Below are 143,868 nucleotides of genomic sequence, written 5' to 3'. Positions count from 1 at the left end.
AACAGTAAAATAAATTACATACCTGAAAAGCAAGCATGAAAAAACATAACAACAATAAAACTTTGCAGAATAGAATACAGTAAAAAAGAGCAGAACAATAGAGAGAGAATAGAGAGGGAGAGAACAATAAAACGACAACTATTTTTGGTTTTTTTATTTTATATTTTTTTGTGTGTTTTTATTTTTTACTTTTTTTTTTTTTTTTTTAACACTTTTTTTTGTAACTGTGAACTGTAACTTCAACTTTTCGGTTCCAGGTTTGGGTCTCTCAAAATGCGATGGCATCTTGGGAGACCCTGTGTAAGTGAGCCTAGCCTGTGAAATGTTTCACCCTACACTAATAATTAACTCGTGTGTGGAAGCGTTCAAAACATTCACCAATACAAAGACCAGGATTGGCAGGACATTTGGGACAAAAATAACGGGTTTCACGCCTAAATCCGCGCTTGGTACAGACACGACATTTTCTTTGGGGGGCTCGTTGGGTAGGGGTACTCTCGAGGACATAAGAAAAATGCCTCTCATGCAGTCGGCTTACTGCATTTGGTAGGGGCTGGTGAGGTACAGTACCGCCTGGATACAGGAGTTCTGTGATGATATCCCTCTGGAATTGAAGGAAGGATTCATTCCGTCCTGAAGCTCTGTATACGACATGAGCATTCAGTAGAGCCAATTGAAATAAATGTAGAGACACTTTTTTGTACCAGTGTCTCGTCTTACGGGCAATATGATACGGCGCCATTAACTGGTCGTTGAGGTCCACCCCTCCCATATTAAGGTTATATTCGTGGACACAGAGGGGTTTCTCCACAACACCAGTCGCCGTATGAATTTGGACTGTCGTGTCTGCGTGAAGGGTGGTAAGAACGAAAACATTCCTATTGTCCCGCCACTTCACAGCGAGCAAATTTTTACATCTGCAGCAGGCTCTCGCCCCCGGCCTAATACGGGCATCTACAAGCCGCTGGGGGAAGCCCCGGCGATTAGGTCGCACGGTGCCACATGCTCCAATCTGTTGATCAAATAAGTGGCTAAAAAGTGGCACGCTGCTGTAAAAATTGTCCACATACAAATGGTACCCCTTTCCGAATAAGGGTGACACCAAGTCCCAAACAATCTTGCCAGCGCTCCCCATGTAATCTGGGCATCCTTCCGGCTCTACCTGACTATCTTTTCCCTCGTAAACCCTAAAGCTCCATGTGTAGCCTGTGGCCCTGTCACAGAGCTTATAGAGCTTGACCCCGTATCTGGCACGCTTGCTGGGAAGGTACTGTTTGAAAGACAAGCGGCCAGCAAATTTAATCAGGGACTCATCAACGCATACAACCTGCTGGGGATTAAACAAGGCTGCAAAACGTTCGTTGAAATGGTTTACGAGGGGCCTAATTTTGTAGAGCCGGTCAAATTCAGGGTCTCCACGTGGACGACAAAGTGCATTGTCACTGAAATGCAGGAACCGCAGGATCGCCTCGTATCGTTTCCTGGCCATGTGAGCAGAGAAAACGGGCATATGGTCGATGGGATGTGTGGACCAATACATCCGCAATGACGGAAATTTGTGTATGCCCATGTTGAGGGTAAGGCCCAGAAAGGTCTTAAATTCGGAAACCTCGAGAGGTTTCTATTCTTTGGCAAGGCGAGACTGGGGGTTAGCGGCGATGTAGGTACCAGCATATAAATTAGTCTGGTCCACAATAGATCTATAGAGATCTTCCGTGAAATACAGCGAATAAAAATCAAGTGACGTAAAGTTCGCTGTATCCACCTGAATACCGGGTTGGCCAGTGAATGGGGGAAGTACAGGTGCTGTAGAAGTGGTGGGGACCCAATCAGGATAGGCAAATTCTACAGGAAGGGCACTATGGGCACGACGGGCCTGTCTCTGTCTTCTTCTTGGTGGCAGCGGGACACTACTTGTGCTTGCCACATCGCCAGCTTGAACTGCACTTATGGGACTCGCCACGTCACCAAGTGTTACTGCAGTGCTGGATAAACGACCAGGGTGTACTAGGCCGCTGGTGCTTGCCAATCCACCAGAAGGAATAGCGGCGCTAGTACTGGATCTCTGCTCCATACGAGGGTCCTGCGGTTCTTGCTGCTCAACAACATCAGAATGGGATCGGGTACGCCTGGCCTTAGCAGGGACCTCAACTTCGTCGTGCGAGCTATCTGACATGGAGCCGCTGTCGTAAATGGGTTCATATTCTGAGCCAGAATCTGTCAGATGCGTGACCTCCTCCTCTTCACTATCTGACATGCACATGAACTCCAAGGCCTGCTTATTATTGTACCTTCGGTTTGCCATTTTGGACTCTAAATTTAGTGGTACAATGGTAAGGATTCACAGGTAAAAAAAGCACCTGACTATAGAAAAGCAAATGTAGAAAACGCTTAAAAAAAAACTGTAAGCGATCGCAGGGATCAGGCCTGTCTCTGCGAACGCTGCAGTTATGTGTCTTGTGTTTTGTAAGTGACAGTGATCGATCGATACTGCACTTGGGTGGGTTGGGCTGGGCAGAGGGGGAAAACGCAGGTGCTAGCGGGTATCTGGGCTGATTCCGCTAACAATGCGTTTTTGGGTACCCTAAACTGCTGGGTACGCTAGTATAGATCTGATCAGATCAGGTATCGATCCGTTCAGATCCTATACCACTAAGGGGGGTGTATGCTTAGCGAGTGGGTGTAAGCGGTACTGGCTCTAACCTAACGCTGCCTGGGGCGACGCAGACCCTGACTGGCGCTAAAATTAAATTTATATCACCCGCCGGGTGATCAGGGGGTTAAACCTATTGGGTTATATACGGCGGGTGCTCTGATGCTATAAACAGCAAACTAACCAACCAGCGTCAACCGTAACACTTATACGGTGATCACTGGTGAAAGGGTTAACTAGGGGGCAATCAGGGGGTTAAAACCTTTATTCGGTAATATATGGGGGTACCTGACGCTTTCTAAAAACCTGGTGGCGAACCTAAAATAACTAAATAACTAACTGGCTAACCACGTCACCAGTGACACTTATACAGTGATCAGTGGTGAAAGGGTTAACTCTAGGGGCAATCAGGGGTTAAAACCTTTATTTATGGGGGTACCTAACGCTATATAAACCTGGCGGCGAACCTAAAAAAAAACGAACTGCCTAGCGGCAACAGTGACACTAATACAGCGATCAGAAACCGATCGCTTAGTGACACTGGCAATAGGGGTGAAAGGGTTAACTCTAGGGGCAATCAGGGGTTAAAACCTTTATTTATGGGGGTACCTAACGCTATATAAACCTGGCGGCGAACCTCAAAAAAAACTAACTGCCTAGCGGCAACAGTGACACTAATACAGCGATCAGAAACCGATCGCTTAGTGACACTGGCAATAGGGGTGAAAGGGTTAACTCTAGGGGCAATCAGGGGTTAAAACCTTTATTTATGGGGGTACCTAACGCTATATAAACCTGGCGGCGAACCTCAAAAAAAACTAACTGCCTAGCGGCAACAGTGACACTAATACATCGATCAGAAACCGATCGCTTAGTGACACTGGCAATAGGGGTGAAAGGGTTAACTCTAGGAGCAATCAGGGGTTAAACCTTTATTGGGGGGGGGTAGGGGGCTACCCTGGACCTAAAGGGGCCTAAACCTAACTGCCCTGACACTTTTTTCTGTCACACTGACACTAAAAGCAGTGATCAGAAAATAAATGATCACTGCAATCAGTGACACTGTGACAGGGGGTGATCTGGGGGTGCTGGGGGGTGATCGGGGGGGGTTATGTGTCTATGTGTGCTGTGTCAGTGTGCTGTTGGTGCAACTCACAGTACTGACGTCTTCTCTCCTCTGGAACCGGACGAAAAGACCGCCAGAGGGGAGAAAACGTCACTTCCTCCCTGACTGTGTTTACAGTTACACAGGCAGGGAGGGCTCAGGTGGAAGCTGATTCGCGGAGGGAGATCGAGAGGGGACGGCTGGAAACCAATAGCCGCCCCCTCCTCCCGGACCTCCCGTACACCGTTCCCGGCCCTCGCATGTACCGGAGGGGGTCCCGATCGGACCCCCGAACCCGGGTAAGGCGGGGACGTACCTGTACGCCCATGTGCCTGTACGTGCCATATTGTGGACGTATATGTACATGCGGGGGTCGGGAACTGGTTAATATACAAAGAAATGTATAAATTATACAAATAAATAAATTAATTATACCAATAAATAATTTTATCACAGGTTTCTAAAAATCTGATCGGTAGATCCGTCCGGGCCGCCCTGGCGTCGGTTATCCCAACCCGCCTGCACCCCCATGTCCGGACCATCCGGCAACGGTTTACCGCCCCTAAGAGGGACTAGGTGTCTCCAAAACACCGCCACATTTCTGTGGCCCCTGACTCCCCGGCAGGGGAAGTAAATAACATGCCCCAGGCAGTACCCCACCAGGACTGCCGACCCACTGCTCTCCCAGACTCCGATCGACCCCCGAGCCTCGGGGAGATGCACAAGCAGAGGCAGCGATCCGCTAGACGGACTAAGCCAGACCCATTCATGGACTCTTCCAGAGTCGTCCGAGGCGGCTAACACCTTTGAGTCTGAGGATGAAGATGATGAGGATGATGATGATTATTTGAGCAGTGAGCACATGGCGCTTCGTGACGACGCCAACCCTGTGTACCAGGGTGGAACATTATTGGACTCTCATGGAGAGCCATTGTCGATCCGGGGGCGATTGCCATCCTCACTCCGGTGACTGGGCACCTCTACCCGAGGTGGCCCAATATATCAATACTGGACCCGGACATCGGTCGGTAAACCCCACCGAAACAAATTGAGGGCGTTCTACCCCCTTCCATTGCCAAATGAGATTGTGCATACTCCCGGGGTGGACCCCATACTCTGGAGGTATCTCACCAAACACGGGAACTATCCCAAGAAGGGAATAGAGAGGTCCTTTCGGACCATTCAGGCCAGGGTCTTAGACCTTTTGGTCCTATCACCACAGCCTACGCCTTAGCGAACAGACTACTACCGCTGAACTACCGTTCGACCGAGCCCAACTCAGGGGCTGGGCCCAACGGGCAGTTGCCTCCTGGGATGCACGAACACTACGTGTCCGACAAGACACCGCCGCTCAATCTCAATGAGACTTGATCCCCAGCGGTTCCACCTAGCCGAATCAGACCCCAGCCATACCACCGAGGGCATGCTACTCGGGATCACACGGATAAAGATATTACAAGTCGGTAGGGCTCCGGGCTTCCTCAGTACCATCTTCCTGGCCAGGTAAGGGTGGCGGTTATCGCCCTGCGGTAAAATCTCACCTCTGCGGTTCAGAGGGGTGAGGTTGGTTATCTACTTGGACGACCTACTCTTAACGGCTCGTCCTCCTCGCCTGGCGAGCGAACACGCCTCCCGGACAACTCCCCATAGATCACAGGGATCTATCCTCTCCCCATCGCAGGGAATAGAGTTTTTCGGGTTCTTGGTGGACACCAGCCGAGCGGTCCTTCGGCTACCCATGACCAATTGACCGCCATCTGCAAGAGATCAATATCTTACTGGGCAAACTACGGGTCTCCTTACGCGGATTGGCTCGCCTAGTCGGCCTGTTATCGGCGTTAATCCAGACCATTTTTCCGGCCCCCCCTTCATTATCGAGCCCTCCAGAGACTCAGGGCCCTGCGTCTTCGCTAGGGGCTTCACTGTGCAGACGAAGTCGCTTTGGACACAGAAGCCATGCTGGACCTACGGTGGTGGTTACGTCAGGCCGGCGATCGGACGGCAAGACCATCTTCAATTCCACGACGGACTTCGTCATAGAGTCGGATGCCATCCGCCTCGGCTGGGGTGCTCGGTGCGGTCCCTCGTCCGCAAGAGGGACTTGGTCCGCAGCGGAGTCTCTGCTGCATGTCAACACGTAGAACTCCTGGCGACCTTCTTGCCGTCAGGACTCTGCTACCACACACGTCCAACTACTGTGTGTTCTTGCGCATGGACAACGTAACCGCGGTCCAGTACGTCAATCGCTTGGGGGGTCCCAGATCCAGAATCCTAGCGGATCTTCCAAAGACTTCTGGCACTTATACCTGGAACGCAACTTTGTTCCGGTTGCGGAATATGCCCCAGGCACTTCCAATAGGATGGCGGATTGGAATTCTCGTTACCCAACCGATTCCGGCGATTGGCGGCTTCGCCGGTCAATGCTCCTGGCCCTCGCTCACCTATGGGATCCTTGCTAAAAACTATGGACCCATTCGTCTGACCCTCAGGGTCCTCCTTCACATTACAGACATGAGAACATCAGTCGTGCGGTTCACTCTGCGGTGGCCGATGTAACCAAGGCTTCCCCTCCTTCTGGGGATGTCGGTGGATCTCCCCGGGTTGTTTACTCACCCCCCTCATCTCCTTGCCAGTCCGAACGGGGATCTGCACCCTCTACTCACGGCGCTCATCCTACCTCGCCCCGCTTGGGTGGCTTCGGGGTGCCGGTCGCGGACAGCGATCTTTAAAAGTTCAGCTGGGGTCTTCTTGCTTGGGCCTGATCCCCGAGGCTAGATCGACATCTCGATCTAACTGGGGACTCTAGTTGGTGTGATCAAGGACAGGTTGGCCTGTTCAGGCGTCTGCCTGTAGTGACCAACTATCTGACGCACTCTTTTGAATCCGGGAGGTCCTATGGCTCCCTTAACGTCTATCGCTCTGCGACTCTAGCCTACCGCTCCCTTGTAGTCTTACTACCGGTGGGTGAACATCCATGGGTGTACCGACTTTGACAGGCGTTAAGTTTCAACGCACTCCACGCCCAAAGTATCAGCACTCTTGGGATGTGACCTAGGTCCTGACCATGCGCTCGGACTGGGGGGGACAATCTCACTCTGTCCTGAGGTTATTGTCCTTCCAGCTTACTGCCCTCTTGTGTCTGACTCCGTCATACATGTGTCAGGCTTCACGACGTTGGACATAGCCAGGCGTCGGGTCTCATCTCAGTGAGTCAGGTTTTTTTCCATCATGTGTAGGCCAGCGACGGGTCTTCCATCGGTGTTCTTCCCCGCGCATCCACAACTATGCGTGCTCCGCTCTATACAGGCTTACGAGCCCTTGACGGTCCCGCTGCGATCTTCGCAATTCTCCCAATCCCTTATTTCCTACGTTAAACCTTAATTTCTGGATTTTGCGGCTACGCTAACCAGAGGGGCACGGTCGGTCATGGAAAGGATAAGGTTTGACATAACCCCATTAGGTGCCCATCACTAAGGTCGTCACCTCGAACGACTCCCTCTAGGACTTACGGCTAGCGGCGGACTGGTCGTCCCGATCACCTTCCGCCAATTCTGCTTCAGACCGGAGGAACACATATCTGTATCAGTTTGTAGTTGTTCCGATTGTTATCATTTATATATACATTGTTATAGCTTTGAACTTGCATAAGATATGAGCCTCCTGTCTGATATATAATTCGAGATTTTCCTAGCTTGTGACGGAAAATATTAATTATATGAAGACAGGAGGCGAGTATCTTCCCTCCCGACCCAACCCTATCACGGTGTTGTCTCTCTCTCGTTCTAGGCTGTTGAACCACGCATCCTGCAAGTCGGAGGCTGATACGCCCCGGAAGTTGAGATGGCTGTTCCGTTTCGACCCATGGGTTTTAGTTCATCGCAGACCAAAAATGGAGGTTCCTACTGCGTTCCAGATCCGGAGTCGGGATGCCGTTGACCGAATCCGGTACCGAAGGTCCAGTTTACCAGGGTCCCGGTGTTTTTCGAACTGTTTGCTGTTCCGGGCTACCTGCCGATTCACCTCAAGAAAGAGGAAGGTTCTAAGGAGGCAGCCCCTTATATGCCGGCTGTCCTGCCTCATGATTGGCAGTCCCAGCCTGAGGGCTGCTGGGTGTTGTAGTTTTTTCTTTTCTTTCAGTTAAAACGTTTTTCTATTTGAAATCACTGAAAAAGTTGTATTTCTGCTATGGGCATTATTAAAGAAAGATAATGCATAAGATACTCGCCTCCTGTCTTCATATAATTAATATTTTCCGTCACAAGCTAGGAAAATCTCGAATTACTTCACAATGCAAACAGCTAAAAAATAAAAAGAAGGGGTTGTTTTAAAGCTTCTTTACGAATTGTTCAGAATATATAGATAGTTTATTGGTCATAGCTTGGGCACAGGTGCACTTTAAAGCATGCTTTTAAAAACAAAACATAAAAAATCCCCCTTTAAAAGCAAACAGGTAAGTATTTCTAAACTCAGGACCCTGCATTCACTAGATATGGTCTCCCACAGAACATGGAAATGCAATTATTTTATTGATTATAAACTGCTAAATACCTTTTCTCATCAGCAGTATATAACAGTCTTATAAATTTTATCAGTGTCTGGTTAAAGCTTGCAGGAGTTTTCATTCTCCCCTGACTGTCCTATAAGGCTGCAGGACCCCTGACCCTCTGTCTGGACAGTGCAAATTGTCCATGTGATCACATGCACCCCCCTAAAAAAAAAAAAAAAAAAAAACTCTAGCAATCCACACTGAGTATGTGCAGAGTGCCCCCAAGGCTCTGTACTATCAGTAGATGGATTGGAGACTGTGAAAGAAGGGGAGGATCAGAGAAAACAGGCTCAAACTGCTTTTACACAATACGCAGGATTAACCCCTTAGGTTCCACAGTGAGAATAACAAGCATGCTTTACTGCATATACAAACTGGTTTTACGGTTGTAGGTTTAGTAACCCTATACTGCTTACCTGTCCCCGCTACCCATGACACCAAATTCCTCTATGGCGAAGAGTGAAACTTGCTAAAAAGTTTCAGTATATGGCACATAGGGCTGCAACTAACGATTATTTTCATAATGGATTAGTTGGCCGATTATTGATTCGATTAATCGACTTATCGGATAATATTAAAAAAAAGTGTGGTGTACAATTTAGTTAATATGTAAATAAAATAAAATAAAAAAAGGGAAATTTATTCTTAAATATCCATATGCAGTGGTAAATATAAATAACCAACTACAGTAATTGTAATGCCTTATATTACCTCCACTTTCTCTGGGTTCAGATGCTGATCTTCCCTGCACAGAGTCTTTAACCACTTAAGCCCCGGACCAATATGCTGCTAAATGCCCAGAGGCGTTTTTACACTTCGGCACTGCGTCGCTTTAACAGACAATTGCGCGGTCGTGCGACGTGGCTCCCAAACAAAATTCGCGTCCTTTTCTTCCCACAAATAGAGCTTTTTTTTTTATGGTATTTGATTGCCTCTGTGATTTTTATTTTTTGCGCTATAAACAAAAATAGAGCGACATTTTTGAAAAAAAAAACAATATTTTTTACTTTTTGTTATAAGAAAAATTGAATAAACTAAATTTTAGTCAAACATTTAGGCCAAAATTTATTCAGCCACATGTCTTTAGTAAAAAAAAAAAATCGCAATAAAAAAAAAATTAGCTTCCTAGCGGCAACAGTGACACTAATACAGCGATCAGAAAAATGATCGCTTAGTGACACTGGCAATAGGGAGTGAAAAGGTTAACTAGGGCGGTGATCAAGGGGTTAAAACTTTATTGGGGGGCTACCCTGGACCTAACACTAACTGGCTGTCACACTAACACTAAATGCAGTGATCAGTACATATATGATCACTGCATTCAGTGACAGTGTGACAGGGGGGTGGGGGTGATCGGAAGGGGTTAAATGTGAATTTGTGTACTGGTGTCAGTGTAGTGTTAGGTGCGACTTACTGTGACTCTTCTCTCATCTCGGCGGTTTGAAAATACCGCCGAGATGAGAGCTGCATCACTTCCTCTGCCTGTTTACATTTTAGAGGAAGTGACATGGCGGCGGCTCACAGGATTGGCTGGAAGCGATCACGAGGGGGCGGACAGAAACGAACAGCCGTCCCCTCGAGTTGGATCGCTCCCGGAGGTAAGCCGCCCGCCGCGGAGGGGGTCCCGATAGGACCCCCGACCCGCTAGAAGGCAGGGACGTATATATACGCCCATCTGCCTGTACGTGCCATTCTGTGGACGTAAATAGTCGTGCGGCGGGCGTTAAGTGGTTAAAGTGATTTTTTTTTTTTTTTTTAAACAAACTTGTTATACTTACCTGCTCTGTAATGGTTTTGCACAGAGCAGCCCAGATCCTCCACTTCTGGGGTCCTTCACCGATGCTTCTGGCTCCTCCTGCCTTCAGAGTGCCTCAATAGCAAGCTGCAATGTATAGTATAGAGCGCCCGCTATAGCAAGGAAAAAAAAACTTCTGCCTTTAGAACCACTCACTTCCTGCCCAGGACTACATGTCCCATGAGGCATTGCTCCTCACACTTTTACATTCACAAATTCTCAGGCACTTAGTGACATGTATGGATGTGTACTGAGCTGTATGTGTGCTGCACTGTATTTCCTGATATGTAAACAAATAATGCATACTATATGCAGGCCAACTTATTAACTGGCCGATTAATCGATTATGAAAATAGTTGACCCATGTCCTCCTTCGGTGATGGAAGCTATAGACTTAACAAACCTTCATATGACATATGAAAGATTGTGGGCTTTATCCCAAAACAATTTACACAAATTCAATGTTGCATGGTCACCTTGGAAAGTATGGGTCAACCAAAATATTTGAATGTTTTACAAGAGAAGGTAACCTCTATTGATTTAAAATAGTAGTTTTAGAATATGTTAATTTTATACGAGATTGAATGGTCTAGTGATGACTGAATGGAACTCTCTAAAGTAGATATTACATTTGTACTCAGAGTCTCAGGTAATCGTGCTAGGGAAAGGTCTGAGGGGAAACAGGGAAATTGACCTGAGGTGTGCCGGGGTCACGTGGTCGGTATGCCTAAAAGGGGCCAAAAAATAACCAGTAGGATGAGCTGGCAAAGAGATTGAAATGAAAGTAACCATATGTGACCACAAGTCCCCAACGCAAGAATGCCTGTGACAGACATGTGGAACTGGGATATGTCCGGAGAAAACAGCTGATTACCGCCAATCTAACTTCTCAACAACGAAAATGCAGACCCCTCGATGAAAAGCAGCCGAACTGCACCTGTACTAAAGCACGGCCCGGAGTGAATATGGAAGTGCTACCCTAGCTAGGCAGCAAGGAATGGCTGCGTGTCAAGCCCTGTGCCGGCAGGGAAGGGAGTGCTAGGGAAAGAAGGGTGGCCTATCTCTGAGTACATCCACGAAAGTCTGGCGCCCAGACTGTGCTGGGCACCAGCTTGACAAACCTGTTTGAGCTGAGAAAGTGGCCAAAAGAACCAAACCGCAAGTAGGTACAGAATGTTTGTGAGAAAAGAACCCAGGATACTGAGATAGAAACGCCTGAAAGATATCCCAGGCCGAGTCAAGAGCTACCAGGCTGAATTGAAAAGGACTTGAGATCAAGCTTCGTCAGTAACAAAAGAGAAGGCAGTATAGGGAGGTTCAAGGAGGGCCTGCCACCATGTATAGAAACCCGTAACCGGAGAAGGACGGATGGCGGCAAAATCTTCGATTTTTTGTCCGTGACACGAATTCTGCAAACAAGAACAACATCGTTAAAAACAAAGCATGACCAACGAGCCCCAACTTACCTTGGGAAAAGGAAAACCCTACCTTTCCTAACCCCTACCTACGCGGGTGTCCGTGATTGACACACTCTGTAACGTAGAGCAGGAACGAATACGTAGCACAAGACTGAAAACGTGTCAGTCTCAAGAACCTAGCAAGGCTGAGCAACCTGAGGCAAACTAGGTCAATTAAAAACGTAACACTCAAGCCTATGAACCTGAAGACGTGTCAGGCAAGTGATGTAAGTAGTAAGATAACATGACGTACGAAAACGTAATGAAAGCCCTGAGAAGCGGATGAGGGGACTTGCCACTGCACAAGCCAATTAAAAACGAAACATCTCAATCCGACAGTACCTTTAACGTGACGGTACCCAGCAGTGGAGAGTGGCCATGAACTAACGTGAGGATGAATGTGACATGTATGCCCAGACTATGAAAATAAAACGTAGGTAAGTGTGGACTAGTGCAGCTGGACAGACAATGTGACAAACCCCATGAAATACGAAGGCCGAGCGACCTGAGGCGTAGCAGGCAAATTAAAAACGTACACTCAGGCCTGATGAACCTGAAGACGTGTCAGGTCGTTGTGTGAGAAATGAACTGTCAAGATGTATGACACGTGAGACAAACGGATGAGGAGACCTGCCACCGTACAAGCCAATTAAAAACGATCATCTCAATCCGTAAGCACCCATAGACGTGATGGGTGACCCCCCCCAGCGGTGGAACGCCATGAATCTAAAAGAACATGCTAAAACTACCAACTAAAACTAACACAACTGGAACCTGCATGAGAAACGTAAGGTAGCATGAGAAACAAACACATTCGAGAACATGAAATAGCATGAGAAACGGGACACATAAATAGCATGAGAAACGAAAACATGAGAATATTAATTGCATGAAAACATAAAATTGCAAAAGAAACGTAAAATAGCATGGTAAACGTGAACACATGATTGCATGAGAAACGAAATACACTGAGAACATAAACTCGTATGAAAAAAACGTAACTCGTATGAAAAAGCGTAACTCGTATGAAAAAGCGTAACTCGTATGAAAAAGCGTAACTCGTATGAAAAAGCGTAACTCGTATGAAAACATGAACAATATGATTGCATCACAACTGAAACCTGCAAGAGACGTAAATATTCGAGAACATGAATGGCATGAGCAACGTAACTTAAAACGAAAAAGAAAAGTAAAATTGCATGAGAACATGACTCGCACATTAAACGTAAAACCCATGAGGACAGGACTAGCATGAGAAACGTAATCACGACATGACAGGCATGAGAAACGTGATTGCATGAGAACGTAGTCGCATGAGAAACGTAACCGCATGAGGACATGACTAGCATGAGAAACGTAACACATGAGGACATGACCCGCATGAGACCTACCATGAGAAAATACCATGAGAAATGTAATCGTACGAGAAACGTAACACATGAGAACATAATCATATGAGGACGTAGCAAGCATGAAAAACCGTAGTCGCATGAGAAACGTAGTCGCATGAGAAACGTAGTCGCATGAGAAACGTAGTCGCATGAACCATGAGACACAAATCGCATAAGACACAAAATCGCATGAGAAACGTAGTCGCATGAGAAATGTAGTCGCATGAGAGAATACCATGAGACACAATCGCATAAAACACAAAATCGCATAAGAAACATGACACCATGAGCAACGTAGTCGCATGGGAAACGTAGTCGCATGGGAAACGGGAAACGTAGTCGCATGGGAAACGTAGTCGCATGGGAAACGTAGTCGCATGAGGAAATACCATGAGACACAAAATCACATAAGACACAAAATCGCATGAGAAACATGATACCATGAGAACGTAGTCACATGAGAACGTGATCGCATGAGAAACGTAGTCGCATGAATACGTAATCGCATGAGAAACGTAGTCGCATGAGAACGCGATCGCATGAGTAACGTAGTCGCATGAGCAAAAACCATGAGACACAAACTGCATGAGACACGAAATTGCATGAGAAACATGATACCATGAGAACGTAGTCACATGAGAACGTGATCGCATGAGAAACGTAGTTGCATGAGAACATGATCGCATGAGAAAATACCATGAGACACAAATCGCATGAGACAAAATCGCATGAGAAATATGATACCATGAGAACGTAGTCGAATGAGAAACGTGGTCGCATGAGAACGTGATCGCATGAGAAACGTAGTTGCATGAGAATGTGATCGCATGAGAAACGTAGTCGCATGAGAAACGTAGTCGCATGAGAAAATACCATGAGACACAAATCGCATGAGACAAACTCGCATGGGACACAAAATCGCCTGAGAAACATGATACCATGAGAACGTGGTCGCATGAGAAACGTAGTCGCATGAGAATGTGATCGCATGAGAAAATACCATGAGACACAAAATCGCATAAGACACAAAAATGCATGAGAAACATGATACCATGAGAAACGTAGTCGCATGAAAACGTGATCGCATGAGAAACGTAGTCGCATGAGAACGTGATCGCATGAGAAAATACCATGAAACACAAATCGCATGAGACACAAAATCGCATGACACAAAATCGCATGAGAAACATGATACCATGAGAATGTAGTCGCATGAGAAACGTAGTCACATGAGAACATGACCGCATGAGAAACGTAGTCGCATGAGAACGTGATCGCATGAGAAAATACCATGAGACACAAAATACCATGACACAAAATCGCATGAGAAACATGATACCATGAGAACGTAGTCGCATGAGAAACGTAGTCACATGAGAACGTGATCGCATGAGAAACGTAGTTGCATAAGACACAAAATCGCATGAGAAACATGAAACCATGAGAACGTAGTCGTATGAGAAACGTAGTCGCATGAGAACGTGATCGCATGAGAAACGTAGTTGCATAAGACACAAAATCGCATGAGAAACATGAAACCATGAGAACGTAGTCGCATGAGACCCTAACACGCTGAGAACGTGACCGCAATGGGAAATGTAGATACACGAGAACATGAAGGCATGAAAAACATGAAGCTACCAGAACCCTAAGACAGGGGGAGATGCATGACACATGGACAGTAGTGAATTACAGAGCTGGACGTGAAGTATGGAGTATGTGTACATGAATGGAGCTGAACATGTATTGCGAGGAGTATGCATGTGATAGAATGCTGTACATGGCCAGAGCTAGAAGCCACAGATCCTACCCCTCCCCCTGACACCATGTGGAGTGAACCTTGCTCTGCCCGCCCCCTAAATACTCCTATGAACGAGCGGACCTCGCACTGCCACTCCCCCCGACTGGGGAACCCCCACAACCACTTGCCAAGCCCCCCAGCTACCAAGCAGACACCCGCTCCCCCTGCAACTCCACCGCAGGGAGAGGAGCGGACCCCCGAACAGTAAGGAGGGAGGACACGGCTCCCGTTCAGCTGCAGCCATCAGCCGCCGGAGCGTGCGACTCCTGTCGGCACTCTGACGTCACATGCGGAAGTAGCGTGTGTCGACTCAGAGGGGAGCCCTCCCGCCGTGGATACCCCATACTGACCAGCTGGAGGTGGCCGCCCGCCTGTGGGGGCCCCCCGACTGACTCCAGAACCTGCAAATAAAAAAACGGTAGACACAGGGACTCCTCCTCAAGGAGCCTCACGACATGCCGAGCCGAAAACCGGAAGTGACGTCAGACGGGCACACAAGAAACCGTCGGCCCAGAAGGAGGAAGGAGGGCGGGTTTAAATACCTCCCGACTCCTCCTACAAATACAGGCTGACCTGCGGTCAGCCTTACACATATCTGTAGTATGTGCAATAGTAATATATCTGGTAGAAATAGCAGTAGTTCTTTATCCGTCTGTCAGGAATCTTACTTTTAGGATACGGTACAAAACATTAATATGTTTTCCGTTCTGATGTTATGGAATGGTGTCTAAACGATTTATAAACTAAATGTGTCTTGTAGAAACTTACACAGTTAATATGTATGTATATGTTTATTAATATACTAATAAAAATATTGAAACAAAAAAAAAAAATAGTTGACAACTATTTCTGAATCGATTAGTTGTCTCGGCCCTAATGGCACACTAACGTGTCAGATGCCTGGCCCCCTGCTTTTTTTTCTGTGGGTCTCATGGAAGGAACCACAGTAGGGGATGCCAGCATATGAAACTCCTAAAAGTGTTGAATGCAAAAGTGTTGAATGCAAAAGGTTCTTCAGCAACCTGTCTCTTCACTACACAGAGTTCAGCAGCAGGAGCAGGAGCAGGTCGGTATCAATGGCTTGCTTTATTCAAATTTGTAATAAAGATGACAGTCACTTTTAGATATATTGAGCAATGAGAAAGAGGGTTATTTTCAATGGACATGCACTTAGATTTCTTAGATTTATTCATCCCTCACACTCTCCCTACCAAGTGCAGCTATGGCTAGTTTTTGCTTAATCTGTTCTTTCAGCCAGAGAACCCGCAATCAAATTTTTATGACTTACACTATAGGCAAGATTGTCCTTAAATTTAAAAGGCACAAAGCTCTCAAAGCTTCCAGTCTCAGTTGCCTTTCTACTAGCACATGCTCTTTCTAAAATAAAGTCTTAATTTATAATGAAATACTGGCAAATAACTCACTTATGCTACCTGCTTGAGTGTAATCCGACATATACAGTATGTCATTAGAGTGTTTCTGCTTTCTCAGAAATGATTGCACAATGCCACAATTTTGCATGATCACAGGAACATGCAATCATTTTATGTTCAATCAAAGAGAGCAATGGGTGGAACCCTTGTACTTAATCACAAGAATCTGTAATCAGTCACATTAACTTATGGTTACAGAGCTCCGAAATCTCAACGTTGGTGCATAAAAAGAATTCCTTCTGTTGAGATATGTTCACGTCTGCTCAACAGCACTTTAGTGTTTTCTAAACTCTGGATACACACAGGTTCGTGTAAAATGAGTCTTGCTATTCTAAGTTGGTATTATTCTTCATAGATTTCGTTTTTTTTTTGTTTTGTTTTGATTTGGTAGGGAGTGACATTTTTATTCAGAAAAACACAGCCTAAACATATTCCAGGATTTCACAAGTTGAGGCACTGCAGATGAAAATCAATTTCAGCACCTAGTAAAACAAAGGAGCTGTAGGAAGCGGTAATATAGGTTACTACATAAAGCTGCCAGACAAGAGTAGAATATTCTTAACCACTTGCTTACTAGGCACTTAAACCCCCCTTCTGCCCAGACCAATTTTCAGCTTTCAGCGCTGTCACTCTTAAGCCTCGTACACATGCTCTGATTTTCCGCAGACAAAGTGCAGGACTTTTGTCCGAAGGGCGTTGGCCAGGAACTTGTCTTGCATACAAGCGGCACACTATTGTCGGCCAAACAGCTGAAAAACCACGTCTTACGTATTTAATTTTTTTCTTGTTTGGCCAACAATAGTGTGCCGCTTGTATGCAAGACAAGTTCCTGGCCAACGCCCTTCGGACAAAAGTCCTGCGCTTTGTCTGCGGAAAATTCGACCTACTTGTGTACACACGATTGGAAAATCCGACAACAGACCGTTGTGCACGGAAAATTTTAAAGCCTGCCATCCAACATTTGTCTGCGGAAAATCCAACAATTGTCTGATGGAGCATACAAACGGTCGGATTTTCCGCCAACAGACTGTCAACACACAATTCCTGTCGGAAAATCAGATTGTGTGTATGAGGCTTTTGAACAATTGTGTGGTCATTAAACACTGAACCCAAATGAAAATGTTATCACTTTTCCACATAGAGCTTACTTTTGGTGGCATTTTTTTATTTTTGTTAAAGTGGATGTAAACCCTCCATACTCCCAGTGAAGTGAACAGCCTCAGATGATACACAGAGATGAACCAAATCTCCCTACATAGGTTTTACATTTATATCTGCTGTCTTAATATTTATATACTGTTTAGAAAGTTCAGATCCTGTTTGGAGATTTTCTCTTCCTATTTAAACACAGAGTGTGATGTCTGGACATACAGCCAAGATAGCCAACATTGCTGATTGGAGGAAAGGCACACACTCCCTCTCATCATAGGCATAGATTCTCAGAGGCGTTTTCTAACAGGGCCAGCTCCCCGTTAATCTATTTTAGCAACCTCCCCTGACAAAAATTTCAGGCTGGTTTTATCTAAAGTGTCAGAGAATTTGTCAGGAGCCATCAGGCTGATAACAGAGGAATGGGTCAGAAGAGAGCTAAGGGACTTGGCTCTTTGAAGAGAGATAACAAAATACTACAGATATATGTGCCCAGCTCAAATTTCATGAATTGTGCTTACATCTGCTTTAAAAAAATGAAATAAGACCGAAAATTTTGAAATAAAATACAAAACAGTTTTATATTTTTGATATAAAAATTGCAAACAGGTAATTTTTCTCCTTCACTGATGTACAATGATGAGGCGGCACTGATGGGCTGCATTCGTGGGCAGTGATGGGGCATTGATTGGCACCACTGGTGGGTATTGATAGGTGGCACTGTTATACACTGGTGGGCACTGGCAGGCAGCACTGGTGGGCACAGATGAGGTGGCTGTGCCTCTTCCTCTTCGTGACCGATGTCCCTTACACAGAAGGCGGTGATCGTCTTTTTGTTCCACCTCCGACTGTCAGCGTAAAGAGGAAAAAAAAACCAGATAAACAGATTACCGATCTTCTGTTTACATCACGTGATCAGCTGTTATTGGCTGACAGCTGATCATGTGGTAAGGGGCCTCTTCTCGGGTGCCTCGTCTGTGGTTCTGGCCGCTCCCTCCTGTTGAGTGCCCCCACAGCAAGCTATAGGGGACACCATTCAGACACAGAGCCGTGGCCCGGCCCCCTCTCTCTTCTCATTGGCTCACTGACTGAGAACAGCGGGCGCCAATGGTGCTTCGCTGCCATCACAGCCAATGAGGAGGGAGAGTCCCGGGTACCAAAGTCTCTCATGCAACATCGCTGGATCGAGATGGGGCTCAGGTATTAGGGGGGCTGCTGCACACAAGTTTTGCACCGATTACTGTACAAATGTGACGGGCAGTGAAGTTAACCACTAGGGGGCTAAGAAGGGGTTAAGTCTGTCCTAGGGAGTCAGTCTGTTAGGGGGCGTGGCTACAAGTGACACGTCACTGATAGCCGCTCCCGATGAGAGGGAGCAGACGATCAGTGCTGTGTCACTAGGCAGGATGGAGAGATGCTTGTTTACACTGGCCTCTACCTATTCTGCAGCTCTGTGACCCGATCGCGGGACACCAGCAGACACCACTGTCCACTGGTCCCACTAAATATACGTCACTTTGCCCAGCCGTGCCATTCTGCCGACGTATATCGGCGTGAGCCGGTCTTTAACCAGTTAAAGTGGATGTAAACCCAATTTATTTATTTTTTTTTAAATCAAGGCTTGTAACTTGTACAGTACAGCATTTCATATCATCTGTACCTAGTCTTGCTACAAAGAGTTATTCCAGCTCTGAGCAATTCTCCCATCTTTTTCAGTGAGATAAAAATGGGCAGAGAAATAACAGTCAGTTCTTCCACCCTTGCTGTGAGTGACAGGCGATTAACATATCTCATGCACGAGCCTTAGAGAGGCATTATGTGTAATTCTCATTCCCCCTCCTTTCTTCTGGAGATCTCCCAGGATTGGCTGCCCCACACCTCAGCATGATTGGGTTTTAACTGGGTGTTCGTGATCATAGCAGAAGTTCAGTGTAAGAAAGACACAGGAGAAAATGCATGTTGACAAGGGAAGTTTAGGTGAGGTGTGTGGGGAGTCTACTGACATCACGACTCCACCCACCGAGCTCCAGACAACAGACCCACCCACAGAATCTGCAGTTTTCAGGTCTCATAACAGACAGAGGGGTGATATTTGACGGGAGGCATGTATATCCCTATAGATAACCACTATGGCAGTAGTTTAGAAAGGATGAGAGTGGGTTTACATCCACTTTAATGCATTGAGCTAAAGATAAAAAAAAAAAAAAAAACCTTTGGCCTTTACAACCACTTTAAATTAGAACTGTGCAATTTTACCTTACCCTTCCATATTTGCTTGCTTTATCCTTTTCTATAGAAAACAAGCTGCCCCTTAGTTTCCATGGTGCAGCAAAACCACTTTTCCACTCCATTGCTTTCTGTTTGGCTTTTGCAGCTATCAGGAAACAACCCATTACAGAATTTAGTAGACGTTTTATATGCAATGTGTAAGAAGAGTTTACTCATATTGTAAGGGGCTTTTTAGCTGGAAAATATAATTTGCAGCTGAAATCTGACTTTTCTAGGTCATCTAACAATTCTGGCAAGCCAAACATAACCGCAATAATTTACATTGAATAACATTCAGAACTGTGACATTTATGTCTGATGAGAATGGAGGGAAGAAAAAGGGTGAATACATGAAAAGTACGGTATTTAATTCTATACATTCCTAACTAGCCTTCACTCAAACCACAAAAAAATTAAAACGAGTGCCTAAATTAAAAACTTATGGGGGTCATACACAAATGAAAGGTACAAGTGGATGCATAAAACACTATGGAGAGACAATACACAGGAGGTGAGAGGTATAAATAAGTGCAAAAAAAGTTTTTGCAGGCACAGTATACAAACGATTGGTATTAGGTGGGTGCATAAAGCAAAACCTTGGGGCACACGAGGTGTGAAGAGTTTAAGTGAGCAGCCTGAAAATTCCCCTTACTACACCCAAATCTCAGGCCAAGTTGTTCTGCAGATTACCATACTTCATGGTTTTATCAAAGCTTGCTCACTCAGATCTGCCTCCTCTACATTCCTTTTGGTCAGTAAATTAAACCTTCATAGTGATGGGCCAACAGAAATGTGCAGAAGGTAAGAGCATCAGAGGCTGCATATCAAAGTATAGACATTTAAGGGGAAGGAAGGGGAGGGGGATAGGAAAAAGGCAAGTCTGATTAGTTATTTGATGGGTATGTGTGGGATCTCTCATCAATGATGGAAGTGGGGCCGTAACCATAGCATATATCAAAATTGGTAGGTGGTAAAGATCAGGGGTAAGGGAAGATGAAAATTGATCTTAGATAAGATCATTTGGAAAAGAAAAGGGGTTACTATAGGCTGCACTTAAATGATCCTGATCCCAAAAATTTATAAACTCAAGAGGTAATGTCAAAGAGTTTATTCTGATAATAATTTAATCAGTTGGATCACATTGAATATCACATCACAATTAAAAAGGCATGGTGTTGGGTACATCAAACCATGAGTACACATAACATACAGGACATACAGTAGACAAACATTAACACATGACGCTGTCCGGACTCTGTCGGGGTCAGTCATTGGTTTCAGTCACTATGAACAATTATAATAAGTGTTGGGGTATGTGATGTTCAATACTGGATTGACATGGGACTGCCAATTTTGGCCCTAATAGTATACTAACCAATGACTGATCCCTAAGGGATAGAGGAAGGCGGGGGTGGTGTGTGAGAGGGAAACGGGGGGGGGAAGTGTGGGGATTGAGGCGATGATGTTGCAACCGGTATCACTAGGCTAGAGAATTAGGTAAAGAACTTATAAATAAGTTCGTCGTTGATGACGGAGTAACTTCCTCACGTGAAGGGTGCAATGATGCACCTTGTCCCAAGATTCTCAGTCCATATTAGATGGTAATGAATCGATGATCATTCGGATGAATGGTTATTCACTTGGTCTGGAATAAGGATGTGTACTGTATGGCCTTGGCAATCAGGGTAATTATTCAATAATTTTGAATGACATTGATGCAGTGCACAGTAAGCTATCAATGATAAATGCATTCAATATCTGGAAATGCACAGATATATTAGTTTAGATAGTGTAAATAATGGGGGTGTGTATAGGTCTCACACCACAATTATGAATATTTTCACCCTAGATAAGCGGTACCATAACAGTACTGCTGCATGTCAAGATATGGTGGTTGATATGACTTAATAACCAGGAGTCATATAAATTATGTTGCTTATCAAATTGAAGCAGTTGAGTCCCCAAATGTATCTTGACACTAGCAGATTGGATTATTAATGAAAATTCGGAAGGTATAGTCATCCAAATATCTCCAAGTAATAGCATCAAAAATAAAAGTTGGTTACAGACCTTTGTTGAGCTTCATTCATTCTATGGAATGATCAGAGTGATAGTGAGTCCAGTATCTGCAAACCTCTGGTTCGTTGTCACAAATAATGTATCCGGGAGTACAGATAACTCGGTTACAATGAATCAATTGGGGTAGGAGTTAGATTACCCCGTATCCAGAGCATGGGCTAAGTAGCCCGGTGTAACGCCGCAATCGCCGTCTCCGTCTCACATTCCTCCGTGTTCCTTCCTGATTTGAATTGGATCACATAGACAGGTCACATGAGCAGCGTCTGGTGATGACGTCGACGCGTTTCGCCGTAGCCAATGGCGTAGCTTCTTCCTAGACGTAATGAGATGTCAGCTGCTGGATGTTTTTTATAGGCAATCCACAGCTGATACTGACACCAAACAGTGCGTGCTGACGTTAATTCGCTGCATGGAATACCCGACGCTACGGTAGTCATGGAGATTAAGCAGAGTAGATTATTTTGAATTTCCCAAAACGGTTGATTTATTTGCATGCTCGTTTTTCTTTCTTCATTTGGTATAGCTCATTTTGAAAAACGGTGTTCAATTTTGGAAGTAAGAACACAGTGGGGGAAGGGAAGTGAGTGCACAGCAGGGACGAAGGTGAGGAAAAGATGAAAACGGGGTGGGGGAAGAGAAACAAATATTTGTCGGCTGAACAAAAAACATTCATCGTCAGGATATTTTATGTACTACCCAAAAATTAAAGTAACAATTTCCTCATGTGACACTCATATCTCAGTCGCTTCTTCTAGATCTATGGCAGTGAGAATCACTGACTTCCGGGAGCGAGTAGGAGCAATAGTACATTTAAATAGATGTCATGAATTTAGGTACGATTTGAATTGTATGGATAACCTGACAGTCATAAAGGCTTAATTTGAGATAGTGTAAGGTGTTTGTTTTGGGCATTGACAATCATGTATCAATGATGTTATGATTAAAGGAGGTGGGAATAGCCGAGGTAAACTTAATGGTATGGAAGATGGCCCAAGGTGCATTACAGTCTATATCTCATGGAGTGGGTAGGGACATAATCAAGGTTTTTCTATGAGTTTAGAAAGACTTGTAAGTTTAATTCAGTGTTCAAGCCAACGGGGACGAGTGATTTGAGACGATATACCCACCACTTCTCTTTTTGTTGGAGGATACGGTCATAGTCACCTCGTCTGCCGGGTAATTTGAGGGCATAAATTCCCTTCACAGTCATGCCCTTGGAGCATCTGTTGTGATGTTCAGCAAAATGCTTGGCGAGTGGTTTTTCAGGGGTTTTTTGTTTTTTGTTAATTTCACGTAAGTGCTCACCTATCCGAACTTTCAGGGCACGTTTCGTTTTTCCCACGTATATTTTGGGACAGGGACAGGTGATTAAATAAATCACTCTGGTTGTCGAACAATTTATCAGGTCCCTGATCTCAAAATCACATTGTCCGTGGGCATCCTGAAAGGAGGATGTACGATCGACATAAGGGCATATCTGACACTTATTGCAGGGGAACATACCCACAGATCTAGGATAGTCTGATAGCCACGTGGCATTGGGTTCTTTCACAAATTCGGATTTGATTAAGATGTCACCAAGACTATGGGCACGTCGTGCCACTAGTTTGGGCACAGCACTGACTATTTTCGAAAGGCCTGGAGCATTAGTTAGAATGCTCCAGTGTTTCTCCAGGGTAGTTCGAACCGAATTTCACTGTGAGCCATATGGAGTTATTATTCTAATGGGCTCATTTAAATTCATGCCAGGTTGATCCAATGATCTCTTTTTGGTCAACAGGTCCACACGATCTCTGATGGCCGCACGTTTTCTGGCTTTTTTAATTTGGCCATGCGAGTAACCCCGTTCGCGGAATCGCATATACAGGTCTTGACTTTCGCGGCGGTAATCGGAGATGTTGGAGCAGTTGCGTTTTATGCGCATAAATTGGCCCACCGGAATACCGTTTTTGAGCCAGTGTGGATGGTGGCTGGTGGCATATAGGAGGGTGTTGGCCGCGGTATTTTTACGAAAGGTGCAGGTACTCAGTTTACCCTCTTTTAGGGTGATTAGTAAGTCGAGAAAGGATAGATGTTCGGGATTGACTGTATAAGTTAAATGAATGTTGCGTCCGTTCCGATTAAGCTCGGTCATGAATTGATGCAGTGATTCGGTGTCTCCTTTCCATATCATTAAGACATCGTCTATGTACCGCCACCAGGTGAGTACATGGTGGCTGTACATAGACGAGGTATAAACATCTTCTTCTTCCCAGAGGCCTAGATGTAGGCAGGCATAGGCCGGTGCCCAGGCCGCACCCATCGAGGTACCTCTTATTTGTCGGTAAAAATTTCCCGTGAATTGGAAGTACTTGTTCATTAGAGCAAACTCCAATAGATCAGTAATGAACTCGTTTTGTGTTCCTGAAAGGGGATAGGTGTTATCCAAGAAGGTCCCAACTGCCCGAATGCCAGTGTCGTGGGGTATCGAGGTATATAATGACTCTACATCTATACCAACCAATAGGCAACCCTCAGGTTGCTGGCAGGTGCCTAGAGCATCCAATTTTGCCAGTACGTGTTGTGTATCTTGTACAAAGGACTTAAGATCGATCACCATCTCCTTGAGCATAAGGTCCAAATATCGTCCCATGCGTTCCAAGGGTCCCTGGCAGGCCGACACAATCGGCCTGCCCGGTGGTTTGTCCAAGTTTTTGTGGACCTTTGGTATAATGTAAAAGGTGGGGATGTTGTACTCGTTGACTCGTAAATGGTCATGTTCCTTAATGGTTAGTAGACCCTCCTCTTTGGCCAGACTTAGTTTGTAGTTTAGTTCTGTAACCACAGTGTTTAATGGATTATGATCCATTTTCATATAAGTGGAAGTATCGCTCAGTAAGCGTTTGGCCTCACTTTCATATTGGTTTGGAGTCAACAGTACAACATTCCCACCTTTATCACTATTTTTAATGACAATATTATTGTCATTCTGTAGTTCTTTCAGGGCCTTCCTCTCACCTGCTGTTAAGTTATCAGTAATTTTTTTGGACCAATCGATCTTTTCCAGATCGATTTGTACCATGTCTAAAAATGTTTTAAGCCATCTATTTTTAGATAGGGGTGGCATTTTGAGCGATTTTATTTTGAGGTTTACCCGTCTAATGCAAGATGAGGGTTCCTCATCCAAGGTCATATTTTCATCCAGTAGCGAGTTCAAGATGTCCAGAATCGCCTGATCCTCATTTTCAACTTGATGTTGGTTAATTACACCGACACCTTCATTCGAGAATAATGATCGGTAATATACCTTGCGGAGGAACAAGGAAATGTCTTTAAACACAGTGAACTCATCCATATTAGTTACCGGTGAAAAGGACATGCCCTTTTGTAGGAGTGTTTTGTGGTCCTTTGTTAAGGTGAAGTCTGATAAATTAATGACCCTCAGGTCATCAAGACCCAAATTTGGTTCTTCACCTTGAGATGGACAGATATTTTTAACAACTATTTTTTCTGGCTTCTGGTATATGTTCGTTCCTGTGTGGTCTGGCATGATTTTAATTGTTTGACATTTGACTTGTGTTTTGGAGGTTGGATTGGGTCGTCGTCCCTCACTTCCCCCTGCTCGTCTAAAAAAATAACCGTTTTGGTCTGGTCGTCCTCAATGTCACTCGGTGGTTTGCGTCGACGGGATCTTGATTGTGATCGCCCGACTCGTGTTGTCGATTTGTTTCGGCCACGACGAGTCGTGAGATCAAAGATTTCCCCTTTCTCAAAATCAATTAGGTCGCGTTTAAATTTGCCCTGTTTTGTTATTTTTAGGTTTAACTGTACTTTTTCAATGTCTTTCTTGAGCTGTTCGTTTTGTTTGACAAATTCCTCCTCGTCTTTTAATTCATCCAGACCCTCAGAACTAATTTTTATCTCCTGCTGGATAGATAGTAGTTGTAATTTCTCTTCTTCAACAATCAAGGCCATGACAGCCAGACCGTGATTTATACATAGCTCCCTCCATTTTGGAAGGAAGCTTTCTGTGTGAAGGTGTTCAGCCGGGATAACTTTGTCCCTTAAACCCCTCGGGACAATTTTATGGGATATATAGGTTTCCAGAGATGTAACATCCCATTTTCTATTCAGGTGTCTTACAAGTAATTTTTTGTGTTCCTTAAATTTATTTTTGATTTCCTCATCTTGGTCCAATGCTTGCGGAGTATCACTGTGAAATGCTGTTTGTATCTCACGATCAATATCATCCCCAAGTACAAAGGCCATATCACGTAATGAAGTGTAGTGAAACTATTAACTGTTGGTTGAAATGGTATTGTGTGGTGGTATCAATGGGCAGACTTGCTAATAGTGAACATAATGATCACAAAATAATGTATAGACATTTAAGGGGAAGGAAGGGGAGGGGGATAGGAAAAAGGCAAGTCTGATTAGTTATTTGATGGGTATGTGTGGGATCTCTCATCAATGATGGAAGTGGGGCAGTAACCATAGCATATATCAAAATTGGTAGGTGGTAAAGATCAGGGGTAAGGGAAGATGAAAATTGATCTTAGATAAGATCATTTGGAAAAGAAAAGGGGTTACTATAGGCTGCACTTAAATGATCCTGATCCCAAAAATTTATAAACTCAAGAGGTAATGTCAAAGAGTTTATTCTGATAATAATTTAATCAGTTGGATCACATTGAATATCACATCACAATTAAAAAGGCATGGTGTTGGGTACATCAAACCATGAGTACACATAACATACAGGACATACAGTAGACAAACATTAACACATGACGCTGTCCGGACTCTGTCGGGGTCAGTCATTGGTTTCAGTCACTATGAACAATTATAATAAGTGTTGGGGTATGTGATGTTCAATACTGGATTGACATGGGACTGCCAATTTTGGCCCTAATAGTATACTAACCAATGACTGATCCCTAAGGGATAGAGGAAGGCGGGGGTGGTGTGTGAGAGGGAAAGGGGGGGGGGGGGAAGTGTGGGGATTGAGGCGATGATGTTGCAACCGGTATCACTAGGCTAGAGAATTAGGTAAAGAACTTATAAATAAGTTTGTCGTTGATGACGGAGTAACTTCCTCACGTGAAGGGTGCAATGATGCACCTTGTCCCAAGATTCTCAGTCCATATTAGATGGTAATGAATCGATGATCATTCGGATGAATGGTTATTCACTTGGTCTGGAATAAGGATGTGTACTGTATGGCCTTGGCAATCAGGGTAATTATTCAATAATTTTGAATGACATTGATGCAGTGCACAGTAAGCTATCAATGATAAATGCATTCAATATCTGGAAATGCACAGATATATTAGTTTAGATAGTGTAAATAATGGGGGTGTGTATAGGTCTCACACCACAATTATGAATATTTTCACCCTAGATAAGCGGTACCATAACAGTACTGCTGCATGTCAAGATATGGTGGTTGATATGACTTAATAACCAGGAGTCATATAAATTATGTTGCTTATCAAATTGAAGCAGTTGAGTCCCCAAATGTATCTTGACACTAGCAGATTGGATTATTAATGAAAATTCGGATGCATATCAAAGTAGCCCAAGGTATGGGAAAAGTAATGCAAACTTGCACGCTGTTGAAGGCATAACCATTTGTGTGGTTAGCACTTCCTCCTAGCAGCACTAGGGTCATTCGTTCGAATTACAACCATGGCACTACCCAACTGTAGTTTGCATGTCTTTCCTGTGCCTGCATGGGTTTCCTCCGGGTACTCCAGTTTCCTCCCACACTCCAAAGACATGCTGGTAGGTTAAAGGATAAGTTCACCTTTCATAACATGTTACACCCATATTCAGGGTGTAACATGCAACATGTTATAAATGCACTGGCCCCTGCTTCCCCTCTGACAGCTAGCGGGGAATCTTCTCCTTCCCGCTAGCTGTCAAAATTAAATAAAATAAAAAAAAACACGCCCGTGCGGGGCTCTGCCCACACGGCTGCGTCACTTATTCACAGCTCTCTGTGAATGGAAAACTACAAAAGGTTTGGCAGCCCTAGTGGCTGTCAGCTTGTACCACGCTGTGGTAGTTCATTCATTCTTCCTGTCAGCATGTATCAGCATCCTTGTACAAGGTATGAGCAAACTGATACAGTGACAGATCTGCAGGAGACCTGCATGGCACCAGCGATCTGCTGATCGCTGGTGCAATGCTTTACAGGCTTTTGCAACAAAATAAATGCACTTTTTTTACCTGCAAAAAAATGTGCATCTATTATTTTGTGTGAAAAGGTAAACTTGCCCTTTAATTGGCTCCTGTCTAAATTAGATCAGGGACTGATGCGAGTGTATAATAAATTGACAGCGCTATATACAGTTCATTTATGATTTCCTGGCCATTTTTCAGAGAATATGAATGATAAACACAAAAATTTATTTCACTCATGGTTAGTTTTTGGCTGAAGCCATTTATTATCAATCAACTGTGTTTACCCTTTAAATCATAATGATAGCAGAAACTACCCAAATGACCCTGATGAAAAGTTTACATACCCCAGTTCTTAATAACGTATATTGCCCCCTTTAACATCAATGACAGCTTGAAGTCTTTTGTGGTATTTGTGGATAAGGTTCTTTATCTTCTCAGATGGTAAAGCTGCCTATTCCTCTTGGCAAAAAGCCTCCAGTTCCTGTAAATTCTTGGGCTATCTTGCATGAATTGCACGTTTGAGATCTTCCCAGAGTGGCTCAATGATATTGAGGTCAGGAGACTGAGATGGCCACTCCAGAACCTTTACTTTTTTCTGCTGTAGCCAATGACAGGTCCTCTTGGCCTTGTGTTTTGGATCATTATGTTGGAATGTCCAAGTACGTTCCATGTACAGCTTCCTGGCTTATAAATGCAAAATGTTCCTCCATTATTTCATAACATACTGCATTCATCATGCCAACCATTTTGACCAAATTTCCTGTGCCCTTGTAGCTCACACATCCCCAAAACATCAGCGATCCACCTCCGTGTTTCACAGTAGGAATGGTGTACCTTTCATCATTGGCCTTGTTGACTCCTCTCCAAATGTAGCATTTATGGTTGTGCCCAAAAAGCTCAATTTTGGTCTCATCACTCCAAATTACTTTGTGCTAGGTTTGAGGCTTCTCTCTGTGTTCTTTGGCGTATTGTAAACAGGATACTTTGTGGCAATTGTGTATTAATGGCTTTCTAGAGACTCGACCATGCAGCCCATTTTTCTTCAAGTACCTCCTTATTGTGCATCTGGAAACAGCCACACCACATGTTTTCAGAGTCCTGTATTTCACTAGAAGTTATTTGTGGATTTTTCTTTGCAGCCCGAACAATTTTCCTGGCAGTTATGGCTGAGATTTTAGTTAGTCTACCTGACCGTGGTTTGGTTTCAACAGAACCCCTCATTTTCCACTTCTTGATTAGAGTTTGAACACTGCTGATTGGCATTCTCAATTCCTTGGATATCTTTTCATATCCCTTTCCTATTTAATACAGTTCAACTACATTTTCCCACAGATCCTTAGACAATTATTTTGCTTTCCCCATGATTCAGAATCCAGAAACACCAGTGAAGCACTGGATGAAATATGCAAGGGTCTGTCAAGAGTCCAGAAACTCATTGACCTTTTATACACACACTAATTACAAGCAAAGAGATCACAGGTGAGGATGGTTACCTTTAATAGCTATTCAAACCCCTTTGGCCACATGTACACTTGGTGTAAACTTGTGTGCATGTTATCAGGCCAAAATCACCAGGGTATGTAAACTTTTGATTGGGGTCATTTGGGTAGTTTCTGTTGCCATTATGATTTAAAAAGAGTAAACAGTTTATTGATAATAAATGGCTTCAGCCAAACACCAACCATGAGTGAAAGAAAGGTTTTTGTGCCTACATATTCTCTGAAAAACTGCCAAGAAATCATAAATTTTGGGTATGTAAACTTAAACACAAGTAAGTACCAGAAAAAAAAAAAAGTTTTTCTTTTTCCTCTGGCAGTATTTATTTTTAACACTAAGTGGACCCTTTAATAGCACAGAGTAACCCAGCTTCCTCACCAGCCAAGGAAGATGCAAACAGTGTACTTTTAAAGAGTTTATGCCTCTTAATATCAAACTTCTAAATAAATCCAAGAAAAACACCTAAAAAAAAGGCATTTAAAAAAACAAAAGTTTATTTATCTGTATTAGCATAGACAGTCATCTACACATACATTTGTCTTTCAGAATTAAATACATGAATGTATAATTATAACAGGCAGGAGAGCAATAGAAAAAAATGTGGATGGCACATTTGGTTACTTTTCATGTAAAACTTTGAATTAAATAACTTGCTTATCCACGTTATTATTTCTGTAGTAATTACATACCAAATAAACCATATACTACAATCATTTTTACCAAAAGTAATTTTGGATGTACTGCTACAATACATTACTTGGTGTACTCTGCAGCGAGGTGAGGAGGTATTGCAGTGGCAGAGTACATTACAGTGTAAAGGGTGTTTCTAGAGCCTATGCATTGTCTCAGTATACTACCTGGTAAGCAACAAGGCTACAAAATTCACAGCCACAACCGATACAGCATATCTACATTATTATTTGCTGCGGCTTCAGTGCATGTCAACTGTGCCTAATGTATTTTAATAAAGATTTTTTTTTTAACATGATAAAAAATTTAGAGCATCATAACACTGTTTCAAGTTGCCTCCTACTCTTCCTGCTAGCAATAGCTAGCTATGTACTGTAAACATGTGCAGAATAGGAAACTTTAAACCAAGGCATGACAGTGAGTGCTTACAATGGTCACTTGAGTGAGGTTTTCTTTAACCTGAGGGCAAGATGACTTACAAACAGAAAAAGACAGAACAACACAAATAATAAAAAGATAAAAATACTATGCAAGAGTGTTTGTGATTTAAGAAGAACCTGTATTTTTAAGACTGTTTCCTTTGTAATGATGGCTCTGTTCCATGGAAGTAATTTTTTTTTTGGAACTAAGGCTTGAAGCTTGAGAGGCCAGAGCCAAGTCCGATGTCACTGTAGTGCTTTAACCAGATACAACTTTTCTCCATGTTCACTAGTGAAAATGGGTGCCTTCTTGTAATGTTCCACCAGTTCATCCAGGCTCTTAAATCTTCTTTGCCCAATACAATAGACACTGTCCACATGCTGTACTTTGAAGTGTTTGTTCTTCCCTGATGCCTTTAGAGAAACTGAAAAATCACTGGGCTGTAAAATAGAAAGCACACATACACAAACATTAATCAAAAACCACATTAAGAGAGAAAAATTCTTCATCATATATCGGAATTATGGCATATTTACAAAGCCAACACAACTCTAAAAGCTAACCATGAATAAACAAGAATGTTCAGCGGAGCTAGAAGTTTGTGCTCAGATGTAGCATACCACATATCCGAAAAGCCCAAAAAGGTAGTCAAACCACACATGCACTCACAACCTCCCTGTAAAATCTAAATTCACCTTAACCACTTGGCGACCGGCCATCTGTAATTTTACTGCTGGCTGCTCATGTGCACTGGGGCAAACTGTCACTGCTGTGCCCACCTGACACAGTGGATTACGGTGCTCAGTATCAGGCTGCGCAATCACATGACACCTAGTAATCCATTCATGACATCATTGTTTACTACTGTGCATGATCTGCGATTAGTCACCAGTAATCACATGGTACCTGGGCCAAACACCCCCCTCCTCCAGAGAAGTACATTCAACTACTCTGATAAAAGCATGTATTAAAAAATAAATAAATTGAAAACAAAAAATTCTACATTTTATTTTATATACATACACCAGTCAGTATCCCTGATTGTCTCCACACCAATCATATGAGGCCATTGTACTGCACTGGTGACACTGTAAATAAACACATTTTACTTGATTTCTTAAATTTTCAAAATTTGGGACAAAATATACAACTTCAAAAAAAAAACTGCCATGCCTTTTACTAAATGCCTTGGACTGTCCTTTCCAAAAAGGGGTGATTTGAAGGGTATCTGTACTGTCCTAACATTTAAGGGCCTCAAGAAATAAGATAGGCCGTCAGTACATCAGGACGGATCAATTTAAATATATACCATAGGTTGTAGACTAACATTCACACAGACTAAATAATATACCTGGATATGGGTTATTTGTACCAATGAAATGTATCAGGACTACATTTTGACCCACAATAAATGCTAAGGTCCCGCTGCTCAGGCGGACATTGTGCCATGAATTGGATGCTGCTGACTAGTGAGGGTGCAGGCTGGGGAAAAGTTCTTCCAGACCCAAAGCGGCTGGGCTATCTCTTCCCCAATTCTACAGACTATATTTTGGCCAAAATTTATGAAGATATAAAAAAAAAAAAAATAACAGAAAACTAAGAAAACCCTTTTTTTCAAACTTTTCTGTATTTTCCTTTTCTTTTATACAGCAAAAAATAAAAACCCAGTAGTGATTAAATACCACCAAAAGAAAGCTCTATTTGTATGAAAAATATAAAATGTAATTTGGGTACAGTAATGCATGAAAACACAATTGCCAGTTAACCGCTTGCCGACTGACTCACAAGGATATACGTTGGCAGAATGGCAAGTACAGGCATATTAACGTACCTATAAGTCGCCTTTAAGAAGCGGCATGGGGGGCGCGCACCCACCACGAGCTCTGTGAGTGTGATCGTGGGTCCTGTGGACTTGATATCCTGGGGATACCCACGATCGTCTCACGGAGAGGAAGAACAGGGAAATGCTAATGTAAACAAGCATTTCCCCAGTATGCCTAGTGACAGGACACTGATCACTGCTCCCTGTGATCGGGAGCGGTGATTAGTGTCATGTCACATGTAGCCCCGCCCCCTACAGTTAGAACACATCCCTAGGACACACTTAACGCCTTCAGTGCCCCCTTCTGGTTAACCCCTTTACTGCCAGTCACATTTACACAGTAATAAGTGCATATTTATATAGCACCGATCGCTGATTAAATGGTCCCAAAATAGCACCAAAGGTGTCCGATGTGTCCGCCATAATGTCACAGTCACGATAAAAAAAAAAAAAAAAAAGCGTATTGTCGCCATTACTAGTAAAAAAAAAAAAAATAATAAAAAAAAAGCCATAAGCTATACACTATTTTGTAGATGCTATAACTTTTTGCGCAAACCAAACGCCTCTATCTATCTATCTATCTATGAATTTTTTTAAAAAAAATTTCCTCAGATAAGGCCGATACGTATTCTACACATGTTTGTTAAAAAAAAAAAAAACGCAATATTTTTTTTTTTGGGGGGGGATATTTATTATAGCAAAAAAGTAAAAAATATTAAAACATTTTTAAAAATTGTCGCTCTTATTTTGTTTATAGCGCAAAAAATAAAAACCGCAGATCAAATACCACCAAAAGAAAGCTCTATTTGTGGGGGGGAAAAAAAGGACGTCAATTTTGTTTGGGAGCCACGTTGCACGACCGCGCAATTGTCAGTTAAAGTGACGCAGTGCCGAATCACAAAAAGTGCTCTGGTCTTTGTCCAGCCAAATGGTCCGGGGCTGAAATGGTTAAAGTAGCACAGTGCTGAACAGCAAAAACTACCTTGGTCATGAAGGAGGTAAACCTCCTGGAGGTCAAGTGATCAACCACTTGTCGGCCGCCCTATAGTAGTTTTACTGCTACAGAGTGGCCACGTTATGCAGAATCAGGTATATACACATGATCCTGCACTTGCAGCAGTCGGGCGCAAGCCTTCGCCGCCGCCAGCTTGCCTCTGCTATACTTCTACACAGCGACAGCTGATCAGCATGTCCGGCAGCACCTGCCGATCTTTTAGGACACAGGCAAAATGGTGATCTGCCTATGTAAACAAGGACGATCGCCGTTCTGTCAGTGGGAAAAGCATTGGTCCTGTATTCCTGTAAAGCAAGGACATTGATCCATGCCTTCCCCTAGTAAAAGCACCACCCACAGTTTAGAAAAACACCAGCTAGGCACAGAGTTAACCCTTTGATTGCTACTGATGTTAACCCCTTCCCAACCAGTGTCTTTTGTACTAGACAGTGCATATTTTTAGCACTCAGGATGGCAGTGCGACATCGGTTCGTATGTCTCGGGAGAAGGGGCTGCTACACAGAGCTAGCCAGCTTGTATATTGTCAAATACAAATATAAAGTGTTGTAAGAGCAATTTTTTATTATAAATAAAATGTGTAAGTATATTATGCTATGGCGAGTTTATATCTTTTTTGGGGATCTTCGGTGATCAAGTCTTCTTGTTGGCGGATCACTTTATTTCAAACTAAGGCTCCCCTGGATCGCTAAAGAGGTCCTGGTTGGGCTTTAAGCCGCAAGCGATAATGACCTTCCTTAACAGGAGGTCCTTGCAAGCTGGTAAGGAAGCACGCTAAGATGGTTGTGTTAACTAAAGATCACGCACTTCATTGGTGATGGATGGTGCGTTTATCATTTGAAAGTCCGGGAGGACAAAATTTTTATTTGGGTACAGAGTCGCATGAACAAGCAATTGTGAGTTAAAGTAGCGCAGTGGCGTATAGAAAAAAACAGCCTGGTCAGAAAGGAGGATAAATCAATTGGAGCAGAAGTGGTTGAAGTCAATGCTCACTAAAAAGTATATAAACGAACAGTGCTGGTGAAGTGAGAGGTAGCCGTTTCCCCCCAGTAGGCATAGTGCTTGCTTTATTATTTACACTTTATATGCTTTTTAGTTATAGGAACTTGATTATCCTGAACAAAATTTATATTAAGCCATGCCTGCTCAGTACCAAGTTTCCCCCTGACATTCAATAGTTCCATTCCAAAGGGACTGGAGATTACTCTCATCTTGGACAGGCCTTGTATACAGCCTTGGCATAGGATACAGGGCCCTCAGTAGATACAAAGAAAGCAATTTGAAGACAAACATATGTACTTTTCCAGACATGTTAGCTTATATTTGTTGGTGAATATTACAGGCTTACTGAAAGGCCACACAGTCCAGATGTATAGCGTGAATGGGCCTTTTTTGCAGCTTCCGTGAATTCTAGGTGCTGCCTGCATGCAGCTCTTAGAAGTCTATTGGGATGCAGCAACTGCACAGATACAACTGGGTCCAAGCGTTGCAGGCATGCGAGTGTGGTTGAGCGGCTCTAAACACAGTCCGCTGTGTCTGTACAGCTACCGAGCCCTAATAGACTTTCATGGGCTGCCTGCACGCAGCACCTGAAGTTACAGTTGCTGCAAACAACCTGCTCACACTACACGTGCATCATTGACTGTGTGAATGAGACCTACATTTTGCAACCATATAATTTTATACGATTGTTCACAGAACAGTAAAATAAACAGATCTTTTATAATATCAAACATTATGTACACATCATAGTCTGTGGGCAAGCACAGAATTTGTTTGCATCCATCTAGACTACTGGACATAAACATAGTAGATAAAATGTGGAATTAAAGGATAGGTTCACATTTGGAACGTGTTACATTGTTATTGTAACATGTTCCAGCTGGTGCCTTCCCCCCCCCCCCCCCCCCCTCACCTTTACCACTCACAGCAGGCAGGGGATCCTCTTCTTGCACCTGCTGTTACATTTTAAAAATGGTGCAGCTGTGTGTGGCTCTACCCACAGAGACATTTATTCACAGGGAACAGTGAATGAATAAACTACAAGTCCCATCTTTCACCGTGGCAGTTAATATTTCAAGTACTTGTACAGCGTCGTTAATTTACGCAGCGCTTTATATATTATACATTCACATCAGTCTCTACACTCAAGGAGCTTACAATCTAAGGTCCCCTAACTCACATTCATACACACTAGGGACAATTTAGACAGGATCCAATTAACCTAGAAGCAGGTCTTTGGCGTGTGGGAGGAAACCAGAGTACCCAGAGGAAACCCATGCAGGCACAGGGAGAACATGCAAACTCCAGGCATGTGGTGTTTTGGTTGGGATTCGAACCAGTAAACCTTTTTACAGCAAGGTGAAAGTGCTACACCACTGTGCCGCCCTAAGTTGGCTTGTAGTTCTCAATTGAGGATGCTGTGAGGACTCTGAAGTTCCTTCACTCTTCCTCGAGCTTTGTAACTGAACACCTGTACAGAGGTACAGGCTCAAAAGCAGGAGGGTGTGTGTGTAGGATCCTGGCACTGCGCTCACAATCTGCTGAACGCAAGTGCAATGCTTTTCAGGCTCCTGTAGGAAAAATACATGCACTTTATTCTGCGATCCAAATCCCTGTAAAAGAACGGTTACATTTTTTTCCCCCGTGGTCCCATTGTATGTAGGAATGGACCCACCCTCTCTTGCTTACTGCCTAGATAACTATGGACTGAACTATGGGATTTGCAGTATGCATAGAGTGGTGAAGGAAGGTGAACTGCTCATTTCATAAAAATGGAAGGGAGAGGAAAAAAAGGAGAGGTTTAAGAGCTGACGAAGGACGTTACAAGAGGGCAAAAAAAAACAAAAAAAAACCTCAAATTTAATGAAAAATAGCTCAAAGGGTTTAAATAATGTGTGTGTATCGGTTATTTTTAGAGCATACAGATATTGATTGGTATCACTTTTAGAATGGGAACATTGCAAAATTATAGACTCACTGATCAAAACAAAAGCTTTGACATCAAGATGTAGTGTCGCTGTATCAGAAGACCTCCACATAAGCACTGGCAATAAACCTGCTAAAACGTGTACATTAGCAAGTTATGTACATTCGTTTTTTTTCCCCCCTTTGCCCAGACTATGGACATTAAAGTATTTACACAATTTTAACAAGCAGTAAAAGAGCTCTGATAAATGCTCACTGACCTCAGTAGTTGCAGGTACTGTAGAGTAATTCATCCTCAAAAGGTCACAACAGAGACTCTGCAGTGGTGTTTCAGTCGGTTTTTAACAGCTTACAGCAGCTGCTCCTTGTTTACATCAGAAGGCTAGCAGGCTGCTGTCAGAAAATAAGGAAATAGGTTGTGATTTTGCTGCCTCTGTTGTGAAATTGGAAGAATAATTTCTCAGTAATGCTTGCAACCACAGAGCTTAGTGAAAACGTGTTTTAAAGCTCTGCCTGCTTGGTAAGAATTTGGTAACATTTGAGTGTTGATTCACACCAGCCTGCAACCTTTTACGATGCAGGTTTGTGTTAATTTCGTCCCAGTGGTAAGGGGGGGGGCGATGTCATGCACAGATAGTTTTTTTTCTGATATTTTTAGAGACAATCACACCGACATATTTTGGAGACATTTTTTTTTTCTAGATACAGAACCAAGACAAAAAAGTCTGCCAAAATTCAAACTTTGCAGCTTAAGATTTCAAGATAAGGGCATGGAGGGGGCAGGTGTACAGCCTGTTGTATTACTTCCATCTGATCAAAAAAATCTTTACATTTGAGACCAAGTTAAATAAAGTACCCTTTTGGAATGATATGGATTTCTGCACAAATTGGTCATAAAATGTGATCTGATCTTCATCTAAGTCACAACAATAGACAATCACAGTCTGCTAATAACACACAAACAATTAAATGTTACCATGTTTTTAGTGAACACAATGTAAAACATTCACAGCGCAGGTGTAAAAAGTATGTGAACCCTTGGATTTAATAACTGGTTGAACCTCCTTTGGCACAATAACTTCAACCAAACATTTCCTGTAGTTGCAGATCAGTCGTGCACAACGGTCAGGAGTAATTCTTGACCATTCCTCTTTACAGAACTGTTTCAGTTCAGCAATATTCTTGGGATGTCTGGTGTGAATGGCTTTCCTGAGGTCATGCCACAGCATCTCAATCGGGTTGAGGTCAGGATTCTGACTGGGCCACTCCAGAAGGCGTATTTTCTTCTGTTTAAGCCATTCTGTTGTTCATTTACTTCTATGCTTTGGGTCGTTGTCCTGTTGCAACACCCATCTTCTGTTGAGCTTCAGCTGGTGGATAGATGGCCTTAAGTTCTCTGGCAAAATGTCTTGATAAACTTGGGAATTCATTTTTCCTTCGATGATAGCAATCCGTCCAGGCCCTGATGCAGCAAAGCAGCCCAAAACCATGATGCCCCCACCACCATACTTCACAGTTGGGATGATATTTTGATGTTGGTATGCTGTGCCTCTTTCTCCACACATAGTGTTGTGTGTTTCTTCCAAACAACTCAACTTTGGTTTCATCTGTCCACAGAATATTTTGCCAGTACTGCTGTGGAACATCCAGGTGCTCTTGTGCAAACTGTAAACGTGCAGCAATGTTTTTTTTGGACAGCAGTGGCTTCCTCTGTGGTATCCTCCCATGAAATCCATTCTTGTTTAGTGTTTTCCGTATCCTAGATTCGCTAACAGGGATGTTAGCATATGCCAGAGACTTTTGTAAGTCTTTAGCTGACACTCTATGATTCTTCTTCACCTCATTGAGCAGTCTGCGCTGTGCTCTTGCAGTCATCTTTACAGGACAGCCACTCCTAGGGAGAGTAGCAGCAGTGCTGAACTTTCTCCATTTATAGACAATTTGTCTTAACGTGGACTGATGAACAGCAACGCTTTTGGAGATATTTTATAACCCTTTCCAGCTTTGTGCAAGTCAACAATTCTTAATCATAGGTCTTCTGAGAGCTATTTTGTGCGAGGCATCATTCACATCAGGCAATGCTTCTTGTGAAAAGCAAACCCAGAACTGGTGTGTGTTTTTTATAGGGCAGGGCAGCTGTAACCAACACCTCCAATCTCATCTCATTGATTGGACTCCAGTTGGCTGACACCTCACTCCAATTAGCTCTTGGAGATGTCATTAGTCTAGGGGTTCACATACTTTTTCTACCTGCACTGTGAATGTTTACATGGTGTGTTCAATACAAACATGGTAACATTTAATTCTTTGTGTGTTATTAGTTTAAGCAGACTGTGATTGTCTACTGTTGTGACTTGAAGATCAGATCACATTTTATGACCAATTTGTGCAGAAATCCATATCATTCCAAAAGGGTTCACATACTTTTTATTGCAAGTGTGTGTGTATATATTTCTTCCTCAGTCTTTGGTAATAAAAAAAAAAACACAATTAGAGTATATCGTTTGGTTTGCCCAAAAGTTATCAAGTCTACAAAAATAGGGGATAGATTTATAGCATTTTTATTGTTATTATCTTTAACTAGTAATGGCAGTGACCTGACATTTTTTAGCGGGACTGTGCCATTGCGGCGGACAGAGCGGACACTTTTTTGGGACAAGTGAAATTTATACAGCGATCAGCGCTATAAAAATACTCTGATTAGTGTATAAATGACACTGGCAGGGAAGGGGTTAACACCAGGGACAAGCAAAACAGTGGTGTTTTCGAACTGTGGGGGGAGTAGAGAGCGGTCTCTAATCAATAGAAATAGACAGACAATCTCACTCTACTCCCCTGGCAGAACGGGGATCTGTTTGTTTACACTGGCAGATCCCCATTCTGCCTCTCTGTGGAGCGATCGCAGGTGGCTGGTGGACAGAGTTCGCCAGACCCGCTGATTGTCCTCCCCGCTAAAGAATGGGCATGCACGTCCACAGATCGCTGCGTATGCATCCGAGGAACAATGACCATAATACGCGCAGAAGAGCCAACCTGCCGTACAACTGCGACAGCTGGTCGGTAAATGATAAAACAAAGATTTTAAGCAATCAGGATCATCATTTTCTGTCGGACCAACACTCATTGGAGGTTTACCTACCGTTTAATCACAAAGGCGGCCCGAATTGGACTGATCGTGGGAAAGGGGCCTAAGGCTGCTTTCACACTGATGTTCTGCAGTTTACCCACACCACGGGTGCAACGCAGTGCACCTGTAGCTTTGCTGCACTTTGCCATAGACATCAATTATAACTTGCAGGTGTGGTGTACGTTCTGAAAGTGCACTAAACCCACAGGATATAATAATAGAAGTATATGGCTCAGTGCAGCAAATCTACAGCAACTAATGTAGGTGCACTGCACCTGAGGATCAGTGTTAAAGCAGCCCAATAACCATTGCAAAACAAATGCTCATGTATGCTCAAACTCTGCAAAACTCTGATATTATGACCATTGCTGTGATGCCCAAACTGTGGTTTTCATAAACTGGCTGTCTTTCACCTTCTACATCTGCAGGAATTGCCACTATCTGCAGGGGTCCCACTCTGTAGGTTGCTGTTCCATGTAGAGTGCATTTGGCATCACTCTGCCTTGGACAGGATCTGGCGCTATAGAGAAGGCCAATTCAGCTCTGCACCATCTACAGCCGTTTGCTTCTTCTCCCGCCGATTCATCCACAACACTGATGTTCTTGGATGGTGGGTCGGCGACCTGCAATCTGGGCTTGCTGACCCACCATCTCAGAGCAGGCGGTCACAGGCCACATCAGAAAACTACTCCCCTGTGCTAAAGGGTTTTCATTACACAAGCACAATTATTTTTAAAAGGAACAAGTCTGTATAGAAATATGGTAGCCACCATTGTGGACTTATTGTCCAGGATTCATACACTGCGGCTTAGGTCTTCTTTGTTCCTTCATCACGGATTCAATTAACAAGAACAATCATATCTCTTAGGACACCTGGTAAACACGTCGACTCTGGGTCACTGGTTCATGAAGTAGTAAAGGAAGGAAAAAAATGCTAGCTTTGGAGCATCCAAAAACAATTTAGCATAGAATGCTACAACACATCTGTCCTAAAGAGTCTTATTCTTTGCATATTCCTTCCAAAAAAGTTTTAAAGGCTCGGATAAAAAGGATTTATTAACTAATTTCCATGAGAAGTGATGTGACATGCTGTATTATGAGAAAGACAACTATGGAATTACTTACTGAAGATTCGCTGTCCCGAATGACAAAGTCTCCCTCCATTCCTCTTTCATTTAGGGCACATTCTGCTTGATGCCTTGTAATTCCTCCATAGTACCATGCTTTTCCAGCAAAACGTCCTGTACAAGCAGGGCCAGTGTAGCTTATTTGATGAACATGTGAACTATTTAAAGAAGGACCATCACTTAGAATTATAACATAGTTTTTAGGAACAAGGCCAATCTGCCCACTGGAGTTTTTACATTTCCACCATTCAGGGTCATTCTCAGGCTTCTCAATTACTTCCATTATTTCTCCTTTTTCAAAGTTTAGCTCTTCTTCAGTTACTGAACTAAATGGGTACAGTGTCTGAACAATATGGAGAGTTTTAGTGTTTTGCCCATTGCTTATTGATGCACCTTTCCTCAAACTGAGAAAACTGGGTGAATCTGCTGTAGCTTCATCACATTCTTCCACAACATAATTTGATGGAAACCATCCAACCTGTCCATTGAGTGTTCCACGCCACCAGCCATCACTACATTTTTCCATAACAATGACTCTTGCACCCTTCCCAAGAGAAAGCTCATCATCTCTTTCTGCCGTATAGGCAAATTTTACATACGCTGGAATGTTCAAGTCATAGATTCGTTCAGCACTGGTACCATTTGATGAATATTCTGCATCAGTACTCGGAGTAGGTGAAGCATCTCTAGTGCTAGTCTTTCGCTTCGTCTTACCCAGACCTGAAAAGTAATAAGAATATATGTGTTGCTTGCAGTCTAATAGTAAAGTGACAGTAATGGTTTGTTGGTAAATGAAAACATCTGCACTGAACATACTGCCCAATAATGTACATTAGCAAAATAAAACATACTACTTAGCAGGAAGCAGAGCCCACATATCTAGTGAGCAAATATGGATATCCTCATTTACACGCTAACAAAACTACACACAATTGGTATTGTGAGCACACTAAGGCTGGCCATGCAGTATACAAAACCATATAATAGGAGGTCAAACCTAAACACTTTGTATGCAATCAGGCAGGCCCTTGCACCATATAGTTGAAGGAAAATCTAAAGAAAATTGAATAAGAAAATTGTATAAGGTAGGCCAGATTTACATACACTTAAAAGCTTGAATATTAATGAAATGATAGCTGGGCCCCTCCCACCTACAAAAGATTAAATACTGTTCACTTTGATAAGCACTATTGTTGGCCAGTGAGACTGCCTAACAGGATCAAGCCGTCAATCCAAGGACCAGAAAATTCAGGCGGGGAAACTGAACTTGATGAAGGATCTGATGGCCCTTAGACATGCATATGTGCTTCCATCATGGATTAGCTTGTCTTGAAAAAACGTCCCTCCTAAATAGTCAATTTTTTTCTTTTAAGCGACGACAGTATTCAGAAAATTTAAGGTTATATTGTTTAAAAATAAAAAATGTAAGCCAGGAAGGATAACCTCTCCTTGAATATTATACAGGATTTATAGAACGCCAACAATTTGCACAGAGCTTTAGAAAATAAATTGAGACTAAGTTACAATACAGTTGAAGACAAAAGAATTCGAGGTGCCCTTTCTTCAATCTAAAGAGAAGGGGAAGTGATGCAAATGCTAGCTGCTGTGTGAGATGAGTTGAGAAAGTATGATTCAGTTGCTAGTTAGAGGCGAAATAAGCTTGCCAAGAGAGATGAGTTTTCAGGGATTGTTTAAAGGCAGATTAGGAGATAGGTTGCGGTAGGTAAAGCTAGATAAAGGAAGATGCTCTTGGGAAGTTCAGAACAGGACACATGCATGAGAGGAGGCAATGACGTTAGAGAGCAGGAGGTCTTGGAAAAAGCAAACTGGACAGTTTGGATGATATTTTGATATGTGGTTGGTGATGTAGCTGGGAGCAGAGTTGTGGATGGCTTTGTAATGAATTGTTAATATTATACATTTGCAGAGTTGGGCAATTGGAAGCCAGTGGAGGGATTGGGAGTGGGTGGCTGCTGGCCGGCACCTTGCTGTAAGTGGGTGGCTGCTGGCAGGCACCTTGCTGTGGGTGGATGGCTGCTGGCCTCAGTGGCCTGGCACCTTACTGCGGGTGGGTGGCTGGCTGGCGTGTCCGTCTGTCGAGACGACATTGTGTGCCACACTGGGTCTGCAGGCTTCTGGGCCCCAACCCGCGGAAACCAATATTAGTAATATCGGTCTAGTTTGTGACCAATACCGATTTTTCAGAAAATGCTGAAATCGGCCATCCCGATAATTGTCGATCCCTATTGAATTGCACAACCACAGGGAATTCCAGGTTTGTAATCAACACTCCTCTCCTACTAATCTAGGAAGGAATGGGGAAGGGTTTGAAGAAACAAGCTTAATGGCCCTTTTTATGTCCTGCACATTCTTCCCTACCCGTGACAAAGCTTCTTGAAAGCGTATTTGATCCCAAACCCAATTTTTTTTTTTATATATTGCAGTTTACCAATCCCTTGATTAGGTGCCTAAATTTGTTTTCTTGTTTCAGTATTTTTCCTTTTAATTATTTTCACATATTTTCTGTAACGCACTCCCTTTCCCTATTTGGCTACACTGACTCTTCCAATGTATCTTTTGAGAGCGCTATGGTTGTTACCCAGACTGAACTACAAACATGTCTGCCTTTGTTCATCTCCATTATATGATAAGAGTACTAGTTTACAGAACAAATAAGGTTTTTGCTTTTTAATTAATCTCACAAGAAGTGGCAAGGACACCACATTTCTGTACTAGCTGAAAATGTTTTTAGCTTGAAAAAGGGAAAACTAAAGCAGTCACCATCTCTCAGAACTGATATGCTGCAAAATACTACATGTTTGTTCTTGGGTTTAATTAACCGTTGAACATTGTGATCCATGTTGTTCACACTAAAACATGATATAAAACTTAGGTAGACCAGGAAGGGAGTTGTAATCTATATGGTAGTTAGAGGACCATGTGCATGTAATCATGTTTAATAAAATGCCATCACTACAAAAAAATCCACATTTTACAATCAAAACCAAGTGGTGGCACCTGTAATAAAATTGCTCGTCATCTTGTAATTCCTCTGATAAAATCAATTTGAAAACATTTCTTTTGTTAACCACTTCAGATCCGTAGGACGTCCTGGGACGTCCTGGACTTTGAGCGGTGATATCTGAATGATGCCTGCAGCTGCAGGCATCATTCAGATATCGCTGTTTTCAGCTGGCGATTCTGTGCACCAGAAGAATGATCAAAGCGGCGGTTCCGCCACTCGATCGTTCTTCTAGGCAGCGGGAGGGGACGTCCCCCCTCCCGCCGCCATCCGGTGCTTCTCCGGGCTCTCCCGTGCCATCGGGGGCCCGGAGAGCGAATCGGCCGGCGCTCGTTGTTGAACCATAGAGATGACTGGTGACCAGACAGTCACAGTCATCTCTATGACCGTCGGAGGGCCGGGCGCGACGTTATGACGTCACGCCCGGTACCCAGAAGTAAACAAAGCCGCTATCGCGGCTGTCGGCATGTAAATCTGTGAATTTTTTTTCACCTATTTCATGCTTGTAAGCCTGTAGGAGAGATGTGGGGTCTTATTGACCCCACATCTCTCCATAAAGAGGACCTGTCACACTGATTCCTATTACAAGGGATGTTTACATTCCTTGTAATAGGAATAAAAGTGATCAAAAAAAAAAAAAAAAAAAGTGTAAAAATAAAAAAATGAAGTAAAAAAATAAAATAAAATAATAATAAAAAAAAAATTTAAAAACGCCCCTGTCTCGGTCGCTCGCGTGCAGAAGCGAACGCACATGCAAGTCCCGCCCACATATGTAAACACCGTTCAAACCCCACATGTGAGGTATCATCGCGTGCGTTAAAGCGTGTGCAACAATTCTAGCACTAGACCTACTCTGTAACTCAAAAATAGTAACCTGTAAAAAAAATTAAAGCGTTGCCTATGGAGATTTTTAAGAACCGAAGTTTGGCGCCATTCCATGAGTGTGCGCAATTTTAAAGCGTGACATGTTAGGTATCTATTTACTCGGCGTAACATCGTCTTTCACATTATACAAAAAAATTGGGCTAACTTTACTGTTTTCTTATTTTTTAATTCATGAAACAGTTTTTTTCCCTAAAAAAGGCGTTTGAAAAATGATTGCGCAAATACCATGTGAGAAAAAAAGTTGCAATGACCGCCATTTTATTCCCTAGGGTGTCTGCTAAAAAAAAATATATAATGTTTGGGGGTTCTGATTAATTTTCTAGCAAAAAAATTGTGATTTTTACATGAAGGAGAGAAGTGCCAAAATAGGCCCGGTAACGAAGTGGTTAAAGTGATACTATAGGTTCACGTAAAAAAAACAAAAAAACAAAAACAAACATACGTCACACTTACCTCCACTGTGCAGTTCGTTTTGCACAGAGTGGCCCCAATCGTCCTCGTCTGGGGTCCCACGGCCGCTGTCGCAGCTCCTCCCCACAATAGATAACCCCCTCTGGCAAGCTCTCTCCCAAGGGGGTTACCTTGCGGGCACACTTTCGTGTCATACACCCGGCGTACTTAGCTGATGAGTGTATGACTCGGCTACGCCCCCGTGTCATTGGATTTGAGTGACAGCAGCAGGAGCCAATGGCTGCACTGCTATCAATCTATCCAATGAAGAGCCGAGAAGCCGCGCGGAGAACGACACGGGATCGTGAACACAGAAGTTCGGGGTTTAGGGGGGCCGGACAGTGCATGGTGTTTTTTCACCTTAATGCATAGGATGCATCAAGGTGAAAAAACACAAGGGTTTACAACCCCCTTAAGGCCTCATGCACACTGGCCATTTTAACAGCTGCTGTTTTTGGATTCAGACGGGGTTTTTTTCTGCAACCAATGAACTCCCCATCGTGTTATCCTATGTGTCCAAGGACACCTATAGGTTGTTAGCAGTTTTTGGCAAGGGCGTTTTCTGTCTGGAAAAAAAACCTGGAACTAGTGGGTTTTGAGGGGGAGTTTTTCAGCTGTAAAAACGCTCCAACTCTGAAAAAAAGCTTAAACGCCCCAAAAAAAGTTGAAAAACTTGGCTATCCTGCATTTAGCAGTTTTTGAGCTATAAAAAAATAAAAAATGATCATAATAAAAAAAACTCACTCTACAACTACAGTGTTCTACAGCCAACATTACTGGCTTTTTTTACAACGTCCAGTGAGCATGAGGCCTACTGAAAACACTGGGCAATTAAGAGAAGTAACTTTGGTGCCCAAGATACTATGTAGAAAAGGAAAGAGATTATCGTTTCAGTTTTTAGCGCTCATGTTGTACGAGTCCAAATTCTATTGGAAAGGAATCCTCTAATGAAACAAATGAGAAATGACCAAACTGTGTAAGGCTACCTAAAAAAAGGATACTATAACTTCCTTAAAACAAAACTTTAATAATGCTGGCTATTACTTGACACCAAAGATAAAGACAAAATACTTATTGGGTTGATATACACAAATTATGGTTAAGGAACATAGTGATCAACTTAAAAAAAAAAACACACACACTAAAAAAAAATCTTACCTAGAGTGTCCTTTAAGTTCTTAACCAATGAACCCTTTTTTAAGCTATTTTTCCGCTCAACATAATTAGATGGGACATATCCTGTCTTGTTGGATGTATTTCGCACCCTCCACCACGTTTTAGAGTCATCCAATAGCCATAGGCGTTCATTTTTCTTGATATCAAGTTCTTGGTCCTGTTGTGCCATATAATCCCATTTGGCAATAACAATGACCTCTTCTGTCATTTTTCATGGAGTCAAACTGTCAACAAAGCACAACTAGTAAGATAGCTTTTGTAAGGAAACCGAAGACATGCAACATTTTACCACAGTGCATTGAGAGGCAAAGCAAAAACACTTTTTTTTCCCTTAACTTTTTTTTTTAAACTGTGCAATACGCTGAAATGGCCATCACATCACCCACTTCCTGCAGCACACTACAAATAAAATGGATTGTTGCCCACATACTAAAGGGTGCCATCTGATGTGCAGACAGCATACACAAAAACCAAAAAGTTTGAAGCTGATTAGGTCCCTTATTATTTTCTCTCCTACTTACAGGCCTCAATAGATGGATTATCAGTCTTGTGCAGCCTGGTTAACTTATAAAACTGTCTGGTCATCCTCTAGTCTAAGCAGGCAGGGGATCAAGGGAAGCCAATTTGAAGCTTTTATTGTATAATATTAAAGGGGGTTGTAAAGGTATTTTTTTTAAATAACAAACATACCATACTAACCTTTACTGTGCAGTTCATTTTGCACAGAGTGGCCCCGATCCTTGTCTTCTGGGGTCCCTCTGTGTCTGTCTCGGCTACTCCCCACAACAGCTAATCCCCGTTCTGGGAAGCGCTCTCCCAAGGGGGTTACTTGCAGGCGCGCTGCCGCGATACAGTCTGCGGCCATAGCCACCGACTGTATCACTCAGCCCGCCCCCCGTGTCATTCATTAGATTGACAGCAGCGGGAGCCAAATGGCTATTCTGCTATCAATCTCCAATGAAGAGCCGCCTCAAGCTGGGGGAAACCATCGCAGGATCGGGCCCACAGAGTTTCGTGGCTCAGGCAAGTAAAACAGGGGGGGCTGGAGGGCCCGAGAGTGCAAGGTGTTTTTTCACCTTAATGCATAGGATGCATTAAGGTCAAAAAACACGAAGCTTTACAACCCCTTTAATGTTTATATTTTGGGTTTCATAAATGTCCCATTTTTTATTTCAAATAACTTTTTTCCCCCCCTCTTATTGTCTGAACTGTATAAGCCTCCTGGTGTATGAACAGAATATATGTCAGGAGTCTGCAGCAATTTGATACTGGCAAGCTTTTGAGAACACAATCTCTTTGGGTGCCTCCAATAACTCAATCCCACCCTGGGAGTCCTGAGGTTTGTAGCAACCAATGAAGAGTGAGGCCTCGTGCACACACCAGCTCAAAAAGCTTCTTTTGCAGACGTTTGAGCTTTATTTTTTTCTACTTCTAAACGCCCCTCCATGTTAAACGTGTGTCCATTCACACATAGGCATTTAGAGGCAGATAGAAAAAAAACATAACTTGTGTATTCGGGGGGGAATCTCTCTTCAAAGCACTGTAGCCGTTTCCTGCTCCATTCTTCTGTTTGCAGCCTGATAACTTCTGACAAAATCTCTGTCACATATGATAAATACAGCCTGAGTTTTGTGTCAAGGAGAATGCCATTAATAGATTAGCAGAGCCCTGAACGATTCAATGAACAGAGCCAAAAACCTATGAGGAGAGGGGATGTGTGCCTTTCCTCCTAACAGCCGCCTTGGCTGTATGCCCAGACTTCACTGCAGTGCTAACCAGGAAGAGAAAAATCTAACACGATGTGCACTTTCTAAACAGTATATAAAGCGGATTATATATATATATATATATATATATATATATATATATATATATATATATATATATATATATATATATATATATATATATATACACACACACACACACACACACATACACACATACACACACACACGTAAACCTTATGTAGGGAGATTTGTTTCATCACTGTGTATCACCTGAGGCAACACTTCACTGGGTATATGTGGGAGTTTACATCCACTTTAAACATTTGTGAAATTTGTAAAGAAGTTTGAATTGGTGTTATCGCCATATGACTTTCTCTATATGCCCATGTGTCCAGTAGGTTACAATTTCGATCCTTTAATACCTTCTGTGCAAATTCTCAAAGTAATGAAGCATCTGTGATTTTCTGTTTTGAAAGCTACAAGCATTCAGAGCAACAAGTCACGAAAACAGGTGGCATATTTATATGTACACCGAGGTTAGGCATATTGCTATACCACTCATTCCAAATACACACAATCCCGATCATTAGGAAATACATTATTTTGTACAATAGACCTCTGGAAGCATTGAATACGGGAGACGTTGTTGCTAAAGTGGTATTAAACCCAAAGCCAAAAAGGTAATATATTGCTACTTACCAATCATTAGATGTGGTATCTGCATTAGTATTCTTTTTAGGTTGTTTTCACCTAAAGATCTGGCAAAGTAACACCTCCTGAATTAGAGTGCCTTCACTCTGGATGAATAAAAAAAAAAAAAAAAAAAAAGAATCATTTGCGTAAAAACAGAAACAAACTAATACATTTGTAAAGGAGCTTGTTCTTTTGAAAAACACAGTGGGAAAGAAAGCCTAATAAAGCCATCTCATCTAGGGAAAAAAATAATTAAAATGTACACACACACTATATATATATATATATATATATATATATATATATATATATATATATATATATATATATATATATATATATATATATATATATATATATATATATATATATATATATATATATATATATATATATATATATATATATATATATATATATATATATATATATACACACACACACACACACCACTTCAGGGAGAACAGCTGCAAAGTACAAATAGCCAGATCCTTTAGTTCCACATACAAGAACTTTTAGGCTAGACACAGTCACTTTTCTTGAGCTCAAAGACTGACATTTACTGATAGAAGTATAGCTTTTTTAAATATGGAGAAATGCCAGGAACAGTATTCATGCATGTAGATTTCTAAATTAACACAAATATCCAACCTAACTTAAAAGGGGTCGTAAAGCTTTGTGTTTTTTCACCTTAATGCATCCACCCCAGCCCACCGTTTACTTACCCGAGTCCTCGAAAATACTGCGTCGTGAACGCGCTGGCTTCTCTGGTCTTCATTGGATGATTGATAGCAGCGCAGCCATTGGCTCCCGCTGCTGTCAATCAAATCCTCATTGACGCGGCGGGCCAGGGGGCTACGGCTGCCGACTGTACCACGGTTCTGTACGGCTTTCGACTGTATCACAGGAGTGCGCCCGCAAGCTAACCCCCTTGGGAGAGTGCAACCTAGAGGGGGGGTAGCTCTTGCGGGGAGGAGCCGAGACAGACGCTGGGAGACCCCAGAAGACGAGGATCGGGGCCACTCCGTGAAAAACGAGCAGCACAGTGGAGGTAAGGTGTTTTTTCACACTAGGATGCATTAAGGTGAAAACACACAAAGCTTTACAACCCCTTTAATATAATCCAGTTAAAAGACAATATGATATGTCCTGTACTGTAGGAATAGGAAAACAATTTTGACTGGAGGAGGGGTTTTCAGTGCAATCATCTGGTTCTACTAGAAGATACAGTATCTAACAAATCTGTTTTAAATGCAACTAGAATACCTGAATTTAACTTGATTTCTGCCTTTTGTAATTCACTTTACAGTGGCAATAGAAGAAGAAATGGCAGTGTTTGAGGCAAATTAACGTCCTGCATTCACCCGTGCTAACAAGGTATATGCTGACAGAAGGAGCGCAGAGTAAACCTCATCAGTCTGTTGCTCCTCATTCGCTGTCCATTCACAGGCTAGGGGCCAGGAGGCGACGGGTGACTGGGCTGTGTTGCTTACCTGCAGCAGAGAAAAATCAAGTAAAAAGAAAGAACTGCTGTACGGCAAATGCTGTGTTACTCAGGACTGTATGACATTGTATATATATTACATACATACATACATACATATACACACACACGTTTCAGGGGGGGGGAAACATTCCACCCCCCCCCCCCTGAGTATAACACGCAGGCACAGTTTACAATCTATTTTCAGGGTAAAAAAGTGAGTGTTATACACCAATACAGTAAAATTAGATAGATAGATTTTTTTTGGTAGGTAAGGCAGGTTCTATGTATGTCTTTCAAATACTTCGCTCTTTACCTGGAAAGGCTGCAATTAAATCAGAGCTATAGGCAAAACATTTTCTTTTTAATTTTGGATATGGTAAGAGAGGGTTATAACCAGGGCTGTGGAGTCGGAGTCGAGGGAAATTTTGGGTACCTGGAGTCGGAGTCGGAGTCGGCAAACAATGCACCGACTCAGACTCCTACAAAATTTAGATTGGAATAAAAAATAAAAAAAAGCAAGTTTAAATGTCCCAATTCACAAAAAGTTATAATTAATGACTTCTCTACTGTAAGAATAAAGACCAATGCATGCAGTGCCTCACGTAACCGCAAAACAAACACGTTAAGTGACCGCGAAGAAGCATGCTTTTCATGTGCTTCACTATATGGCACGCAACGCACAATTAGGAGCTGCAATACTTATACTTTCCATAGTGTTGTGTTCTGCTTTTACAGGGAACGCAGCGTCCATGTGTAACCTAGCCTCTCACTGATAAGGGATTAAATAAATATGTTTTTTGCAGGACTAGAGAGTGAGACACTTGTATAAGTGAAGGGAATGGAGGGCCAATAGTTCAAGACTGAAGCTGTAAACCATTGGAAAAACTGCTGTCATTTAGGCTATAAAAACTTGTAAACTCCGATTGTTAGCTTAAACTTTAAACATGACTATGGGATTCTCCTAGGAAAATCATGTTTTAGAATAAATGACCCTTCCTGGATCCTCCCACTGCCCTATGTTTTGTTTTTGTTCTAAAACAACCAAATAATGTGGTTTGTATTTTTGAACTGGTAAAGATCCTGTTCCTGATGTTTATGCCTGCTGCTACTATCCAGCCACTTGATTGATTAAAGCGGGAGTTCACCCATAAAACAATTTTTCCCCTTAGATGGATGCTCGTTTTGTCTAGGGGAATCGGCTAGTTGTTTTAAAATATGAGCCGTACTTACCGTTTTCGAGATGCATCTTCTCCGTCGCTTCCGGGTATGGGTCTTCAAAGCGGGCGTTCCTTCGTGATTGACAGTCTTCAGAGAGGCTTCCGACAGTCGCATCCATCGCGTCACTAGAAGCCGAACGTCGGTGCGGCTCTATACTGCGCCTGCGCACCGACGTTCGGCTTCTTTCGGAAAATCGTGACGCGATGGATGCGACCGGCGGAGAAGATGCATCTCGTAAACGGTAAGTACAGCTCATATTTTAAAACAACTAGCCGATTCCCCTAGACAAAACGAGCATCCATCTAAGGGTAAAAAGTGTTATGTACGGGTGAACCCCCGCTTTAATAAAAAATAATAATAAAACTTTGTTTTCATTGTGTTTGTCTTTTGCTTAAACTGTGCAATACAGTAGACTGTTGTCTTCCCAGCCAGTAGTCCTGTGGTAGGTTGCGTTTCTTTCCCTCAAGGAATGTATAAAATACATTCGCATATTAATACAGAGGAGTCGGAAGTACATAAAACTGAGGAGTCGGAACATTTATCTACCGACTCCACAGCCCTGGTTATAACCAGTCAGATTTTTTTTTTTTTTGCCATCTGTGTCCCATTTCAGAGATTTTCCATCACTTCCTGTCCCATATTCAAAACAAGAAGTGAGAGGAAAGCCCTGAAAATTAAAAGAATCCCTTGGAGACCCCCCACCTTACCAGAACTAGTGTCACTGTTGAAAGATTTCCCCTCTTTTACTTATGTGAAGTCTGTGCCTCCTAATGAGGCAGACAGCAATAAAAACTTTTGCCTTTAGTTATACTTTAGAGCCGGTTCACACAGGGGCGACCTTGGATCCAACTTCAGGTCGCCTCAAGTCGTGCTGCATGAAGAAATGAATGCAAGTAAATTGAGCCGTCTTAATGCACACTACTGCAGTCATTTCGACTTGAAAAAGGTTCCTGTACTACTTCAATCCGACTTGTACACATTGATTTCAATGGAAGTCGCCTCCAAGTCGGATCCCCGTTCACAGTGAGGCAACTTTACAGGAGGTTGCCCCAGTGTGAACCTGTTCCAAGGTAAACCCCTGCCTCCCACAGGGGAACTCCACGCCAAATTTTAAATAAAAAACTGGCATGGGTTCCCCTCCATGAGCATACCAGGCCCTTAGGTCCGGTATGGATTTCAAGGGGAACCCCCTACGCCGAAAAAACGGCGTGGGGGGGGGGACATACCAGACCCTTATCCGAGCATGCAGACCGCCTGTCCCCACCCCCTTTCCTGACCGGCCTGCTTGCTCGGATAAGGGTCTGGTATGGATTTGGGGGGGGGGGGGGCGTCACAGCGGTAGGACCTAAGGGCCTGGTATGCTCCTAGAGGGGGAACCCATACAGGTTTTTTATTTAAAATTTGGCATCGAGTTCCCCCTCCTGGAGGCAACTTCAAGTCGTGTTGCAAGTCGGGTTGGGATTCATACCCAAGTCGTGTTCAAGTTGCCTCCCGAAGTCGCGCTGAAAGTCGCGTTGCCCCTGTGTGAACCGGCTCTTAGGCTTTCACATAGGACATTTCCAGCAGATACCACAAGGAGCAATTTCACATTGATACCTTTATGATCTGAAGATAGGAGTCACAGACCAATCACAAGCATTAATTAAACTTTGTTTCTTTACTTTGCATTTGTTAATTATAGGTGCCATAAATCATAGGTAACTAAAGCAGCAGCATGAAAACAGCAAAAGTGGAACTCTTAAAAGAGCCGACCACTGAACTACACAACAAAAAAAATACAGCCTAACAGTATTTACAGGCATATTTGGATGTGTACTAGACATGGTGGTCTTATGTGCGCGCCAAACATGCTGTTGATACCACAGCACATAAAGCTAGCATTAACGTGTTAAAAGGCAAAGAACATTGTGGCCCAAATAATCAGGTCCTGGATTGTAAATACTCATTAACTACTAGCCGTATGGAATGTGAGAGATTAGCAGACACATAATTACACTAGTCTAGACCAATGCTCATTGTAACAAACTGTGATGATGTGAAGTTGTACTTTTGCAGTCAAATTTAAGAAAACCCCACTCAAAATATTTTCTAATAATAAAAAATTGTAATTGTGTATAATATATATATATATATATATATATATATATATACACATACACACACACACACACACACACACACACATATATATATATATATATGTGTGTGTGTGTGTGTGTGTGTGTGTGATGTGTGTATGTGTGTTGTATATATACACACTAAGCCCCCCCCCCCCCCCGATTGTTCAGTTTAGCTGGGCAACCCACTCTGGGAAGAGTCCTGGTGGTGCTGTAAATAACTTTCATGGATGGTATATCATGTATAATATATATAATGCAGGGGGTACAAAGTACAAAATTAAAGCTTAAAAAGGAGTTGTAAACCCTCAGCATTTTTCACCTTAACCACCTCCCACTGTACATATACGGTCAGGTGGGCGCTTCCTCTTGAGTGGACATTCAGGAACATCCTTCAGAAGGAGGAGGATCCCGCATGCCCGTGCAGCAGTGTGATACTTTGCACTTTTTTCCCAGATTTAACATCTGGGGTTCATTCATTTCTCAGCACTGTATCCCCCTTGTCCTATATATTTGTATGCGATTTTATTGCCGATTCTGGCAGCTGATTGTTAGTAGTAGCGCAATTTTTTCCTTCACTATAAGTCTACGTTATCTACACCAGTGTTTCTCAACCCTTTTTCAGTCAGGGCGCCCTTGAAAAGTATTTTCAGTCTTGGAGGCACCCCTGTCCAAGGCTTGGTTCATGTTACTGTGCGTCGCGGAACACGCACAAAATCGAGCTCGTTCCTGACACTTTTTAGGGGTGTAATTCTTACTGGTACTCGTACACACATATAAAGCCCTTAAAAAGGTTCTAGTACAGTACCTTTCCTCACACAGCCGGGTACTGCACTGTAGGGGGAAGCAGAGAGCACAGCACACTGCCCCTCCCTTTACTTTGCTGCTGCTGGGGGAGCGCCCTCACAGTGCCGTTGTACAGTTCGGCAGGGGATCGGGCTCATCTGACAGTCTTTTTCTCCCATGATCCTGCGGCATACCCAAGGACCTCTAGAGGCACCCCATTGTTTTTTTTATATCATCAGAACAAGTAGATTGTCATGAGGGACAAGTAGAATGAAACCATGATTCAGTCCCTTGGACAAGCAGTTATGTTTTTTATTTTTTTTTATTTATACATCCCTGGTAACACCATGGCGAATTGCACATACACTTAGGATACACTTTTCTTGCAGCTGTGAGTTCAAATCCTACCTTTGATACTACCCGTGTAAATTGCATATGTTACTTCCAAAACGTTCATGTTTCCTCTCACCCTCTAACACTAGGTAGGAATACTACCAAACTGCCCCTAGTGTGCGCATGAATGTGGTAGGAACATTGTGGCCATTTTTCAGAGGTCAGGAAAGAGAATACGTCTACTCTGCAAAAATGTGCACACACACAATTTTCTAACAGCAGAAAGTTTAATGAGAGTACAGAAAGTCTCTGTACTATACAAAAGAAAAAAAGGCAGTACTCAATCCAGTTACCCAGAACAGAAACCCAAATTATAAATTGGTTAAAATATTTATAAAAACGCAATAATAAATTGAGGCAACTCAATCCTCTGTAAAATGTATAACGTCACAGAATTGTCTGTACCATACAATAAACCTAAAAATGGCAGCCTCCAATAATACCAATGTGTAAAAAGCAAAGGAAAGGTACCCATGGAAAATGGGAGGTACCTCCAAAACAAGACTGCTCTGTTTTCCCCTACAAAAACAGGGCACAGGAGGTATCCATGGAAGGGGGGAGAAGGAGACCGAAGAAGCAGCTTTAGGTCTGCATGCCGACTATGCTGTTGCCATTACGAAATGTAACATTCTTTCTTTTTCTTCATTTCTGCCTCAGCTGTGCTTTAGGCAAGGACACCGATTAGCTGCTAAAGAGTATTTGTTTTAATAGTCACAAATAGCCCAAGCAGCCATTGTCATTACCATTTTGAATCTTAAAGCTTATCCTCTAATGCCACGTCTTCTCCTTAACCCATTCTCACCTGCCATCTGTACATGTGCCCCATGCTGAGAGTACGTTTATGCAAGTTCAGTGTGTGAAACTGCAGCACCTGGTGATCGCTCTAGTTTCCCAAGGTAGATACAGAATGCAGTAATGGGAGTGGAAGAGGATTTGTCTGGTATTCATTCTAGTTACCGATCAAATCTTGTGCATAGGTAACCCTTTTATTACTGTAACGGTGTTAAAGTGATTCAGTAAAAAGGGATGAAAACAAGCCCGCATTTAATTAGCAAATACAGGTTATTTTTCTTTTTATATTGTTGTAAACCTTTATGAGAAAATGATCCAGGAAGCTGCAAAGTCACATGATCAGTTCCGCCTTTTAGTAGTACTAAAGATGCAGCAGCCCCACCTGCTCTCAGGGCTCACCTTGTTTCTTTGAGAGTCCAGACTGAAGCATAGAGCTTCAGAACATCAAGCTGTCCTAATCTCCTGGTGAGACTAAACACAGAAGCGTGCAGCTCTGAGCAATTCCAGGTCACAGAACTGTATCTATGTTGTAGGTACTCATTAATGACTGGAATAGTACCACTGGATTGGCATAGGGCCAATGTGGTGACTGTATTTAAAAAGGGAACAAAGTCTTTACCAAGTAACTATAGACCTGTTGGTTTACCTTCTATAGTTGGGAGAATACTGGAGAGGTTAATAAAAGACCACATACATGAGTTCTTGCTGGGAAAAAATATATATATTTTAAAAGCAACAGACAGCATGGATTCATGAAAGACAGAAGTTGTCATACAAACCCGATTTCTTTTTATGAAGAGGTAAGTAAAACCCTGGACAGAGGCGTGGCTGTGGACATGGTATACTTGGATTTTGCAAAAGTGTTCAATACAGTTCCGCACACACGGCTCATGTGTAAGGTAAAGTCTACAGGCTTGGAAATATCAGTTTGTAAATGGATAGAAAACTGGCTGAAAGGCAGAATTCAGAGAGTTGTGGTTAATGATTCTTACTCTGAATGGTTGAAGGTTATCAGTGGTGTACCCCAAGGTTCAGTGCTGGGACCCTTACTTTTTAATGTCTTTATAAATGATATTGGGTCTGAGATCAAAAGTAAAATTTGTGCCTTTGCAGATGACACCAAGCTACGCAGTGGAAGAACGTCTTTACAGGATGTCGCCAATTTACAAGCCAACCTCAATGCTCTGTCTAATTGGGCGACTATGTGACAGATGAGGTTTAATGTTGATAAATGTAAAGTTATGCACTTAGGGGGTAAGAATATGCATGTTTCATACATACTAGGGGGAGTACAACTGGGGGGATCTGTAGTGGAGAAGGATCTGGGGGTTTTGGTAGATCATAAGCCTAATAGAATGCAATGCCAAGCTGCGGTTTCGAGATAGATAGATAGGAGAATTTTTTTTCCCCCTGTACAAATTAGTAAGACCTCATCTGGGATATGCAGTTCGGTTTTGGTCACCAGTTCATAAAAAGGATATCGGAGAACTGGAGAAAGTGCAGAGAAGGGCAACCAAGCTGATAAGAGGCATGGAGGAGCTCAGCTATAAGGAAAGATTAGAGGAACTGAATTTATTCACTCTTGAGAAGAGAAGATTAACCACTTAAGCCTTTTTGCGATTCGGGACTGCGTCGCTTTAACTGACAATTGCGCGGTCGTGCGATGTGGCTCCCAAACAAAATTGACGTCTTTTTTTTCCCCCACAAATAGAGCTTTCTTTTGGTGGTATTTGATCACCTCTGCGGTTTTTAGTTTTTGCGCTATAAACAAAAATAGAGCGACAATTTTGGAAAAAAAAATTATATTTTTTACCATAATAAATATCCCCCAAAAATATATGAAAATAAAAATGTTCTCAGTTTAGGCCGATATGCATTCTTCTACATATTTTTCGTAAAAAAAAAAAAAAAAAAAAAAAATCGCAATAAACGTTTGATTGGTTTGCGCAAAAGTTATAGCGTTTACAAAATAGGGGGTAGTTTTATGGCATTTTTATTAATATTTTTTTTTTACTAGTAATGGCGGCGATCAGCGGTTTTTTTCGGTACTGCGACATTATGGCGGATACTTCGGACACTTCCCTACAGTTAGAACACACCCAGGGAACATACTTCACCCCTTCCCCGCCCCCTAGTGTTAACCCCTTCCCTGCCAGTGGTATTTTTCCAGCACTGATCGTTATAAAAATGCCAATGGTCCTGATGCATTTTGGAAACAAGTTCTGTGGACCGATGAGGTTAAAATAGAACTTTTTAGCCGGAATAAGCAAAGGTACGTTTGGAGAAGAAAGGGCACAGAATTTAATGAAAAGAACCTCTGTCCAACTGTTAAGCATGGGGATGGATCAATCATGCTTTGGGGTTGTATTGCAGGCAGTGGCACGTGGAACATTTCACGAGTAGAAGGAAAAATGGATTCAATCAAATTTCAGCAAATTTTGGATGGTAACTTGATGCCATCTGTGAAAAAGCTGAAGTTAAAGCGGGGGTTCACCCTATCGACGGGAAAAATTTTTTTTTTTTTTATTTTACCTTAAAATCAGGCATTGTAGCGCGAGCTACAGTATGCCTGTCCCGAATTTTTTACCGCCGTACTCACCTTGTAGTCGTCCATCGAAGATTCCGGGGAATGGGCGTGCCTATGGAGACGGAGGATGATTGACGGCCGGCTCTGGCGCGTCACGCTTCTCCGGAAATAGCCGAAATAGGCTTGGTCTTCACGACGCGTGCGCATAGCCTGTGCGCAGGCGCCGTGAAGAGCCGAGACCTACTCCGGCTGTCTTCGGGGAGAGTGACGTGCCAGGGCCGGCCGTCAATCATCCTCCCTCTCCATAGGCACGCCCATTCCCCGCGGGAGCCGGAATCTACGATGGACGACTACAAGGTGAGTACGGGGTTAAAAAAATCGGGACAGGCATACTGTAGCTCGCGCTACAATGCCTGTCTCGATGGTAAAATGTGTCGGGGGGGGGGGTGAACTACCGCTTTAAAGAGGATGGCTTCTACAAATTGATAAAAAGGGGGAGTATACCCTCATTTAGAAAAAAATATAATATAAATGAAAACGTACCATCATCCCATCTAGTTCTCCAATTTTATATTCCTATATTTTCCTTCACTTCCTTATTTCCTTTATTCACGATCCCTTGATCACTGGTACGTGTTTCCTATAGGGTTTCAATCTTGACCTATACTCCCACTGATTATTATTATTACTTCTCATATTTCACCATATTATTAATCTTCATTTCCCTTTTATTTAGTTACCCCTTGGGCAATTGGTACGGTCCCGACGGCCTATTTTTTCCCCATTTGCGGCGGACTTGTGTCTCCCCTGGTGGGGGTGCCGTATCCGGCTCACCCCCCCCCCCTTGTTCCTCCTCAGCTTGGGGCTCCTCGCCCCTTGGCTCGGGCTGATCGCACACGCATAGCAGTGCGGGCCTGCGCACTTGCGTTGTGCGGGGAGACTGACCCGGTGACGTCATGACGCGGCTTCTCGCTGGCGTCTACGGGTTGGGATAGCTCATTTAATGGCCGTCTGGCCCTTAGATCAGCAGCGTGGACCTGTCCATTGGTGGCCCGATGGCAGGGCATTGCTAGTCCAGGACGTGATCGGTAGCACTTTTGGGGTCTCTATGGGTGCAGTTTATTCTATCCCCCAGTCCTTGCATTACCCTGCAATTGTCGCCTCCGTTTGATGACACAATACTGGTCTCACTAGTATTATTGGACATTCTATTAATGCCCCTTGTAAATCCCCACACATTCTGCCTTTCAGTAAATCCCCACAGCCCACGGTCCTTTTCCTGCCTCTGCCCGTATTCCACCAGGAATCCTCCTTCACCATGGCCGAGTTATATCTCACGGATCACACCATGGTAAGTTTGTAACCCCCTCTCGATACCACTCGCTGGCATTTCTCCCCCCCCCCTCCTTTTCTCACTCCCCCCTTTCTTTTCTCCCCCCCCCTCTTTCCTCTTTTCTTCTCTCCCTTCACTCCCCCCCTTCCACTTCAGGTTCTTCCCCAACCTTTCCCAGCTCTTTGTTTTGCTTTTCTCCTCCATTTCCTTTTCTTTGCCCCCCTTTCTTTTTTCCTCCCCTCCCCTTCTCCTTTCTCTTTTTCCTCCCTCTCCTTTTCCTCCCTCCCCCCTCCCTTTTTTCCCTCTTTTCTTCCCCTCCCCCCCCCTCCCTCACCCTGCCAGGATATGGTTCCTTGGGGTCATACATACAGGTATGACAATATACATATATTCTTGTTTACATCTAGATTTCCACGATCAATTATCCCCCTGTTCGCCGCGGGGGGAACCCCCCTGGGCCGCTTGGTTACGTGCATTAACAATTGACCCATCGGGTAAGCCTATATTAGTAATTATGTTGAATTATATATTCCTTGCTAATGTATATTACATGTTGTGTTTTTTATTGTATTATTTATTGTATAGATTGGCTGTCCTGACGAAGCGGTAACCCCGCAAAACTAGTCGACCTCGACCAATCATGGATCTGTACAAGTGTTCCGTTTTGCATTTTATATTTCAATAAATATTTTATACTTATGTTTATTGTATTTTATCATTACCGAGATAGTCCCCTCAAACCAACTGAGTGGGTAACGTTGGGTTTAGCTTCAGCTACTATTCCCTTGCTCCCACTCTCCCCCTTTTTCTACAAATGGAGAATGATCCTAAACACACCTCAAAATCCACAGGGGATTACATCAAGAGGCGTAAACTGAAGGTTTTGCCATGGCCTTCACAATCTCCTGACCTCAACATAATTGAAAATCTATGGATAGACATTAAAGGGTTTGTAAAGGAAAAAAAATGTTATCTTAAAAGCTTCCTTTACCTTAATGCAGTGCTGTTTTCATGTCCTCATTGTTAGTTTTTGCTCTCAAGTTGCTGTAATTCTTCTCAGATCTCTTTGTGTTTCCTGATGACCACAGTGCTGGGAGCTTTCTCTCTGTGGTCACTAATTAAGGAGGTGAGATTACTGTGTGTCTAAAACCCCACAGCACCAATCAGTTTCGTTTTCCCAAACCATCACTGCCCTGTATTGGCTCTGTGGCTCTACATCACAGAAGCAGGAAACAACATGCAAAAACGAAACTATAAACTGCAGGTACATTATATGATTGATTTTTATCTATTTTTAATAATTTTTTTAAAAGGAATCAGTTAATTATTATGTCTCTACCTGTAAACCGTTATTTCAGCAAAAACATTTTTTTTCCTTTACAACTCCTTTAAAAGAGCAGTGTGTGACAGACAGCCCAGAAATCTCAAAGAACAGGAAAACTTTTGTAAGGAAGAATGGGCAAAGATACCTCAAACAAGAATTGAAAGACTCTTGGCTGGCTACAAAAAGCGTTTACAAGCTGTGATACTTGCCAAAGGGGGCAGTACAAGATATTAACTCTGCAGGGTGCCCAAACTTTTGCAGACACCATTTTTTTGTTTTCTGTAATTTTGAAAGTGTAAATGATGAAAATAAAATCTAACTTTTTTTGACAGATTATAAGAATGTCTAATCTGTAATTTGATGCCTTTTGGAGATTTTTCCATCTTTCCTTGGCTTAGTTACGCACATTAATACAAATTTTTACCTGGGGTGCCCAAACGGTCGATCTCCACTGTATGTATGTATGTATGTATGTATGTATGTATGTATGTATGTATATATAAATATAATGTCTGGAGATGACCGTTCAATGCCCAATATTTACCCTTTTTCCTTCCCTTTTACGAGAGAACATGAGAGAACATGCACTGCATTGATGCATTCACACAATTTCACAGTAGCCATGAGATATAATAAAGTTTGGGAATATTTCTTTATCCAAGTGTTTTACAAATCTATGTACACTACATAAAGTGCCGCATAAAGTGAACGGGATTGTCAGTGAGTCAACAGCAGGTCAGAGGAGGAGGAGCCGCTGCGGGACAGAGATGACAGTTGCTCTTTAAAGATTATGATTTAAATCAAGTTGAATTAATTCAAGCCTTTTTACTAGTGATTTAAATCAAATCCACCCTGTTGGATACTGACATTTTTGGTAAAGTTGATCCAGGGAAAATCTGGAAGGATTTTTTTTCCCCTGCTGTAGCAAATTGGACCATGCTTTGCTGGGGTTTTTCGCCTTCCCCTGGATCAACTGTGGGTATAGAATTGTGTATATGGAATTGTATGATATTTATTTGTATGGTTGAACTAGATGGACTTGTGTCTTTTTTCCACCTGCCTAACTATGTAACTCCTGACACAGATACTGGGTGCAGAAGGAGATCCTAGATGAAGGGCTCCTAGATCTCCACAAACGAGGACTCGTTAGCACATAGGGGCCTTTTCAGTTCCCTTAGCGATAGTAGCAAATACAAAAGTAAAAATATGTTCAAAGATGACATTATAAAAATCATCAAAAATGACTTTGGACTCATCAGGACCATTCTGCCACGATCAGGGGTCAGGATCGAAAGACCAGTTGCTATAGCAGTACTACTACCAACCAGCAGGATAGGTACACAGGCAGTCACACTGGCGGGTGACATGGGCTCACCTGAGGTGCAGAGTCCAAGTACTAACCGGTGTTCACTAGAGCTCCTGATGGTGGAGATAGATTTTTCTGCATGTTAGAACCAGGTTGTGGTCTTCAGGATCACCCCACCAGGAGGTGAGCAGGCCAGGGTCCAGAAGCAGATAATCACACAGAAAAAACAAACCAAGGTCAGTAACCAGTAATTGCAGGTTGGAATCAGGCAGAAGAGCAGTTGAACAAACCAAGGGTCGATAACAAGTGGTAGCACAATATGAACGGCAGCAGGGAAGACGAGAGCAAGATATTGGCTGAAGAGAACACAAAAATCTGTCTAAAAGGAAGTGCAGAGACATGGCTTCAATCAGGAAGTTCATGGGAGGAGCAAAGAGGTAAAGGTTCAGCAGAAGTTAGGACACAAGGTGGGGTTGTTCAATGGATCACACAGTGCGCTGTTCAGCATCTCAGGTATCTTGCAGAGAAGAGACATCGCCAAGTAATGTTGATACAGGAATCTCCTCTGCAGCGGTATTGTATTCCGACAGCAGAGACTTTACACCCCTCAGAACACACAAATCAGTGTTGCAGCCATTGGCTGCATGCACTGAGTGAATGCTGATTTTTCAGCAGGACTGTTTGACAGAAACCGGTCATCAGACCATCTTTGTTGAACAGAAAGAAGTACCAGACAAATTTTGATGTGTATACCCTGCTGAAGACTGGAGCAGCCAGAATCTGGAGCAGCTGTGCATGGCAACCAAATCAGCTTCTTCCTTTTCAAACCTTAATGAACAAGCAAAAGATAGAAGCCGATTAGTTACTATGGACAGCTGCTCCAAATTCTGTATGCGCCAGTTTTGATAAATTCCCCTTTTAGTCTCTGCACAAGATACATACAGACTGCACACATAATCAGAGAACAGGCATGGTAAAGGGTTCAATCACACAATAAAAAGACAATACTACCTATTAATCTTGGGCTAAGTGTTATCCGATATGTGTGGCAGCTGCATAGTAGGATAGCTATTGCTGATCTTAACACAGAACAGATGTTCTTCAAGTTAATGCATGGTTGTAAGCATATGGCACATGTCAATGCAAGATGGCATTTACATACCTCCCAAATTTAGAATCTGAGAATGAGGGACACGTTAGGGAGATATAGTGAACTGTGGTGCACGTGTCCCCCTTATAGCAAGTCCTCTTTTCCCCAATCCTAACCCCTAGAACAGACCTCCAACCCCCCAGCACAAATCCTCCTCTACTCTGCCAGCACAATTATCCACACCCCCTTCCTGACATCCTTCCTTCTGGGTTCTGCCTGTTTGCCTGATACGCTTGGTCCAGCACTGGCCTCCGGGACTCAGCCAGGTTCCGCAGGAGCCCAGGAGGTTTTTGTTGAAATACCAGGACAATTCCATGAAATTATATATGGTTTGGGAGTAGAGCTGCACAATTAATCGTTAAAAAATCATGATCTCGATTCAACCCCTCTGACGATCTCCAATGCAGAGTTTGCAGATTCTTTCATATAACAAGTGGAGAGACTTAGCTGCTCACTCAGCTGTCAAAAGAAAACACAGTCTGACAAGTTCTTAACAGGAAACATTGTAACTAATGCTTTCTTCTTAGATCAAAAAGGGATAAACTTCTTTGTGTAAAGAAGAAAAAAAAATAGTCTGCCAAGTTTGTAACATGAGACATTGTAACCAACTTCCTTCTTAGAGCAAACTGTGTGTAAATACAGGAAGTTTAATCCCCCCAAATCTTTTTCTGACACTTAAGTTAAAATCAATATTTTTTTCTAGAAAATTACGTGGAACCCCCAAACATATATATTTTAGTAGAGCTCCTAGGGAATAAAATGGCAATTGCTGCAATATTTTATGTCACACTATTTGCCCAACGGTCTTTCAAATGCAATTTTTTGGGGAAAAATTGAAATCTGAAAGATGTGTAGGTGAAGCTCCTGCGCTATCGGGGGCTGCAAATAGGGGGCACTGCTGCAAACACCTGATGATCTGTCCTCGCCAGAAAGTGAAGGTATATGATAAAGGTAATAGTATCTGCGCTGTGTGAACTAAAGAAGTGATACAAAAAAAAAAACTCAGAATAAGTGAGTGAACCACTGGGGGCTGAAGAACCTAAATAGTGAAATGGGTGAAAACCGATGTACTAACATACAACATGAACTGATCGTGCAAAGAGGGGCTCAAACAAGCATATGAAATACAGTGTGCACCAATAATAAGTGAATACTCCCAAAAAATACAATGCAATAGTGAAATAGCAGACACAAATAAAGGGACAGATAAATAAAATATGACAAAAATAAAAGAATCTGAAAGATGTTACGCCACGAAAATCTATCTTCTAAGCAAAAAAAAACGTGATTCTTATTTTAGCCAGAATCGTGCAGCTCTAGTTGGGAGGTATGCAATTATGGTCCAGTGGAATATCGGTTTGGTTAGCACAGAAGCGCAATGTGCTCAGCAACATACATGTGAAGAGGACAAGGAGGTCTTCCTAAAGATGGCAGATGTCTGCAAAAACACAAATAACTTGTGCTTTTCAGTTTCGCATTAACTTCATGATTTTCCAACTGTACCATCTGGTCGCTTCCATCCTTCCCACTAGTCTTCTATTCTTACTCTATCTCTGATGGAACAACATACCCGCCTAATGTTTTGAGTTTCACAGTTGTCCGATTATTGGTGCTGGTTATTGACAACCGCCAATTTGGTCGCCTGAAAATTCATGTTATATTCTTGGCTGTATACTTTTATGTCTCAGCATATTGTTTTGATTTCTTGGAGACTGCTGTAAAATATCCATCTAGTAAAATACTATGGACTTTTGGTTTGAGAAGACGCTCGTCTGGAAGAGGAATATTTCCTGCAGGTGAGCTCTGCTGCTTGCATTACAGTGTGGATTTGTTTACAGGCACCTCTATGCTGAGTCTGCCGAGTTACTGCAGCTTAGCATAGAGGTTCTGTTAGCTGACAAAACAGATCTTTTCATGACAAGTGAGAAATTTAACTCATTAAAAGGATTATGACTGCCCCCCCCAGTTTATACTCTCCTGATCCCCCCCCCAATACCCCCCCCAGTGTATGCCCTCCTGACCCCCCAGCGAGGGCTCTACTGTTCCCTGCACACTGCCCTAAATACTACTGACCTCTGTACACTGTATTACACATTAAATTCAGTTCCGTAAGTAACACCTTGTTTTCTTAAAGTGCCCCTCCCGAGACTAGACTCTGGATCCGCCCCTGGTGAACACGCAATGCATTACGCTGCAAAGGGTTAAAAGAAGTCATCTTCATGTCATACACGGGTATATGGTGTTTTGGTGCCGAGGCATAGCTATATGTAGAGCTACAATGCAACACTGGCTGCTGCAGTCTTGCACCATTCTTTGCTGTACTAGCGGACATGTTACCGGTGCTTACATGCTGGAGTTCAAAGAACCATGTTAAATACCGTATTTAACCACTTGCCCACCAGGTAAATTCTGGCACTTCTCTCCTTCATGTGAAAATCACAATTTTTTTGCTAGAAAATTTATCAGAACCCCCAAACATTATATATTTTTTTTTAGCAGACATCCTAGGGAATAAAATGGCAGTCATTGCAATACTTTTTGTCACACCGTATTTGCGCAGCGGTCTTACAAGCGCACTTTTTTTGGATAAAAATCACTTTTTTGAATTAAAAAATAAGACAACAATACATTTTGCCCAATTTTTTTATATATTGTGAAAGATAATGTTACGCCGAGTAAAATGATACCCAACATGTCACGCTTAAAAATTGCGCCCGCTCGTGGCATGGCGTCAAACTTTTACCCTTAAAAATCTCGATAGGCGACGTTTAAAAAATTCTACAGGTTGCATTTTTTGAGTTGCAGAGTAGGTCTAGGGCTAGAATTATTGCTCTCGCTCTAACGATCGCGGCGATACCTCACTTGTGTGGTTTGAATACCGTTTTCATATGCGGGCGCTACTCGCGTATGCGTTTACTTCTGCGCGCGAGCTCGTCGGGACGGGGCGCTTTAAAAAAATTTTTTTTGGTTTTCTTATTTATTTTTATTTCGTTTTATAATTTTTTACACTGAAAAAAATAAAATAAAAAAAATTGATCACTTTTATTCCTATTACAAGGAATGTAAACATCCCTTGTAATAGAAAAAAGCATGACAGGTCCTCTTAAATATGAGATCTGGGGTCAAAAAGACCTCAGATCTCATAATTAGACTTAAATGCAAAAAAAAAAATAAAAAAAAAAAAGTCATTTTTTCAAATGACAAAAAAAAAAATGTTTCTTTAAGAGGCTGGGCGGGACTGACGTTTTGACGTCACTTCCGCCCAGCAGAGCTATGAGGACGGGTGAAGGAGATTTCTCCTTCAGTCCCGTCCCCGCTCAGCTGCCGGACACATCGGATCCCCTCCGCCGCTACCGACGGCTCCGGTAAGCGGCGGAGAGCGCGGGAGAGCGGCGGGAGGGGGGGGGGGCCCCTCTCCCGCCACCGATAACGGCGATCTCGCGGCGAATCCGCCGCGGAGACCGCCGTTATCGTGTACACCACCGCCCCCTGCAAAGATGAATATCTCGGTTGTGGCAGCAGCTGCTGCCGTTATCGAGATATTCAACTTTAAAAAGGAGGACGTCTTTTTGACATGGGGTGGTGGTCAAGAGGTTAATCAGCGTATAAAACACGCACTTTTTTACCCTGAAAATAGAGGGTAAACCGTGCCTGCGTGTTATACGCCAATATCTGCTTTTTTTTACCAACGGGGGCGGGGATCGGGCGGTCCGCCTGGGTGCCCCCCATTGGGAGCATGTCAGGCTGGCTGCCCCGCCTTTCCTGGCCGTGGGACAGTGCTGCCAGAATACTTTAAAGTTCAGAAAATATTACTGCTAGCCCTTTGTCCTATACCGCTCCCCCGTGTAACCCTTAGGCCCCTTTCAGACTTATACGACTTGTCCCACAATTTGTGATGACAGAGTAGCATGACAATTTGTTTATGATTTCCAATGACAATTATTCATATTAGCACGACTTCAACGCTGCTGCACTACTTTGGTCCGATTTTGATGACACTTACACAGGAATTCCCGGAAATCGTGGCCGCAAATCGCGGCGAAGTCGCAGTACTGTGAAAGGGGCCTAAATGTAAATCTAAGCCTCCAAATCCCTCAATTAACGCTGCTCGTTGTGGCTGCTTCTCCTCCTCCCACTCCGCCTCCTCCTCAAGTTTAGCTTTTGATTGGAGGAGAGCCGCCATTTGACCATCACTGAAAGAGTAGGGTAGTCACATGACCGGGTCCGGCGTTACTGAAGGTATTTAGAAGCTATGATTTACAAAAAGAGTGACACAGGAAGAGCAGTGTATGAGAAGGTGCTAACAGCGAAATTTTCTCAACTTTAGAGTATGCGGGCAGCGCCGTCCCAGGAGACCCATAGTGCAAGAGGGGGGGGGCTTTATAATGAAAGGGGGCTGTGTGTTGTGCCGGGGGGGGGGAGGGGGTGTGTGTTGTGCAGGGGGCCGTGGAAAGTTATTTTCCCGAAACATCCCTGTTAAAGTTTTATGCTGATAAATATGGTGAGATGATGACATATTCCAGCACACAGCTCACGTGAAGTCATAATGTAAAAACAATGTCGCCCTCAGTGTATGAAAAATCACTATTCACATTGAATTATAAAACCCTATGTAAGCTACACTAATAGCATGCACATTTTAAAATATGTCATTTTGAACCAACCATTCAAGGACAGAGCACACTTTTTAAAAGGGGGAAAAAAAAAAAAAACACTATTGTGAAGTTGTTCATGTAATTTTTCTTATCCATCTTTCTACCAGGGCAATTAGTTTACAATTTTAGCACTTGAAAATTACTTTAAAACACCTAACAATTTTATAAAAACAAATAAAAATAAAATGGTGGAATTTGTATAGCATGATATTTTAGCAAATGTTTATCAATGCATATTTTTAGGACAAAATATGCTAAAATTAATTTTAGTTCACACAAACACAACACAATACACTTTTTCTTGGTAAATTATAAAGATAGGGTTGTGTTAAATAAATGTATAAACATACCAAGCCTTACAATTGCACCTGCCCCCGAAATGGCAAATAAAAAAAAAAACAAACACACACACTATCAATGTACTTGTAAGGATCACTTTCACATGAAAGCTGGGAGTCGGCTGAAAAAAATCAATTCTAAGCTTATGGCTGCTGTGAGCTTGTTTTAACCCCTTGGGTACCAAGACATTTGAAAAAGTATCTTGGTAGACAAGGAGTTAAAATAGAACGAATGCTTAAAAATTATTTATATATATATATATATATATATATATATATATATATATATATATATATATATATATATATATATATATATATATATATATATATATATATATATATATATATATATATACACACACACACACACACACACACATACATATATATATATATACACACACACACACATATACATACATACATACATACATACACTATAAAAAGATTCCTTTCACACTGGGGCAGGGGCGTTGTCGGCAGTAAAGCACCATTTTTAGTGGTGCTTTACCATCGTTTTTTGCGGAGGTATTCGGCCACTAGCAGGGCACTTTTAACCCCCGCCAGCGGCAAACTAGGGTTAAAACCACCCGCAAAGTGCCGTTGCAGCTGCCCATTAATTTCAATGGGAAGGAGCAGTGGAGGAGCGGTGTACCCACCGTTCCAAAGATGCTGTTTGCAGTATTTTTTTTTTTTTAATCCTGCCAGCGCATTGCCTTAGTCTGAAAGCACTCGGCTTTCACACAAACTGCAGGGGGGGGCCAATTTACAGGCGTTATTTTTAGCCCATAAGCGCCTGAAAAACGCCCCAGTGTGAAAGGGGTCTTACCAAAAAGTATTGCGACACCTGCCTTTACACGCACATGAAATTTAATGGCAGCCCAATCTTAGTCCGTAGGGTTCAAATCCTAAGTTGGCCCACCATTTGCAGCTATAACTCTTCTGGGAAGGCTGTCCACAAGGTTTAGGAGTGTGTATATGGAAATGTTTGACCATTCTTCCATAAGTAGATTTGTGAGGTCAGGCACTGATGTGGGCGAGAAGGCCTGGCTTGCAGTCTCCGCACTTAATCATCCCAAAGGTGTTCTGTTGGGTTGAGGTCAGGACTCTGTGCAGGCCAGTCAAGTTCCTCCACCCCAAACTCACTCATCAATGTCTTTATGGACCTTGCTTTTTGCACTAGTCCAAAACAATTGGGGGGATTATGGTGTGGGTCTTTTTTTCAGGGGTTGGGCTTGGCCTCTTAGTGCCAGTGAAGGAAACATTTAAGGTGTCAGCATACCAAGACATTTTGGGACAATTTAATGCTCCCAAATTTGTGAAAACAGTTTAGGGATGGCCTCTTCCTGTTCCAACATGACTGCACACCAGTGCACAAGCAAGGTCCATAAAGACATGGGAGGAACGAGAGTCGCTGTGGGGGCTTTGATCCAAGGCAAGTAATTCATAATGAGCTAGTATGCTAGTCATACTAGCTCATTATGCCTTTGTCTTGCAGGTTTTTGTTTTTGTTTTTTAAGTTGCAGTATTGTCATTTCTTTATCGCAACTTATTACTTCCAAGAGAAGTTCATACATTACAATGCAAATACATTGATTCATAAAGAACATTTTACAGTACTTACATACAAAGGGTTGACGAATTTCAGAAAATAACGATCCACTAGACTGCAGTATATCTAGCGGCAAGTCTCTAGAAAAAAGGGGAAGAAAAAAAAATATTATATAAGAATTTTTGCAAAGCTAAATACATATATCTAGTGCTTTTCATCCTTAAATATTCTGCCAACACCAAAGATGCTAACAATTTTACTAAACAAAAATGCCCATTTCTAGCATCCAAAACTGTTATCTTTGGATGAAATGGGGGGATCTGCGTCAGGTATTAAATGCCGTTTGCATTCCCACTGAAAAGCTTCACCTTAATATCTATTCTGCCCAACACCCTTCATGTTGGCAGGAACTGAAGACACAGCAATAAAAATCTGACAGAAGCCATAACGCTTACAAAAATTGTGTTCCCTGCTGTCTGTATTCCAATTGAGCTGAATCCCAATCAAAGCAGGTGTCAAGGAGAAACCTCTCACACAAGGACAAACAAAATAAAAATCCATAATAAATGGGCCTACTGGGGGACCTACTTAAAAGTGAGGGCAAAAGGGTAAGGAACTTTGTAGGAACACTTCCTTACCATTAAAATTAAAAAAGTGTATTGTATTTTTCACTGAGCCCGTATTCTGAGTAAGGGCTTGTTCATACTTGCTAAATTATGACGCTCAACAAACATGCCTATAGCGTTTGTAAAGTGTTAGTATGGGCATCAGACAGGCACCAATGAGCTTTAGAATGGGGCGTTTTACAAGCGTTAAACCGCTCCCTAAAGGCCCCATGTGCGGATTCCTAGCGTTTGATGAGCGTTAAAACTGCTCCACAACGGAAAGTGACAGATTTTAACCACGCCTAAAATACCTACCAAGCGCTTGCAGAGCGTTACCATTGACTTGAATGGGAGGTGCCGAAAAGTTTCATTGCCTCCTGACTCGACATGAAGCTTCAATTTTGAAGCAAAGCTAATACTTCAAGCTTTTGTAATGTGAACAGCATAATGTGCTGTCCATTGAATCTTGTGCATAGGCGTTTGAGGGGCGGTTTACCGCTTGTCGAACGCCTGTTCTTAAACCCAGTGTGAACTCAGCGTTAGAGTCGTTTTTAAGGTAAAAATTGAAACTCTGACAGGCCTAGGCAATTTAATCTGAGGATATGATAAAAAATTCATATGCAGAGTAAAAACCCAACATATATAAAACACCGCTATTTAAAATTTCAGAGCACAGATATAGCCACATCTAAAAGCTTAGGCTGGAGGGAAATAACCCAATATAGGGATACCCTCACCAACAAATATTAAAGACTGTTTTTCCGGGCCAGAACTTATAACTGCAGCACAGCTTGAGAAACTAGGACCATGTAAGTGGTATATTTTAACCACTTCAGATCCGCGCTATAGTAAAAATACGTCTGCAGCGCGGACCTGAAGTGCCAAGTGGCCGTTTTTAAACGGCCTGTCGTTTCTCTGCTGGAAGCGCGTCCCCGCGATCGCGCTTCTGCAGAAAACTGTGTTGGCCGTGTCCCTCGGACACAGCCAATCACAGATCGTGCTGAATGGCCAATCACAGCGGCCATTCAGCACTCGATCGAGCCGTCCAATGAGAGATGATCTCAAATGTAAACATATGAGATCATCTCTCATCGCCGGCTTTCTCTCCTTACACACAGACCGCGTGTGAGGAGAGAAAGCCGTTTACAGTGTGTAAAAGTGAGTGACATAACACTACCCACAGTCCCTGCCAGTGCCACCTTACAGTGCCATCAGCCAGTGCCATCAGCCAGTGCCAGTGCATTTATCAGTGCCACCTGCCCCTGCCATCAGTGCCACCATTTATCAGTGCCACCTGCCCCTGCCATCAGTGCCACCTGCCCCTGCCATCAGTGCCACCTGCCCCTGCCATCAGTGCCACCTGCCAAAAGTGCCACCTGCCAAAAGTGCAATCTGCCAGTGCAATCTGCCAGTGCCACCTGCCCGTGCCACCTGCCCGTGCCATCAGTGCCGTCAGCCGCCAGTGCCACCTGCCGCCAGTGCCACCTGCCCGTGCCACCTGCCCGTGCCATCTTCCCGTGCCATCAGTGCCGTCAGCCATCAGTGCCACCTGCCGCCAGTGCCACCTGCCCGTGCCACCTGCCCGTGCCATCAGTGCCGTCAGCCATCAGTGCCACCTGCCATCAGTGCCACCTGCCATCAGTGCCATCTGCCCGTGCCGTCAGCCATCAGTGCCACCTGCCATCAGTGCCACCTGCCATCAGTGCTACCTGCCATCTGCCATCTGCCCGTGCCATCTGCCAGTCCCATTTGCCGTCAGTGCCACCTGTCAGTGTCATCAGTGCCACGTGCCATCTTTTGTCATGGCTAAAAGATCTTTTTCAGTTACGGAGGCATACGAAATTATTGCGGCCGACGAGAGCAACGGGGAGCTCTGCGATTCGGATTCCTCCGCAAGGTCAGACGCCGGATCTGATGTTGACTATGAGCCGATAGTTAGCAGTGAAGAGGAAGAGGAGGAAGAGGAGGAAGATGAGGAAGAGGAGGAAGAGGGGGAAGATGAGGAAGAGGAGGAAGAAGAGGAAGAAGAGGAGAAAGAGGAAGAAGAGGAAGAAGAGGAGGAAGAGGGTCCGCCCGCCAGACGAAGGCGTATTGCTAAGGAGGCAGTGCCATCCACCAGCACTGCTGTGCCATCCACCAGCACTGCTGTGCCATCCACCAGCACTGCTGTGCCATCCACCAGCACCGCTGTGCCATCCACCAGCACCGCTGTGCCATCCACCAGAACCGCAACACCTCGTCAAGCAAGGTCACGTACCAGTAGGTCCCATGCCAGCCTTCCCTATTCCCTTCAGTACCCCTTGTGGCTTCCTCCTAATTCAGGAGAAGCCAACATTCCCCCTTTCACTGCCCAGCCAGGAGTCCAAGTGGACACAGAAAATTTTGCCCCAATAGATTTTTTCAGTTTAATTTTTACTGAGGACTTGCTTTCCTCAATTGTTTCCCAGTCCAATCTCTATGCCCAACAATTTATTTCCAGTCACCCCACATCCTATTATGCCCGTCCCTTCCAATGGAGACCCCTTACAGTGGAAGAGTTTAAAATTTTTTTGGGCCTCGTATTCTGTATGGGACTAAACCACAAAAACGAAGTACGTTCATATTGGTCAAAACGCCCCATATACCACATGCCCGTCTTTTCCTCAAAAATGCCCAGGTCCAGATATCAAATGATTATGCGATTCCTACATTACAGTGACAATACCCAGTGCCCTCCCCGAGATGACCCAAATTTTGATAAACTTTATAAGATTCGGCCACTACTAGATTATTTTTCCCAAATTTTCCCCCAGTTGTTTACCCCGGACCAAAACATCTGTGTTGACGAGTCACTTGTCAAATTTTCTGGCAGGCTCGGCATAAAGCAATTTATGCCCTCCAAAAGGGCCCGCTATGGAGTGAAGCTCTACAAATTATGTGACCGTGCCACCGGATATACCTATGCCTTCAACATATATGAAGGAAAGGACAGCCAGCTACACCCCCCTAATTGCCCAGACTACATAGGAACCAGTGGGAAAATTGTTTGGCAACTCCTAAACCCGCTCATGGAGAAAGGCTACCACTTGTATGTGGACAATTTCTACACAAGTTTGCCCCTTTTCCGAAACTTGTATAGAAAGAAGACACCCGCATGCGGCACCGTACGGTCGAACCGGAAGGGCTTTCCTCAAAGCCTCGTCACCAAGAAGCTAAGAAAAGGGGAGACGGCGAGTGCACGCAATGAGGAAGTTCTGGCCGTGAAATGGAGGGACAAAAGGGATGTGTACGTGCTTTCTACCATCCACAACAATACATGCGTTACCATCAGAAGGAGGAATGGGCAAATCCAGAAACCTAAATGTATCCACGAATACAATAAGTTCATGGGGGGTGTCGATTTCAATGATCAAATGATCGAGCCCTACCTTTCCACAAGACGATCATACCAGTGGTATAAAAAAGTTTCAATTTACTTATTCAATTTGGCCATATACAACACGTACGTATTATATCGAAAATCCACTCCAAGACCCAAATCCTACCTTTACTTCCAGGAGGAAATCACCACTGCCCTTTTATACACCAGCAACCCACCAGCAACCATTCGATCCGATGTGGTAAGCCGACTCTACGAGCGCCACTTCCCAGATAAAATCCCTCCCGGACCAACAGGCCGAAATTCCCAAAAAAAATGCCGGGTGTGCTCCAAAGATGGAGTGAGAAGAGACACCCGTTTTCATTGTGCCCAATGCCCTTCCCAACCAGGCCTCTGCATAGGCGGCTGTTTCCGCCGTTATCATTCCTTACTAAATTATTAGTCACTTCCTGCCATTTACCTTTACACCCCTTATGCCTCTGCTTGCTCTGTATTTGACCCTGGCTTGTTATTTGACCACGATTCTGCCTACCGATTTTGTTTATACCTCTGCCTGATATGGAACTGACCCTGGACTGTTATTTGACCACGCTTATGCCTACCGATTCTGTTTATACCTCTGCCTGATATGGAACTGACCCTGGACTGTTATTTGACCACGCTTATGCCTACCGATTCTGTTTATACCTCTGCCTGATCTGGAACTGACCCTGGACCGTTTGACCATTCTTTTTGCCTGCCTCTTGGACTGATCTTTTACCCTGCCAGTGGACTAGTGGGATTCAAAGCACAGGGGTCTCACATGTGAGGGGCTCCAGAATTGTTTTTCTGGATGAAGAAAACTATTGTTTTTGTTTTCTCATTCTAGATTAGGGTCTGGTTGCCCGGAGGCTTCAAAGAGATTTGGGTGGGAGAAGCCTCTACCCCTGTCCCCATTCTGTCCTGAACGAGGCCCTACTTCTGCCTGCTGCCTGTAGGACCTATGCCATCATGCCTGTTGCCTGGACAATTGCATTTTCTTTTGCTGACCAAGTCCCTGCCTGCTGCCTGGACCAGTGCTATCGTCCCGTGGACAACTGCGCTACTAAAACCACAGGTACATTTTTTGTTTACCCTTTGCTTAGCATAATGTATTTTGGTGTGTAATTCTTGTCATGTGTATGCTATGTGTCCCTAGAACACCGGTTGGTCTTCCTTGCATGTTGGGCCTCTGTATGTGGTCAGGCTGTGAAAAAGTCCCACACATGTGGTATCGCCATACTCAGGAGGAGCAGCAGAATGTATTTTGGGGTGTAATTTTTGCTATGTACAGGCTATGTGTTGGCAATATCTTATAAATGGACAACTTTGCATAAAAAAATTGCGTTTTCATTTTTTTTCCACATTTTCCAGAAACGTTTGGAAAAAAATGAATCGTTCAAAAGACTCATTATGCCTCATAGATTATATGTTGGGGTGTTAGCTTTCCAAAATGGGGTCACTTTGTGGGCATTTCCATTGTCCAGGTGCTCTAGGGCCTTCAAAAGTGTAATAGGTAGTCAACAAATTAGATGTGTAATTTATGCTCCTAGAACACCTGATGGTGCTCCCTGCATATTGGGGCTCTGTATGTGGCCAGGCTGTGAAAAAGTCCCACACATGTGGTATCGCCATACTCAGGGGGAGTAGCAGAATGTATTTTGGGGTGTAATTTTTGCTATGTACAGGCTATGTGTTGGCAATATCTTATAAATGGACAACTTTGCGTAAAAAAAATGCGTTTTCATTTTTTTCCCACATTTTCCAAAAACGTTTGGAAAAAAATGAATCGTTCAAAAGACTCATTATGCCTCATAGATTATACGTTGGGGTGTTAGCTTTCCAAAATGGGGTCACTTTGTGGGCATTTCCATTGTCCAGGTGCTCCAGGGCCTTCAAAAGTGTAATAGGTAGTCAACAAGTTAGATGTGTAATTTATGCTCCTAGAACACCTGATGGTGCTCCCTGCATATTGGGGCTCTGTATGTGGCCAGGCTGTGAAAAAGTCCCACACATGTGGTATCGCCATACTCAGGGGGAGTAGCAGAATGTATTTTGGGGTGTAATTTTTGCTATGTACAGGCTATGTGTTGGCAATATCTTATAAATGGACAACTTTGCGTAAAAAAAATGTGTTTTCATTTTTTTCCCACATTTTCCAAAAACGTTTGGAAAAAAATGAATCGTTCAAAAGACTCATTATGCCTCATAGATTATACGTTGGGGTGTTAGCTTTCCAAAATGGGGTCACTGTGGGCATTTCCATTGTCCAGGTGCTCCAGGGCCTTCAAAAGTGTAATAGGTAGTCAACAAGTTAGATGTGTAATTTATGCTCCTAGAACACCTGATGGTGCTCCCTGCATATTGGGGCTCTGTATGTGGTCAGGCTGTAAAAAAGTCTCACACATGTGGTATCGCCATACTCAGGAGGAGTAGCAGAATGTATTTTTGGGTGTCATTTGTGGTATACACATGCCATGTGAGAGAAATAACCTATTACAATGACAATTTTGTGAGGGGGAAAAAAAAAATAAAAAAAATATTCATTTTGCAAAGAATTGTGGGAAAAAATTACAACATCAAAAACCTCATCATGCATCTTACTAAATACCTTGGAATGTCTACTTTCTAAAAAGGGGTCATTTGGGGGGTATTTGTACTTTCCTGGCGTGTTCAGGGCCCCAAGAAATGAGATAGGCACCGGTACAACAGGTGTGATATTTTTTTATGATTTGCACCATAGCTTGTAGACTCTCTAACTTTCACAAAGAGCAAATAATATCCACTAATTTGGGTTATTTTTACCAAAGACATGTAGCAGTATAAATTGTGGCCAAAATTTATGAAGAAAAATTAATATTTTGCTAAATTTTATCGCATAAACTAAGAAAAATTCATTTTTTTTCAAAATTTTCCGCCTTTTTTCATTTATAGCGCAAAAAATAAAAAGTCGAGAGGTGATCAAATACCACCAAAAGAAAGCTCTGTTTCTATGAAAAAAAGGACAAAAAATTCATTTGGATACAATGTTGTATGACTGAGTAATTAACATTCAAAGTGTGAGAGTGCTGAAAGCTGAAAATTGCTCCGGGAACGAAGGTGGTTTAAGTGCCCAGTAAGCAAGTGGTTAAAATGCGACAGGGGTTAGACCACTCTGTAGGTTTGACTTAAAGGATCACTAAAGGAAAATATTTTTTTAGCTAAATAGCTTCCTTTACCTTACTGCAGTACTTGTTTCATGTCCTCATTGCTCGTTTTTGCTTTGAAGTAGCTGTAATTCTGCTCTGATCTCCACACTTCCTGCTTGTCTGGCTCCTTATGAAAAATCTCATGGGAGCTTTTCACTGTGGTCCAAGCTGTGTGTCTAAAACTCCTCAGAACCAATCAGATTCAATTTAAAAACAAAACACTGCCCTGAATTTGTTTTTTTTTGTTCTGTGGGTCTCTTTACTTCACAGAAACATGAAACCAGTTTAAAACCGAAAGTGAAACTGCAGGTACATTATATGATTGAATTTAATCTATTTTTAATCATTTTTAAAAGGAATCAGTTAACTTTTATGTCTCTATACCCTGTAAACAGTCATTTCAGCAAAAAAAATGTGTTCATTTAGTGACCCTTTAAGGCTGGTATACATGGATACGCAGAAACCAGCTGAATGTTGCTCTGCGTGTACTGCCATTTGTTCAACGATCATGCTGCAAATCCAGCATTTGTACAGTGGATGCACGCCGATCTGTGTATTTTAACGGGAGAGGGGGGTCAGAATTCCATAGCTCTGTGGGTGCGATCCCTGCAATCACATTACTTGAGGGGATCTGCAATTTTTTTTTCTGTTCAATCTGCTAGTTTTGTTTTCAGTTTTGGATGCGAGTGGCATGGGATTAGAACCTCTATCAGTATCTTATTGTCGTCTGCATTGTTTTGGGAGATTACGGGTGCATTCATTCTTCTAAATACATCCAACACCGATTGCATACGAGAACCCCTGGGGTGGGGGGGGGGTGTTCCAGTGATTAGCTGCAGGAGGCAGCCCCATTGAAAGCAATTGGGAGCTGTCAGATCCCACATCTAATCACAGCCACTCGCATGCAATTGCTTATGCAGCAATAACATGCCGGTGATGAGCTCTGGATTCAGACTGCTTGCATCCAGGGCTGATCACTCGAATGCGATCGCTGCATGAGAAATCACATGCAAGTGGACATGATTAGCTGCAGGAGATTGCAGTCCCTAATTGCTTTAATGGGGCTACGCTCCACAGCAAATCACTGTGAACCCCACTGGAGATCTCACAAATGTTTAGATGCATCGGCAGGTGTGAATGCACCCTAACTCCCCTTGTAATGTGTGCTGCCTTTACTCACCGATCTGGCTGTTTCTTCTCCCTGCTTTTCAGGAAGAAGAAACAGCCAGATCACAGTTCTGTGTACACATATTTCTGTGTGTTTGTAGACAAATCTCTGATGTGACTGGACATAGCCGATCAGCAGGTTTCAGACAAAATAATTGGCTGAAACCTGTTGACAAACTAACAAACTTGTGCATATGTGCGTCCCAAACCTAGAAGAAAGCCGGCAATGTACAAGTGCCTGCACCTGCTGCTTGCTCGCAGTACTGTAAGTGGGTCAGTGGTTAAGAGGAGTGAGCCAAACTATCTGTTGGTAGGTGAGAAGTGTCATTGAAGGCTACAGACAATGCTTGTTGCATTGATTAACCCATTGTTGTGCAACAAAATATAAAATTTAGTAAAACGCCATTTGTATTTCTTTTTAAAAATATTTTCTGTTGAATCAGAAATCAAAATTCAAGTTTTTGTTAAAATTATTAATGCCGGCAGTTTCAAGTTCGTTCCAGGATTTTTTTTTTACGTGGAGGGGTACCAACAAATTAGTCTGTTTGTAGATGTAGTTGTACAGATAGATGTGGACACCATGTTCTGTTATGTACTATTGTTTTTCCATTTTAAAGCCAGAATGTCATTTTTTTTTCATAATGTATTAACACTGCAAAAAGGAATCCCTTTATTCAGGGTTCCTCTGGAGAATTACTTAGGGCTTGCTCAGTGAAAAACTAGATGGAGGAGTAGTCTAGTAATGCTAATCTACAACATTAAACCCCAATTACTGGCTCTTCCTCTTCCTGATTCAGGAGTTGAAAATCAATAGCAGCAGCTATATTACCAGCCCTCACTTACACTGCTGCTGGGACTTAGACCCCTTTCACACTGAGGAGTTTTTCAGGCGGTACAGCGCTAAAAATAGCGCTGCTATACCGCCTGAAAAACTCCTGCCCAGCAACCTCAATGTGAAAGCTGGATAAAAAAAAAAAAATTCTGCAAGCAGCATCTTTGGAGTGGTATGTATACGTTCACCGCTCCTTCCTATTTAAAACAATGGGAAACCGCAGCAATACCGCCCGCAATGCGCCTCTGCAGCGGCGCATTGCGGGCGGTATTAACCCTTTATCGGCCGCTAGCAGGGGTTAATACTGCACCGCTAGCAAACGCGACGGTATATCGCCGCTATTTTTAGCGGTGCTATACCGTGGCTCCCGCCCCAGTGTGAAAGGGGCCTAAGGCTTCATGTACACACTGCCTACATTTACAGCAGTTGCAGGAAAACGCAAAACTCTCTGATCAGACCTGCAAACACTTGGGAATCATGTATACCACAGATCACAAGAAGATTAGAATGGCTTCTTTATCAAATCATGCATATGGACTGTACCTCTCTACGCTTCATGTACACGGGACGTTTTTACAACCTCTCCTGAACAATTTAACTTGACAGATAGTAACCGACGTTAAAAAACATCAGTTTTGCCGTGTTTACATGCAGCGGTAAAAAAAAAAAAAAAAGGAGAAATGAAAAACACCTGTAAATGAAACGTGGCTAAACGCGAGTTACCGCGTTTAGCTGTTTGGAATGCCTCTAAACTCAGCTTCTGAACTCATTTTTTTTGCGTTTAAAAAAAAATCCACTAAACTCAACTGCCTAGAAAAGACTATAAAACGACCCTGTGTACAAGTACTGATAGGATGGCATAGAGGAGAGTTCAGGAGCAGTTGAAAAAAATGCACAACTGCTCCTAAATGTCCGTTCACCAGCAGCATTGCACATGAGGCCCAAGTAAGATTTTGTTAAGAAACAAAGTACATAAACAAAATAGCTATATTCCCCTCCATGGGGCAAAGAGGCAATTGTAGATGGTTATTAAGTGAGAGCGATCAACTGTTTTAACACCAAAACGACAAAAGAAGAGTACAAAAAGTGATTCAAGCACAAACGGCTGTAAAATCACCCTGGGGTGTTATCATCAATATTAAAACTTGGAACGTTATGGTCCCATTCTTTAACAATTCAGCCAGGTTTAGTAATTCCTAGTGTCTCTAGAATTTTTTACAAAATCGTTAAGTAGAATTTCGGATTAATCATTCCATACAAGGTAGTTAGTGGTTGTTCTATACTTATATGACACTATATGGATGCTGAATGTGATGTGGAGTTTGCTGCTCAAACACATTGCAAGGATACAGCTATTAAATTGATACATAGGGTCCATGAACTCTTGGGCATTAGGCATCGGCAAATGTTATTTATATTTCTTTTACAAATGTAGGTACTGATTAATGAAAAGAACAGTTTTTCTATTCGTTGGGAGTCAGGCATCGTGTATCTATTTTTAGTAAGTATTTTAAAATGATCCTATATCATGGGAGGTGCTATTCACACCTTCATGTTTTGTGCCAAAACTCACAATGCAATACTGTGCGAGGCTCACTGTCAAAAAAAAAAAAAGCGCAGGAGCTACTTTGACCCATTTGTCGCATGTAGGGCATTCATATGAGTGGGCTGCCTTATGCCATCATGCAACAAGAGCACAAAAAACACATCGAGCTAGATTCACGTAGCTCAGCGTACAGTTGTGCCGGCGTAGCGCATCTCATATGCGATACGGCGACGTAAAAGCGCCCAGCGTAAATATGCACCCTAGATACGACGGCGTACTAACACTCACGTCAGTCGAAGGAAGCTGAAATTCAGGTCGTATCTAGCTCCGTGAATAGCACGCATAGATACGACGGTGCATCTACTGACTTACGCGGCGTATCAATAGATACGCCGACGTAAGAGCTACATGAATCTAGCTCATCGAGTCACGCAGGCACAAATCCAACCTTAAGCAGAACTAAAGACGCAATTGTGTCTACCTGAAAACAGGAGGGAATTTTGGAAAGGCGAGTAAGATGCCACAAAGCAGGGTGGATTTGATTTATAGTTCAGTAGGCGGAACAGAAATGGATGCGGCCGGGCACCTGGATGTGGAGGTCTGGCGGGGACCCCATGTGTCCTCTCCACCGCAAACATGGAGGAGAAAGCTTCACGGCCAAACGCGTCTCTGAGCCATGCTTCAATGAAAGCCACTGGGTTCTTACCCTCTGCCTTTTCTGGGATTTCCACTGCACCAATGTTATTTCTGCGAAGGCGATTCTCCATGTCTTCTAAACGGAATGCATTGACAGAGGCAAATGATTGTATGTGTCCGACATCCCTCTGTAATGGCTGCCATTCATCCTCTAGTGTGCCAAGACGAGCCTCCAGGGTAGAAGTGCGCTCCCACAGTTTCTGCAGGTCGTGTCTGACTAGGGATATTTCAGCCTTAACAAGGGGTTGTAAAGGTAATTTTTTTTCCCCCTAAATAGCTTCCCTTTACCTTAGTGCAGTCCTCCTTCACTTACCTCATCCTTCCATTTTGCTTTTAAAATGTCCTTCTTTCTTCTGAGAAATCCTCACTTCCTGTTCTGTCTAACTCCACACAGTAATGTGAGGCTTTCTCCCTGGTGTGGAGAAAGCCTCTTGAGGGGGGAGGGGGCGAGCAGGAGTGTCAGGACACCCACAAACACACAGCTCCTTTCTCTAACTGCAAAGTAGAGTGTACTGACTTGCCTGCTCGCCCCCTCCCCCCTCAAGAGGCTTTCTCCACACCAGGGAGAAAGCTTCGCATTACGGTGTTGAGTTACAGACAGAAGAAGAACAAGAAGTGAGCATTTCTCAGAAAAAAGGACATTTAAAAGCAAAAATCGAAGGATGAGGTAAGTGAAGGAGTACTGCACTAAGGTAAAGGAAGCTATTTAGGGAAACAAATACAAATAAATCCTTTACAACCCCTTTAAAGCTAGCTTAGAAATATTAAAAATGTTTAACATCATAGTATGTACTGTAATGTAGATTGCTGGAAACTTAAAGCAGTCGTAAAACGCTTACATATACCCACTGAAAATGACTGGCCTCAGGTTATACAAAGAGATGAAACAAATCCTCCTACATAGGTTGTACCTGTTTATCTGCAGTTTTCTCTTCTCTACAGCAGTTCAAAGTCCAGAATTTATACAGCTCGTCTGAGCTTTCAGAAAGCAGGGGACCTGACGTAACACTCTGCAGAGCTCAGTAAGGGGAGCTCTGAATGCTGATTGGAGGGAAGGGACACATCCCCCTTCACACAGCACACAGGAATAGAGCTGAGGCTGTCAATCACAGGCTGCATGCTGGAGCGCTCTCCCTTCCCTCCCATCTTTTTTTCTCTTTGCATCAGGAAAACTTATCAGAAAAGACAAATGTAGATAGCAAGGGAATGGGGCAGCAGGCAGAAATGAAACTTAGCTCTTTGGATTGTATATGTTTTGTTCATATTTTCTGTTAGAGGTTTACAACCACTTTAACATTTATAGCAGGGGACGTGCAGTCAGGTGAGGCAGAAGCCTGTCAGAAGCTACATACAGAGCGGCCAGTTTAAATACAAGCTGGCACACTCTGTTTGCAGCAGACTAAGAGGTAGAGCCCACAGTGCCTCTTACTTCTTGTCAGAGGCACTGAGCTCAATGGGCAGCTTGGAGTCTTGGACCAATGGTAAAGTACAATTGGCCCAAGCTGTCTAATAAAAATGCTGCAGTGGAGGCTATTCTCTGACTGCAGTGTCATAGAAGGGGGCGTGTCTAAAAGACAAATGCTTCCTTTCTGGCCCAGCCCTCGTAACTACAAAGAAAAAACATGGGTTTATGGGTATAAGATTTTCCCACAATACCATGTTTTTCTCACACAGTTAAGAGGGAGAATGAGTTTGCTGAAAAGGCACAGTTTTTTTCATCACCAACAGTCCCATTAATTTTATTGGGATGGCTGGTGATGCGGCAGTGACACAAGGTGAGGGATTTGGCGGCAGCAGTCGAGTGGATGCTCGCTAAAAGGCGCTGCCATGATGGATCTGAATCGACAGGTGCTCTTTAAATGTAATGACTTATTCTTACTGGCAGTTAGAATCTTTAATATTTGCAAACAAAATGAAGGTTTCCTATTTAGAATAAGAAGCGGTCACGTTAGTAAAACAGCGATATCAGAAACGATTCAATCATACAGTTTGTACTGTACATAGATTTGCAAAACAATGGGATAAAGGAATATTCCAGAACTATGCTTTATCTCCTGGTTACTGTGAAATTGTTTGAATGCATCAATGCAGCTTGCAGAGCTTTGATTCATTGAATATAAACATTGCAGAATTTACAGCCTCATGCTATATAACTAAGCTCCATTTCATGCCGATTAAACTAAATTATTAAATTTCAACCACTTCCATACTGCGCAAATTCCAACACTCCTCTCCTAAATCATAATCATTTGCTAGAAAATTACCCAGAACCCCCAAATATATATATATATATAGCAGAGACCCTAGGGAATAAAATGGCGGTCACTCCAACTTTTTACTTCACACAGTATTTGCGCAGCAACTTTTCAAACGCAATTTCTTTTGGGGAAAAACACACTTTCAGGAATAAAAAAAAAAAAAAAAAAGAAGAAGATAATCCAATTATTTTGTATAATGTGACAGATAAAGTTACACCAAGTAAATACATACCGTACCTCACGTCGCACTTTAAAATTGCACACTCGTGGAATGGCTCCAAAATATGATACTTAAAAATCTACATAGGCGACGCTTTGCTTTTCTTTTTCTTTACAGGTTACCTGTTTGAGTTACAGGGGAGATCTTGGGGTAGAATTATTGCTCTCACTCTAATGTTCGTGGTGCTACCACACGTGTGGTTTGACTGTTTACCTATGTGGACACAGCCTACATATGCGTTTGCTTCTGTGTGCGAGCACGGGGCACTTATTTTTTTGTTTATTTTACTTCAATTTTTACAGTTTCTCTTTAAAAAAATAAATACAAATTTGATCACTTTTACTCCTATTACAAGGAATGTAAACATCCCTTGAAATAGAAATGGGGCAATGACAGGTTCTCTTTATGGAGAGATGTGGGGTCAATAAGACCCCACATCTCTTCACTAGGCTGGAAAGCCTGAGATCAAAAAAAATAAACGATCTCAGGTTTCCCATCATATGACATTCTGTGGTATGGATGTGGTTAAGAAAACTCTTTAGATTTTTTTTTTTTTTTTATAAATTTGATAATAAAAAAAAAAATAATAATAATAATAATAATAATAATAATAATAATAATAATAATAATAATAATAATAATAATAATAATAATAATAATAATTTAAAAAATAAAAAAAATCATTGATTTGTATCCACCCTGCTACAGTGTATAAGCCTACTTGCCTGCTGTTAAAAAACAATGGCTCATGCTATGCTTTGTTTTTGGGTCACGTGAAGTAAAGTGGCAGTGAACTGGGGAAGTGACATCCATGCAGTGTTACGCCTAAACAGAAAGAAGGCTTTAACGCAGGGGTTGACAAATTTGCTTGGAATCTAGGAGCCAGCTAAAAAAGTTAGGAGCCAGAAAACACGCCCCGTCCCGACGAGCTTGCGCGCAGAAGCGAACACATACGTGAGCAGCGCCCGCATATGTAAACGGTGATCAAACCACACACGTGAGGCATCGCCGCGATTGGTAGAGCGAGAGCAATAATTCTAGCCCTAGACCTCCTCTGTAACTCAAAACATGCAACCTGTAGAATTTTTAAATGTCGCCTATGGAGATTTTAAAGGGTAAAAGTTTGTCGGCATTCCACGAGCGGACGTCATTTTGAAGCGTGACATGTTGGGTATCAATTTACTCGGCGTAACATTATCTTTCATAATATACAAAAAAAATGGGGATAACTTTACTGTTGTCTTATTTTTTAATTTAAAAAAAGAGTAATTTTTTCCCAAAAAAGTGCGCTTGCAAGACCGCTGCGCAAATACGGTGTGACAGAAAGTATTGCAACGATCGCCATTTTATTCTCTAGGGTGTTAGGATAAAAATATTATATATATATATATATATATATATATAAAATGTTTGGGGGTTCTAATTAGAGGGAAGAAGATGGTAGTGAAAATAGTGAGAAATGACATTAGAATTGCTGTTTAACTTGTAATGCGTAACTTGTAATACCAACGGCCGCCGCCAGCTCACATCTGGTGGTGATAACTTGTAATACCAACGGCTCACCACCAGATTCCAAGCCAAGTCGCCAGGACCCCATTTATAGTCGCCATGGCGACCTGGCGCACGGGATTTGTCGAGCCCTGCTTTAACGATACCAGCCCCCAAAAGACAGAGCTGCTTGCACTTGCCTTCCCAAGTGCCCTGCTCTAAAGATGCCACATCAGCACTCCCTCTTGAAGCTCAGCCACAGACATCTCCTGGGCTGAGTATTTAGATGTCTTGAATGGCTAGCCAGAGATGACACCACTCAAAAGCTTGCCATACATTATACGATTTTCTTATTCAATTGTCTTTAGATTTCCATTCAACTATGTAGTGCAAGCATGTAGTGCCCGATTGCATACAAATTGAACGTGTTTATGTTTGACCTCATATTAAATGGTCTTGGTAAAAAACTGAAAACTTCCTATCAAATACTTACCATAATTATGGATGCCATGACAGCATACGTATAGGTTAACCCCGCCTCCACTCCTCCCTTATAGGACCCCACTCCCATACATTTTTGCTCTGAGCTAGAGGCCGCGTTCCGTAACTAGCCTCCTCAAGACACTCGGGGGAGAATGTCATGGAGACTATCATCAGAAAAGGAAAATTACAGTAAGTATTCGATAGGAAATTTTCTGGTTTTCCTGACCGACACCATGTCAGCATACATATGGTAACTAACTCGCAATACACCCAGTGGGTGGGCAATGCTAACCCAAAGGCTTTAACTTGTACCATCAATAGACAGGACCTGCAAGCCAAAATGAACAGAGGATAAGTAAGCAGACTCTACACAATAACAAGCAATAAAAAGAAAAAAGTATTGAGGACCACAAGGCCGCCCAACAGACTACTTTGGGAACCACATGCTGCAAAGCTGCCCAAGGTGTAGACCCACTCCTAGTCGAGTGAGCAGACACTACCTCCAAAAGGAGCCATGCCCTTGGCTCTGTGAGCCTGTTGGACAGCCTAGGCAATCAGGGCCAGGAGTATTCTGTTCCATAACATCGGGATGCAGAGCCAAGGCAATGGTCCCCTTGATTATAATGAACTGAGCCCCACGGCACACAGGAGACTGAGTGGGCGCAAGGTGACTTTTCCAGATTCAGCTGCCAACCGAATTTTGGGAGCAATGAAAAGACCTGAAGCTCTGGGCTCCAGCTGCTGCCCTCCGTTTTGGGACAGTAGGACAGCCACGTAATTATGCAGGCATATGCACGCTCCTTGTTTTTATAAGTACTACAACAACCAATAAGACCCTGAAAACACACAGGGTGATGTTGAAAGCCAAAATGGCTGGAGCTGATCTTGACCTACAGCAAACCAAAGGAACTTGTGGATGTCTTCTACAATGGGCACATGAAAGTAAGCATCTTAGGACTATTGGAAACAAGCCAGTCACCTGGCTGGACCCCCTATGAATCAGGGACAAAGTTTCCACCTTCAACTTCTCCTTTACTGAAAATTGTCTCAGGTGCGCAGGTCCAAAACCAGCCTCTGCAAGCTGTTCCTCTTCATGACCATAAAGAGGAGCGAGTACCTACCCTAAAATCTCCCGCGTTCATAGACTGGCACAACAGCACTTTGCGACACCAGTGACTTATGTAAAGCATGATATATGCTGATTTTATCTCAGAGTGAAGTAAAATCCATTAAAATTAAAATTGGAGATGAGGAGAACTTCTGATGGACCTAAAAAAAAAAAATACTATTTTGATGTCCCAAAAGTCTGCTACCCAAACTCTGTAGCTTCTTGGATACCCGCGTTCAAGCTTTTAGCATACTTCTAAACACGTCTCCGCACCAAACCCTTCTTAAAATCCCAACCTGGTTTGTAAAAACATGCAAACCTCGCACACTTCGAACTTTGTTCTCTTGTTCATCTTCCGGCTTATTAGGCGCCAGACTCCCAACTTGCCAACTGTAGCTCGGGGGGGTTTGCTATCCAGCCTGCCAACCCTCAAAGGGAATGCTATATTACACCTGTTAGAGGCAGGATCAGCAAGTCCAGACCCTAGCACTCCCTTGCCGTAACTGTTAAGAGCACTATGTGGCACTATGTAGATGTCAATTGGAGCCTTACTATGAAAACTGACACCAGCGCCGGCTCCTGAATTACAGTTTCTGAAAACGCTCTTGAATACTGCGTCCACATTCTTCATCCACATTTTCAGCCTTTTAAACATGACCACAAGAGCCCATGCTGACTTTTGGGCTATTCACTGCATCTTCCAAGAAAAAGCGACATGTTGCTCAGAAAGGAGGTACATCTCACGACGTTGCTCCACTCATCCAAAATTTGTCAAAATTCCTAATATCTTATTCGTACAGTGCAGGTCACAGGAATTGGTTCTTAGACCATGGAAATCCCTAAGCAATAAGTCAACAGGTTGGTAAAATAATAACCAAAACAGCAGAAGAGCAACAAACAAAAACACACACACACACACACACACACACACAAAAAGGTCAATGGACCAGAACAAACATTAGAAAGCAGAAGCACCTTGCAGCTGTAGAAAGCATCAGCAGAGGGCAAAACAGCCACCAGGAAATAGGGTTTGAAAAACTGTGAAGAGGGTCAGATGGTTGCCCCGCAACCTGTGAAGAAAACAGATATGTGATGCTGAAAAAGTCCAAGAATTCCAACACCTCTACGAGAATAGGCTCATGAAGAGAAGGAAAGCTGCAAAGAAATTGTTTCAAAAAGTGCTTAGATTCAGATTATGTGGTCTTTGAATAGATAGGATGTGATGGATACATAACCTGATGACACATTAAAGGGTCACTTAAGGAAAAAAACATTTTTTGCTGAAATTACTGTTTACAGGGTATAGAGACATACAAGTTAACTGATTCCTTTTAAAAATGATTAAAAATAGATTAAATTCAATCATATAATGTGCCTGCAGTTTCACTTTCATTTTTTTAAACTGGTTTCATGTTCCTGTAAACTAGAGAGACACACAGAAAGAAAACAAACAAATCCAGGGTAGTGTTTTGTTTTTAAAATGAATCCGATTGGTTCTGTTAAGTTTTAGACACAGTAATGACAGCTTAGACCACAGTGAAAAGCTCCCAGTACTGTGGTTATAAGGAAACAGGCAACCAGGAAGTGTGGAGATCACAGCAGAATTACAGCTACTTCAAAGCAAAAACGAACAATAAGGACATGAAACCAGTACTGCAGTAAAGAAAAAAGGATTTTTGTACTCACCGTAAAATCCATTTCTCTGAGTTCATAGACGGACACAGCATCCTTTGACCTTCGGGTTATGTTCTTCCTACCAGGAGATTTTAGGCAGAATTCTTACAGCACTTAAGGTGTTAAAACTTTCCTTCATGCCGCTCCTCCCAGGGGGCGTGGCTCCCCCAGGCATAACCCACACCCTGCTCCAGCAGCTTCAGTTCGTAACAAGCAGTACAAACCAAGGAGGGGTGGGTGCTGTGTCCGTCTATGAACTCAGAGAAATGGATTTTACGGTGAGTACAAAAATCCTTTTTTCTCTTTCGTTCATAGACGGACACAGCATCCTTTGACCTTCGGGACGTCCCCAAGCAGTGTCAAAAAACGAGGGGTGGGAAAAATAACACAGCAAACAACAGGTTACACCCCAAACAAAACCGGAGTTACTCAACGGAGGAACTCCAACCTTAAACTGCCGCCTGTAACACCCTGCGGCCGAATGAGGCATCAGAAGATGCACTCACATCCACCTTCTAAAACTTTGAGAAAGTGTGGACCGACGACCAGGTCGCAGCCTTACACACCTGTAACACAGAGGCTTGGTGTCGGAAAACCCAGGAGGCTCCAATCGCCCTGGTCGAATGCGCCGTGACCCGAAAGGGAGGCGCCCGCCCCTTCAGGGCGTAGGCCTGAAGCACAACCTGTCGGATCCACCTGGAAATGGTGGCCGACGAGACTGCCAGGCCCTTACTGGGACCGGACACAGACACGAACAGCGAGTCCGACTTCCGGAACGGAGCTGTCGCCGACAAGTAAACTCGAAGGGCCCGAACCACATCTAGAGAATGTAAAACGGCTTCCTTCGGGTTCTTCGGCTGAGGACATAATGATGGAACAACAATGTCCTCGTTAATGTGAAAGGCCGAAACGACCTTCGGAAGAAAAGAAGGTCGCGGGCGCAGCACCGCCTTATCCTGATGGATGACCAAGTAGGGGGCCTTGCAAGACAAGGCCGCCAGTTCAGACACTCGTCTGATAGAGGTAATAGCTACCAGAAAGACCACCTTCTGCGACAAAGTCAGCAAGGGGATCTCCCGAATGTCCTCAAAGGGGGCACGCTGAAGCGCCGAGAGGACCAAGTTCAAGTCCCAAGAAGGTAGCGGAGGGCGCACCGGGGGGGCCACATGCCGGACCCCCTGCACAAACGTGCGAACCAAAGAGTGCGCTGCCACGGGACGCTGAAAATAAACAGCCAGAGCAGAAATCTGACTCTTGATCGTGCTCAAGGCAAGAGCCTGGTCCACTCCCCGCTGTAGGAACAGCAGGATCCGGGACACTACGTAAGTACGGGGGTGCCACTTCATCTCCTCACACATAGAGATGTATGCTTTCCATGTACGATGATAAATTTTTCGAGAAGTGGACTTCCGTGCACGCATCATGGTAGAGATTACCGGGCCCGACAGGCCCCGGTCCTTCAGTACCTGGTTCTCAACAGCCACGCCGTTAAAGCCAGTGACCGTAAAGCAGGATGGAAGATCGGGCCCTGAGACAGGAGATCTTCCCTCAGAGGCAGGCGCCAGGGGGCGTCTGCCACCAGACGTACCAGGTCCGCGTACCAAGAGCGACGCGGCCAATCTGGGGCGATCAGGATCGTTGGAATCCCTTCGGCTTCCACCCTGCGCAGCAGGCGGGGTAGGAGCCTTAGAGGAGGGAAGGCGTAAATCAGGTGATATTGACCCCAGGGAGCCACTAACGCGTCTGACGCGTCTGCCCACGGGTCCCTTGACCTGGCCACAAACCGTGGTACCTTCCGATTGAGACGGGACGCCAGAAGGTCCACGTCTGGAGTGCCCCATTTTTGGCACAGGATCTGAAAAACCTCCGGGTGGAGAGACCACTCCCCTTGATCCAGAGTCGTGCGACTTAGGAAGTCGGCTTGCCAATTCAGAACTCCCGGAATGTATACCGCTGACAGGGCCGGAACGGACCTTTCGGCCCACCGAAGTATGTGAGCGACCTCCGTCGCCGCGGCCGAGCTCCTTGTGCCGCCCTGATGATTGACGTACGCCACGGCCGTGGCGTTGTCGGACTGGATCCTGACAGGACGGCCCTGCAGCTCCAGGGACCACCTGACAAGGCACAGCTTGATCGCTCGGAGCTCCAGGATATTGATCGGCAGGCGGGACTCCTCCTGAGTCCAGCGCCCCTGGGCTGACTGGGTGCCCCAGACGCCCCCCCAGCCGAAGAGGCTGGCATCCGTCGTGACCACTGTCCAGCGGCACGGAAGAAAAGACTTCCCGGACCGAAGCACCGGAGACGTCAGCCACCATGCCAGGGAAGACTTGGCCAGATGGCTCAACCGAATCTGGCGATCCAGAGAAGATGGGACCCTGTCCCATCGTGACAGAACCTCCTTCTGTAGTACCCTGGTGTGGAATTGGGCATACGGAACCGCCTCGAAGGAGGCCACCATCAGACCCAGAACCCGCATGCAGAAGCGAAGAGACGACCACTTCTGGGTCGACAACTGTCTCACTGCAGATTGCAGGGTCCGCAGTTTTTCCGATGGGAGGAACACTTTTGCCTCCCCCGAATCCAAAACCAGCCCCAGGTGTTCCAGCCTCTGGGACGGAACCAACACTGATTTTTTGAGATTCAGAAGCCAGCCGAACTCCTGCAGAGTCCGACACGTGATGGACACGTCCTCCTCTAACTCTGAGCTTGAAGAAGCTCTCAGGAGAAGGTCGTCCAGGTATCCCACGATAGCGATCCCTCGCTGCCTTAGCAAGGCCAGGATCGGGGCGAGCACCTTGGTGAACACCCGTGGTGCCGACGCCAGCCCGAACGGGAGGGCCACGAATTGATAGTGGTCCTCCCCGATCGCAAAACACAGATATCTTTGGTGGCTTGTGCAAACGGGGACATGCAGGTATGCGTCCATGATGTCCAAGGACGCCATGAAGTCCCCCTGGTGGAGGGCCGCTATGATAGAACGGACCGACTCCATCCTGAATCGCTGCACCTTGACAAAGGAGTTGAGGGCCTTTAGGTCCAGGACAGGGCGAACCCCTCCCTTCTTGGGAACCACGAACAGATTGGAGTAGAACCCCCGAAACCGTTCCAGCGAGGGAACCGGCACAACCACCCCTCTGTCCAGAAGATCCTGGACAGCCCCGGATAGGGCTAGCCGCCGATCCTGAGGAAGCTGGAGGTTGGATGGAAAAAATCTGTTTGGGGGACAAGAGAGGAACTCTATCTTGTACCCCGAGGCGACCACCTCGCAAACCCAACGGTCGGTCAGAAGAGAGTTCCACCGATCCGCAAAGTCGTGAAGCCGTCCCCCCACCCGAGACCCGGGCGGGGGCAGACCTTCATGCGGAAGCAGGCTTGTCCGCAGGCTTGTTTGGTTTGTTAAACCAGGGGCGCTTACGCCCGGCAGCAGGGGCTTTTGCCCCTTGCGGACCTTTTCCAGCCGCGCTGGGCGCACGAAAAAACCGCTTAGGGGTAGTAAAAGTAGGACCTTGCTTGCGGCGAGGTTCCTTACCCTTCCCCGACTGAGGGAGCAAGGTGCTCTTACCTCCAGTGGCATCCTTAATGATGTCATCCAGGGATGCCCCAAAGAGCCGTCCGCCCTTAAAGGGCAAATCCACCAAGGCCTTTTTCGAGGACTGGTCAGCCGACCAGCACTTCAGCCATATAAGGCGGCGCAGAACCACTGCGTAGACAGAAGCCCTGGAAAGCAAAGGAATCGAATCCATAGCCGCCTCACAGAGAAACTTCTGACCCTGAATCAACTGCTCAGCCAGGTCCCTAGAGGACTCGGAAGCACCCTGGACCTCCAGATCCTGCAGCAGGAGCTTCGCCCTTTCAGTTAGTGTCTGAGCAACCAGGGCGCCGGCCAGAGCCGGCCTTACCGCCGAACCCACCACCGAGAACAGGGAGCCACGGCCTCCACTCTCCTATCAGCGGGGTCCTTGAAAGCAGGAGCCCCCTCCACAGGCAACGTAGTAGCCTTACTCAGTCTGGACACAGGAGGGTCCACCGACGGAGGAGTGACCCACTTTTTTAAAAAGTCCTCCTCCAGGGGGTAACGGGTAGCAAAGCTTTTAGGAACAGTAAAAGCCTTTTGCGGTGTATCCCATTCCTTATACAACAAATTGTCCAAATAAGGAACACAAGGGAATACCTTAGCGGTACGCGGTGGTTTGCGGAATCCAAAAGGGACTGACACCGCTGGCGTCTCCGCCACATCCTCTAAATGAAGAGTCTCACGTACCGCAGTAATAAGAGCTCCAACAAATTCCTTGTCAGCAGACTCCGCAGCAGAGTCATCCTCGCTGTCCATGTGGGTTAAGCCCGCATCCTCTGACATGACAGAACCAGAAGCAGCAACAGCGTTATCCGATTCTGCGTCAGAGATATCCCCAGAAACAGCCTCTGGGGGGGGGGCGCTTTTTACCCCCCAACCGAGCACTGGCAGCTTCAAACCTGGTGAGAAAAGACTCCAGGACAGCCGACACCGATTCAACAGATGGGGGAGGGGCGCTAAGGGTTAATTCCGGCATTGTGAGGAATGAGGGGCCTGATTCAGGCTCCATATTGCAGCTGCCGTGTCACCCCCACTGCCAATGGCAGGAAAAAAGTCCCCCACAGGTCACCTCCCGGCCGCTAGAGCACAGTCTGGGGCCCCCTGAGACTCACCACCCCCCTGGTACAGCGCGGTCTGTGAAGGACAAGTGTGTGCTGAGGAGAAGCTGCAGCGCTGCGTCTGTCCCCTCAGATGATTCGCGGTCTTTTTTCCCCGCCGAAACGGCCACTAGAGGCCGAACTAGTGCTTAAAACGGCGTCGGCCACAAGAAAAAGGCCGCCGAATAATACAAGCGCGGCTCCGGCAAAATGGCCGCCGTTGCGCAGTTTTAAAAAGACAGTGTACCCAAAAATGACAGTACACCAAAACAGCACACAGCACACACAAAAATGCCCAGAATGTCCACCACAGTCCCCTGCAGTGACACAGAACAGCCCCAGCCATACCCGAGTGAAAAAAAAAAAAATATGAGCCCCAGGGAAAAAAACCCCCTGCACAGCCGTCACCCAAAGGGGGAAGGAGGGAGAGGAATAAGGGAGAGAGGAAAGCAGGGGAAAACCCTCAGTCGACCTCCCAAGGGAAAACATTCCAGCCAGACCACTTACCTGAGTAAGGGGCCACTACTTACCTGTCCTGCGACTACCCGGCTGGAGGTATCCCAGACAGAACCAACGTCCGCGAACGGCATGGCTGTCAGCCAGACACACTGTGACAAGGCCATAGAGACCGGTCATATGTGTGCCCTAGAACCGAAGTTCCCCGGCCGCCCCTGGAGCAATGGGGCCTGTCGTGGACGTCCCAAAGCGGAGCTGAGGGCCGGCACACGCTCGAAGGCCGAACCTGGGGGGACTACAAGGGTCGAGGACCCAGCCTGTCACCCAGTCGGCTGTTGATAGAAGAATCGCAGGATTCAAAAATAAAAATAGAATAAAAAAACTCGCAAAATGCAAAAAAATTTGCAAGAAAAAACTCCAGAGTCCAGGACTCCAGAGAGAGCCTGACTCTGACGGTTAGGCAGAAACAAACTGAAGCTGCTGGAGCAGGGTGTGGGTTATGCCTGGGGGAGCCACGCCCCCTGGGAGGAGCGGCATGAAGGAAAGTTTTAACACCTTAAGTGCTGTAAGAATTCTGCCTAAAATCTCCTGGTAGGAAGAACATAACCCGAAGGTCAAAGGATGCTGTGTCCGTCTATGAACGAAAGAGAAAGCTATTTAGCTTAAAAAAAAAAAAAAATCCTTTAGTGATCCTTTAACTTCTAAAAAAAAGCTTGACCCAGGACAAGTGCCAGATGTATTAGAACAACCACAGCGGCCAAGCTTCTTTGTTGGACTGTTATTAAACAAAGGAGGTCTGAGATGTGTCTAGATGGTGAGCCTCAATACTGGTTCCAGGACAATGGATCTAAACCATGGAGCCACCCAGCAGACAGGGGTTGATGTCGTGGGAACCACAGCGCAGATAGATGTGACCAGGAGAATGCAAGACAGGCTGTGGGACTATAAAGGTGCTGCACGTGTGTGCAGACTTGCGATGACATCAATTGCAGCGTTGGATGAACTGCAGGCGCAAGTCACTAATGTGTGGTCACTTGTGGGCGACATCCTGTCACAATGAGGACTTTGACAGGACATGCAAAACATGACTCAGAAGTTTGGCCCCCTCCTCCTTTCTCCGCATCACTAATTAAAAAGCGCAGCCTGCTTTGTGCATGCGCAGTAGGAAACCAGCTTTGAAGCCGAAAGGTTCCCTTACTAGGAATGACGGCAGCGGCACCCGAACTGCAGTATTTGTAGCTGCTGACTTCATTTTTCATGGGATGGGTTGGATTGGATGTCCTCTTTAAAGAGGAAATATGTTTGGCACCTTGAGAAATAATAAGGATGCATGACTTTGTGCAATTTAACAACTTTACTGTTTGAGCCTCACTTTAGTTCAGCTAAACGAGTGTTAAAGTTTCAAAATCAACACCTGCAGCATTTACACATCTATATTCAGTTACATCTGATTAACTGGATCATTTACACACTGTATTTATAGATGATTTAATGAAGGCAGAAATGCAAATTGACAAATTCACCAGCAAGATTTAAACTTCTAATTATAAACCAAGCAAAGAATCGACAAGTTTTATAGCCTCCGAGCTAACTGCTGTCACAAAATATAACAGACAGAATCCCCACATATCTTCTAACACATAAAACAGAAAATGATCCATTATCTGGTTCATTGTGAATGCCCCCCCCCCCCATGTACAGAAAAGGGCAGTGCACTAATCACAGCAGCACACAATGCATTGACCATGCGTTACAGTTCATTGTAAAGTGAATAGAGGATATGTGATGTAGCTCTGCCAAAACATTAAAATATGAAGTGTAAAATGTATATAAATTGTACTATGTGCAAATGTAAAAAAAAAAAAAAAAAAAAAAAAAAAAAAACAACACACACACACACACACAGTTAGGTCCATATAGATTTGGACACAAGCTATTTTTTTGTTTTTTCCACCCAGGTATTTACCAAAACATATTGAAGCTATAGTTACTGTATATAATGGATATGGTCTGAAAGTGCACACTCAGGTTAAATTTGAGGGCATGTACATCCAAATCAGAGGAGGGGTTTAGGAATTACAGCTCTTAAATGGCCACCCCCCTTTTTCAAGGGACCAAAGGTAATTGGACAATTGAATCAAAACCTGTTTCATGGCCAAGTGTGGGCTACTACTCCTTTATGTCTTCATAAATTAAGTAAAGGGTCTGGAGTGGATTCAAAAGCCTCATACACACGATTGCATTTCCACTGGACAAAGCTGTGTAATTTTGTTCGAAGGGCGTTGGCCGTGAACAGACAGCAGAACTTTTTCAGCCAACATGCACGAAACTAAGTGTTTTTTCTGCTCTTTAGCGCCACCCTTTGGGCAACTTCTGCCAATGTTTTATGGTTAGCATTGGTTCGAAGCATGCATGTTTGTACTTTGGATTTTTTTCCGACAGACTTGTGTACAAATGTTTGCATAAATCGGACAAGACACATTTGTTGGACAGTTTTAAAGCATGCCATAAAACATTTGTTGTCGGAAATTCCGACAACAATTGTCCGATGGAGCATACAAAACGATCGGATTATCCGACAAAACCCTGCCATCACACATTTGTTGTCAGAAAATCCGATCGTGTGTACGGGCCTCAAGTGTGGTATTTGCATTTGGAATCTATTGCTGTGAACCTACATCATGCTTTCAAAGAAGCTGTCCATGCAAGTGAAACAGGCCATTTTAAGGCTCTAAAAACTAAACAAATCCATCAAAGAGATAACAGCAACATTAGGAGCAGCAAACTCAACAGTTTGATACATTCTGGGGAAAGAAAAATGCACTGGTGAGCTCAGCAACATAAAAAAGGCCAACAGTGGTGGATGATCGCAGGATCCTCACTATTGTATAGAAAAACCCAGTCACAACTATCCAGACAAGTAAAGGACACTCTCCAAGAGGTGGGCGTATCATTATCAAAGTCTACAATCAAGAGAAGACTTCACAAGAGCAAATACAGAGTGTTCACCACAAGGTGCAAACCATTTATAAGCCTAAAGAATAGAAAAGCCAGATAGGCCTTTGCCAAAAAACATCTAAAAAAGCCAGACCAGTTCTAGAAAAGCAATCTTTGGACGGATGAAACTAAAATGAATCTGTACCTGAATGACAGGAATAAAAAAAAGTGTGGAGAAGGCTTAGAACAGCTCACGATCCAAAGTTTGCAACGTCATCTGTAAAACAAGGTGAAGGCAGTATGATGGTATGGGCATGCATTGCTTTCAGTGGCACTGGGTCATTGGTGTTTGACGTGACAGAAGCAGCCAGATAATTTCTGCAGCGTTTAGAGATATACTGTCAGCCCAGATTCAGCAAAATGCAGCAAAGTGGATTGGATGGCGCTTCACAGTACAGATGGACAATGCTCCAAAACCCACTGCTAAAGCAACCCAGGAGCTTTTGAAGGAAAAGAAGTGGAATATTCTGAAATGGCCGAGTAAATTACCTGATCTCAACTCAATCGAGTATGAATTTCACTTGCTGAAGGCAAAACTAAAAAAGGCAGATAAACCCACAAAGAACAACGGAAGACAGCTGCAGCTAGAGCCTGGCAAAGCACCAAAAAGGAATGCCAGTCTGTCCATGGGTTCCAGACTTTAAGCAGTCATTGCCAGTAAAGGATTCTCAAAATATTAAAAATTAACATGATTATTAATTCGTCCAATTACATTTGAATCCCTTGAAAATTGAGGGGGGGGGCTGTGTATAAAAATGGTTTCAGTTCTACAATTTTAATTGATATTTATGTTTAACTCCTTGAATTTAAAGCTGAAAGACTGTACTTCAAATAAATTTAGATTTTTTCGTTCTAATTTTATTGTGGTGGCATACAGAGGAAAGAAATATGAAAATTGTGTGTGTCCAAATATATATGGACCCAACTGTGTATAACTCTGCTTAAACCATACACAGTGCAATCTTCAGTAAAATGTTATCAACAAATTTCAGTCTACGAAGAAAGTGCTAGTGACCCTTCTTGCCAATGAGTGAAGTCATCCAGTCCTGATGAAGACACATAACCAAGATGTAACGCGTAGGGGCATAAAACAGTGACAGAGCGGACCGAAGGTGAGGTAGAAGGAAGACTGGTACTCTGTGTGTATTGTCCACATTTATAGCGTTTTTATGTTTCTAATCTGTCAGTGCAATTCTTATTAAATAAAATTGATTGTATTTTTTGTCGTACTACACGATGGGAGTGTCTGCTTTACTGAAAGTTATGCAGTAGGGCCGCATGAATATTTAAAGGAACGGCATCCTAATATCCCCGGAGACACTCCATTAAGGGAGACCCTTGTGGACAGAGGTGGAAGTATCCTGAATACTGGGAGTTGTGTACCTGGAGGATTAGATTGCTATATACCTTTATTCCACAAAGTGGGGGTGAGAATTCCGAAAGACTGGAGGGAGCATGAGGGGTTATGTTATATTAAAGTGGTTGTAAACCCTTCCCAACAACTTTATCCCATGTAAATCAGCATAAAAAAAAACATAATAAAACACTGCTTGTATAAATATCCTTACTTGCTTAGTATTGTTGTAATCCTTTTTGTTCTTTAGAATGACATCACTGGAGCATGCCCAGATCTCCCCTGATTTACGGCACACTATATTTGTTTGTCTGTCTGTTATCAGGACTTTCTACAGCACAACAGTAAAATCACACAAGACTGCATAATCACTCAGAGCTTCTTCCTACACCCCATGTGACATCACATGGCGTGTAAACCTGGGCATCAGACTGAATTACTGCAGTCTTATCAGCTGAAGCTGATTAGACTGACATAGGCCCCTTTCACACTTATACGCCTTCAAAGTCATGCGATTTTGCGGCCGCGATTTGGGATCAGTACAACTTCGACTTTGCCACAACTTTGGCATTAACCAATAAAAACATACATGGTGTGAGGCAATTCCTTTTCCTGCCACCGCAGTTGTCATTGCTGCTGCAGCAGTAGCAGTGCATGAGGAAGAAGAGGAGGAGAAGCGGAGAAGACGTCGATATTGGGTACATCCCATCATTGCCAATCGTGAAGATTGGGGTCAATTTTGGGTCCTCTATAATGAAGAATGAGAAGAATGTCCCTTACATTGGTGGTTAGTGGGAAGAATGCTCCTTACATTGGTGGTCAGTGGGAAGAATGTCCCTTACATTGGTGGTCAGTGGGAAGAATGTCCCTTACATTGGTGGTCAGTGGGAAGAATGCTCCTTACATTGGTGGTCAGTGAGAAGAATGCTCCTTACATTGGTGGTCAGTAAGAAGAATGTCCCTTACATTGGTGGTCAGTAAGAAGAATGTCCCTTACATTGGTGGTGAGTGGGAAGAATGCTCCTTACATTGGTGGTCAGTGGGAAGAATGCTCCTTACATTGGTGATCAGTGGGATGAATGCCTCTTATATTGGTGGTCAGTGAGAAGAATGCTCCTTACATTGGTGATCAGTGGGAAGAATGTCCCTTACATTGGTGGTCAGTGGGAAGAATGTCCATTACATTGGTGGTCAGTGGGAAGAATGTCCATTACATTGGTGGTCAGTGGGAAGAATGTCCCTTACATTGGTGGTCAGTGGGAAGAATGTCCCTTACATTGGTGGTCAGTGGGAAGAATGTCCCCTTCATTGGTGGTCAGTGGGATATTGTCTTTGTAGTTTATCTTGTCTTTGTATTTTTGGTCACACAAATCATAAATAGCTGGGCACTCACGGATACATCGAATGATTTGCTCATTATCGAGGACGTCTCTTTTTTTTACCTGTTTGGAGCACATTGTTCCTGAGGGAATAACCAGGAAGTGAATGTGTGGTGGAAAAATGTGCTTGAGAGGAGCTACTATGCTGAAAGGATTGGGTGGGACAAGGGTTAAAAAACTGCTTGTACTTACAAAGTTGTACTGAAATCGTACTGAAATCGTGTCTATATTATTCAGGTACAATTTGCATGCTACTTGAGGGTTTAACATTGAGGTCTATGGACATAAACTCGCATGGAAGTTGGACCAAAGTAGTGCAGGGACTACTTTGAAGTCGGCACTACTTAAAGTCGTGCCAATATGAATGGTGTTCATTGAAAATCATGGAGAATGACTTGTCATACGATTTTGCAGTACAAAATCGTATGACAAGTCGTATAAGTGTGAAAGGGGACATAGGCAAACACTAGATAATCGGCACAAGTAAATACTATGAAATTAAACAAGTGGCTATGAGCAGGGTTGCCATCAGGGGTGCAACGGATTTCAGAGTCCCGAAGACAGAGCCAGCTGAGAGAGGTATATATGTGTGTGTGTGTGTGTGTGTGTGTGTGTGTGTGTGTGTGTGTGTGTGTGTGTGTGTGTGTGTGTGTGTGGGGGGGGGGGGGGGGGTGGCTGCACACATGTTCTGCTAGAAAACAACTCACCGCTCGTATGTTGAAACTGTCCCTGCGCTGCTCGCACACAGCCCCGCCTCCTCCTAACCCCACTCTGTGATAGACAGAACACATCCCAGCATTGGACCCGCATTCTGTCTATCACAGCGTGGTTAGGAGCAGGCGGTGCTGTGTGCGAGCAGCGCAGAGACAGTTTCAACATACGAGCAGTGAGTTTCAATGTGTGTTTTACCGCTCTGCGATCCTGCGGCATGCCGCAGATCATGTGTGTGCCGATCCAAAGTCAGTGATCCGTGCGGACCACGGATCAATGACGATTCGTTGCACCACTAGTTGCCATAGAAACTTTGGATTGAGAAGGAGGCTTGGTTAACAGTACAGAAGTGCTCAATGTATGGGCGGAAATACACTATGTGGACTCAGAAAACAATACTTAAGGATGGCACTGTCTTACCCCTGGAAACAAGTTTTTTTTAAAGTTTCTTTAAACAGTAAGTAATATGCAATTTGGGCTGGATTACAGTGGCTATAGATTGATAATTACTTAATATGATTGACTAAATGAAAAGAAGCATCAGAGTGGGAGAGTTTACTTCCTCTTTAGGATCACTATCAGCTACAGTGGAGTAAGGCTGCATTCACACCTGAGCGACAAAACGCCCGACGCCGGACGCTTCTGCCGCTAGAGGGGAGAATTCCCATTGCTGTCTATGGAGATGGTTCACATCTCATAGACGCCGAACGCCTGTAAAAAAGTCCCAGACCCTTTTTTTCAGGCGACATTGGCGTTCACCCATTGACAACAATGGGAAGAGTTTAAAAAAAAAAAAAAAAATTGAAAGTTTCACACTCGCGGCAAAATTCGCCACGTACGCCAAACGCCACTGTCGCTCAGGTGTGAATGGAGCCCAAGTCACTCACTGGCAAGGAATTTCACTAGCACCATGGGGTTGGGAGTACTTTCTTCATAGACTGAAATTTGTTGGACATTCTATTATGCACGTTTTGTAGATTGCACCGTGTATGGTTTACAAAGTAATATTTTTTGTTTCTTTTGTTGTTGCACATTGTGTATCATTGCACTTTATATTTTCTAGGCAGCCCCTTTTCTCTGCCGGGTTCTTAGAGCTTTTTAACGGAATTGGTAAGCACATTATATCCTTTTATATGTACATGTGTTGAACACTTATTTACAAAGTTTAAAGACATTTAATCAATTTTTTGTATTATACCTGCATTAATGATGAACTTCTATGTCATACACAGACCACTACATGTAATAAAGGAACAGAAGTATTATGCAAGCCCTGATGAAGCACATCTAGTGCGAAACTAGTTGGCAAAATCGCATCTGCTTTTCCTCTAATAATAACCCTTTCTCCTTTATTGTGTAAATCATGTAAATATGGTCGTGATCATGTATATTCCATTATGTTAATTAATTTTATGAAATGTGAAATTTTATATTTATATAATTAAACTATTTTTGATACTACTAAAAACCTTGTGTTTTGTGCGCCTACCTTCGATACTAAGAGCAACACACCTCACATAAAAATCCCTATATTCGGAGAGGAACTGCCTTTCTTCTCCTGATATAAGCCAACCTTTTTATTTTCTACACTTTATATTTAATTTGCAGTATTTTGTGGGTACACAATTGGTGTATTAGTAGCATCCAGTTAATTAGCATTTTCACAGTAGCAATTTGTTCAGTTGTCTATTTAATTTACATTTATTTTACACAAACACATTATATTTTATTTTTATTTTATATTTTATTTCAGTCATTATTGGAGAGTGGGAGAATTACACTGCATCTATCTTATAGGTAGAGCAGGAGTTATACAGTTATCTTTTTACAGTGCATTGTGTTTTTTTGCGTTTTTTGTGCATTTATTTTTCATGCACTGTGGTGCATTGGCAGCACATTCAATGAACAAAGAGTCCTTATGAAACACACGTTATCATACTGCAACAGATGGACCTTGACCAGCTCAAAACCTGTTCCGAGTTAAAATAAAAAAAAAAAAAAAAAAAATAAAAAAAAAAAAAGCAATCCATGTATGGCATTTTTTCAAAGTTACATTGGTCTAGCTTGGACCAGTGTAACTATGCGTATACCACACCAATAGGTACACATACAAACGTACACTTGTTAGGCACACAGTTAACCCCTTGACTGCCCTTCTGATCACCCCTGCTACCCATTAGTGTCATTAGTACAGTATAATCACTGTCCACTGTATTAGTGTCACTAGCGACGACATTGTTAGTGTCCCTCCCAGCCAGTGTCAGCAAGCTTCAGATTAGACGTCACACTAGAAGTCACTGATTACTAGTATAACTTCTATAGCTGCGTAAATTCCAGTATATACACACACACACACACACACACACACACACCATATAGTTTGTAGATGCTATACCACACAAATCAATTAATATACACTTTGAGAATTGATTTTTATCGCAAAAACATGTAGCAAAATAACATTTGGCCAACAATTACGAAGACATTGGATTTTATTAGATAGGTTTTATAACAGAAACGAGAGCTGAAAATTGTCTGGTCGGGAAGTGGGTAAATCCGGGTTGACGTGGTTAAGAATATAAAGAATATAAGAATATAAAGTTAGCCTACCTTAAAGTGGCTGTAAACCCTTTACTACCACTTTTACCTACAGGTAAGCTTATAAGATTTTTGGGGTGTCTTTGAATTCAGCCCTCTGTAGGTGGATAATTTTCATTTCCATCAAATGATGTGCCATCCTTTCATTCCTAACACATTACCCAGTCCATATCAGTATAGATATCCAGCATGAGATTTTTGCCCGTTGAGATTCCATATGTTTTCAAAGTGTTCCTTTAATTTTTTTGAGAGGTGTATTTCAGAATGAGCTAATATGTGATGCATACTAGCTAATTATGCCTTTGTCTTGCAGGGTTTTTTTTTTATTTATTTTTTTAGAGAGAGTTTACAACCACTTTAACAGTGGACAATGTCGGTAGGGCAGTGAAAGGTGTCAGAAGCGGACAGTGTCAGTAGGGCAGAGGTTGGTATGCAAAAGACAGAGCAAAGGACGTGGAGTTCGTAAAACAACATGAACAGCAAGTGTATTAAAGAGGAAGTAAACTTCCTTTACTTACATTTGTCCATAGGTAAGCTTATAAAAAGGCTTACCAATAATAGGCAGTGAAAATATCTCCTAAACATGTTTGCAATGGGCCAACTTTATTGTTGTCTTATTTTTTTATATTTCTTGTAAGACCGCTGCGCAAATACGGTGTGACAGAAAGTATTACAATGACCGCCATTTTATTCTCTAGTCTAGGGTGTGTGTGTGTATGTATATGTGTGTGTATGTATATGTGTGTGTATGTCTATGTGTATGTCTATGTGTATGTCTATGTGTATGTCTATGTGTATGTCTATGTGTATGTCTATGTGTATGTCTATGTGTATGTCTATGTGTATGTGTATATAATGTTTGGGGGTTTAAAGTAATTTTCTATTAAAAAAAAAAGAAGATTTTAACTTGTAAACACCAAATCTCAAAAACGAGGCTTTGTCCTAAGGTGGTTAAGGAGTAAGGTAATCAATGCACTATTTAAATTAAAAAAAATTCCAGTTGTTAGGAAGGTAGAGGATAGCTATGCAAATACAATGATTACAAGTTCAAAGTTTGTGCCAGTAAAACCACATACCTACATATTTCCATAGAAGTTAACACTATGCATGTGTTTAAACCAAGAATAAACACTCGGTGCAGTAATCCTTCCTAATAAGCTCAACCTACTAAAGTATAGATAAAAGGGTTGCCAGCTGATTCTCTTATGGGTCTATTTATAAATGTTTTCACTCTAAATTCACACATTTTTCTAATTAGATCGAGCTAAAAAAAAAAAAAAAACACACATACACACACACACACACACATGAATCCCGCGCGAGAACAAAATAGAAATAATGCTCTAATGCTGAAGGTATTAAAACAAGCTTTTACTGCACTATGATCTTCAAAGCATCTGCATCTTCTCCCTTTAAACATCCCCCCCCCCCCCCCCCACGTGACAGCAGGATCTTCATCCAGTACCCAGGTACAATTGACAATTTGAAAACAACGCAGCTGTGCGGAGCATCATCCACACGCCCATGTCACAGTTTCTTGTTAATAAATAGACTGCAGGTACCATCAACCATTGCAGCCGACGACTTGTAGTTCCCAATGAACTCTGAGGGTGCTGGTGAGCATCCATGTAGTTCATTGATTTTCCTGCACCCAAGTAACTACCTGCCCATATCGGAAGTACAGGCAGACAGCTATCTTGAGTGTTTGCTGATTGTGGGTGCAATGCTCTGCAGACTCCAGTTTATTTTTTTTATCTTAAAAAAAAAAGAAAACAAAAAAAAGTGCAGAGCAAACAGATTCAGCAAACCCAAAATTATTATAGTTCCCTGCAAAAAAAAGTCATGTATTCTTAGATGACAGTATACACAACAGGTGACGAGTTCCCTTTATAGAGATATCATTGGTCCAAGGTCCCCCCAATTTATAGATTGAATGGAAAGTATCTGATGTTGCTTATAAGGTAATTTTTGAAGACTGACCAATATACACCTGCAGTAGTGATTTTAACGGTTTTATGCGGTTTGTGTATAAGCAGCAGTTTATTACTTTTATACTGGATAAGTAATTACTTAAAAAAAATTAAATAAATAATAACGATGGCATTGCATCTACAAGTACTTTTTTGAAAGAGCAGTCTTTAAAGGAAAGTATAGCCAAAGCTACGGTATTTGGGCCATAAGTCTTCTATAGATCACAGGAGTGCAGTTCATTCTGAACTCTTAAGTGATCCATTTCCTGAAGCCAGCTGACGTCACAGAGCTGGTCCAGGCTGTGAAAAGATCCCGACCATATGACCAGGATCCGCCCAGAAGCCTGTACTGACCGATGGCATAGCCTCCAAGCAAGCCACTTGGCCTGCATTCACACCTGAGCATAGCGTTTTCCACTGTGTTTTGCCACGATTTTTGCGGCGTTTTTTGCCGCGATTTGGGACAGGTCTATAAGGGTCACCAATGTTAAAAGCAGAAAAACGCCCAAATCTGCCTAAAAAAAAAGTCCCAGAACTTGATTGAGCTTCAGGCATTTTGGAACTTCTAGCTTCAGGCGTTTTGGAGTGGAGATGTGAACCATCTCCATAGAGAATAATAGATTTTTTCCCCTCCAGCGTTTTGTAGCTTTAGGCTTCAAGCTACAAAACGCTCAGGTGTGAATGGGGTCTAAGAGCTTGAGCCAACTGCCCTTTCCACAGCCCAGTGCTCTCTGCTCACAGAATGCTGAGAACTGAGCGATCAGCGGTCTTTCAGAGCCGGCAGGGGACAGATGCAGCATCCGATTGATGCTGCATCCACATACAGGAGTATAAATGTTTTTATTTTTGAAAGTCCATACTTCTCTTTTAAATGTATTTATCAGCAATGGAACTTAAAGCCTGGTACACACGATCGGATTTTCCAGACAAAGCGTAGGACTTTTGTCCGAAGGGCATTAGCCAGGAATTTGTCTTGCATACAAACCGCACACAATTGTTGGCCAAACACAAAACTACATGTTTTTTTAGCTTTTTAGCGCCACCCTAATGTTGTATGATGGTTAGCATTGCTTCTGAGCATGCGTGTTTGTACTTTGGAGTTTTGTCCGATGGACTTGTGCACACACGATCAGATAATTCAACACATATTTGCTGTCAGAAAATTTTAAAGCATGCTATCCAACATTTGTTGGTGTAAAATCCGACAATTGTCCGATGGAGCTTACAAATGGTTGGATTTTCCGACAACAGCCTGTCTTCACACAATTCCCATCTGAAAATCTGATCGTGTGTATGAGGCTTTAGAATGCTGAAAGAAAACTTGTGCTAGTCACCTGCGAACAGGAAATTTACCTTTTCTTTGTTACCCCACTGTTCTGTTCAGCTGTCACTTTTATTGGCACTTCCTTCCAATGGCCTTAAAAAGGGACTTTTTTTTTCTCCATTTTACTGCTTTTAAGAGTAAATGTGACATCTGAGGTCTTTTTGATCCCCAGACCTCACATTAAAACAGGTCATGTCATGCTTTTTTTTTCTATTACAAGGGATATTTACATTATTTATAATAGGAATTGTGACAGAGGCGTTTGGAGGGGACTGAATGCTAGCCTCTTGCATTGCGAACATGGGCCCTGGCATTTGGGGAAACAATGCTCTTTGTGAGCTGTATGCCTGGGACCCTGTATATGCCATTAGAGTGACTGATTCATCCTGTTGGGACATACAGTGTAATGAGATGCTAATGCCATCCCCTCCAGTCATCTGTCTGTTCTCTGTGCTAATTGGCCCTGCTATTGTGTGAAGATGTCCTGTGTTTACACTTATAATGTGTATTGTATAGCAGGTGAGCGAGGAGACGTGATGTCTACCCTGAAAGGTCATATCTACGAGTCGCCTAGTCTGGGTAAATGATTAGTTAATTAGCTCATGTTAATTTATGTTCTGGTTACCTCCTCTTTAAACTGTATAGAAGGTTGTATTCTTGGTTCTATTAAACACTCCATGTTCAGCAGACAAACAAGTCCCGTCTCGTTGTGTGCGCTTGAGAGCAGCTGGAATATCTGATATCTATATCTAGACTGATAGGAAGCGGTATATGACGGAAGCACTCAAGCGGAGTGTGGGAAGATCCGTTACAGTAATAAAAGTAATCCAAATTATAATTTTATTTTTTTAAAGGACAGTATAAAAAATAAGATTTTTCTTTTTTTTTTAAATCGTCCCATACATCTTGCGCAGAAGCAAACCGATACGTAAGCTGCGCACACATATAAAAATGGTGTTCAGATCACACATGCGACAGCCGATTAGTTGGCCTGCATACAGAATGCATTATATGTTTACATATCAGAAAATACAGCTCAGTACACCGTCCATACATGTCAGTAAGTGCCTGAGAACTTATTAAAGGAGGCTCCCGGATTCCGATAAGCTCCTCTCCCACAGACCCCGACAACCAACGGCCAGGGTTGTCGGGAAGAGGCCCTGTCCTCATCAAAATGGGGACAGGTTCTTTGGGGTGGGGGGGCCACAGCGCGCCCCCCTGCCCCAAAGCACCTACCCCCCGCCCCCCATGTTGAGGGCATGCGGCCTGGCACGATTAAGGAGGAGGGGGCGCTCGCTCATCCCCACCCCTTTCCTGACTGGCCGGGCTGCTGCTCGGATACGGGTCTGGCATGCGTTTTGGGGTAAACCCCACACCGTTTTTTCGACGTACGGGGGTTCTCCTTAAAATTCATAGCAGACCCAAGGGCCTGGTATGCTCCTGTAGGGGGAATCCATGCTGTTTTTTTATTTGAAATTTGGCGTGGAGTTCCCCCTCAAGATTAATACCAAACACGGTGCTTGGTATTGGCAGGGATCCAAGTCGGATCCCCGTTCAATATCGTGCCGCGGCCAAATGCAACTGTAGCTAAAAGCACTGTACAAATGCAGCGAATCGCTGTGCCTGGAGTCTTGAATTCCAGCAAAACATAAACATGCTTTTAGCTGCGGCAAAACAGCCGTCCGTGTGAAAGGGGCCTAATAGTATACAAAGTATCGCTCTCTCTCTGTCTGTTATTCCCAGAGTGGATTAGAGATTTTGCTCCCTAATTATATAGTTGGTTATTTACATCTGCATACAGATATTTAAAAATAAATTTCCTTTTATTTGAGACTTTACATATTTAGTAAATTATACACCACACTTCAAATTATTCATCAATATCTAAAAAATAATTATTTTATCCACATTTTGCCTTAACCACTTAACCCCCTGACCATATTGCTGGTCAAAGACCAGAGCACTTTTTGCGATTCGGGACTGCGACGCTTTAACTGACAATTGCGCGGTCGTGCGACGTGGCTCCCAAACAAAATTTGGCGTCCTTTTTTTCCCACAAATAGAGCTTTCTTTTGGTGGTATTTGATCACCTCTGCGATTTTTATTTTTTGCGCTGTAAACAAAAATAGAGCGAAAATTTTGAAAAAAATGAATATTTTTTACTTTTTGCTGTAATAAATATCCCCCAAAAAAATATAAAAAAAATTTTTTTTCCTCAGTTTAGGCCGATACGTATTCTTCTACATATTTTTCGTGAAAAAAAAAAAAAATCGCAATAAGTATTTATTGATTGGTTTGCGCAAAAGTTATAGCGTTTACAAAATAGGGGGTATTTTTATGGCATTTTTATTAATATATTTTTTTTACTAGTAATGGCGGCGATCAGCGATTTTTTTTCGGTACTGCGACATTATGGCGGACACTTTTGACACATTTTTGGGACCATTGGCATTTTTATGGCGATCAGTGCTATAAAAATGCATTGGATTACTATAAAAATGCCACTGGCAGTGAAGGGGTTAACACTAGGGGGCGGGGAAGGGGTTAAGTATGCCTGGGTGTGTTCTTACTGTGGGGGGGGGGGTGGCCTCACTAGGGGAAACACTGATCCTCGGTTCATACATTGTATGAACAGAAGATCAGCATTTCCCCTGCTGACAGGACCGAGAGCTGTGTGTTTACACACACACAGCTCCCGGTCCCCGCTCTGTAACGAGCAATCGCGGGTGCCCGGCGGCGATCGAGCCCGCCGGGCACACGCACGGGAGTCGGGGGCGAGCGCGCGCGCCTCCGGCGGCGTGCACGCGCCCCTAGTGGTCGCTCGAAGAGCGGACGTATAGCTACGGGCTCTCGCCCAGGAGAGCCGACCTGCCGCCGTATAATGACGGTGGCTGATCGGCTAGTGGTTAAACAATCTTATGTAACTAAGGGGGGGGGGTCGAATACATGGGTCGAATTTCGAAAATCTTATCCAAGAATTTTCACACCATTAGTGGGCTGCACAACAGCCGATTTTCGTGCGGCCATTGAATTTTAATAATCGGACATGTTGAATATTTTTTGAAAAACTAACGATTTTCTAATCAACGATGGTGGAATTGTGCGAGAAATGTAAATCGAAAAAGAAATGCGCATATGCAAGAAAAGAAAAATTCCCAGAAACAAAAAGAAGATCCCCAGACACAAAAATTATTTTCTGTTGGAACATGAGGTGAAATTTAAGGTTTGATTTGTTGGTCGAATTTCGAAATCAATGGTGGCACCATTGGATCACAAAACGCACAAATTTTCTGATTTTCAAAATGAAATTCTTTGGAAATTCGACCATGTATGGCCTTACAGGTTGTAACTTTAAGCTTCATGTACACGGGACGTTTTTACAACCTCTCCTGAATGATTTAACTTGACAGACAATAAGCCACATTTAAAATGTCTGTAGTTTGCCTAAGATTGAAAGCTACTTAAGTAGGCTTACTAAACTTTTTTTCCCCCAGACAATGAATGAATGGACCGATTATGGGTATGACTAACTTTCATGACGCAGACATTTGACAGGCTGCACGCAGTGGCCTGAAGGCTGCACTGTCCCTTCTGAGCGCACCAAAATGCCGGGAGGGATACACTGTCCCATGCGCAAGGGCCTAACAGATGCAGCACTTTTTGAATCCAGGTTGTCTTGACTGGCCCTTACGGAATACTTTTTTCAGACCTTTCTGTATACTTTTCCTTTTACTAGCTTCCTACGCTTTAAGGAGGTGGATAGATGTCTAAGGGCCCTTTCACACGGGCGGATCAGTAATGATCCGCTCCGTGTGTCCGCAAAGCTCAGTGGGGATCCTCCGTAAAATCCCCGCTGAGCTGGCAGCTGACAGGGCGGTCCCCGCACACTGTGCAGGGACCGCCTTGTGTTTCCTCCGCTCTCCCCTATGGGGGATCGGACGAACACTGACCGTATGTCCGTGTTCATCCGATCCGATAGACGGAAGAAAAATAGGATTTCTTCCGTCTGCAAATGCGGATCTTTGCGGAGGCGGACAAATTATGGGTGTCAGTGGATGTTCATCCGCTGACACCCGTAATCACATAGGGACCCATGTATGTCCCGTTTTCATCTGCAAAAGGACAGATGAAAATGCGGACATATGGTCCGTACGTGTGAAAAGGCCCTAATAATTCTTTATTTCTGAGGATTTCCCACTTAGTATCCATGCTGCCAGATGTAATCACTGAAAATGCGGGTTTGAGACTTGAAGCTGGGATAGAAGGTCTGGGCCTGTAAGAAAGCATAATCAGAGGTTCCTCTTCTAGGTTGTGCTACAGATCAACTAAAAGAAAATGGCCACCTATGCATGGTCAATCATGGCCAACAGATCACAAGGATTACTGTGCACATAAAACTCCTAAGGGTTCATGCACACCGGACATTATAAAAAATGTCAGTAGCATAAGCTGTAGAAGGAATTTTGCAGCATTTTTGCAGTAGTGTTTTACAAAAACTATGCTCGCACAAAAGCTTTTGGCTCAAAAAACGCTAATAAAACACAGAATAGCTGTGTTTTTTTAGCATTTAAGCGTTTTTACTAGTGCTGTCAAACAATTAAAAATTTTAATCGCAATTAATCGCATTAATGTCATAGTTAACTCACGATTAATCTATCTAATTTATGACGAATTTCCCCACAAATATCGCACAATTCTGCAAGTGATTATAATTTATGATCGCTGTTTTCTAGCTGATCTAAAACCATTTTTGACATAAAGAGACACTTTTGGACAATCTACAGTTTTCAGGCAGAAAGAACAGTTTTTATTTTATAAAAGTACATGTAGGACACTGGGCAGACCACTAGGGACAAGGGGGGTGTGTATTTTTTACATACAGTACTGTAATCTATAAGATTACAGTATACTGTGTGTATTGTGTTTGTTTACTTTTTTGAATTTGGCGCCGTTCTCCGCTCCCGTGCGTCGTAACGTCGCAGGGAGCGGAGATCGGCGGCACACAGACACTGTGAATCGAGCGAGGAGGACCCGCCAAGCGAGGAGGACCCGCTCGATCACACAGCGGGGTGGCATTGCCGATCACACAGCGGGGTGGCATCGCTGGATCCAGGGACAAGGTGAGTAACTTGCCTGTGAATCCAGCGAGAAGGTAAGCCGCGCCGCTGCACACTCTGCACGTCCACCCCGAGCGCTCCCGCGTTAATCGCGCAACAAAAATATTGACGGCGTTAACATGGGTTTGCGTTAACGCCGTTAATATCGCGTTTAACGCACAGCCCTAGTTTTTACAGATGAAAAACTCCTCTCAAAGCCGACTAGTTCTGGGTGTTTTTCCAGCCAGAAAACGTCCCTGCCAAAAAACACTGATAACAGCCTATAGGTGTGCATGGACACATAGGACAACATGCTGGGGAGTTTATTGGCTGCAGAAAAAAACAAAAAAAAAACGCTTGAAGCTAAAATAAACAGCTGTAAAAACATCCAGTGTGCATGAGGCCTCAAAACAAACCTTTCATGGCAAAGGCCACGTGGGTAGGCTTACTTTTTCTACCCCATGTGACAGAGCAAATGTTTCATACACAGCAATCACAAAATAAGTAGCCTTCAAAACTCAATACTGCCAAATCCCATTATACTGTAGTACTAAATGAAAGAATCTGTGGTTTCCAACAACTTCTCACATTACTTGTATAAATGTTTATAATAATAAACTTTATTTTATATAGCGCCTTGAAAAAAGCAGCTTCTTCTCAAAGTGCTTAAATGTTTGACAAACTTACAGGTTTAAAATACAAATTGGTGATTGGCGCACACGCATATACTACAAAATACTTAGTAAATGGAAACAATGAAGATGCGTTTTGTTAAAGGAATTCTATGGTCACAGCATACACTTTCACTTTACAACATCAGCATTGTGACTTTGTGAGTTCTGCCCATTTTCTGCCCATCTTTTTCCACAGCTTCCAAAATTTACAGCAAGCTTTGCAACTTTTCTTGAGGCAGTTCTCTCCAAACTGTGGCCCGGGGGCTAGATGAGGCTCTTTGCTTGCCTTTAGCTTCCCCGTGAGGCACTCTTCCTCCCACTGACACCAACAATGGGGTATAATTCCTGCTACTGACATCTACAATGGGACACCAATCCTCCCCACCGACATCAACAATGGTACACTAAAGGGGCACTTATTTCTCCCACTGCATGGCAAAGATGCATGGTTTACTCCCATTGCCGCCAGGACAATTTCTACTCCCAATGGCACTCAGCCCTGAAGCACAGTAAACTGGCCTTTTGTTTAGAAAGTTTGGAGATCCCTACTCAGAGGTTGACTTTCAATTCCTAAGGATTATGTATCCCATGGTACCTTGCTGTCTGCAAGCAGCGACTGCTATACTGACTACCTACTGAAAATCCTCCTGTCAGCACCTCTATAGTTCAGAAGGCAGGCTCTGTGAAATGTGTGACACAGCAGTACGCGGACACAGGGCACAGTGAAGGCGTGTCATAGAATTCAAGGTACTAAATGTGTGGGGATCAGCACAAAGTTTACAAACTTCAAGATCTTTCAGATTAACAGGAGTAGGCTAGAAATAAATTAAATAAAGCTTGAAAATTAATACAAGATTTTTAGATTTCGACCATAGATGCACTTTAACCACTTAAGACCTGGACCAAAATGCAGGTAAAGAACCCGGACAGTTTTTGCGATTCGGCACTGCTTCGATTTAACTGACAATTGCGCGGTCGTGTGACGTGGCTCCCAAACACAATTGGCGTCCTTTTTTTCCCAAAAATAGAGCTTTCTTTTGGTGGTATTTGATCACCTCTGCGGTTTTTATATTTTGCGCTATAAACAAAAATAGAGCGACAATTTTGAAAAAAAAAAACAATATTTTTTCCTTTTTGCTATAATAAATATCCCCCAAAAATATATATAAAAAAACAAATAAGCGTTTATCGATTGGTTTGCGCAAAATTTATAGTGTTTACAAAATAGGGGATAGTTTTATTGCATTTTTATTCAAATAAAAATGTTTTACTACTTATGGCGGCGATCAGCGATTTTTTTCTTGACCGCGACATTATGGCGGACACATCGGACAATTTTGACACATTTTTGGGACAATTGTCATTTTCACTGCAAAAAATGCTATACAAATGCATTGTTTACTGTGAAAATGACAATTGCAGTTTGGGAGTTAACCACTAGGGGGCGCTGAAGGGGTTAAGTGTGACCTCATATGTGTGTCTTACTGTAGGGGGCGGGGCTGGACGTGTGACATCATTAATCGTGTTTCCCTATATCAGGGAACACACGATTAATGACAGTGCCACAGTGAAGAACGGGGAAGCTCTGTTTACACACAGCTCTCCTCGTTCTTCAGCTCCAAGGACCGATCGCGGGACTCCAGCAGCGATCAGGTCCGAGGGTCCCGCGGTCACGGAGCTTCGGTCCGGGTCCCGGGCGCGCGCCCCCGCGACCCACGGCTGGGCACTTAAAGAGGACGTACAGGTACGTGCTTGTGCCCAGCCATGCCATTCTGCTGACGTATATGTGCAGGAGGCGGTCCTTAAGTGGTTAAGGAATCATGCACACTGGGCATCAAAAACACTGCTTTTACAGGCATTTTGGTGGTGAGAAAAAGCTGAACACAACTAAACTTCTGGTAGGCAAGTTTAGCACTTGAGCATTCATTCATTCCAAAGAACTAAAATTCTGGCCGATTAAATTAATGCCCTAACGCATTTGAAAAACACTGCTTTAGGCACAGTTTTTAATCGGTTTGTTCCTCCCCTTGAACAAAGGTGTCCAGGGGAGAAAAACAAAAAACAAACTCCTGTGTGCATGAGGACATGAGGAATAAACATGCACATTTAAAACTTTTAGGGCTAGTTTGCACTGCAATCTCTAAGTTCAGTATGCAGTAACGCATGTGTGCTTAGATGAATTTGTAATGTGTTTGCAGTATGGTTTAGTTTTTATTTATTTACCAAGCTGCATGTACATGCATTTGCAAATGTTTACATGCATAAAGATGCAGCCTGCTGTATTTTTTCTTTTTTTTTTTTTTAACTAGGCTTACTGAAATAAAATCAATTTTCTTTCATATGCGTTCATTCTGCATTTAACCACTTCAATACCAGGCACTTCCTGCCCAAACCAATTTTCAGCGCTGTCACTTTTTAAATGACAATTGAGTGGTCATGCTAAACTGTACCCAAACAAAATTGTGTTTCCACAAATAGAGCTTTCTTTTGGTGGTATTTAATAATCTCTGCATTTTTTATTTATTTATTTTCAAAAAAGAAAGACTGAAAATTTTGTAAAAAAGTATGTTTTCTCCTTCACTGATGGGCACTAATAAGGCGGCACAGACAATGGTCATTGATACTGATGGCACTGGCACACATTAATGGGTACTGATTGGCAGCTGCCTGGGCACTGATTGGCATAACCTGGTAGTCTAGGGTGGCATACCTGTTGGGGTTCATTTGTGGGCATCCCTGGTGGTCCTGGGCAAGCATCCACGTTGGGCTTAGCTGATAAACAATCAGCACAGACCCCCCCCCCCTATCAGGAGAGCAGCCGATCGGCTCTCCTCAACTCGCGTCTCTTCCGGTTTACATCGCAATCAGCTGTGATTGGACACAGCTGATCACGTGGTGCCTCCGGCTGGGTTCACACTACTACACTACTTTCATCCTACTTTGCTCTGTGTTCAATGTTTCCCTATGAGAGCGTCTTGTAGCGTCCTACACAAGGCGGTCCGACTTTGAAAATGCTCCCTGTACTACTTTTGGTCCTACATTGATCCTACTTCAGCCCATTGAATATCATTGAAGTCGGACCAAAGTAGTATCCTGTTCATGAAAGTAGGATGGATGTAGGACCAATGTAGGACCAATGTAGGACCAATGTAGCAGAGCAAAGTAGGATGAAAGTAGTGTAGTAGTGTGAACCCAGCCTCCAGCAGAGGCCAACACTACAAAAATACACACCTGCATGCGCTGAAAGATTTCCAACATTCCCATTTGAACATTAGATCAACTTCTCTTGAACGCCAATAGATTGATTGAAATTAAGTCCAGTCCTTGCTGAACAAAAGGATTTTCAATACATCTATCGCCAGCAAAAAAATCATGGCTAACAGATTACAATGGTTAATGTGCAGGTAAAAAAAAAAAAACGCATAGAAAGAAATGATATACCGAATATATTCACACACACGTTTTGCCTTGCCTGGCTGTACTTCTATGGATCCCAGGACTGCAATTCGTTTTGCACTGCTGTGACCCTTTTTTAGCAGACTTCAGTCTGCTCTTTGCGGACATCACCGATGTCAGTCCAAGCACTGCGTCATCCCAACAATGGGAGTCTGGATCCACCAGGTGCCTGAACTGACAACTGTTCAGCCTTTCAGTGAACAACTAAGAGCCTGAGACGGCCGATCCCCACCCCTCCACAGCTCAGCACTCCAGTGAGTGAGGAAGGAGTAGAGAAGAGAGCTGTGACTGACAGTCTGCAGCTCTCTGCTCACAAAGCTCTGAAAACCGAGCGATCGGGGGTTTTCAATCACTCTGTTCTCAGTGAAGAGGCCCCCGGGGGACAGATGCAGCATTGGACCCATGCTGCATTAACACAAGTATTAACCTGCAAAAAAAAGTTTTCCCTTAAATGAATGGCTTTACCCATATTAATTGAATTTTTTGCACTGGAAACTGCAAAGCAATTCAACAATCAGTGCATGGCACACAATGCACAAGCTCTTGTGGACTATTCCTCCAACATCGGGCTGGAGCATTGATGTCACTGTACTTGTGCTCCACTGATTATGGAGTCCCTCTGCTGCGGTGGAACTTGTAGTCTTTCATTCACAGGGTTCTGTGAATGAAAGACTACAAGTCTTTGAATGGATGGAGTGGCTGTATGAGTGGGGACATGCACAGCTGCACAAGACAAACTACAGGATGCTGTGGGGAGAAGAACCCTGCAATTTGGAGAAGTGTGTGTGTATTTTTTGGGGGTACAGGGAGTGTGACCATGTTACAACCCAAACATGGGTGTAGTGTGAAACTTGGTGAGAAAGGTGTATATAGTTAACTTTTTTTTTTCACAAGAAAGTATATAGTTCACTTTAAACGATTGCTTAGACCAGTGGTCGGCAAACTCACGGACCACTAAACTCACCATTCTAAATACTACGGAATTGGAATTCCAATATGAAATTTACAGTCTGAACCAAGTTCACAGGAGCCAGAACTACAGAGGAGGCATCGGGTATCAATGTGCACTGACAGCATTAACTGTCAGCGCGCACTGAGAACGCTGGAAACATTGGGCATCTGCCACAATGTTGATTTGCAGCAGAGCCCCTGGGGACCACCAAACTTTTCTCGTTGACCATCATTGGTCCATGGAAAGAGGGAGGGACTTTAGCTTGGCACCCATCACACACCTCCATTCTCAGCTGTGGAACACCAGTACCCTGATGCTCCTCCTGCGCATGGAGAGGGATGACCAGTGAGGAACAGCGACTTTGTAAGACAGATAGCAAATAAGGTAACTATTTAACCATATACCTTCTTTACTTCACTTAAAGAGCAGTTTACCCATGCAATGAGCAGGGGAAGCAGCTTTCTTAGCAAGCCATATGCTATGGGGGCACTTATGTGGGTCCGTTCCTGAGCTGGGCTGTGTGCATCCATAAACACACAAAGCACTGGTAAGCCATGCCCGCGCACCTTTCTCAAAAGAGTTTGACTGACAGAAGCAGGACCCTATGCCTCCTGCTGCCCTCAATGTTTCCTGTAAGACCAGGAAAAACAGGAGGGTGGTGCTGCTGCCAGGATAGCGCCTGATTGGTGAGAAGAGTCAGGTAAATGTTTATTGAAGGAGAGGAAACAGTTGGTGCAGAAAATGCGTTATAGTAAAAAACAATCTGAGTTCAGAACCACTTTCATTCATTCTCAGCAGATGTCAAACTTGTACACTGAGTTTCACATGCAGTTAACTGCCCAGTGTAGTCAGGTAGGAAAAATGGCTCCTGTTGCCATCAATCTGTCCAATGAGGAGAGAGACAGCAGCTGGAGCCACTGCACTTGTGCACATCATTGGATCGGATCTGGCTGAGGTTAAGAAAAAGGGGGGGTCTTCCTGTCCCACTTCCTCCTTCCGCCCAGGGACCGATTCGGCGATTGGTCATATCGACTTAGGCTGCCCCGCCCTGTAGGCGATCTCTTGGGACACGCGACAGGTCCTAAGCGATCGCCCGTCCACTCCTAGAGCGCAACGCCGCTCACGCATGCGCAGTGAGCGCCCGGCCGTGAAGCCGAAAGCTGTCATGGCCGGGTGCTCACAGTCTGAATGGAGGCACCGGCGGAGGGGGGAAGGAGCGACGGTCTGGGTGGGCGGGCGCGCCGCTGGACAGTGGAGCAGGCAAGTGTCTGTTTATTAAAAGCCAGCAGATACACTTTTTGTAGCTGCTGACTTTTAATAAACATAAAAAAAGACTGGAACTCCACTTTAAGGTGTTAACCCTTGAGGGTTTATAACCCCCTTTAAAGGGTTTGTAAACCCTCGTGTTTTTTCACCTTAATGTATCCTATGTATTAAGGTGAAAAAAAAAAACACCCATCAGTCACTGCCCCAACCTCCCGTTTTACTTACCCGAGCCCTGAATTTCCCTCTGCGGGGGAGGCGCTGTCCCTCTCTCCATGGGGTTCCGGCTCTTGATTGGATAGAATGATAGCAGCGCAGCTATTGGCTCCCGCGGCTGTCAGTCAAATCCAATGATGCGGGCGCCGGGGTCTATGGACGCAAATGCTGGACTTGAGAGCAGGCGCGCAAGGTAAAGCCCCCCGGGACATCGCTTCTCCTAGGGGGTTATCTTATGCAGGGAGGAGCCACCAAGGGACCACAGAAGTCGGTGTTCGGGCCACTGCACAGTGGAGGGAATTATGATATGTTTGTTATTTTTAAAGCGGGAGCTCATCCGAAAAAAAAATGTTAACATTAGATTGAGCCTAATTAAGGGGAGCAGAAACGGGTATTTTTTTTTTTTTAAATCAATGCCGTACTTCCCGTTTTAGAGATAGATCATACCCGGAAGCGGCGGGAGAACATCTTCGGGACTGGGCGTTCCTATTTGATTGACAGCCTTCTGACGGTCGCATACAGCGCGTCACCAGTTGCCGAAAGAAGCCGAACGTCGGTACGGCGCCTGCGCACCGACGTTCGGCTACTTTCGGAAAATCGTGACGCGCTGTATGCGAAGGTCGGAAGGCTGTCAATCAAAAAGGAACGCCCAGTCCCGCAGCCCATACCCGGAAGCGGCGGGAGAACATCTATCTCGAAAACGGTAAGTACGGCATTGATTTAAAAAAAAAAATACCCCTTTCTGCTCCCCTTAAATAGCCTCAATCTAATGTTAAAGAATTATTTTTTGGGTGAACTTCCACTTTAAAGAAAAAACGTAGCTTTACATCCCTTTTGACTATGTTTTTTTTCTGAAAGGTCAATGGCTGCTTTTATCTAGCGGTCATACTGATCCAATGGCTTCCTTTCTGAACTACAACCCCAGTATCCATACTCATCAGTGACTCAGAGGGCACAAAGTTCTAGTCATCCAGCAATGGCAGCTTGACAGATCCAGAGATCAGGAAGTGACACATAGAGCCCAGCAGTCAGAGAAGGCATTTGATCCCCATGATCCTGCTCTAGGGAAGATGTCTTTGACATGCCTTGATGATGATCTGCAGGCAGATACACTCCGACTAATAAAACCTCTCACTAGTTTGTATTTAATGCTTAGCAACCCTATAAAAACAAAAGACAAAGAATGGCAGGTATTCAGCATGTCAACAAAGGAATGTCTCTCCAGGATCACAGCAGATCAGAGTCAGGCAGTAGAGGAGATAGATGAGGAGAGGAGATAGATGAGCAGAGGAGAGGAGCAGAGGAGAGGAGCAGAGCACACCGAGCATCCTCCTGCTCACACCTGCCCACCACACTGCCAAGGACCAGAGAGGACCCAGAAAAGTTCGGCGGAGTTAGTAGAGTGGCAGCAGCAGGCAGGGATCAATGACACCATGTCACACGAGGACAGCCCGGGGGGGACCATGACAGGAAGAGAACCCCCCGGGGGAGGAGATGAAGGGAGGACAGTCCGGGAACAGGGAGGGGGGTGGATAACAAAGGAACACCAATAGGGATGTTGGGGGGTCCCCGCTCACACAGGGACTGGCCTGGAGAAACATCTGGAACGACATTTAACACTCACCTCACAGCTGCACTCCGAGCCGCCGCGCTTTGTGTCTCCCCGGTACACAGGCCTGGGTTCCTTCTCTCACTCTTCCCGTCGGTCCCTGCCCACTTTTCTCCTCACTCTCGGCTTGCGCTCCCTGCCCTCCTCTTCTTCAGCAAGCTCTCTCTCCGGCCAACCGACACAGCGCGTTCACCGGCTGTCACCTCCCGCCTGCGCGTGCACACTCATTAGCGCGCTCCCGCGTCCTCCTCCGAAGCCGTCACCTGACAAGCGGTACTCCTTCGGGACTCCGTGCGTCACGTGACCCGCCGCCAGTCCAGCGCGCCGTGCTCCGCTCTCCTCACTGGCAGCTCTAAATAATAAGGCATTGTATGCTGGGGCCTGTGCAAGGAGGACATGAGCGTGCTGAGGAGAGAAGGCACACTTTTTACACACAACTCTTCTCCTAACAATAGAAAAGAGGGATGATAACTCAGTACAGATTACCACACAGTCCAAAAAATGGAGGCTTGTTATAAAAAAAAAGAATGGAAAAGTTCCCAGAAAACAATGCCTGCAATTCTAGTAATCAAAAAACAAAGCTAAATAATGGAGAAGCGCTGTAAAAATGTCTGCCTGTCATGTGTGGTGACTCCAGCATACAGATACCGCTTGTCAGGAAGAAGATCCCATTGCCACGGTTACTTTCCAGCAAAGGAAAGATATAAATGAGGAAGTCTGTAGAGTAGAGATGAGCTGTGGCGTCCTTTAAACCAGTGGCAGCTGGTGCTCACATTTTTTTGGGGGGCGCAAACAAACGAAAACAAAACAAAACATCAATTGCAGCCTCACTGTGCCCATCAAACGCAGCTACTGTGGTCATCAATTGCCACCACTGTGCCCATCAAACGCAGCCCTGTGCCCATCAATTGCCACCACTGTGCCCATCAAACGCAGCCACTGTGCCCATCAATTGTCGCCACTGCCCATCAATTGTCGCCACTGTGCCCATCAAACGCAGCCCTGTGCCCATCAATTTCCACCACTGTGCCCATCAAACGCAGCCACTGTGCCCATCAATTGTCGCCACTGTGCCCATCAATTGTTGCCACTGTGCCCATCAAACGCAGCCACTGTGCCCATCAATTGTCGCCACTGTGCCAGCAATTGTCGCCACTGTGCCATGCCACCAATTGTCGCCACTGTGCCATGCCATCAATTGTCACCACTGTGCCATGCCATCAATTGTCGCCACTGTGCCCATCAATTGCCACCAGTTTGCCCCCTCAAAACCCCCCGTCGCCCGGCACTTACCTTTCTCGGGTCAGCGATCCTCCCTCGATGTCTTCTCCCAAGTCCTGCCCTCGATGTCGCTTCAGCTAATCAGGTAACCAGACCCGGTGAACCTGATTGGTTGAAACTTGTGTCAGTGTTAACCAGGGAAAGCACAGCATGTGTGTCCCCTGGTTAACTATTTGGAAGCCGATTAGAGCCAACAGGCTGTAATTGGAAAGCCTATCGGAGCCGTTGGCTCTGATCTGGATTTCACCCTCAACACTCTACAGAAACTGCTCTCCTAAAACTCACAAACAATCTACCAATGGCTAAAACCAATGGGCAGTATTCTGTACTCCTACTCCTGGACTGGGGCGTCGTTAGGGCGGGGCTCGGTGGGCTGGAGCCCCGAATGGTACCCCGAAAAGCCCCGAGTCTCGGCCGTTTAGTTTAACATTATTAGCCCCGAATCGGCGGGTCCCCTTAAAAACTGTCAACTGCAGTCATTTAGTCAAGCTCACTGTCTGTGCCGTGCGAGACGAGTGCGACGCGTCACACATCCATCGACATCACAGTCCCGCCCGCGATCCCAGGATTGGCCAGTGAGATGTCCATCATAGGCGCGCTGTGCTGTTATGATGGACATCACAGTGGACAAATCCGCAGCCGGGACGTGATGACACATCACGCATGGCCGGACCGATAGGCGCTGCCTGCAAGCTCAGAAGGCGGCAATGCCGCCCGGCGCGCCATGATGCGGCTCTCCTCCTCGGCTCCTGACAGCGCTGCCTGCACCCCACATCCCAGCTCGCCTCATCGCTGATCGGCTCTCTTTTCCTCCTCGGCTCCCGAACCTCCTCGAGTCCTGGCTGCATCTGTACCACGAGGTAGGTCACCCAGTGATTGTGTATGTAGGTCAGTGTAGTGAGGTCAGAGGTCAGTGTAGTGAGGTCAGTGTAGTGAGGTCAGTGGTCAGTGTAGTCTGGTCTCAGTGGTCAGTGTAGTCTGGTCTCAGTGGTCAGTGTAGTCTGGTCTCAGTGGTCAGTGTAGTCTGGTCTCAGTGGTCAGTGTAGTCTGGTCTCAGTGGTCAGTGGAGTCTGGTCAGTGGAGTCTGGTCGTGTTAGTGTATGCAGGTTATGTCAGTGTGTACTGACACACACACACTCACTCACTTAGGTCAGGGTATGTGTCAGGTAGGTCACCCTGCGCCGCGCCACTCCACCGACCGCGCTACAACACCCCACCCCCATGTGGCGGCTTGGCTTCGGGCTGAAGCCCCTGGTCTTTTTGCCACCTAGCAACGCCCCTGCTCCTGGAGATTTTTTGCTGCCTTTGACACAGTGGACCACAACCTCAAAAACCTTCAGCATCACATACAATTCTACCCCCTGCTCTCCTCTTCCTTTCTCCGATACAGTTCCCCAAGGTTCTGTTCTTGAACCTCTCCTATTCTCGATCTACACTTTCTCCTCGTGTCAGTTAATAGCCTCCCATAGCTTCCAACACTTGACTATGCTGATGACACCCAAATCAATCTCTCTACCCCTCAGCACACTCCATCAGTCTCCACATGCACCACTAATTTACTAATAGACATATCAGTAAAAACACCACTTCCTCAAACTCAATCTATGACCTGCTCATAAAAGTTTCTCCTCCACGGGCCCTTCCCATGACTTCTCTGTCAAGATGGAAAAGCTATAAACCTGCTCCTGCATGCTAAGGTGCTAGGTGTAACCTGGACTCTGAATTATCTTTTGGCCCACATCCAATTGCTGTCCAAAGCTTGCTGCCTCAACCTCCGCAACATCTCCAAAATATGCCCCTTCCTAAACAATGACATCACAAAGCTTCAATTGCTTCTAACTCACTTCCTGGTCATTTTTATTCTCGACTACTGCAACTCCCTCATTGGATTACCTTTACATAGGCTATCCCCCCTTCAGTCCATCATGAATGCTGCTGCCAGACTCATAAACCTTACCAACTGCTTACCAATTGCACAGTGTCTGCTACCCCTCTTTGCCGGTCCCTCCACTGGCCCCTGCTACCCATCAAATTAAATTCAACAACTTACAAAGCCATTCACCACTCATCCCCCAGCTACATCACTAACCTAGTCTCAAAATACTAACCTAATCGTTCTCTTCATTCCTCCCAAGAACTTTTGCTCTCTATCTCCCTTGACACCTTTTCCCACACCTCCATTACTTCTACAGAGCCTCTCCTATCCTGTGGAACTCCCTACCCCAATCTGTCCAACTATCATTTACTCTGTCCACGTTTAGACAATCCCTGAAAACCCTTCTCTCCAGAGAGTCTTATCCTGCCCCCACCTAACAATTGTACTTTTCTTTTCTCCATCAGCTCATCCCCCAAAGGTATTGCCTTTTTATCTGTTGACCCTCCCTCTTAGATTGTAAGCTCTAATGACCAGAGCCCTCTGATTTCCACTGTATTAAATGATATTGTATTTGTACTGTATGCCCTTATGCTGTAAAGTGCTGCATAAACTCTTGGCACTATATAAATCCTGTAATAAATAAATAATAATGTTCCCACTACAGACTGCTGAGGTCCAAAGGCCACATATCATATTGTCATATAAAAAAGGGCGGTAGGTTGGGTACAAAGGCTCTAGTCACTAGCATTGAAATCACTTTTATTATTTGCTAATATAGCCAGTAGATCTATTATTTCTCCACTTTCTGTAACAGAATGACAATACTGTGTATTCTGCAGTGAAATCATCACAATGTTGTCAGCCTATTGAGGGTATAGTCTTGCTAAGTTAGGTCATTTTTACAATAAAACTGTACATGTAGTTACCAGTACATTGAGAAACACTGCTCAGGTTTTGAAAAAGAAGCTTATTTCCAATGTCATATATGTAAGCTGTGCACATTCTCTCCTAAGTCTGTCTAAAAATTTCCTAGGTAGGCAAAAACCCAATTTCCCCACCCTACCTCTGCCTTGTTCACAACTTTATATATGCAGTGTGCGCTCTCTTCCTTTGTTGCGGCAGAGGGAGAGAGCACACTGCGCATGCACTGGTATTGAATAAGCCAGAGCGTTGATTACTGTGAACCTGGGGGGGCACTCCCAATGTCTGGAGTATTCTGCCATCTAGGCAGCATGGGGGTCAGGGTTTGGACAGGTTTGGGAGAGGTAATGCAAAGCCTACAGGTACACTGCATCTGGGGAGTGTCCCTGGCAATAGAACGGGATGCTAACATGACCTGAGTTATGAATATTTATATTATTATTATTATTATACAGGATTTATATAGTGCCAACACTTTATATCTGCCTGACCAACCACTTGGAAGTGTATTGAAAGGGGTGCATGCTGGGAGAGGGTATAAATGTTCAGGAATGGCAGCATTCCCCCAGACTCCTGCTTGTGTGAGGGACACAGTTGTATGTCTGAACATTTTGGGACTGCTAGCTGGAGAGGGTAGCCATGTGTCCAGGATTGAGTCCCGTGATTGAGGTCTAGAGTGCTGAGCAAGGAGGTTGAAGCACCATGGAGGATCTCCAGCCTAAGTGGGGTACCAGAGAATCAGGTTGGAAGCATGGTTAACAACTGAAGTATGGTCATCTCTCCCCAAGGGATTCTATAGCTGGACCACCCAGTATTTTGCAGCCACAAGTCCGATTTAAAAAATCCCAGGTTGGCTTCAAGGATTTTTACCTGTGATGGCTGTGTGCACTTTTTGTCCCTCTTCTGAAGTCTGCTGCATCTTTTGGGTGTCCTGTGCCCTAACCCCCCCCCTCTCCCAGGCATTAATAAACTCCATATTTGCTCTAAAAAGTGACTGGTGCCCATCTACTGTATACATATGGCGTTGATACTACCAAAGATCTGACCCAGAGGTGAATTGCTAGCTCACCTGAGCTATGGGGGTTCCATACAGCCTCTGGAGGGTGAGGGGGCGCTACACATATATAAGACATACACAGATAAATGTCTGTTAGAACTATTGGGCTAGATTCAGCAAGAATTTACGCCGGCGTATCTATAGATTCGCCGCGTAAATTCAAAGCTGCACCGGCGTATCTTCTTTCTGTATTCAGAAAGCAAGATACGCCGAAATTAGCCCAAGATCCGACTGGAATAAGTCTCTTACACCGTCGTATCTTAGGGTGCATATTTACGCTAGCCGCTAGGTGGCGCTTCCGTCGTTTTCGGCGTAGAATATGCAAATGACCTAGATACGCCGATTCACAAACGTACGTGCGCCCGGCGGAATTTTTTACGTCGTTTGCGTAAGGCTTTTTCCGGCGTAACGTTGCTCTTGCTTCTATGAGGCGTACGCAATGTTAAGTATGGACGTCGTTTCCCCGCTTTGAATTTTGAATTTTTTACGTTGTTTGCGTAAGTCGTTCGCGAATAGGGCTGGACGTAATTTACGTTCACGTCGAAAGCAATGACGATTTGCGGCGGAATTTTGAGCATGCGCACTGGGATTCTTTCACGAACGGCGCATGCGCCGTTCATAAAAAACGTAAAATACGCAGGGTCAACAATAATTTAAATAAAACAAGCCCACATCATCCCCATTTGAATTAGGCGGGCTAACGCCGGCCCACATACGTTACGCCGCCGTAAGTTCTTTATGAATACGGAACTTGCGCCCTAATTTACGGTTCTCCGATACGTTACGCCCGCACTAAATTACGCAGGGCTATCTGAATCTAGTCCATTGTCTCTATCTTGCACTCATTTCATTCACTTGTTAATTCCTACATGGCAGATTATCAGACTATTCTTTCATATTATGCATGAAGACACTCTAGACTAAAGACATTTAGAGTGTTTCTATCATATCCTTTACTGCACAATAAAATATTAAAGATAACAATAAAGGTAGTATATTGCAAAGATCCACACTTAAATATACTTACTGTATATACAGTAGATGCTAATTTTCCAAAACCGCAAATTCACTTTTGTAAAGAGCTAATACAATAATGTGACTGTGCTCGTGCTTTTTTCAGCAGCCCTATCAGGAGGGAGCTTATGGGAATTATCCCACAAGAACTATCAACCTAACTAAAACTGCAGACATTCTGCACAGGATAACTTGACCTGAATACAAAATGTTAATAATTACCAGAGTATAAGACAGAGTCATTAACATTGGACTCTGCCCTAGTGTCTGGATGATTTTCTTGAGAGTAAATTCATTATATGTAGTTAAAAGTTGGTATGTTGTTACATATTATAGCAGAACCTCTCTCCTAAAAAAATTTTTTTCAAACTGCAAATCTTTCCCCTCTGCCAACGCTGTATCCTGGCCTAGGCCTAGGGCAGCACTTTGCAGGGGAGTAGCACAGAAAGAGTCCCCTGCCGGCTTGTGCTACACTGTTAGTGTGATGCCGCATACACACGGTCGTTTTTCGGCATGAAAAAAAATGACATTTTTAACCACTTAAAGGGTCACTAAAGGAAATTTTTTTTTTTGCTGAAATGACTGTTTACAGGGCATAGAGACATAATAGTTAACTGATTCCTTTTAAAAATGATTAAAAATAGATAAAAAAACAATCATATAATGTGCCTGCAGTGTAGTTTCGTTTTTGCTGTTGTTTCCTGGTTCTCTGATGTACAGAGAGCCATTAGAGGGCAGTCAGCCAATAGAGAGCAGTGATACTTTGTCTAAAACTCCTCAGCACCAATCCAGTTTAGTTTTACTCACACCTCCTTGATTAGTGACCACCGTGAGAAATCTCCCAGTACTGTGGTCATCAGGAAACAGGCAACCGGGAAGTGTCCAGAACAGAGAGGATTTACAGCAACATGAATGCAAAAACGAACAATGAGGACATGAAACCAGGACTGCAGCAAGGTAAAGGAAGCTATTTAGCTAAAAAAAAAAATTCCTTTAGTGACCCTTTAAGCCCCGGACCAATATGCAGCCTAAAGACCCAAGGTGTTTTTACAGTTCGGGACTGCGTCGCTTTAACAGACAATTGCGCGGTCGTGCGACGTGGCTCCCAAACAAAATTGGCGTCCTTTTTTCCCCACAAATAGAGCTTTCTTTTGGTGGTATTTGATCACATCTGCGGTTTTTAGTTTTTGCGCTATAAACAAAAATAGAGCGACAATTTTGAAAAAAAAGCAATATTTTTTACTTTTTGCTGTAATAAATATCCCCCAAAAACATATATAAAAACATTTTTTTTCCTCAGTTTAGGCCGATACGTATTCTTCTACCTATTTTTAGTAAAAAAAATCGCAATAAGCGTTTATCGATTGGTTTGCGCAAAATTTATAGTGTTTACAAAATAGGGGATAGTTTTATTGCATTTTTATTTTTTTTTATTTTTTTACTACTAATGGCGGCGATCAGCAATTTTTTTCGTGACTGCGACATTATGGCGGACACTTCGGACAATTTTGACACATTTTTGGGACCATTGTCATTTTCACAGCAAAAAATGCATTTAAATTGCATTCTTTATTGTGAAAATGACAGTTGCAGTTTGGGAGTTAACCACAGGTGGCGCTGTAGGAGTTAGGGTGCACCTAGTATGTGTTTACAACTGTTTGGGGGTGTGGCTGTAGGAATGACGTCATCGATCGTGTCTTCCCTATAAAGGGAATGACGCGATCGATGCGCCGCCATAGTGAAGGACGGGGAAGCCGTGTTTACACACGGCTCTCCTCGTTCTTCAGCTCCGGGGAGCGATCGCGACGGAGCGGCTATAAACAAATAGCCGCGCCGTGGTCCCGGATCGCTCCCCGAGCGGACCCGACCTCCGCATGTAGCGGGGGGGGTCCCGATCGGACCCCCCACCCGCTAATAGGCGAGGACGTACCTATACGCCCATGTGCCTGTACGTGCCATATTGTGGACGTATATGTACATGGGGTGGTCCTTAAGTGGTTAAAAACATCTTTTAAAATCATCGTGTGTGGGCTTCACATCGTTTTTGGGCTTCTGAAAAAAAAAAATTCAATTCAATTCAAATTTAAAAAATACAATCTTTTTTTGTGCGTCTGTTTAGTTTTTGTTTTCTTTTTGGCCTTGACCTGTCCTCTTTCTGCATTCTGTCCTAGGTGAAATAGGTGTGGTCCTGTTTCTGCCACTACTCTGGATTCACTGTACACTATGCTGGATGTTCTACAGCTATTTCCTGGCTGGAGGACATTCAGCATATGTATCACTTTCCTCCCCAGGCTGACTGACTGATAACGCGACATCTTTACATCTATGTCTGCGTCTCATTTTTGCCCTTATTTTATGCCAGGTTGACATCAATTCTTTAGGCGCTCCATAAGCTACGTTTTTAGTACCTAAAGTGGCACTGAACTCAAAAATTTAAAATATGATATGTTTTAGGGAACATATAGAAGTTTTAATTGAGCAGTACCCTGAAAACTGTATCTTTTATCTTGAACCCCCCAAAAAATAGCAGTTCACTCATTGGTATGTGAGTGTGCCTGGTTACCCCTGTGCTTATAGCTTCATAGCTGTATTTCTGCAGTGTGAGATCATCCAAGGTACTAACTGGATGAGTACTATGTGAACATCTCCTGTTGCTTCTTGATTATTGCTCCATTAAAGGGGTTGTAACGGTTTGTTTTTTATTCTCTAAATTGGTTCCTTTTAGCTAGTGCATTGTTGGTTCACTTACCCTTTCCTTCGATTTCCCTTCTAAATGTTTTTTTTTCTTTGTCTGAATTTCTCACTTCCTGTTTCTCCTCAGTAAGCTTGCCCCCATCATCTGAGCTGTTCTGGCTGGGGGTTAGTCAGCCAGAACAGCTTACTGAGGAGGAACAGGAAGTGAGAAATTCAGACAAAGAAAAAAAAACATTTAGAAGGGAGATTGAAGGAAAAGGTAAGTGAACCAACAATGCACTAGCTTAAAGGAACCTATTTAGAAAATAAAAAACAAACCTTTACAACCCCTTTAATCACCAGGTCACCAGTCACAGGGGGAGAACGGCGCCAACATGAGGAAGCAAATTTCTGCTACTCTAACATGTTGACTGTCCTCACTGAGAGACACAGAGCAGAACAAGGCATGGTGAAGTCCCTTTTGGTGTGGCATAATGCCAGGGCAAAATAACATTCTCCTCTGACCCTTTCTCTGCATACGCAATTGTGTGGTAATCTCACCCTATCCCACCTGCAAAGTATCCTGGATCTGCAGCTGTGGGCAGCTAGTAGAGTGGTTGGCCTGAAGCATATTATGTCAGATCGGAGACTGATGGGATTCTCTGATCTCGGGACGAAATAATATCTGCCCAATAGCATGTTCTTCAGATCATTTATGTTGAGATATGCAGTCCAGGTGCAATTCACTGCTCCACTCACTCTAGAGTCTGACCTTATCGAGCGGTTGCTCACCTCACACATGTTGGGGAAACTGTTATCCTCTTTGTGCCTTAGATTCTCCCTGGCCTATGCCACTAACTCAACTCGTACCTATCAGAAATGGAATGCTGACTTGCCAGATTTGGAGGAGGAAGAATGAGAGACCTACACCAGCCATTATGTTACGTATATGATCTCTGCTAGAGATAAGTTTATACAATTAAAGTTTATCTCTTATCTTGGATGGGGTAGAATTAGATTGTAATGGTGAAGTGGTTCTAAAGGCTGAAAGCTTTTTACCTTTATGCATTCAATGCACAAAGGTAAAAAACCTTCAGTGTGCATCTCTCCCCTCAGCCCCCCTAATACTTATATGAGCCTGGTCTCGATCCAGCAATGTGCACAAGAGCGGCGGCTATCCTGGGTCTATCTCTCCTCATTGGTGTGGGACAGGGTTCCGAGGACACAGAGAGGCGGCTCAGGAGTGAGCATTATCAAGTGCCCCCAAAGCAAACAGCATGCTCTAGGGGCAAGGCATTCAGCAGGGGGGGGGAGCCAGAAATTCCAGTGGGGGACCCAAGAAGAGAACATTCGAGGCTGCTCTGTGTAAAACCACTGCACAGAGCAGATAAGTATGACATGTTTTTTACCCCCCTTTCCCTCCTTCTTACCTCTCTACCTTTCCGCTGCTTCGGGAATGTCACTGCACAATCTCTCATGGTGATGGACTCTTTTTGTATTTTTCTTACATGGTCTTTGATATGATCTTTCGTAGAATTTTCTTCATTGCCTTGGTTAGAACATTTCCCCTGCCTTATGAGCTTTGCCCTCTTATAAATCATTTTGTATATGGTTAGGATGGTCCATACTCATGTTTCCCCTGTTTACTATGGGGATAATATGCTGCATTGTCTGATGCATTTTCTCAATAAACTTTTTTATTTCTGAAAAAGTGGACCTTTGCAATTCTGCATGAATACAGTAAATTCCTGACATGTCACAATACACAACACAACAACATAGTTTTCCAGAGAAGCTCCAGTCAATGACCTTGCTTAGGCTGAGATTATGTCACCAGTCTGCTGCAAGCATTTCCTCAGTCCCTTGTTCCCCAGTGATCAGATTTAAAGTGAAACTGATAAGGAAATCCCATCAAAGGGAGAGAAATTCCTGGTAGTCACCAGGATCACAAGAACTAGTGTCCTTCTTGGAAGACTTCCCCTCTATCACTGTTCTGGTGACTACGTAAAATATGTGAATATTTTTATTCTTAATACAGTATCTAATGACAGACAGCAATAAAAACCAGACAGATGTTCCAATCCTTCTCCAGTTAAAGTGGATGTAAACCCAAATTGTATTTATTTATTTTTTGATGTCACAATGTACAGTATAAGATTTCCTATCATCTGTGCCCAGTCTTGCCACACAGAGTTAATCCAGCTCTGAGCAATCCTCTTTTATTGTTCAGTGAAATAAAACGGACTTGCAGAGAAAAACCTTAGTCCGTTCTGCCCCCCTTGCTGTGAGTGACAGGTTATTTACATATCTCATGCACTAGCTTGGAGACAGGCATTATTATTTTAATTCCTATCCCCGCTCCTTTTCTGAAGTCATGTGCTTACATTTCTAGATTTTGACTGGATGTTAGTGATCATAGCAGACTTTAGTGTAAGGAATACATAGGAAAAAATGCATGTTGACAAGGGGAGTGTAGGGGAGGGCGGGGAGTCTACTGACATCACGACTCCACCCACCAAGCTCCAGACAACAGATCCACCCACAGAATCTGCAGTTTTTCAGTTCTTATAACAGACAGAGGGGAGACATTTGACAGGTAAGGATACATGCAGGAGGCATCTATATCCTTATAGATCTGCACTATGGCAGTAGTTTAGAAAGGATGAGAGTGGCTTTGCATCCACTTTAAGCCCTCAGTTATACTTTAAACATTGTAATTATAGCAAGTCACAAGGAGATAGGCCATTGCAGGAGTTGATTAGTATCAGGCATTTGTGAGCTAGAACTGCACAGACACCAGGATTTAAGCGATTGTGTCATCTCTGAGCTGGAATCTCAGTTCAGGAAATAGACTATGACCTTAGATGATGTCTGAACAAAGATGACACTGTCATTCTGGAGAGAAAAAGTAGCTGGAGGCATTTTCAGGGGGAGCACTGTAATCTCTGAAGGATAATAAATAGCTTAAATTGTTATACTAAAACATTACCTAGCATGGTGTACTTAACAAAAAATATATATCTGATGACAGGTCCACTTTAAGGTGTTAACCTTTGACATTTTTTTTTCATTTCTGTTTAAACTAGCTTGTACTAAGGTGAACAGTGAGCTCACTTCTCTGATTCCTGCTACTGGTATCATTAGCTGCATAATACTTTCGAGACAATGAAATCTGCTTGCACTAGGTCATAGTTGAGAGCTAGTAATATGTACCGCAAAGTATAATTGTTTTTCTTTCCTCTATAGCAGTGGTTCTCAACCTTTCTAGTGCCGTGACCCCTTGATAAAATGTCCCAAGTTGTGGAGACCCCCAACAGTAAAATTATTTTCATAGCGTGGGTTGTCAGCACCCGAGGCAAGACAAGTAATTTGTACCCCTAACCCAAGGACATTTAGTCCCTTCCACTCGTACAGTATTAAAACCCTTATGGAACATTTGAGGATGTACCCCCTCTTTCTCCTTGTGCTCCTTTCTTTCCCTTTTTTTCCCCCCCATCCCTCTCTCTAGCCTTTCACTCCCTTTTTCTTTGTTCCTCCCCCTCTTTTTCTCTCCCTTCCACTTATTCTCTACTTTTATTCATTCTCTTACTCCTTGGTGGGGGGGGGGGGTTAATGGGAATAGTGGCAGTGCTGGGGGGGGGAGTTCTGATCAGTCAACTTAGGTGCTCCTGATCAAGGTCATCTGCTGATCTGAGAACTGTAGGGGGGACTTTTATGGGCAACTCTAATCAGAGGTAGTGTTACTCACTGTGTCTCCGGATTCACGGTGTCTCCGACTCTGTGGCGTCTCGCAGCAGTGACACCTATGCCAAAATCAGGAGATAGGGTCTCCTCCAGCCCCTCCCACTTCACATTCCTCACCAGTCAGCTGACCCCTAGTCTCTGCCCCCCAGCCATGTCGTGAACTGAATGAGCGGCTCAGTGGGTGGCCGCGGGCTCCAGCAATAGCCCAGGATTCGGTGACCCCTGGCAAATCATCATTTGACCCCCAAGGGGGTCCCGACCCCCAGGTTGAGAACCACTGCTCTATAGGTTCAAAGGTTTTTCAATCTGTAATGGAACTTTAATTTTAAAGGATAAGTTCACCTTTTGTAACATGTTACCCCCTGCAGGGCAGGACTTAGGGTGGTGGGGGCCCCTGGGCTTGAGTGTTGAAGGGGCCCCCTGGAGCCGAGAATTGGGGGGGATCGAAGTTGTTGAGCGGGGGGGGGGGGTGCACATTAAAGATTAAAGTTGTTGAGCGGGGGGCAAATTGAAGTTGTTGAGCGGGGGGTGCGCATTACAGTTGTTGAGCCGGGGGGGGGTGCCTCTCACGGAATGTGTCGGCTCTCTTCCCTTCAGCAGACATCCACACACCGCTCCGGTTCCTCCTGGGGGGAGGGGTTTGCAGTTGTTGCACGGGGGGAGTGCCTCTCACCTGTGCCGACAGCCGGGGCCACAGGCTGTCATTAGCCCGGCTGTCGGCTTTCTTCTTTCGTTCCTCCTGCTTCCGTGCTGCCTCCTCTTGCAGTGTGGGAAAATTAACCCTTTCGCTGGACTGCGGGAAGAAGCTGTCTGTGCGGGAAAGTCCCGCAGAATCCGTGCGTGTTGGGAGGTATGCGCAGGGCCGCCATCAGGAATTTTTTGGGGCCCCTTACACAGCTTAAGGTATGGGGGGTGCTGCCGCCTGAAATTGAGAAGGGGGGGGGGGCCTTTACAAAAAAAAGAAGTAAAGAAATATATATATATATATAAAAAGGGGGGGTAGCCATCCGGGGCCCTGGGGACCTCTGGGCCCTTTAATAAAAAAAATATAAACATTTATAAAAAAAAATACATAAAAAAAGGGAGGTTGCCATCCGGGGCCCTGGGGACCTCTGGGCCTTTTAATAAAAAATAAAAACAATATAAACAAAAATAAAAAAATAAACATTTATAAAAAAAAAAGGGGGGTTGCCACATGGGGCCCTGGGGACCTCTGAGCCCTTTAATAAAAAACAAATATATAAAAAAACAAAATGATTTTTTTTTTTATAAAAAAAAAGGGGGGTTGCCATCCTGGAGACCTCTGGGCCCTTTAATAATAATAATAATAATAATTATAAATAAAAAATATATAAAAAAACATGTTTTTTTATAAAAAATAAATAAAAAAGGGGGGGTTGCTGTCTGGGGCTCTGGGAACCTCCGGACCCCTAAAAAAAAAAAAAAGGGGGAGGTTGCCACATGGGGCCCTGGGGACCTCTGAGCCCTTTAATAAAAAAAATATATATAAAAAAAATGAAAATAAGGGGGGTTGCCACCTGGGGGCCCTGGAGACATCTGGGCCTTTTAATAATAATAATTATATATATATATATATATATATATATATATATATATATATATATATATATAAATAAAAAATAGATAAAACATTTTTTTTTTATAAAAAATAGATAAAAAAGGGGGGGTTGTCGTTCCGGGGCCCTGGGAGCCTCTGGGCCCGTGGGGACCTCCGGAACCCTAAAAAAAAAAAAAAGGGGAGGTTGCCACATGGGGCCCTGGGGACCTCTGAGCCCTTTAATAAAAAAAAATATATAAAAAAAAATGAAAATTAGGGGGGTTGCCATCCGGGGGCCCTGGAGACCTCTGGGCCTTTTAATAATAATAATAATAATAATAATAATAATAAATATATATATATATATATATATATATATATATATATATATATATATATATATATATATATATATATATATATATATATATATATATAAAAATAGATACATTTTTTTTTATAAAAAAGGGGGGTTTCCGTTCCGGGGCCTCTGGGCCCCTGGGGACCTCCGGTCTTAAAGGGGGCTCCCTATTGGGTGGGGCCCATGGGCTTGAGCCCAGTCAAGCCCAATGGTAAGTCCGGCCCTGACCCCCTGTAACCTCACCGCGCCCCAGTGATGGTAAGCGGGAGATCCTCTCCCCAAAAACAGTGTCATTTTTTCACAGAGTACTGTGAATAAATAAACTACAAGTCCCATCTGCCAGAAGCAGAAGTGTAGTACTCAATGAACTACAAGGACGCTGGTGAACGCCCTTGTAGTTCATTGATTCATCCTGCACTTAAGTAACTGTCTTTCCATATGCATACCTCGCAACAGTCCCGGATTGGGCGGGACTTTCCTGCATCTTCATCTTTGTCCCACGGTCCCGAAGTGTAGGAGGTTTGTCCCGCATCATTGTAAAAACTCTCCCGCGGCTCCTACAGCAGCCTCCCTGCTCTGCACTCAGGACAAGCGCTGGTCTGGCATAGTGCACATGTTCAAGGACAGGAGTGGGAGTGAAGTGCTTGGTGAGCTGCAGCACGATCCCCATTCTCCTACCTTTTCGGGGGAAGTTCTGGAGCCAACAATAATAAGTGTGCAGTGTATAGAAGAATAGCGAGAAATATAACCATGTGGAAGATGGTGGAGCTTTAGAGAGGGTTGTGTGTGTGTGGGGGGGTAACCAATAATACCGCTACTGTACAAAACCATATGAAAACCATATGAAACTACAGGGAGACTTAGGAAATGCAGCGTCATCATTCCATAAAAGAAAACATTTGGCTCGACATGTTGCGCGCTCAATCACGCTTCTTCAGGAGCATTTAGAAAAACATAAATTAATATAGTACATAATAATAAAACCGTTTTGCTGTTTCATTGAAGGATATTGTACCTCAATACACTTTCAATGAATTGAATGCATCTGTATATATATATGGTGTTTGGTTGTAGGCTATGAAAATACAAAAACTTCTAAGTAAGGCCCCTTTCTCACAAATGTGGATCGTTTGTTTAATCAGTTCAGTCACATTTTCTGAAAGAAAAATGGCTGAAGTTTACATCCGTTTTTTTTTTTACATCTGCTTTCTAGAGTCCCTAACAACTTAAAGTGGAGGTTCACCCTAAAACAATTATCTAACATTACATCCAGCATACTAACAACATGTACAGTATGCAGGTCTTTTTTTTCGCCGTACATACCGTTATATTGTTATTTTCTCCCCGGCTTCCGGGTTCTGATTCCCGCGGGACTGGGCGTTCCTATCCCTGGGTTAGATGATTGACGTCTGGTGAACAACTTCCCATGGCGCATAAGGCGCGTCACCAGTTTTCCGTAAATAGCCGACCTGCAAATCGGCGCTATACGGCGCCTGCGCCCGCCGTGTAGAGCTGACTACGCAGGCGCCATATAGAGCCGACTATATCGCTTTGTCTGCAGAAATTCCAATCGTGGCTTTACACCTTCCTTCAATGTGCACCTTAATTTAAAGGTTAGTTATACATTGATTGGAGAGGTTGTCGTTTTTCCTAAAGTGGTTGTAAACCCTAGCAAAAAAGAAAAACCCTGCAAGACAAAGGCATAATAAGCTAGTATGCACAGTATACTAGCTCATTATGAATTACTTACCTTACCACAGCGGTCCTTACACCCCCCTCCGGGGTTACTTCCGGGTATCGCAGGCTCCGGTGCTGTGATTGGCTAGAGTCACGATGATGTCACTCCCGCACATACACGCGGGAGCCGCCGGTAACGGCACACTCACTGATGCATTGGCACATACGTGTCATTGCTTCAGTTTGCCCCAGTGCGCATGTGCTGATGACATTGGCACATGCAGGGGACAGGAGATATCGCCTAAACGTGCAGGTTTAGGAGATATCCAGGGTAGATACAAGTAAGCCTTATTATAGGCTTACCTGTATTTAATTTGTAAAAAAAAAAAAAAAAACACTTTATTATGTACTGAATTTGCCTTGTTATAATAGGGTCAAACTGCAGAATAAAAACAGAGGCCCAGATTCTCAAAGGCGTTACGACGGCGCAACACCATTTGCGCCGTCGTAACTCCTCATCTGGCCCCGGGTATCTATGCGACTGATTCTTAGAATCAGTTACGCATAGATGCCCATTAGATCTGACAGGCGTAAGGCTCTTACGCTGTCAGATCTAAAATGCAATTTTGTTTCCCGCTGCTAGGTGTCGCGGACGTCGTTTTCCCCGTCGCTTATGTAAATTAGCAAATTACGGCGATTCCTGAACGTACGCGCGCTCGATGCAGAGAATTTACGTAGTTTCCGGAGCCATTCCGACGCGTAACATTGCCCCTGCTATTATGAGGGGCAACCAATGTTAAGTATGGCCGTCGTTCCCGCGTCTAAATTTTAAAAAATTACGTCGTTTGCGTAAGACGTCCGTGAATGGCGCTGGACGCCATTTACGTTAACGTCTAAGCAAATGACGTCGGTGCGACGTCATTTAGCACAATGCGCGTCAGGTAATTTACGACGGAGCATGCGCAGTACTAATTTAAATGGTGCCCGCCCCATTTAAATTGGGCGGGCTTGCGCCGAGCGATTTAACGATACACCGCCGCAAGTTTACAGGTAAGTGTTCTGAGAATCAGGCTATTAACCTGTAAACCTGCGGCGGTGTAACGTAAATCACATACGTTACGCTGCCCAGGAGCAACGTAAATGTATGAGAATCTGGCCCAGAAAGTTCCTTTAGCCCCCATTTATCAAGACAAACTTCAGTTTTAAATGATCTGATCACCATATTCTACTGTGCTGAGACTTGTCCGGGGTGTGCTTTGGCATCTTCTACTTTGGCGCTAAATGACCTTGACCTAGCAATGATTATTATAGCAAGTCATTAAATTGACTTTAAATATAACTAGCATGAACACCTAAATTTGCCCTGATATCAGCCTCCTGTAATTCTCTGCAAGTAATTACAATTAATGCGGAACTAAACAGTATCTTAGCACCACAAACTGAAAACACTATTACATTCACAGCAAACTCACATGTCTCCATGCTTAATTCTGTTGAGAAATCACTTTGAAAAACACCCCGCTAGCATTTCTAGTCACTGCCATCATAAATAAGGACAGATAATTTATGTAACATTTACTTCCTAGAATCCATCTGCCCTTAGCTTAGGCATGCAGGCAGGAAGGTGTACTTAGCTAAGAAAACCCCTCCTCCCCATCAAGTATATATAACAAACCTTCCTAGTTATTAAAGCGGGAGTTCACCTGTCACGAGTAGCCGAAAGAAGCCGAACGTCGGTGCAGCTCTATACGGCGCCTGCGCACCGACGTTCGGCTACTTTCGGAAAATCGTGATGCGATGTATGCGACCGTCGGAAGCCTGTCGGAAGCCTGTCAATCAAATAGGAACGCCCAGTCCCGCAGCCCATACTTGGAAGCGGCAGAGAAGATCTATCTCTAAAACGGTAAGTACTGCTTCGATTTAAAAAAAAAAACACCCGATTCCCCTTGACCAAACGAGCATCAATCTAATGTTAAAAATTAACTTTTTGGATGAACCTCCACTTTAAGGCCAACAGCAAAAGAATCAAAATAGTTACTGATTGAGATAGTATAGTTCTAATTTAAAAGGGAAGAACTGTGGTTTGAGCCAGTTGAGTTTCTAGTACTTTGCAGAGTTTTGTCAGTCAACCATTTGTAAAAGTCCTTCATTAGTGTGCTATTTGTCCTTCATTGTCCAGTCAAGGTTGCGGGCAGATTGGTAACCAAACTGTACTGCTAAACTACTCTAGAGAAAAGTACCTGGCTAGGCTGTTTAGTTGAGGTGCCTTGATTGCAAGACTGGCTGAACTTGGAAGTGGAGCTCCACCCAAAAGGGGAAGGTCCACTTATTTGTTCCCTCCCCCCTCTGCTGCCACACTTGACACCTTTCAGGGGGAGCGAGTACCTAGTTTTGACAGGTACCCACTCCCACTTCTGCTTGACTTCACCACTGCAAAGTCATCTGCGAGTGGGTACTAGAGAACCGGCTGTGAAGCTGCAATGCTTCGTTGCCGGTTTGCCTTACCTGAGATGGCGGCAGCAGCTCCCTAGAGCCTATTGAAAAATTAGCTTGGGTGAAGACACCACTGGATTCCTGGACAGGTAAGTGTCCTAATATTAAAAGTCAGCAGCTACGCTTTTTTTCTGAAGGAGTATGGAGCTCCTCTTTAATGTAGAAGTACACCCAATGATTTCAATCTCATATAGTGTTTAACTTGTAAATATAATTTCAAAAGCTATTTTTTATATTTTTTAATCTGCAGCTTTCATTAAATAACTGGTAATCCTGCCATGGAGGTCCTTGTTCAGGCACTTCGTGTTATAGGGTGACAATACTCTGTCACTGTCTCTCAATTGTTTTTTTGCATTGTCACCCTGTCACACAGGCTTCTGAAGGAGACTTCAATTTGTACCCTCATGACTTATTATTGGTTCCATCAGGAATCCTGCCTTAAATTGCCATGCAGCCATTACTTTAACCACTTGCTTACTGGGCACTTTTAAACACCCCTCCTGCCCAGAGCAATTTTCAGCTTTCAGCGCTCTCACACTTTGAATGACACAGGTGGGCACTGATTGGCGGCACAGGTGGGCACTGGTTGGCGGCACAGGTGGGCACTGGTTGGCGGCACAGGTGGGCACTGATTGGCACATTTGGGCACTGATGAGGTGGCACAGGTGGGCACTGCGCAGATTAGCACAGGTGGACACAGATCCCTATGGGCACTGTATGGGCACTGGGTGGGCACTGATTGGCGGCACAGGTGGGCACTGATTGGCAGGAACAGGCGGGCACTGATTGGCACAGGTGGACACTGCGCAGATTAGCACAGGTGGACACAGATCCCTATGGGCACTGGGTGGGCACTGATTGGCGGCACAGGTGGGCACTGATTAGCGGCACAGGTGGGCACTGATTGGCGGCACAGGTGGGCACTGATTGGCACAGGTGGCACTGATGAGGTGGCACAGGTGGGCACTGCGCAGATTAGCACAAGTGGACACAGATCCCTATGGGCACTGTATGGGCAGTCTTGTGTATCACTGTAACACTGTCTGTAACACTCACAGATCTTTTCCCTCCTCATACGCTGTCTCTGTGTGAGGAGGGAGAGGCGGCAATGAGAGATGGTCTCATGTGTTTACATTTGAGATCATCTCTCATTGGCCGCACAGATCGCATAGCAAACGTCCACTCTGATTGGCCATTCACTGCGATCTGTGATTGGCTGTGTCCAAGGGACTCGGGAGCGCGCGCGGGGAATGAGCAAAGGGGAGGACGTCAAATGACGTCCTCCTAGATTTTCAGGTCCGCGCTGAAGCCGTCATTCGGCTATAGCGCGGGCCTCATGCGGTTAAAAGGTTTGTAAAGGAATTTTTTTTTTTATCTTAATAGCTTCCTTTACCTTAATGCAGTGCTGTTTTCATGTCCTCATTGTTCGTTTTTGCTCTCAAGTTGCTGTAGTTCTTCTCTGATCTCCACACTTGCTGGTTGTCTGTTTCCTGATGACCACAGTACTGGGAGCTTCCTCTCTGTGGTCACTAATCAAGGAGGTGTGATTACTGTGTGTCTAAAACCCCTCAGCACCAATCAGTTTCATTTTCCAAACCATCACTGCCCTGTATTGGCTCTGTGGCTCTGTACATCACAGAAGCAAGAAACAACATGCAAAAAAGAATGGTACATTATATGATTGATTTTTATCTATTTTTAATAATTTTTAAAAGGAATCAATTAACTATTATGTCTCTATACCCTGTAAACAGTCATTTCAGCAACAAAAATGTAAAGGAAAAAAATGTTTTTCCTTTACAACTCCTTTAAGGTCTCATGCACACTGGACATTATAATAATGTTATACAAATGCCAGTAGCTTTGCAGTGAGTTTTTCAATGTTTATGCTATAGCGTTTTTTAGTGTTTTTTTTCAATGGGATCAAAAAACGCTGTGACGGTACTGACCAATTAGAATACGTACCTTTACGAGGTACGTTTAGGAGATTAAGCCGCATGGATTTTTAAATCCCCGGATCAGCGAAGCGGCGATCCAATGTGTCACAGTGGGGTGATCGGTACAGCAGGACCGGGGGGGGGATGGGGAGTGGGTCCAGTGTAAGTTCACCTTACAGATTTTCTGTAAGGCCCCTTTCACACTTGTGCGACTTGTCCTGCGAAAGCAAAGTCGCAGGACAAGTCGTACCCCATGATTTTCAATGAGTACCATTCATATATGTGTGACTTCAAGTCGCAGCGACTTCAAAGTAGTCCCTGCACTACTTTGGTCAGACTTTGATGCGACTCGAGGTCGCAGACCTCAACATTACACAGGCATTGCTTCAAGTTACATCAGTTGGTTTAAGCTGCTTCAAGTTGCTTCTGAAATTATTCAAATTGCATTTACACAAATTTTTGTAAGAAAGGAAGGAAATTCGAAAGCAGACAAATACCTGTCTATATAAACCCAAATAACGTCCTGTATATTTTGTCTTATACTAAATCAATTGTAATAATGTATAATACATGTATTGCAGTTGTAATAGACATAATGAGCTTATTTAGGGAAGGAAAGCATCCTGTGGTTATAAAATGGATTTTATGATTGCATCTTTTCAGCCCTGGGATTAAAATATATGGATTCATTGATCAAGTTCTCCAACACGTCAAATGAATTCCAACCTTCCACAAATCAATTGTTAAACAGCACACTGAGTCTAGCAATTACGTCAAAGTGCTGTTAACTAATTTCACACAAGAATACACTCACTCTCTTCCTATGTCTCTTAGCCTTTATTTATTGGGTAACAGCCAACTCATTTAAATATATACAAATACCACATATGTAGGTCACTCAGGCACTGAGCACTGCATCATGGGATGGGGTGGGACTCATGCCCGTTTTCTCCATACTGTGACAGGAAGTCAGGTAAATCTGTGGGTGTTGTCACAGACGGGAGATACATTTCTGCCTTGTTTAGACAATACACCAATTGTTATTAGACGTTGGCTGCAGAAGTAGCCAGAAAACGTTTAAGGGCGTTGGAAAACTTCAGCTGTTCAGAATGAGGCAATTAAGGCCTCTTTAAGTAATTCAGAGGATTACCACTGATTTGCTGCATCCTGAGGCTTTCTGAGTGAAGGAGAGCAGTAAATGAAAGTCTTCTGAGGAGGTGAGGAGGTGATTGATTTTTCTGTGTGATAAAAATCAAAAGACTATTGTTTTTCTGCTGGATGACCAGCAGTGTCTGCCCAGCACTAGGCTGTGCCAGACTCCATGGATAGATTCCTGTGTGGTGAAGGTAGACGCCACAATTGGCCAGGGTTTATTTTATTTTTGATTTTGTTTATGCTGTTTGGATGCTTGCACTTGTTTCTAGCAAGATCTTCGACTGCCTGTCTGTATAAATTCAGTGTGTAGTGAACCCATCCAGGGGGTCACACACCCCGCTACCGAGCTAACCCCTTACAATACCCAGAGGTTCATGTTGGGCTCCAGCTCCAAATCAGGAACTGTCAGCACATAGCGGAGTTGGACCAAGGCTCTAATGCAGGAGCTTTCCTGCGGTCTGACATGCCCCAGTCAACATTGCTCTTATCAACATAATTCACTCCCACAGTCATAGGTGGACACGTCAGAGAGTTGGGCTTCAACCTTCCTAGTGCTGCCAGTACAGTTTTTTTTTTAATTCCACCGCAGCACTTAGCAGGTATAAAAAGTAATGACTGCGCTGGTATCAATTTATCCAATCAAGAGCCGAAAACCCTGGGCAGAGAGACAGCGCATCCTTGCCGTGGGACATTCCAGGGCTCAGGTAAGTAAAACTGGGGGGGCTGGGGGGCCAGTGACTGCCAGAAGTTTTTTCACCTTAATGCATAGGATTACAACCCCTTTAACTACTTGCAAAAGTTTTGATGAATGCCATATTCACTGCTTTATACATATAACATTTTTCATAATTCACCTAATTAACTCTGCCATATACCTTATTCTCTTGTACCAGAAAATAACTGGTACTCCCTCAAAAATTTACTGTTTTAGTAAAATTTTCTACTTTAGGCTGGGTTTACAGCACCAAAGGGTTCGGCTCGCAGCAATGGTTTGGTGCGTCCCCATTCTCCGTTTCAGGGACAAATCTGGGACAAATTTTTGCCTGAATTTGGGCCTGAAACGGAGCCTCCTGCCCTGTACAAAATATTGGAAATTCAGACAGCAAAAGTCTGATGTGAGATTTTGAACAGAAATTCCGACCGTGTGTATGCTCCATCGGACTTTTGCTGTTGGAATTTCCGCCAACAAAAGATTGAGAGCTGATTTTCAGACGGAAAAAATTCCCATCGGAAAATCTGATCGTCTGTAGCAATTCCGACGCACAAAATTCTGAAGCATGCTCAGAAACAAGTCGACGCATGGTCGGAAGCATTGAATCTCATTTTCTCGGCTCGTCGTAGTGTTGTACATGACCGCATTCTTGGCGGACGAAAGTTTAGAACTTTTGTGTGACCGTGTGTATGCAAGCCAAGTTTGAGCGGAATCCTGTCAGAAAAAACATCCAAGGTTTTTCCCGATGGAAAATCCGATGGCGTGTATGTGGCAAAAGACGCAGAGTATTCCTGTGCAAGCCACAACAGAGATATGTGAACCGGCTCCATAGAAACCCACGTCCAATTTGCATAGCTGTGAACCCAGCCTTACCGGTATCTAGGAAATGATCATCTTTGCCTCAGACAGACTACTATTACACCAACATTTGGCTCACCTGGGCTGGAATGTAAAACCAAACATGCCCATACAAACCTTTGTCTAATTTATTCTGGCCATACGCTAGGAGAATTTTGGTGGAAAACTTTTATTTCAAGAACGTTTGTCTGACTTTCAGATCATCGGTGGGGTCAAATTGTCAGTGGGGTCAAATCGGTGGTCATTTTCGACTGCTGTGATAAGAAAATTGGAGCAGGATGGAAAAATAATTCTCAAACTAACAAATTTCTAACAGTGTTTGTGGTTTTCATTGGGAAATTACAATAATTCCAAATTAAAGTCATTTAAAGTGGAGGTTCATCCTAAAAAAAAAATACACCAGAATCCTGCAATCCTTACCATATTTATCGGCGTATACCGCGCACTATTTTGCCCTGAAAATCAGGGCAAAATCGTGGGTGCACGATATACGCCGATACCCGCTTTCCCGCGCCGAGTTTGAATACTGCGCCGGCATATACCGAGCGCAGTACACTCGTGTATAGTCGAGCAGGCTTGGCTCCTCTCACGCTCACGTCCTGGACGTACAGGACGTGAGCGCGAGAGTAGCCGAGCATTGCCGACTATACGAAAGTGTACTTCGCTCGGTATAGGCCGGCGCAGTATTCAAATTTGGCGTGGGAAAGCGAGGATCGAGTGGGGAGGACGCTGCAGAAGGACGCCGGACCCGACGAAGAGGACACCCGAAGCCGCAGACGGACGCCGGACCCGACGAGGCCGCCGATGGACGCCGCGCAAGACACCAAAACTGTAAGTACAAAAATCTTTTTTTACAGGAATGTCGGGTCCACTTTAGGGGGTGCGCGCTATAGGCCGGAGCGCGCAATACCCCGATAAATACGGTACTTACCAGAAATGGCTGTTGCTATGCGGATCTTCCTAATCTGCCTCTTCCCATACCGCGGCAGGTCTTCTTCCTCATCCTCCTCGTGTTGTCTTCTGGGGAATGGGGCGCGCTGCCTTCTGTGAACTGTGTGTATCCCAGAAAGCAGCCGCCCATTCACAAAGCGCCGCAAGACTCGCGCATGCACAGTAGGAAACGGGCAGTGAAGCCACAAGGCTCCACTGCCTGTTTCCCTTAGTGAGGATGGCGGCGCCGGGAGCTGCCAGGATTGAGGGATCGGCCTCGGGGGGCCGACATCGCAGGCGCCTAGGACAGGTTAGTATCCTTAGTGTTTGTAGCTGCTGACTTTAAAAAAAAAAAAATTGCGGTTGGAGCCCTGCTTTAAGTCATCAAATATACCGATGAGAATTTTTGTACAATTTTTTATGCGAACATTCATTAAAAAATCAACTAGCATATGGCCAGCTTTATTCTTTACTCTGACACGTTCATTTGCACAACTATTGTTTAAAGTTAAAGCAGAACTCCAACCAAACAGCTAAACACATAGTGAAAATACATGTAAACCAGATTTTGTTAGTAACAATGGGTGATCTATAGAATGCGCCCTAAAAAGTCGCCCACCGTTGCGCCTATGGAGGAGTGGATGATGCCTAGCTGCTGTTTAGAAGATAATAAGTGAACAAAAAGAATGTAAGATGATGAAACTCTCTAAGGAGTGTCAACAAGTTAAAACAGCGCTATCAAATAACTGTGCATATTTGACTATATAAAATACATTACTACAACCCATATGTAATGATATACAGTGATAATAAACAAAATATATCCAGTTTAAGAAATAAACACTAAACTGTG

The 143,868-nt window shown here is 43.7% G+C and overlaps 1 protein-coding gene across 3 annotated transcripts; it reads right to left on the bottom strand.

Moving 5' to 3' along the window:
* Positions 1-29,811: 29,811 nt before the first annotated feature.
* Positions 29,812-119,088, bottom strand: NCK2 (NCK adaptor protein 2). 3 transcript variants are annotated; one of them, XM_040336447.1, is made up of 7 exons: positions 118,784-119,084; positions 69,474-69,541; positions 49,688-49,914; positions 48,428-48,525; positions 45,981-46,222; positions 40,464-41,185; positions 29,812-30,889 (listed from the first exon to the last, which is right to left on the bottom strand). In XM_040336447.1, the coding sequence occupies exons 5-7, from the start codon at positions 46,204-46,206 to the stop codon at positions 30,695-30,697; spliced, it is 1,143 nt and encodes a 380-aa protein (XP_040192381.1). In that variant the 5' UTR covers positions 46,207-46,222; positions 48,428-48,525; positions 49,688-49,914; positions 69,474-69,541; positions 118,784-119,084; the 3' UTR covers positions 29,812-30,694. The 3 variants fall into 3 exon arrangements, with proteins under 3 accessions (XP_040192381.1, XP_040192382.1, XP_040192384.1); XM_040336450.1 differs by lacking the exon at positions 29,812-30,889 and adding an exon at positions 36,556-36,604 and having other exon boundaries at positions 118,784-119,088; XM_040336448.1 differs by lacking the exon at positions 49,688-49,914.
* Between the last annotated feature and the right edge of the window lie 24,780 nt (positions 119,089-143,868).

Source organism: Rana temporaria, chromosome 2, assembly GCF_905171775.1.
Source record: "Rana temporaria chromosome 2, aRanTem1.1, whole genome shotgun sequence".
NCBI classification, from domain to species: Eukaryota; Metazoa; Chordata; class Amphibia; order Anura; family Ranidae; genus Rana; species Rana temporaria.
This window is presented reverse-complemented; position numbering and strand designations above follow the sequence as displayed.

Excerpts from the sequence above, each read along its gene's own strand:
- NCK2 (XM_040336447.1), bottom strand. The coding sequence starts at position 46,206 with ATGACAGAAGAGGTCATTGTTATTGCCAAATGGGATTATATGGCACAA. Across the intron at positions 41,186-45,980 it reads GAACTTAAAGGACACTCTAG|GTCTGGGTAAGACGAAGCGA; the intron begins GTAAGATTTTTT and ends ATTACTTTTCAG. Across the intron at positions 30,890-40,463 it reads TTCGGGACAGCGAATCTTCA|CCCAGTGATTTTTCAGTTTC; the intron begins GTAAGTAATTCC and ends TCTATTTTACAG.